Source organism: Taurulus bubalis, assembly GCF_910589615.1.
Source record: "Taurulus bubalis genome assembly, chromosome: 4".
NCBI classification, from domain to species: Eukaryota; Metazoa; Chordata; class Actinopteri; order Perciformes; family Cottidae; genus Taurulus; species Taurulus bubalis.
This window is the reverse complement of record NC_136592.1, coordinates 26307430-26449929: the sequence shown is the minus strand read 5'-3', so window position 1 is coordinate 26449929 and position 142500 is coordinate 26307430. Positions and strand designations below refer to the sequence as shown.

General features: G+C 42.0%; 3 protein-coding genes across 3 annotated transcripts; all 3 read right to left on the bottom strand.

Annotated features, from left to right (window-relative positions):
* Positions 1-55012: 55012 nt before the first annotated feature.
* Positions 55013-73765, bottom strand: slc6a5 (solute carrier family 6 member 5; the record flags this gene model as incomplete). Its single annotated transcript, XM_079217082.1, has 15 exons — positions 55013-55168; positions 56414-56581; positions 58522-58622; positions 60278-60377; positions 60712-60843; positions 65102-65214; positions 65346-65470; positions 66312-66415; positions 66519-66653; positions 68361-68493; positions 68803-68953; positions 70379-70552; positions 70689-70820; positions 71415-71562; positions 73283-73765. 15 exons carry the CDS (start codon positions 73763-73765, stop codon positions 55013-55015), a joined length of 2355 nt encoding a protein of 784 aa, XP_079073208.1.
* A 5089-nt stretch (positions 73766-78854) lies between these two features.
* prmt3 (protein arginine methyltransferase 3) lies at positions 78855-124472 on the bottom strand. The gene is made up of 16 exons (XM_079216443.1): positions 124439-124472; positions 124069-124216; positions 123288-123370; positions 123133-123182; positions 122845-122950; positions 122018-122177; positions 121338-121479; positions 118960-119025; positions 117437-117558; positions 114137-114236; positions 102950-103028; positions 97207-97394; positions 95441-95527; positions 87027-87077; positions 86171-86258; positions 78855-79127 (listed from the first exon to the last, which is right to left on the bottom strand). The coding sequence occupies exons 1-16, from the start codon at positions 124467-124469 to the stop codon at positions 79018-79020; spliced, it is 1611 nt and encodes a 536-aa protein (XP_079072569.1). The 5' UTR covers positions 124470-124472; the 3' UTR covers positions 78855-79017.
* Positions 124473-126199: 1727 nt separating this feature from the next.
* On the bottom strand, positions 126200-132089 carry htatip2 (HIV-1 Tat interactive protein 2; the record flags this gene model as incomplete). The annotated part of the gene is made up of 7 exons (XM_079216647.1): positions 126200-126926; positions 127418-127654; positions 129180-129241; positions 129342-129479; positions 130288-130395; positions 130483-130672; positions 131974-132089. 6 exons carry the CDS (start codon positions 132087-132089, stop codon positions 127438-127440), a joined length of 831 nt encoding a protein of 276 aa, XP_079072773.1. The 3' UTR covers positions 126200-126926; positions 127418-127437.
* Between the last annotated feature and the right edge of the window lie 10411 nt (positions 132090-142500).

Sequence of the window (142500 nt, the reverse complement as noted above, 5' to 3'; positions counted from 1 at the left end):
GTCATTGTGCTCGACTGGCCCACAGAGCTGGAGCTGTCAATTCACAGGAGGCTAATTCATTTCTCTGGATGACTGCGTCCTCCCTCTGTCCACCTCCACTCTCTTTCTCCATCATGTATCTTTGTTATATCACAACAGCTATGTGCTAGATGCCTTTTGTCCCTTATCATTACCTGTACCCTGCAACTGGTAGTACCAGATGGCACAAATGTCCCTCTTTGGTATCAGTAGGATAACACTGAAGCGGCGTAGGTGAAGCATGATGGAAACAAAAGGTCTAGTAGTAAACATATCGGTACAGTTTTGTGGAGCAATGCAGATCAGAAGTATTACACTGTGTCGGAGGTTAATCATGTCGCCACTGTACGATTCTGCAAACCACGAGATACGTTAAATGACGACATTTCTAAACCAAAAATATGTTTCATGAATACCTTAAGATCGTGCTTACAAAAAACGCAGTGCCACGTGGTTAATATTGTAAAACGATTAGCTAGATTTAGGGAACAAAAGTACTCGATTAAGGTTCGAAATAACGTCTTGGTTTGTGTTAAAATAATAACGTACAATCGTAACTTAACAACTGTAGCGACTTAACTCGCGCAAATAAATAACTTCTCTTAGCAGACTTTCTTACATAAAAACAAGCGTAAACTCATCGTTTCCTTTTGGTATTACACAGGACACGAACAGCGGTCCCCTGGGTCAAAGTCCTGGGTTTTCCTTTACCCATTCCAACACTTCTAACCCACCTTTAGTGAACTTCCTCACTTGTTATACCACAAAGAAAACAACGTCCACATTCAACGTTTCCGTTTTCAAATAGGTAAAGCTGCGGTGGATTCCTCTAGAGTCCCTCCGCCACACATTGAGTAGGATACCCATGCATGGCGGAGATTCATCCAGCGTTTTGACTGATATTTTCCGGTCTGCTGTGCGACAAAGATAAGGAACCCCAGTGCAGTTAGCTGCTTCTGTGGGTAGCCAAAGAGGATAGAGATATTCATATGTGGGTCCTGACAGCTGAAGAAGCTGCAGACACATTCTGACAGATTTGAAGAGTATCTCATCCCGAAAACAAAGACCTCGTCAGTTAAAGCTACTTGTGCGGCAGTGTGGCTACAGTGAGGAAAGACAGGATTGAATTCGCCACTATCTCCCTGAAGGTGAGAGAATAACTGGTAAGCCTATAGGCTCAGGTTTAACACCGGAGAAGAAAAAAACATAGACATCGCCTGCTTGCAGAAAAACTCACAGAACCAGTTGCAACGACCCTCTCTGCCACTGGTTGTTGTCCCTGCAGGTGTTGCAGATGGGTGTGGCAGAGGGTCACCTGCAACACCTTGGTTAATTAGCAGCACTGGCAATACATTCAATTCAGTTTATTTTATACAGCCCAAAATCACAAATGACAAATTTTCCTCGGAGGGCTTTACAATCTGTACACATACGACATCCCTGTCCCGGGACCTCACATCGGATCAGGAAACACTCCCCCCCCAAAGAAAAACTTTCCCGGGGATAAAAAAAGGAAGAACACTTCAGGAGAGCAACAGAGGAGGATCCCTCTCCCCGGATGGAAAGAAGCAATATATGTCACGTGTACAGAATGAATAATGTAACACAGTTATAGCATAATTCAATGACTATGATTATTCATAATGGGCCTTGTGTGCCAGTGCACTCTGTTAAAAGGGCCTCTGGTGTCAGTTGGTCTCTCTCTCCATCCAGAGACACCTGTTTGGCTGTTTGTTAAAGATGATGGTTAGTTTCTATACAACATTACATACACACTCACCTCCACTGCTGAAAGTACTGACTCCACACGCCATTGCTTGATCGAGTTGTGTTTTGTGCTACTTAAGTTAAATAAACCATTTTTGTGTACTTGCTTGTGTGCATCTCCCTTTTTTGTCATGGTCGTGCAAGAATATGGTGGGTCCATGTTTGGGTTCACTAACAGGCATGACAGCACACACAAAAAGTGGGAAACGGATTAATTCCCCAAAAACCGCAACCACAAGTCTTAACCCTGTGGGCGAGCAAAGTGACAAAGATGCCCATCCTGCTTGAGGACAAAGATGTAAAAAAAAAAAGGAGTACAAAACTGAACCCTTGCTGAGCAGAAACGCCTGTGTAACCAGTGGAACCAGATAGCTCCTGTTAAACAGCGGAACTGTTCATAGACTTCACAAAGCTAATTGAAGGGGAAACAAACAAACAGGCCTTAGCAGATGTACAGTCACACAAAATCAGATTCAAGCTACAGACTGGAACCGTAACTAGACTGAATTGATCATTAAACGTACAGCCTGTGTGGAGATGTCTAAAGGCAACTGCCACATCTGTATTTCCATCTGGGGGTAGTAGGGATGACTGAGGACAGATGAGGGGTGGAGATATCGACTTTCACCCGAAGATTAGCCGACTGCTCACAGACCACTTTAAAAAGACGTACTTTACTTTAAGAGCCGTTTCGAGCGCCAGCGTTTGTGAACGCTTTGTGAAACAGACCCCTTTGAGGAAGAGTGGATCCCTTGGATCATTTGCAAAAAAAATTCAAAACTTCAGCAAAACTCAAGGCCCAAAACTAAAAAGTAGAACACACACACACACACCAAGTCAATTCAAAGTCCTCCTTGAACTATGTGTGATTCTGGCAGTGAAAAGATTTAGATTTTGCTAATAGTCGGTGACCAGAGCAGATGGGCAGATCTGGAATATCAACCGAGCCGGCTTGCAGGCAGGCGCAGCGACAGAACACGGAAGTTAATCTGGTGAGAGTTTGGAAGGTGGGCAGGTTACACACACACACACACACACACAGACACAGACACACACACACACACACACACACACCACTCTGTTTGTGTTGCCATGGCATCCACAGACAGAAGAGCAAAGCCCCTCGTGTCTCGCTCCACGATGAAGGCATTCATCACAACAGTGACATCTGTCACGCCGCTGATTTACCACCGCCCAAATACAGACATCAGCAGACATTGTTGCTGTCATTTCAGAATGAAATATATATTTCAAAACCCACAAAAGAATCTGCATTAAATGTGGCTTTTTGTTTTTTTGTTACACGATGGAACAATTAAAAGTGTTACAGTGTGATAGCAAGCAGGCTTTAAGGCTAAAAGCTGTGAAGATTGACATAACAGTTTTAAGGGTTGTGCAAAAATAAATCACACGGCGCAATATTTTTGCCACAAAGCAGTGGCTTGACGAGTGCACTGTAACTGAGCAGATACTCCAGATAAAAAACACACCACGAGCATAGTAAGACTTTAGAGACATCTGACAGAATGAAATACAACCCGCCCTACATGACAGCTCTGGAACCAATACAACTTTCACTTGATTGATTCCTTCTTCCTCGCTCATTAAAATGTGTGTACGTCAATGTTGCTCCCATATACCTTTCACAATGGAAGCACAGGTGACGTCACTGAAGTGTTTTACAAAATAATATTTCTAGTTTCTATGGTGGCTTTGATTGAGGAGAAAAGCGAGGATGAACACAGATGCTTTGTTTCTCCATCTATTCCACAGCCTGACCTTGGTTATTCAGTCAGACTGAGACAACCGCAGACAAAATGATGCCAGAGGTCAAGTGAAGCCGACGATAAAAAGATCTCATCTGGTCCAATCTAGACTATACAGTCAAGATGATGAATAATGGGAGGTTTTGAGTATAAAAAATGATTGTTTTTTAAAGCTCTCTACAAGCAATCCTTTTATTGATTTTTGACGCGGCAACACTGGTGTTTGTGTTAAATGTCTGTGCAGGAGGTTTTGTATTCAAAGCCGTTTTCTTGCTATTGAGTTAGATATCAAAAACAAAAAAAAGTGTCATGAATTTCTGGTAAAATGTCAGGCCACTGGAAAAGAAACAAGTGATGACTTTTTGGTTCAATTCCTTGAATCTTCAAAAGGAGTTCTTAAAGACTGAGTAATGTAGTTGTAAGAGACATTTTGACTAAGTCGAAAACTCGCTTCATTGAGGGCAACGTGGGATTTGTTGTCCTCAATGAAGCGAGTAATTTAGATGACCGTTCCTAAATGGTGGCTTGTTTACAAGCTGTCCGATTGTCTGACTGATTAAGTATTTTTCATTCAAATAAAACCCAAAATGTCATAAACTCAAATTATCCTCATCTCTGTTGTTGTCTGAGATTATTTTGCTAATTTCCTGTATATTCAATAACCTTCTCTTCCCTTTCATGATTTTTATTCAAGGTGTCACAGCACTGTATGTCACCTCTCTGCCACCCACTCAATGGTGCATCGCTCTTGCTCCTGTCCACAGCCCGCTAAAGGATAGATTTGCCTTTTTTTTCATCTCATGTACATTTTCTCTCCTCTAATTCGCTACCAAGGTCTCTGAAAATGTGTTTTTGTCCCTCTCCAGCCACACTGAATCACCCTCTGGTAAGCAGGGTGGCAGCTGAGTAGTTGGGAAAGAAACACACCTTTGGATTCCAACATGAGCAATGTTTGAAAATTGTCTGAATGTGAAAGAACAACCGTATTGGAGCCCAATGTGACATGTGATATGACTGGCTACATTTTTTTTCCTGAATTGAATATAATTAAAGGAGTTGTTTCTTTATTGGGAATGGCAGCTTCCTGATAAGACCCCGCCATCCCACAGATCACATCAGCTGTCATGGCAAGCAAGAATAATAGAAAACTAGAGACCATCTTGCGATGGGCCAAATCAGACCAGGGGCGGAAAGTGGGAGAGGCAATGGTCACATCCCTCTTCAAAGCCTTCTACACATCTGTAAAGTTTCGTGATGGCATCTTGCACGGTTGCAACTCTACTGCGCTGGATAAAATCTGTCCATAGACAGAAATATAAACACCTGGCAAAGTACTCAAATCTGCTTCAGTAGGTTTCTCCAGATCCACATTTTGCCCTGATGACTCACACACAAACTCACAAGGTGAAAACAACCAAAGTGTCGCTGTCACAGCTGGTAAAGACAGGAGGGGAAGAGAAAATACAGGTAGGATTGAAAAAAACTATAAAAAGGCAGATTTATAATCATGGTATATCTTGAGGTCTGTAAGTTTCTGTATGCTAGTGCTCAGAGGAAGGACAGATAATGAACTACTCGTCCACAACTGAAAAGGCCTCTCTGTTCTCTGGAGAACTCCAGGTTTCTTTCCTGGAGATAGATTAAACACCGGGAGCTGCTGTGATTAACAACTCATTATCTTTAATTTGATCTATTAATTTTAGCTTCTGAATATTTAAATATGCAAGTGCGAGGCTTTCTTTAAAAAGACCGATAGTGGAATTTAAATTCACCATCATTATCACCCTCCTTGAATGATGTGTGAACGCTGCTAAAAGGATGATGGGAATATAATACCTGTACATAGAGATCAGCAGTTTATAAACACAGCAATATTAAAGCCACCACTTGTTTAAACACCCATACTATGACACATAATATTAATCGCTCCCACATGGTCAGAACTTTTTTTTTAAGAATGTGAGATTTTCAACTGCGGAGTTTAGGATTAAGCTGTGGCTCTGGGGTTGTAATTCCCGACCTCCAAAAACATTCCCTTTTCCTGAATTGGTACCTGCAAAGGTGGGCATGATGTGAATATCATTTGGTGTCCACGAGGTCTTCGCGTAGACATTTATTTGGTCGTCCTTGCAGCGCCCAAAATGTCGTGGCACAGAACCTCGTGCTTCTCTGCTGGCTGCCCTGGTGTTTATGTCCATTCTGGAGACGTTTTGGCTTTTATGTTCGCCGTATTTTCATAATGAAGTTGGCAGAACATCACTGTCTGGCCCAACGCAAGCCTCATGTGCATTGGCTGTGGTATGCTCTACTCAGGAGTTTCATTAAGTTTGGAGAGTAGAAAACACAACTGGTACCATGATTGCACTCATGCTTGAGGTTTACCTTGAAAGGTCTTGTGACAACAACTACTGTTAAATTCAAACAAAAAACAGGACTTTCACCCAGGAGGTCGCTGTTCATGTCCTACTGATCATTTCATAATCATCATTTAAAGTCTGCTAAGGACATTTGTTAGGTATTTACACTAGTTACGTTGTTACATTACGTTGTTTTTATTGACACAAACCATAAACTGAGAACAGTGCGCATTTGTCTTTCCTCTGTGAAGTTTGTACACTATTCATCACAACCACAAGCCGCCTTTTGCCTTTCTATCCCCCGGCGCTCCATCCAGCCAAGTCTCTGCAAAACATTTAACACTACTTATTTTTTAATGTTGACTCACATAAATGGCGTTATTTTTGCCTTAATAATGATTAATACCAGCAAACAATACACTAATACATAGCGCTTGCTCCCAGGACAGAAAATGTCTCAATTTTGGAAAATATATTAATCCCTAGTGGGGAAAAAAGGTCATGTTTAGCAGAGAAGAATTGAAGGAAGCGCAACGTCTAAGAATTGTTGCTTCTGTGGGAGAGGTGGACCGTTTTGACCACAGTTACATCATTTGCTCTCTAAATTGGAGGTCCACACCTTTCTGCAGATGATCTAGTGTTGCAACGTGTAGTTGATCTATTATAAAATTGTCATCAAGGAATCTATTTGAATAATTATTTAGACCTATTTATTGACCAATGACAGCATAGGTATCATCAACTGGACACGTGTGACTCCACAAACCTCAGCAACGTCAAACAGAACGTATGCACACTAGACAGGTGTTCATATCAGTTTGGTCATATAAAGGCTTCGAAAAGCTAAAACGGCATAAAAAAAAGAAAAAGAAAAGAGAAGACTCAATGATTGCTTTTTCTGACTTGCTGTCAGCTCATGTTGGACATACACTGGGCGCTTTCTGATTGCCACAAACAGACTGGCACAGCAGGTTTGAAGTTTCTGGCATGCTGCAGTGGACAGACATTGTTCCAACAACATGTCAGGACATCTGAAGTCACGCTTACACTGCTGTGCAAAGATAATGCTTGTTTGGGATGCTTGCATCAGGCCGGCATCCATTTTTTAAACAGTAACTTTTCAACCTGGACCCTATTTTCCCATGTTTCTGTGACTAATAGCGACAACAGTTTCTGTATTGAGCAAGAGCACTGTAGACAGCAGCTGCTCACGGGCTAATCCTATCAAGGCAAGCTAACACCGTCATTTAAGTCCACTGAAAGTGTTTGTTTTTGCCACAAACAGGCTTCAATTGTTTTGGCAGGATTGCGCTCTAGGAGAAGTTTCGGGCTGAGATCTCAAGAGGTGACTTCCTATGAGAACAGCGGAAATGCGAGTGCCGGCCGGGCAGAGTTTGTTGTGTTGGAGTACAGAAATTGTAGCTTTGTCAAAAATATTTCCATGTTATAGCTGAATATCGACATTATTTAGTCAGCGTGGATGAGTTTTTCAAATTTCACAACCAACCCTATTTATTTGAGCCAGAGTATGCAGACGAAGAGTTCCTATGAATTAAAAGACAAGGAGAAAGAGAGAGCCAACGGGCAGAAGAGGGCGAACCAGCTGTTGTTTCTGTGGTGCTGTGACACTAAATGACCACAGAAGAAGAATGCTGTAAAGACTGGGACGTGATGCTGCCCAATACTTGTATTTCACAACGAGACATCTCCTTGAGCGGGACTTGGACACACAAACAAATAAACAGACCTGTTGGAAAGGTAACAAAAAGAGGTTTTATTTCTCCCCTCTTTGATGTCAGACACTTATAATCACAATCTGAGCCTGTCAGTGGCAAAAACAAGCATTTTTAGGAAATGTACTGCTACTTTGACGCTACAAAATTGCCCTCACAGCTCGTTTTAGTGGCTGCCGGTTACAGCGTTGTCCCTCAATCCTGGACCAATTTTAAAAATTGTTGTCTTCATATTTCACTTAGACACAAAAACATGGGAGGGTCCCAGTAGGGTCTTGGTTGAGTTAGTCAATTTGTTTCCACTGCCGTATCCAGTAGTTTGGACCAAATACTACATCAAATGCTACAAGCAAACACAAAAACACGTTTGTAACTTGGGGAACTTCTATCAAATTGTGCAGCTTGTCCAACTTCTGCAATTCTGGATGATGATCACCAAAAAACAAATATCAGAAAGAAGACCTAGAAAGAAGAGAGAAGCCAGAGAGAGATAAGGGTTGTAATGGCAGGAGCCCAGCTTGGCATCCCTTCTGTGTCCCGTTCTGAACCTCAGAGTCAGTTTGGCCTGGTGTTACCCTGTGAGAGCACATGCTTAGAGCGGCTGCACGATACCAAAAATGCTGCTGCACAAAAGCACAACATTCAATTAATTCCCATTCTTCTTTCAAATGTATTAAATGTATTATTTGTTCCGTCCAGAAATCCAACATACAGTACACTCATGATCTAAGTTAGATTCTGTCTTGGTAAGTCCGGCCTATACAGCTCATTATAATTAGTTTCCCTTCAAGATTTTACACTTCCCCAAATTAACCAAGATGGAGAAACCACGTCTAAAATGTCAAACATGTAAAGATCAAGAAGCTCACCCAGTCATTGTAGGCTTGTAGTACTACTGACCAGTGCACATGATAAATGCCCATAGAAGTGTAGAATGATACACTATATGGCCAAAAATAAATGGACACATACATATCAAACAACACGTATGGGTTACACTGTGGGACCCTTAAATGATTTCCACCATTCAACCTGCTGATAGTGACAGCACTCAAAGGTCCTACAGTTTTATCAAAAGTCTTGACTTTTAAAAGTACATCTTCGAGGATTATTGAGGAAGTTAACTCACAAACCTATGCATGTGTGTATTTAGTAATGTTGATGTATTCAGTTCGAATTCAAGTCTACATATTGTTAATAACTCTGTTAATGGTTGATGAGTTTATACTGTGTTTTCCCACCATAAGTCCCCATTAGAGCACTCATACAACCATAATCATGCTTGGGAATAGCATTAGAAATTAGCAATGAATTAGCATAAGATAACTGAAACGAGCAACGGCTTGAATGGAAATTTGAAAACAGTCCCACTAAATGTTAAAGTAATGTAAAGCAGTTAATGTGGTGCTTTGTTCTGTAAGTGTAGGATGAAGCGAGCCTGCTAACTAGCCTGCCGCTAAAAACGTACAAATTAACATCTTAACGCTTCATCCTCACACTCTGGTCACAGCGTAGGAAAGCACAATGATATCCTCATTAATACTGATTCACCAGATTTTGTTATGTGCTGAGGGCTCAATTTCAAGTCCACAAAAATAATAGAAAATGCTTGTGCCGTTATAGTAATGCTACACTGATTACAGATAATGAGCCGACAATCGACGCTCCCGATACCCCCACTCCTGCCCACATTGAAAGTATCGTCACGTTCTAGAGGATTTTTTTTTGTATTTCCAAGGTAGAGGCTGTGTCGGAGCGCTCCTTTCTCTTTAAATCTCTCCCCCCGAACAACCAAACACATTATTGATCACAGGAGCACCACCATCCCTAAGCTTGCAGCCTCATGAAGACCTGCTTCGTTGTTCCAAAACGCAAACACTCCTGGTAGATTGAAGTTAAAGCAAACTGCTGCTGTCACACGCACACACGTTTTCAAAGACTTTTGGCAGCATAATTCTCAGAGTTAAAACAATTGTCAGCAAAACACACAAACACACACACAAAAATGACACCAAAGACCATTTGTCTCCATAGGCCAGCGATGACCTTAAGGAAATAACATTTGTGTCATCATTTCTGCGGAGATGCACTTTATCTAATCAGATTGCTCCTACTGAGAACAATAAAAGAAAAGATAAAGGGGGAAAATGAACGCCGATACGATCACTATTATTATTGATGTTTTTTTCTTGTTTTGTCAGCGTTTTGTTCAGTAGCTAAATGAGATTCAGACTGTTTGCTAGACGTTTTCATCATCATACAACAAACGTGTGTTGGAAATCAACGTTTGGCCTCTGATAAGAATCTGTAATTACATTTCAGTACTAGAATCAAGAATCATACATACTGCAGTGGGAGCTTATTGTAGCTCAATGTGAAACTTTGGGATGGTTGAAATACATTTTCGGGATGGTTCCGGGACAGTGGTCAAAGAAGTAAAGTCTTTGGCCTTGCTGTCATCATAGCTCTTAGAAAGAAAATGGCAAGCGCCAAAAGATGAAAATTGGAAGGTCAGACTTTTAATAAAATGTAATCGGCCAAGAAAAATTTCAATTGGTGTATGTCTAGTTTTTCAGGAAGTGTTTGCTAACACATTAGCCATATGAGCTTTGAAAAAGTGATAATGTTTGGGTTATACGCTTGTTTAAGGATTCTTCTGTTACGTGGAGGGTCAAAACATTTTGAAAGCAACTTCAACATTTAGGGAGTCTGAACCATCTGGTCAATTTAGCTCATGCACCACTTTATACAGGTAAATCCCACAGATAAAGTATGCATGTATTTCATCCAGAACTCTCCCATAGTAAGCAGCACTCAATACAACCTATCACCCTTTGAAGATGTTCTGTCATTATATAGTGAGGTGAATAATTTTAGTGTCCTCAGTGTGTTTGTGCCAGTGCAGGTGGATTGAACATTAATCATCAAAGAAATAAAGAAATTCTCACCTCTCAGACTGAATATCTGAATGAATGCGTTCAAGGATCCAAGTTGCAATTCAATGCTGCGATTAGTGAAATTTGCTGTGTCATCGCTTTTATTCAGCCTGAATTGAATCCTGCTTTATCTGCTTCTTTGTGATTTTTCTCAGAATTCCAAAAAAAATAAGCATGAGGAATTCAAGACCATAATCATGGCAACATCTAATGTTGCATTCACAGCAAACGATTCGCAACGCGTTTGCAACGTTGTTGGTGTGAACACAGCTTAACACCACCCCCGCTGTGAGACATAAGCATCGCAAATATATCAGACAAGTTAAATGCGTCAGTGTTGGGAAAATGTATTGGCTAATTCTAAGTGCTTCATCACCCAAATCAATCAGATTATATTTATTTAAATGTGCCTGCTGGCAGTAGTATACGAATAAATATATACTTATGAGGATATATGTACTGTATGCGCATATGTATCATGTACTATGTATGTGTATATGCATGTATGTATAGATCACCATATAACTAGGAGTTTGAATATGTGTATGGCGGATCAGTATGTTTGTTTTATTCATAATCAGAAATTCAATCAATTGAAGCAGTGAAAAGAAATTGTGTGTGATTCTCTGTATTCTCATCACGATCACCTTAATCATGTTCTACAATAATGATATGTATGGTGTACTAATAACACTGTCATATAATTATGAATGCTTTCAACACATCCATGAGTTTCTTAAACGCTATATCAACGTTACGGCATGCCATGCGGCGGGTGATAGTCTATGTCTGTGAGACGGGCAATGGGCTGCGCCTATGGTGATCAATGTCCTCGGCTCGAGAAGCTCTCGTAAATAAGCGATTAATTGTCGGCAGAATCTATAGCGCCGCGTACAGGAAGTCATGAGGATGTGAGAACGGATCTTGGCGATCTCGAATAACTCTCTCCCTATAAATCTAATATAACTAATATCGCTCCTTCATCAATGAGGAAGGGAGCTGCATTTTTTTGTCTGGTGGGAGTGGCCAGTTTATCCAGTGAATTTCAGTAAGCCTGCCTGGGAGCAGGTTTACATTATTGGCTGTGTTTCTATGGTCATTTTTCTAAACTTGCTTCGGGGAACCGAAAAAGCCTGACCTACGTCACGAAGAATAGGGCCCAGGTTACAGAAGTGAGTTTGTCTTCAAAGTCTGTTTTTGTGTTCATAACGACGCTTTTGTCCTTCGAAGACTTGAGAAAATTATTGTCTACGCTCACTAACTCTGAACACCGAACTCTAACTGCTGAGTCAAAGCATTTTCTTTTCAGAAAGGAAAAACAAACAAGAAAGCTTAGCCTGAGAGGAAGCGAGCTTTGATTCACTGGGATTGATCAAAAATCCTTTCAACTCCTGTTGATGTATCGTGGTCATTTTGTGGTATGGGGCAATAAAAAACATCCTTATTGCCAAGGGTTACATTGGGATTAGTGATTTGGGGGAGCCCTGATTCACAGTGGCTGGCAGGCGGGCAGACACACGTGTGCAGAGGCAGCAGTGGTGTGGCTCGAAACGGGAAATAAGTTTTATGGCCATGAAAAGCCAATGTGTATTTCAGTGTCTCAGCATTAAGTACCTTTAGTCTGAATGGGCTGAGTGTTTTTAATGCAAAGTAAGTGGCTCCCGATAATCATTTAGTCAAGAATATCAAATCAAGAAGTTTGGGACAGTCTTCAAAACATAATTTAAGTCTATAGAGGTTTGTATAATGTTTTAGCATGTGCCGTTTAATGAATAGTACAGGCCAATATTTCTGTTTATCATATTTTATTCAATCAGCGTTTTTCAGTCAAGGTCTAATGTTGCTCATTAGAGAATTATTTAATAGACTGTATTTTTGTGTATTTAAAAGCATCAGGTGACGTAAGCTTCAAGGTCTCAACTCTAACATATTTTGTCGGTCAACTAACCAATGAGGAAGTGCTGGGTGGTTGGTTGTCTTCTATTTTCCTCGCACACATACAGAGGATTCGGAACATCACATGTTATGGTTTTAATTTACTCATGTTGGCGCAAGGTGATGATTACTGTATGCATTTGAATCTCATTTCACATTAAAAAACAACTGTCAAGCAGGAATGCAAATTGTCGATTGATCGATTAGTAGAGCGACAGAAATGAAAAGCCAACTTTTTAGTTCATAGATTAATCTGACAAAAAAAGACTGAATATTTGCTAATAAGCAACTCATTCATTACATCTTATTCTTAATAAAGTGCCCCCAAAATGTAGTGAATGCCTCAATTGCTTAGACTAGTTCCAGATCAGTGACACCTGTGCTCGAGATGATCCATGGCACTCCCAACACACAAGAGGCTTGTTGTTTACATTGTGAGGCTAAATGTTTGCTCTCCGTTCCGTTTCGGCTGCCCGTGTGATTGAGGCTTGAAGCATAATAAGCAGAGGGCATAATTATCCATACAGGGAGACGTTGGGTTTCAAACCCACCACCCCCAAGGGTGCCCACAGAGCAGAGCCCGTCTGCAGTACGATGATGAACAAAAACAACAAGCTGCAACACATCGCAACAACCTTTTGGGCAACAAGTATCTGAATTACACTGTAATAACCTGTGACATTTGTTGTAATATATATATATATATATATATATATATATATATAGTTGTTATAAGGTACACTTCAGCTGATCGCAAATGCTGCAGCAAAACACCTGACTGCTAAAATGTATGTTCTGTATTTGTATGAGGGGGAAATATCCTCTATAATCAGCAGTCTGTTTTCATAATCTAAAAAAAAACACACCACAGAGGGGGCCAACCAAACAAACTAGCCGACCGTTCTCTGTCAAGATCTGTCAACGGTCTTGTTGTTTGCTTTAAAAAACAGATTGAGAGATAAAGCTGCAGTTGCTGCCGATACGTTTTGTTTTGCTCATCATTCTGTGATCTTTTGTTTGTGCTCGAAAGGACAAGACGACGCCGAAGCAAAAAATAAAGAGAGACTGTACTAAATGGGTGAAAGTTTAGCTGAATAGCTAGAGCTCTCTCTCTCACCGATGTGACAATAGGGGCCAACTAGCGCCAGTCACTCTGATGTTGGTCTCTTGGTCTGTGAGGGACTTTGTTAGTATGTGCATCACAAGCAATAATAAATGATTCCAGTTTTTGCAAACGAGGACCTGGGAACTGGTAGTAATCCGTGCCTGAATGATTCTATTACATACCAGGTCCAGGAGCGCATAGTCTGACTCATTAAAAACTGCATTCATTTACTTTTTTTGGGGGGCCTTAACAAGATATAAACACAATATATAATATTGACAGATTATTACCGTATGAAGTTGACGTGGGTGACGTGGTAGCGAGCAGTGCGGTGGGCTTTGTACACATCCCGTAGACGTGGCGTAGCATTAGCATTAGCATTTTCGGGGTTATAACACTGGATCAAATGACTATAGTGTGAAAGGGATCCCTTTTTTAGCGGGCTCTGAAGTTTTCCCTGAGCTACATGGATAAGGAACATGAAGAAAAGGATAGTCTGATATCCAAGGAGAAAGATGCAACAGTACATGCCCATGTCGTTTGACTGACAGGAAATCTCAGCGGTAACACCATCCGAAGAGTGATGCACACCAAAGACTGAGAGGCTACGAATAAATAAAACAAGAACCTCTTGCATTACGGCTCCAAATATGCAACCAAATTAGTATTTAGAGAACGACTGATTTCATCAAGGTTTGTTAAAACAGACATTTATTTATGTTCATATTGAGCCAATACAAAATTAAATCTTTTTGAGAGTAATGAGAGCAAGAGTTTGTTTATAGATGCGGGAAGTCAAGCCGGCAGACTCTTAAGATTCTGACATTTTGCAGCCCGAGGCAGTGACGAGACAGTGCTGCTGTGTGGGACTCAGTGCAAGTCATTACCATTAGTCTAATGACAGCTCGAAATGATGCAGCGAGTCGGGATTTTAATATCCCACAAACTGTGATAATGCATGCGCTCTCTCATCTGTGCTCGTGTACCAACTTTGTACTTCCAAATACCAATATTATTTGTTCTCTGATCTGGTGTTTGTAATTCAAATACCTCACATCTACACTAATGTGATGTGGTTTAATATGGCCCTTTTTTTTAGGGCGTCACAAATACATTTGTAATTAAAGTCCACCTAAGTCCACAGCGGAGATCAGGTGGGACAGATGGGTCAAACAAACACATGATTTCACCCAGGAGTCCGCCGAATTATTTTAATTCCATAATTTAAATAATGTAGCAAATGTACATTCAAGCCAAACCATTATGTTTCAATCAACCTAACCTAGTATTTGTGATGTATCAGTAGTGTTTAAACCTGCAGCCGTAAGGGAGATAATAAGTTTCCTTCGAAATGTAATTGAGAATACAGTTGTTGTTGTGTGGGTACATCATTTTGTAGGAGACCACTTGCTGAGCCTTTGCACAGGCTGCAATTACGTCATTTTCTTCTTCTTACCTCATGGGAGTAAAGCCCACGCTTTACATTAATTTAAACATCACCCACACAAAATGTCACAACCGTGTTTTTACCTTGTGTTAATTCATTGTCAGCTATTATTTTTTTTATTATGGGTTGCTTGCTTTAACTATATTTTTTTTTGTTTTACTATATATTGACTCTCTGACACTGAGATTCTTTTGGAAGAAAAGTGTGTTAAACATGAAATGCATTATTATTATTACTATACAAATATTAAGTATGAAAAATACTCAATATATACAATACAATAAAATAGCAGAGCAGAACATATTACATTTAAGAAAATTAAATAATAAAGAAAATGCAAAGTATATACAGTGTATGTAAAGTATGTACAGTAAAATAGAAGTATATACAGTGAAATAGAACAGGTATTAAATTAAATAACTAAACGCCAAAAGCAGTGCTAAGGTTATTGATATTGATTCAATTGAAGGAAGATCTGGCCAGAGGTAATTTATTATAAAGTCTTATTGCAGTTGGCCGGATTTTTCTCCTATATCGATCCCCGTGACAGCAGAGCTGAATGAGTCTGTTGGAGAAAGTGCTCCGCTGTCCCTGCAGTAGGTGGTGGAGAGGGTGGTCCGGGTTGTCCAATATGGACAATCCTTTCTTCAGTGTCCTCCTCTCCACCACCTGTTCCGGATAATCCTGCTTGCAGCCGATGATGGAGCCGGCCTTCTTCACCAGTTTGAGTCTGTTGGTGTCATCGGCTCCAATGCTGCTCCCCCAGCAGACTACAGAGAAGTACAGAGCACACAGCCACAGCCAAGTACACAGCCACAACCGACTGGTAGAACATCTCCAACATCTTGCTGCACACATTGAAGGATCTAAGCTTCCTCAAGAAAAAGAGTTGACTCATCCTTCTTCTACACAGCGTATGTTGGCCTTCCAGTTCAGTCTGTTGTCCATGAGACAGGTACTTGTATTCCTCCACCATGTCCACATCCTCTCCCAGAACTCTCAGCGGTTGTGGAGCCGTTGTCTTCCTCCTGAAGTCCACCACCATTTCATGTTGTAAAAGTGAAGGTCATAGGCACTTGGACCTTTCAGGATGGGTAGAGGGAAAGCCAACAAGTCCCCAAAACGAATGTCATGGGATTTGGAGCAAGCAGTGTAGTTTTGAACTCTTCCTACAGTCACGCAAGATAGGGTCAGAGGTCAATTGAGCAAAGCGTTAAATGTGTATTAATTTTCTCTGTGAACGTGCTATAGACTTGTAAGAGACTTTCGATGAATACAAAACAGACCAAGCCGGTTCTAACGATACCATCCCCAAATTTCTAGGATGTCGGTAAGTGTGCATCCGTTCGTAGCTATTTAAACTAGGTTAGCGGGTGCTAAGTTATTGGGTCCGGGTTGAATAGCGTGTTGTGGAGGTCTTAAAAATCTTCATTTGAATATGTATTTAGCAACCAAATCAAATAGTACAGGTTATTAAACCTTTTTTTCTATATAATGAATGTCAAACTTAACTCCAGGGTGTCACACCGCGGTGAAGTTTGTCTTGTCTTGGGTTTTTGTCTCGTAACTTTCTGTTTTATTTTGAAGCCTAATGCCGTGTTCACACTAAAACAGTTGCGAAATATTCGCGTGTCCAGATTACATGTTAAGTCAATGCACAGCCGCGTTAGGTTGCGAAAAAGCGGATTTTTCGCCGGGCGTCGCGATAGAGGCGAAACGGCGTTGCGAATATTCGCAACTCCGCTTTTTCGCCGACGTTCAAATATTTCAACTACAGCGAATAATTCGCATGACGCGGAGTTGTGAAAGCCAATCAGCGTTGAGAAGCTCCGCCCGGCATCACCGCCGTTACTGAATGAAACTGCTGGCCCGCTGAAGGAGCGCTGGAAACGGCTTCACTCAGACACTCGTCCTGGAGGAGTCGGAGCTGTGTGTGACTACGGATAATGTTATGAACCCAGACACGGGGCGGTTGATGTTCCGACGTGTGTGGGACTTCCTCAACAAGTATAAAGCAGAACTAGAGGTTATTTCAATGCTGAATGGCGGAAATAGTAAATGCTTTCACAAACACGGAGATAGAAGCTCCGCCCGGCATCGCCGGCGTCCTGCCGTTACTGAATGAAACTGCTGGTCCGCTGAAGGAGGGCTGGAAGCGGCTTCATTCAGACACTCGTCCTGGAGAAGTCGGAGCTGTGTGCGACTACGGATAATGTTATGAACCCAGGCACCGACGTGTGTGGGACTTCCTTAACAAGTATAAAGCAGAACTAGTGGTTATTTACCTGGTGGATGAAGGAAATAGTAAATGTTTTCAAGACACAGAGATAAGCCCCATCCCCTTTCCCCAGCGATGGTTGCGAAAAAACGGATTAACTACATAGAGCGAATTTTTCACCTGCGGCGCGATATAGGCGAAGTGGCGTTGCAAAAATTCGCAACTGTTTTGGTGTGAACACGGCATTACTCTCCTCTCGTTTCAGGTCACTTGCCCTTCCTCATGTGTCACTGGTCTGATTGTCTCCCCTGATCCCTGATTGGTTTTACCTGTTCCCCATTACCCTCATGCGCTTATAGTCTGCGTCTTCCCTCTGTCCTGTGCCAAAGTGTTTCGTCTCATGTCCAATCACCTAAGCCAGCGCCAAAGCCTTGTTCAAAGCTACCGAGTTCTTTTCGTAAGTTTTATCCTACCTCGAAAGAGCGATTTTTGTTGTAACTTTCCTGGTCTAGCTTTTTGTTTCTTAGTACTTAGTTTAGTTGATTCTTGGACAGCCTCCCTTGGAGAAATGTTCAGTTCTTTTGTCATAGTGAGTTTAGAATTGTTTAGCCTCCACTTCTTAGGAGGGTTTTTGTTTTCATTAATAAAGTCTGCTCACTGACACCTCATCTCTTGAGTCCTGATTGGAATCCCGGCAATAAGGCAATAAAGTAGTGAATGGAAGTGTACCAGCTCGCAGACATGCAGAGAGTTTGGGTGGAAAAATGTGATACAGTATTGTATTACACCCTCTCAGAAACACCACAATGGTAGTTACCCTCCTGTTTACCGGAGAGGATGTGGAAATACAAATGCAAACCATTATATTTTGGGGATTTCCCTGCTATCGCAGACTATTGTGGAGGGATGCACACTGCCCTACAAAACATTTTTGAAGGTGAAATACCTCTGGAAAGTCTGGGATATTTACCTTTGACATTGTCAAAAAGAGATGTTTTTCACCCCTTGTTCTATATGTATATAACTAAAATGAGTATCATCTAAATTAAAAGTCTGCACATGCAATGTCAATTGTCTAAAAACATCTGTAAATGTCTAATTGATGGCTATTATCAGAAAAAAAGAAAGAAAAGGCAGACAGAGAAGGCAGGGATACAGTTTGAAGAATGACATTTCTCTTTAGCAGGCACAAAAGACGCATTAAGAACAGAGATAGGACGGCCAGTAATGGCCCTTCGGACTAGCTTGTTACTCCATGTGGAGCCAGAAGGACATCTTTGCACTTGGACCCTGTGCTAATTAAGTTCACAATGTTTAACATTTCTTATTTTAGTCATCAGCAAGGCCCTCACAGATAAGCAGTGGGGATCTGATTTGGCTAGGTTAGATCTCGAGGTGGAATTCAATGAAATCGCAGGGGTACCCATCTTGGTACAACCCGACAGTTTGATATTAGCATTTGTATTGTGCGGCTCCGTTGTTGACCGAAGCTGCGCTGCCTTATCTGCCAACACAGACTTGTTAGGTCTCCACCTCGCAGTGAGTGCCTGCTGGTGATTTCCATTCAGGGCCGCAGTACTGGGAGTGCACGCTGGCCTGGTTTGGGAGCTCAAATCTCAGAGCGTAGGAGAGCAACATCCGCTCCACTCTTCCATCCCGGCACACACACACAAACACAGAAGTCGCCTCAGACTGCTGCGAGAAATAGGCGACACAAAGAAACACGTTTCCCTGCCGGCTATAGGCAACCCCAGCACAGAGCCAACATTTCTGCACCCTTCGGGCAGGAGTGGGAGAGATTTTAGCTCCACCGCTAGACCGTCCTGTACAGTGCTCGGTTGTTTGTGTCTACTTTCCATGAGTGTTTACAGTAATAGACTGTGTGCGGTGATGCTTTTAAATTCCATTGGTATTAGTTTGTTTTTGTGTTTTCAGGCCATCCCCTCTGTGTCCGCAGGTACGGTCTACATTTTTGATACTAACGGTACTGATGGTAGTACTTGATTATAAAGCATATAAAATTGTAATTATTTAACATTAAAAGAGGCAAGAAAGAATACCCTGAATGTCATAGTAACAATTGAACATTGACATTGAAAATTAGAAACGGTTAATGACATTTTTAAAATGTCAATGTGAAGGATTTTGGTGGCTCTATTAGCAGAAATGGAATATCATTTGTAATGAATAAAATCAGTGTTTAATCACCTGGAACTAAGAAATCGTTGTGTATTCGTTACCTTTCTCATCTGCATGGGAGGAGGTCCGACTTTGCACCGACTGATTTTACCTGAAGGCCACCGTAGTTATGAGTTTGAAGCTTGCAGGCATGTTTGAATTAGATCATTAACCCTTTGGGGACGGGGCCCGCGTCGACGCGGCCGGGCAGGTGTTTAGGTTTTTAGTAAAAATTCTATCATCACAATAATATGTCACAGAGATATGGTTTAAAATCTGGTGGATATGGTTTCCACTTCCACGTCTGAGCATCTAAACATGGACGTGTCTTACGACATGTGCAAAGCTTCAATGTGAGTCAGAAGATGCCAAGCAAAGAGTCCTGAGCAAATATATTGGAGGGGACAGACGGCGCAGCTCCAGTGCCTGAAGGATTCGCTAACAAGGAGCTACCCGGAGCTAACGGGCCAGATAGCTGTTTACAGCGTTTCTGTGAGACTGAACGGTGAGTAATCAATTGTTGCCCCTATCACCGTTAACTTTCTTACAGTGAACTTAGTACGACCAGTAGTGTTGGACCTCCATTATGTGTTTGTAAGACCGTAACTAACGTGTGTTTGTTGACGATAGCTTAGCGTTAGCGCGTCACTAGATAGCGCCGTTTTGGATGTCTCTTCCGTGTCTACGACTGAACGGTGCATACTTAACTGTTGTCTCTATCACCGTTAACTTTCTTACAGTGAACTTAGTACGACCAGTAGTGTTGGATCTCCGTTAATCGTTACTACGGTAGTGTTTGTCACGTTAGGTGCTGCTAACACGGCGCGAGCTAACGAGAGCTAACGGAGATAGTTGACTACAGCTATGAACGGTGGGTAATCAACTGTTGTCTCTATCACCGTTAACTTTATTTCAGTGAACTCATACTGACTTGTATTAATGTATTTTACAGAGTGGATTCAGAGCTGCGAGGGTCCAGAGGACAACATGCAGCACAGCTCATCTTCCCCCCCCCCCCCCTCCCCCACCATATAATAATACATTTGGTTTTTGACATTTATCTACATGTGTCTACCATTTTATTCATATATTCCACTGCTTTTGTGAACCTAAGACCTTTGGTAAACCAATTTCCATCACCAAAACCGCTATACCACATGAGTAAAGTTATGTTTTCACAACAAATATGAACAATTTCCAAAATCAAGATTACATTTTTCAGCTTTAGTCATATTTTCTCTTTACACTTGTGCCTTGGGACAATGGTGCCTCATTATGTAGATAGCTGAGATTCTTCTGTAATTTTTGTATGTATGTATCATATGCAAGTGACTTTAAAAAGAGACATTTAAAAATGATGTAAAATCAAGAAAATGACCCCAGAGTGTTAAGAAACCCAAGTGATGTGTTTCCATCCATACATTCTCTTATCCAAGTCTTGGTAGCTGGTGAACGTTTTACTGTGGGAAGCCATCGTTTAAAGGTTAATTCATGAGAGAATCAAAACAGACATTGGTTGTCATCCCTGCATATTAGTGGATATCTGCATAAAGTTGAACCTTATAATAACCCTATATATATATATATAACCCTATAACACTCTTCTACGAGCCTCAAACTGTTTTTTTAGTCATGGTGCGTGTTTCAAATATGTGTACCTTTTATTTTCCTGCAGTTTACTGATTATACATAGATTCAATAATCACTATGAACTCAACTCTGCAAAAGGAAAGGATCATTGACAACGTTATTGACCTGCAGCAGAAACCTTCACTTCCATGGTTTTCTCTGTGTGGAGGGTTAATGCAGAAAGAAAGCTTGTAAATACAGAAGCAAAATCGACAATGTTTGGGGCAATTTAAACCAAAATACTACAAAAAAGGTTCTGTTAATATGTTGACTATTTCCTGCAAGCCTTTATTTTGTAAGTGCCTTTGTATTTTTCGGGTCCTTTATTTTGAAGCCTTTCCGGCGAGACCAGAAGTAGATGCAAATCTCGTAACATGACTTTGCGATTGATGGTGTGTACTGAAGGAAACAGTGTTCATAAGGTATTTCTCTAAAGTACAAGAGTCACTTTATGAACGGCTAAGCACGTAGCTGGAACGGGAACAAGGTACTTTGTGTTTTATTGGGCTTTGAGGGCACTCAGGTGGTTGTAAAAGTGTGGTTAAATGTTTTGTAATAACATGCTAATGTTAGCTAAAATGGGAATGGCTAAACTGCCATAAGGTTATGCTACTGCCATATTTCAACCTTTATATCTTCCTCTTAAGACAGAGAAAATGTTGTGATTAATGTCCACATGTATAGATTAATGTCATCTAATTATTGTTTCCACTCATAAGAGCTCATTTATGTTTTATTTGTTCCATAGCTCATACAGGGATTTCTGGAGATTGATTGTGTAGGAGAAGAGGATACATTTATGTTCGTCAAAATAAGGCTGATGATTGAATATGAATAAAGGCCTCTGGAAACATCAGTACGGTTCACCATTGTCCGGCTGGGGTCCGCTACACTACAAGATATATTTTCTAACTGGAAACTGAAAGAAGAAAGTGAAACAGCTGTTAAAAATAATGCATCATTTCAGATGAAACGGGAACTGTGATCTGAGATTTGATTAAACTCGACTTAACCTGAATCTTTAAACAATACATCTCACGGCTTTCACTATCACACATAAAAATTGACATCTCAGGGTAATCTTCACGCAAGTTATTGTTTCAGTTTCTTTCCACTGAGGGAATTTCATAAAGCATGCGGAAGGCCATGATTCAGCATAAGAGTACTTGAAATGTCAACAGAACCCGTTTAATGACGGTACAAATCAGGTTCAGCATAACCTTGACTGATAGCAGTATAAAACAAGCCATTGAGCAGGGCCGACCGAAAAGGTAATAGCCCTATACAACCTGGCAGCTGGGGCTTCTGATTAAAAACAACGTCCTCAGATGATCTGCTGCAGCCTATGATAGTTATGAGAGTGAAAGTCTGCTCCTCTGAACTTTTAGAGTTAAAAGCTGAGCAAAAAAAAAGCTGCTGAAAACAAAACAACCTAATGCCTGATTGCAAGGACTAAACCGCATTTCACATCAGAGGCATAACACAGATGCATTGTGTAGTTGCAATTGTGTGTACTTTTTCGCCTAACCCAATTTTACTTTAATTGTTTTTTTTAAAACCCCAACAGCATACCACTAATTCATAATCGGTATTATTAAATCAAGGCATTCAAAGTCGGGCCAAGGAAATACACGCGGGATAAAAAAAAATCAAATGGGACATTGTTTCTGTTCATGGACCTCCCTCTGTGCACTGCTGCACACTGCAGAAATTATAGGAGGAATGATTACAAATTACAGTAATCAACATTCTTAATTAATAGGCAGGTCTCCTCAATCACTCAGAAGCCAAGTGGACACAACAAAAACTTGAGGGCTCTCAGACTGAGGTTGAAACGAGAATGATAGTGGCTCCCCGACATGTATGAGTCATGGCAGGTAATTCCACAGGGCCATTGTTTGTTTGACAGCACCACACTCCCTCCAACTGCTCCTCTGATAATGGTGTTTATGTACTTTGGCTCCACAAGGCGAAGCAAAATGGCCACACTAACAATAGAGGCAGTGGACAGAGACAGCCAGCAAAATGACACTTATTCATTCCCCCGAGGATGGGAAAAAAATACCACCAGCATTCTCAACAATGTTAATCACTTATCTTAATCACAAGGTACCGAAATGAGAGGTTACATCATTATTTGCAAGGACACTCAGCCATGTATACGCCTCAGCACAGTAATAACAGTTTTTATTTATATATATATATATATATATATATATGTTGTCAGTTATTATGTTAGTTTCCGTAGTAATGCGCGGCAGGGTTCACCCAGACATATAGGCAGAAATATTTGTGAGTGAAAATTGTAAACTAAGTCGATAATCCCACAACAATCAGCACACGACTATTAGGTATTTTCCTGACCTTTCCTGACCCTGAAATTGGCCCGGCCGGTGAGACGAGAGCAGAGATTTGAGTAGCTGAGAGTGTACTTATTTATTCATTATCACAGCCTCCAATCTATATTCAGTTCCTCCCAGCAGTCTTGGACCCTGTGCTGCTGCACATGAAACCGAAACGGCAGATTCTTCATAAAACAAACATTTGGTTAGAAATTGTCTATATCATACTCAGAACATTAATACAGCAGCAAACTACCATTTGCTATGTTAATATAGATGTGGAATGTCTAGCTTTGCTGAATAGACGCTTTTCCGCTGTGTGTGTTGTAAGCCCCGTTTCTCTGCACTTTGTTTTGTCCACTGCATGTTTCTGAAGAGAGAAAGCACCAGATCTTCATTTATCTGAGATACCCGCTGCCCTGCCCGGCGCTCATAAAGCAAATAACGACGACGTCACGGAACCATAACGCCCAGCATCCGATTCCCCTTCAAGTTAACACTTTTAGCTCTTTCAGCACCGTTTCCGTAGCTTGCGTCGTTAGCACCGTTAGCCGGAAGCTCAGACGTCACCATGTTGAGAACTGTGTGGTGTTAGGTTTTGAACTCGTATTAAGCACCTTCATGGGACAGGATTGCAGTGGTTTCAAGTTTTTTTTATTTGAGAGATAAGGATACATTTGAGAATATATGAGTATGAGGTTTAATTAACTTGTGTCTCAATAACTTCAGATCCATGTAGATAGCCTCCACTGTGTTATCAGTGTTTCAGTACAAAATATGATCAATTTTAGTGCAATGATTTTGACAGGTATATATGAGCAGAAGTTTATGCAAACAAAATCTATTGAGGCTGTTAATTCTTCTTTTAGCTGTGCTAGGCTGTCTCTCATACAGTTTAAAGTGCTCCACCGTCTACATTACAGCAAACATAAACTCTTTAAGTCAATGGATGAAGCCTGTAGTAGATGCTTCCAGACTCCTTGTAACCTGACTCACATGTTTTGGTCCTGTTCAAAATTAGATAATTATTGGCAGTCCTTTTTTAAATCCATTTCTGACATTTTAGGTATAACCGTCAATCCATCCCGACACATAGCTATTTTCGGTAGGTCTCCTGACAGCCCTTCAACCTCAGCGAAAAATGAATCACAATTGCTCGGTTTCTTTGTAGCTATTTGACTGAAAGAGAGGAATCCAGAGAAATCGTTCACCAGATTTGAGGGCAGTACAAGACAGTCAAAGAACAACAATATGTCGGTGTATTATGAGTTAGTGATGTTAAAATGACCACGAAAACATTTTGGGTCACAAAAAAAGTCTAAAATATGACTAAATTGGTTTCCTCCACATAGAAAACACCCCAAAATCCAAAATAATTGCTCTATTTAAGACTATTTAAGCTTTTTGGGGCATCAGGGTTAAGTACCAATTGCCACATCAATTGCTTCAAACATTGTCACGATATGTTGATAGATGTTTTAGCATGTTCCTCTAAAGTTATTTTACTGAACGGGTCATTTTGGGTGCATTTGTGAGAAATGGATTCAGGTTTCTTTGTTAATGTTCCTTTCAATCCATTAATCGGAAACTTTTATGTAATTCATTTCATTCAGACATCTGAAAACCTTTCACTTTTCAACCAACTCTCTTTATTTTTCTTTTCACCTCCAAATCCCCAAGACAACAAGCAAATCAGATGTTCCCATGCAAATGCTTGTTTTTCGTCTCCAGACAGCATGAAACAATGTTAGCTGACATGAAAGAAAAATGAAAACTTCTCCAATACAAACAAATTGCTGATAACCTCGTATATGGTTTGATGTAGTGCCCAGTACTGAGTAGAGGGCAGACTGTCAGACTGTCAGACAATGCTGCGATAAAAGGAGGTTTCCTGAAGGGACGCTGGTGCTTGGAACCACTTTCCTCTACAGGGGCGGCAAAATCTACAGAAAATGAAGGTTCCTTGTTGTAACTTTAATCAACAAGTAAGTACTTAATGGCGCTCCAAAGTGCAGTTGCAACACAGCTGTGAAGATGCTACACAAGAAGTGTTGAAAAGGCGGCGCGGCAGCTCTAAGGAACATATTGGCCGACGTGAGAAGTGCCGCTCTACAGTAACTTCACACAAGTGGGACTGAGGCCTTTCCTCCTGCGCTGAGTCAGTAGACCTCTGGAGCCACTGCTTTCACACAGGTTTCTTCCAAGATTAGAAAATGTTTCCACACCCAGCCAAGCGGACCGATTTCTTTCTCATCATCGCATGCCTGAGAGAGTACAGTAAACAGAGGGAGATGTTGTCAAAGTCCCCCTAAAAAGGCACAATCTGTGACGTACATGTAAACCCGAAAGGGTCGCCAAAGCAACTAATTCAGGAGCAGGATAGCAGGACTGAGCCAGAACAGTCCAGAGGACCCAAACCAACAAGCAACAGTTTATTTACTGAAATGTGAATGCTCATGGAGCTAGAACGTTAAGTGCACTGAATTAACCCAGTGATTACATTTGTTTTTTTAATACCCAACATGCTGTTTAACATTACACATCTACACAAAGCTGAAGATATAACAGTAAAATATGTGGCGTTCCAGTTGTTCAGTCTATTTAACAGTAAACTATTTCCACGCTGCCAGTTCATCATTTAGAGACACTCATCTGTTACTGAGCTCCACAAACAGCCAGCAGTGGATCTGCCATGTCACATTCAGCCCCAACTCTGGTTTAGAAAGCTCAGTTGGGTTGTATGAGTCCTGGCTACAACACATGGTGCACATAAATATGAGGCGAGAAATCCAACAAAGTTACTGCAGGATGGTTGCCACGTTGCCATTATCGAAAGTCTACCACACGGATTATTGAACGTGTCATTCACACGTCAAAAGCAACGCATAGGAGAAGTAATTCATATTTGAAAACAAGTATTCTTAACTGTTACGGAGCTGAAAGCTTCACTTTCAAATAGCATTAATACTTCATTTGTTGGTGCCATAATTTGTAACATAAAAAGTGTGTGTGTGTGTGTGTGTGTGTGTGTGTGTGTGTGTGTGTGTGTGTGTGTGTGTGTGTGTGTGACGAGGAAATGACTTATGAGAGATTGTCTAAAAGTCCCAAATAAACTTTCGTGTGAGACTTGAATTAGAAGGATTATCGCCTGAGCTGTGGGCAGTTTTAAAGTATTAAATTCAGTCTTCTCATCCAGCTCCTCCATATGGATCAAACAGAAACACTTCAGCCTTTCTGAGTTCTTTGTGACAGCCCAACTTTCAGAACACGCACTCGGAATAAAAGGTGCTCTTAGCATTCATAAATGTGCACTCACAGTGGACAATCCATCATAATCATGGGGGCATACTGTACATAGCTCAGTGGGCACAGCAGTCTCTTTCTGTCTCAGATGCTGACATTCAAACAAAGCGCTGGCTCCTCCACCCCTTTGCAGGATCCCGATGAAAAACAACCACAAATGAATCACAGGCAACAGCAGCCCACTTTGCTCCCTTCACAGCATATAAAATGTCAATGCGCACAACAATCCCTTACAGTGATGAATGGCTTGGAGTCACTGCTCTGTTCAGAACATAAAGCACCGACTCCACCTCACACTACCTACACATTTCACACTTCTTTGTAAATGTCATGCACAGGTTTCACGAACAGATGTCGCCTCATTGTTCATAAGATGACCCGAGCCAAAGGCAACTGCAAGGTAGTTTTTCCAGCTAACACCCAAACCAAAAAGGTCCCTCTCTGCATGATGTAGAAATGTTTTTACAAAAGTAAAACAATAAAGCCTAGGTACATACATTCCTACATTTGACGAGATTACATTTGAACACATCATGATAATATAATTTACCTTCGTCTAATACACATTTTTACTGAATAGCACCTGAACGCATCATAGTGTAAATCAATAGCAGCTCCCGTTAAGTTAGCCGTTAGCCGCAGGACTGATTTAAACAGCTGATTTGAGCTAACTCTTGTCCAACGTTGCCATATGGTGCGCCTCCTGGAAGCATCGATAGTGAGTGTACTGTGTCTTTAACACATTTTCTATTGTCTCTGGGACGCCGTTAATCTCAAGCCCTGACGTAAAGGTGCTGTAGAAAAACGAGTACCGTCAAGTTTTTAAGATTTTGGCCTTGCTTTGGTACCCACCTATCAGTTCTCGTGACATCCCTTCCAGCAGTTCCCTTTTGCTCAACGAAAGATGAGCGGTTCTCGACAATGCTGCAAGCATCACTTCAGGGGCCGAAGCAATCGTCCTGCTCCAAGCGCGCTTGCGGGTGGCCACAAATCAATCAAATCAATAAATGGGAAACAACTTTTAGCTGCAAACAAGAAACAGCTTCCCACAGACATTACAACTTTAGATACTAGACTTCTGCTCTAGTCTTGCGACAGGATTCTTCAGTTACAACGAATCCACATGCTCCTCCAAATTCTTTGAAGTGCGGTGTTACATTTTTCATGAACATTATCATCGAGAAAGAAAATGAGGCAAATGGTTAAAAAAAAGTCCTGCGTTTCTTCTTCACAGAAGAAAATTAATGTGTGGATTATAGTCACGTGTTTGGATGGATGTTGTTGTGATGTTTTTTTTATCAGCAGGAAATTAGAAGACGTGTAGTGGGGCAGCAGGGCATCGCCCATCATTCTGTAGGAAATTAAAAAAGGAAAAAAGCACAAGCCCTTGAAAGTCTGTGAAACTCATTTGCACAAAACAAGCACCGACTGCGGGCATGTCACTGCAAAAAAAGAAAAAAGGATGCATCAGTCACTTCACACTCTTGTAGTCTGGAATGAACAGTGACCTGGGGTTACTTTCTCACATTCATAGTCCAAGCAGCAATACTTGGGACTTTCTAAAGTAAAAAGAAAGGTGCAATATGTAAGATATGGCCAGAATTTTAAAAAAAAACATTAAAAAAATGAACTAATATTATCAACAGAAGTAAGTTTTGACGTTATGTCAAAAACGTGTATTCATTGTGAGGCAGAGATGTCTACTAAAGCCGAGAAGAGACTATAGGACACTACTTGGAATGGCAGGCAGCCGCTGGGTCTAAAGCCCGTGCTCACACATTGCACCTTTTAATAAAAATTTAAAAAAGGATGCATAGAAAAATAATCAGCTTCATCCCATTATGTTGAAGATGTAGTGGACCTAAATCCACACAGATGTAATACTTGGAGACAACGACGCCATCCTCTCAACAATTCCTTTGCAAATATGTGATAAATTGAAATGAGTAAAGACAAAAAGTGCCCCTGTCCTTTAGAAAATGGAGACACACTACGAAGGCATTTATCATTTTTTTTAATTAAGTTATGTGGCAAAGACATATCTCCTGTGCCTAAAGTCTGTGGTAAAATGGGTCTCAATCAGTATGAAATTATTACAAGCCATGTTTAATTAATGAAAATATGACCCGTGTGTCAGAGCTAATATATCAAAAAGAACATAGTCTCAGACAAAGGGTGAGGGGGCGTTAGCTTGAAAATAACACAAGGTAGAAAAGAGCTATATTTTTTTCCGATTGTAAAGTCTGTAACAGACTTTTAATTCAATTTAAAAGCTTCTTGATTTTCTTTTGTTTAAAAAATAAATAAGCAAATTAGGAAAAACAAAAATCCAGTGCACTGGCGGAAATAACTGAACTTATGCTCTCCAAGCAAAGCTTGTTTCTCTTGTAATTTTTTTATGGGAAGGATTTTTTTTTTGTGTGTGCAATTGTGCTCGTCTGTGGGTCCGTTTCCATACTATGATTTATTTCAAATCTTTACTCGCTAAGAATTCCAGGTAAATCTGTGGGATTTTTGTTTTTTGTCAACGTACATAAGGGTCTTTTTTGGCAGCACACAACGACCACTTGTAGCATGCTGTGCATGAAAACACCGGCACCCATTGTACACTCCGGCACATAGGCCTCTGTTCTACTTCCAAGCATCAAAGTGCAGTTTTATCACATTCACTCAGTGAATTGCAGGCTGGATAGTTTTCTTTTTGCTACACACTCTCACCGAACTCCAATTTAAACAGAAGTCTGAAAACCACCGCTGATGTCTTTGTCAAGCCAAAATTGCTGTTCAATCAGATCTCAGAAATTATTGAATGGAGTTTTATTGTTAACTGGCACAGAATTGTAGGGGTAATGGGCCGGTTTGCTTTCGCTTGAGCAAATGGATTGTGGGAAGAGGCAGCCGGGGTTGCGGCGCGAGATGATGAGTGTAATTTAAAATGATTTCGACATTTAAGACAACATCCCCATGTCCGCATCGTCTCTGAGAGAATGTCAGCCTACTAAAGTTAGTGTTTAGCTCCTAGCACTGCTGTTCTTAAGTACAGATTATTTTAATAAAAGTACTGATTAATAAAACATTTTAAATGGTCGGTGGCTATAGTGTCATCACCTACACACACTGCGAGTGGCAGATAATGGAGAGTAAAAAAAACAAAAAACACCTAATTTCCCATGCAGCCGTCCGTTTTCACGATAACGAATTATTCAGCCATTGTAAATGCCAGACTGCACAGTGAAGTGATAAAAGGCAAGTGAATATATACTGGACATACGTACTGGACATATTTTTCTTATTTTTTTTACTTAGTTTGAGTCCTGTTATGCATCAATGTTCATCTGTTCCAATATTGTGAGAGCAGCATTAACCCCTCCTATGCATGAGTAAGCCCCAACATTCAGCCACCAAATGGAAGAGATCTATTGTTATGCTGCGTTCACATCAAACGCGTTGCGAAGTTACTCGCGCCTGAAAGAGGGCGTGGCTTATCTCCGTGAAAACATTTACCATTTCCGCAATCCACCATGGAAATAATCACTAGTTGTGCTTTATACTTGTTGTGTAAATTCCACATACGTCGGAACATCAAACTCCATCATGTCTGGGTTCATAATATTATCCGCAGTCCCACAACAGTGTCTGAATGACGACCGCAACCAGCGCTACTTCAGGCGGACCAGCAGCAGTTTGATTCAGCAACGACGGGACGGCGGTGATGACGGGCGGAGCTTCTCAACGCTGATTGGTTTTGAAATGTTGAAATGTGGCGAATTATTCGCGCGGCGCCGCTATTTGCATCATTTGCGCCGCCCGCCGGAAATTTGCGCCATTCGCGTCTGTGCATTGACTTTGCATGTATGCGATATGTAATCTACTCGCGCGTCAAAATTCGCAAAGCGTTTGGTGTGAACGCAGCATTACACTTCAAGTATAAGAGCTATGACTTTTGCATTTGTAAGAGCTTTTTCTCTTGCTCAAACAATGCAAACAATTGCGCTCTCCCAATAGATGTACATGCAATATCTAACAATGAAGGGATATTTCTTGAATTATGTAGAAATAACTGAGAACACACACTGAGAGGACACTTTAAAAAAAACTACTTTTCGGTGAATTCACTTTCTGTTCAGAGGGGAAAAAAAGCTTCTCTGACGTGTGTTCCTCATTCTCCCAAAAGCTTTGATACAGAAGATACATTATATGACTATTTTGTTTTGGCTAAAACTTGGATTTGATTAACCGCTTACAGTCACAGTACAGTAACATGGCGTCACGTGTCTTCCTAACATGTAGAGCTCGTGGTACCGCTATCTGCCTCGTGGCCTTGCGCCGGCATCATCGCTGGATTAGTTTGCTGCATCAAATCAGCCGTGTCAGTTTGTTTACTTGCAAACTGTAACGCATTAATGAGGCAATTTCCCTGACAGCCCTCTCTTTCTTTTGATATTTCCTGACAAAACGGGCTGATCAGACTTACAAGTTTGTTGCCATCACCGCCGCCGTCTGACAAAGTGGATTGTTGTGTGTATACAATGCCGTCTCCTACTTTGTGAAATGAGCAGGCTGACTGAAGCGCAGACAACAGGATCACGACGCTCACAGTGGGAGGATTTACTCCTCAAATCTTTTGCATCCAACTCTCTTTATTCTCCTCGATTTGGCTCCTCAGGAACGAGTCCTAGAAGCCGTCGCAAACTCGATGTCTGTTTTGATTGGGTTTTTGTTGAGACATGTAAAATAAGCTTAAGAGATTTAACGCTTTGTTCTGCGACATAAAATACAGCGATTAGTACCCCTTTTGTGAATTTTAGGCTTTTACGTGTCCTAAGAAAAGGCCGTTGCTGACGAGAGGCTAAATGAGACGACTAAACGACGTCACACTCCGACTCTAGCTTTGTGGTGAATGAAGTCCGTCTGCATCCCAATAGCTTTTTACCTCTTGGCAATTGTATTTACACTTACATTTTTTTCAAAAAGTTCATTTGTAAAGCTCAACAAAAAAAGTGTCAGTATCATGTACTTTTGTTCGCCACCGAGTTTATTTTTTGCAATAATCCAAAACCCCATTGGCTTTTTGTCAAGGGAACCAGTGCGATGCTACCAAAGTGCATCATCCCTGCAGAACTTATTTGGTGCTGGTCCGGTAGTGCACAGCTGGTTCATCAGAACTTGTTTGCCGCTGCTGGAAGGGGCTTCATGAGGGTACCGAGACTGAACTGTTGAGGACATTTGTTGCACGGAGAAAATAATTTGATAAAAACAAATAAAGGTTAAAAAGTTCCGAAGAGCTACTGATATTTCTGCAAGCATCCCCATTTCACATTAGTGTTAATATTCATGAAATAAAAAAAACATTAGCGTGGTCGGGAACAAGTATCTGTTGGGAGAAAGAAAATTGTGCTTACTTGATTACTTATGCTTAAATTGTCTGATATAATTTCACTGTAGCAAGCATTTTTAATATGAGTTCTCATTGTTTCATGAGTTCATGTCACGTACACTGAGAGAACTCCAAGGGTTACTGGGCATTTAATCTATTCTGCAATTATTGGAGGATTTGGCCAATTTGAAACAAGTAATATACTTATTATAAACTGTACTGCAGTGGCAGTCAGAGTCAACTAGCGTTTCAATATGTTATGTTAAGTATACACATAAAGGATGCCAGCACATCCTGTGTGTACAAAAGCCACAGCTTACAGAGAGTTTTGCAATTTAGCTGTTCCACTTGCCTCAGCCAGACAATTGATAATAGTGGAGTTTTCTGTCAATATTCTTGATTGGGTGGGAGGATGCATTCATAGACAGATGGATAATGGACTAAGGACCGATATAAACATAACAATCTGGACTCAAGCACCTTTCTTTCTAAGATTAGCTGCCGGTGGCTGATGGTAGGTATTTCTATGTAAGTGGCATGACTAGTTTTATTGCCTTCATCACTCTTCTATTTGTGCAGCATTTACCATTATCATGTAACTGTGACTAGCGTCCACAGTGGCTGGTGTTCGTTATTTAGGTTCAATAAGCGTGTTGTAACAGTTAACAGTGTGTGAAATACACCTGGTGCTTACCTATTATCACACCTGTGAAAATGAGAGGACTGCAATTGCAATATCCGCAGGAGTATCTCTCCAGGAAAGTGAATGTAGAGTTTGCCTTCTGCAGACAGAGGCACAAAAAACGTAATAATCAAGCCCAGGAGAACACCTGTGATACCATGACAAACACATTTAGTTATGAGCAGAGCAGAAGTCATTTTATGATGCAATTCTAAACATCAAGTGGTATGCATTGCTCTCAGACTGCTTCTTGAAAACTCAGTTTATGAATGTGATAAATCTAATATTCAATCAAAAAAAGTTGTATGTTTTGTATGCAATTGTTGGTGTAAAGCTAGGTTAATTAACTAAAACTCTTCATAATGCAGTTTCATCCTGGGAAATAAACCTATTAACCATTTCCTAAAAGTGTCTTAGAACTTCATTCATTTTGTCAGATAGGTTTTAAATTTGAATACATTTTTTTCATTTCAGATTGAATTCCAATTTCAGTCTCTTAATATCCCTGACTAAAAATACAAATAATTATTAACAATACATTTAATGAACATAAACTCCTAAATGATGTTAAATTAGGTTAACTGTCTGCTAAACAATCCAGGTCGGAGGATACTAAAGAGTATTTGCACAAGTCGGACAATGAGATTAGGCAATACCCCCTAACTGTTCATTATACAACGTGAACAATGGCAAATTAATTATACTTCATCCACGGACCAGGTCTATCAGTGTATTATATATTTACATCATATGTTGTCTATCATTGTATATAAGCTTCCGTGCTATTTCATGTTTCATGTGGTCTTTGTGAATTTGAAAGCTTGGGCTCAGGATTCTAGTCACTGGAATCATGAATGTATTGGCATCAGTGTGAATGCAATCAACTCATGCACATACAAACTTAACTCAAAAGAACTACAGAGGACAAATTCATTTTCTTTAATCTCCCCATATTTCCTTCCATTGCTCTGTGTTTGTAGTCAAAAAAATGCATCCGGTGTTGCTTTGTTATTAACCTTGAGCTGTGATACACTGGTGAAACTGGTGAAACTGACAATTTAAAAATATTGTGGACGTAAAAACCTGAACAAAGGAGAACACAGTTTATAATAATATATCTTGATCATGTTTATTGTTTCCCAGTTTTACTGGAACTACAGTATAAAAGGATACATAAAGATAAGAGTACATCATCACATAGATGTAAAAGCTTCCATTTTCTTCCCTTCAAACCAGTGTGATCCTTCACAATAGCACAATCCAACAACTCATCAAAAACTGTTCAGTAACATACATTATCCCTCTCAATAGAAATCTAAATATCTTAAAATAAAGCTCATTATATACACACTGTACCTCTTAAAAGAGATGATTTTCAGTACATTCATACTCTTCAACATTCTCTGTGAATTGCTTTCTCAAACTTCTGAAGAAAACAGTGTGATTCCGTTCTAATTTGTGTGCACACATTAATATAATCAAAATACAGTTTGAGTTTAAAGACTATAGTTCATTTTTCCACTGGTTATTTTGAATAGAATACATGGAAGGAGTAACAGGCCAAATGCTGTTTTTTTCACGACATACAAATAATATACTTGAAGCGGCTTCTATCTTTACATTACTGGTCCAGTACTGGTGTTGTGTGCTCCTCTCTAACAAACCGGTTGTGTCTGAAACTGAGGATCTACGAAGGCAATCTCTCACAATGTCTTCTAACAATGCAAGGTGTACTAAAAAAATAGCTAATAATGAATCAGTGCTTTAAAATAAAACATACAGTGCAGTAGAACTTATGGAGTCAGAGTCTAGTTTTCCCGGATGGAGGCAGCAGGACGTGGGTTTCAGCCTTGACATCAGTGGTGAGCGGAGACATGCAAATGTGGAACCTTTGAATGAGCTGCACAGGTAAAAAAGAGACAGAGAATTAAATCAGAGTTCATGACTCATTGTCTGCGAGTACATTTATATGTGTTTCTCTTGAAGCCAAACATCTTGCACAGCTGGGACCTTGGACACTTCCTCTGGCCATTGAGGTTGACAGATTCATAAATATTCAAAGATGTGTTCGTTCTACCCAGACTATAATAATAAAAAGATTGTCAATTTTCCATGACGTCATGTTTAAATGAGTGTTTAAGCTTGCAGACGGCTCAAAAGCCTGATATAAAAAAAGGCAGAATACCTTTAAACACTGATTTATTCCGTATTATAAAGTAAAGGTTCTTGTCGGTGTTTAAGTTGTAGACAATGAAGCCCTGAAGATCTGTGAAACTTGCTTGAGTTGGCTCTGGATCTGGCTCATATATTTGACGGTGTCTTGTCCGCCCCATTAGGGCTGGGCACTGTTGCATTGACACAATGTAAAACCTTCATTCATTCATCAGTGGATATTTGTAGACATTGAAGACACATAAATGTAGCCAAGTGATTAATTCCTTACCTTTGTGAGAAGCTAGATGCATCTCTAACTCTGCTACTCTCTTGACAATGCAGCTCCTGAAAGGGAATCGAGCCAAAGTTGTCGACACGATCCGTGGAATCTTTCCGTATCCAGCGATCCGGTCGAAAAGGTTAGGGTCTCGCATCGGCAAAGTTCTCTTCGTCGAAAGAAGTCGAATGAAGTAGTGTCATTTGGGCAATGAAAACAGCTGGACAATTGTATGTGTAGAAGAGGGGGAGGGAGAGATGTATGAGTAATATATATATATATATGCATGTTACATCTGATCCCACTGTAATGTGTTTGGCTTCTTTCACGGTCATGACCTTTTCTTCAACAACATACACACTCTAGATAGCTGACATGTGTGTTCACTGCTCTGGGGCCCAGGCGGCATCAGGAGCTCAATGTGGTGAGTTTGAGGTGAAGGGGTTGATTTACACCTCCTTAAATGAGGGCAAAGAAAAAGAAGAAGAAAAATAGCAGCCATGATGCAACAGGCCTTAATGATAGTCTCACACGATCAATGTTTGGGCAGAAGAAGACAAAAAAAAAGAGAAACGGCAAATAATGCTCTTTCTTCTCTGTGAGATTTGCATTGATGACTCAAGAGATGCAAACAGCAACACAATAGAGAACGGATTTTCTTGTTTTTCCCCGCTTGCTTTCTGTTCAGCCTCTGCACGGCGAGTTACAGCTTCTGATGTCATTTAGAAGAGCTCTGCGTAATGAGACAGAGACGAAGGAAGACGTGCAAAAGCGTCAAGGAATATTCTGACATTTCGGGAAACGAGTACGTCTCACTGGGAATTAGATGAGAAGACCAATATCAATTCAGTAATATCTCTTTTTTTTCTGTCGAGAAATTGGTAGAGAATATGTTAAGCTTCCATGATGGCGCCTCCTATGAAAGTTGCTCACTGGGGTCCTGGAAAAGTTTTCACGGCTTTTTCAACCATACATCCTGTGAAACAGCTTTTTCGACGAGTCATTTCAAAGTGTTTGCGATGTTCAGAAATGTGTATTCAACGTTGTACAGCTGTTCCTTTTGTCGTGTGTGTGTGTGTGTGTGTGTGTGTGTGTGTGTGTGTGTGTGTGTGTGTGTGTGTGTGTGTGTGTGTGTGTGTGTGGTGGGGGAGCATTTTAGTGATGCTGCATTAGAGAGGTTAGCCACTACTGTGGAGATTGTTTGTGTTGCATGTTCAAAGTTACAACAAATACAATAAAACTTTCATCTAACTTTCTGTAAGAAAGCACTCATGCTTCCTGGAGTAGTCTCTGAACGGCAGATCCCTTGTTAAAGGTCAACGTTGCATAATAAGACCTCCTCAGTAATCATATTGTTTGGTTTATCAATTACTGGAGTAATTAATGAAGGTTTTGGAAATCAGCTTCAATGGATTTAATTAACGTATGACAACTGCAGATGCAGGAGATGGACCAGTTTTGAAAAACTTTTCTTAATGAGGCGAACCTATTTAAGCTTGGCATTTGCAATTGAAAAACTGATATTTAGTTAATTAGGAAAAAAGTCTCTGTTGGACAAAAATGTATATTTAATTGATGGATGGAGGTACAGGTTGCTCAATTGTGCTCTAGTCATTTTTTTTCATAGAATTAGTATATTAAATAACTTACTCATATGGCATGTATCAAATATTTCTTAATTTCAGTTAATAATAAAGGATGGAAATGTTTTTCAAAAATCTAATCAAGCAAGCATAGTATCCTGGGAAATATGCAACTGTAAGAATGCATTGGTTTGAAATAAATCCAGAGCGCATCCAGAAAAGTATCATTTAATGGTTTAAAGATCACAAACTGGAAATCAAATGTTCAACTACCACCACTACTGCAGATCATGGCATGTTTAAAATGGTATCTCTGCAGTTCACTGGTGTGTTATGTTTTGTTCCATAATTATGTGCGGATGAATTCATACTTCTGAGTAGAGATGGAAAAACGTCATGATGGGGAAAAAAAAAAAAAGTCCTTCCTCTGATGAACAGAGGAAGAACAGAGGAAGAACAAAACATGGAAATGTTTCTCAGCTTGGTCCAGAAGTCAAAGGAGGAAACAAAAAGAGGGGAACAGAATTTAAAAATTGATGAATATTCCAGAGTCAGGAAGCAAAAAGTCATCAAACAGGAGACAAGCATCAGAAACAAGTGACACAAGCGAAAAAGGAAATGAAGATCTCCGCTGAAGCAAAGCCACGTCAGGCACTTTGAAACATGACAATGGCCCCGCGCACGCGATGCCACTGATCAACCTCCAGCAGAGGAAACGACACCAAATGGATTCACATGTCTCCATCCAACCCTGATAATGTATCAGCAGATCTCATGAATAAAACAATAAAGTGCTGGAATGGGATGCAGAGGATCATCCATACACACACAGAACAAAGAGCGATGCCCCTGAACACCGCAAGTTCCAAAATATTCATAATGCCACATGATGTTGATCGTAACGACAAATAATTATTTTCGGCTGACAGAATAATCGAGCGAACACGGGGGGAACAAAAGGGATTTTATGTGATGACGGCGCTGCCTGCATTCATGAGTAAATTCATTTTAGATGGCAACATGCGCTCCCTTCCTAAAGGTGGAAGAACCCCCGCAGTATTTTGGAGACTTTAATTGTGCACACAATATGACATTGATGAAATTGCTTTCCATCTCACAACACAGTTGCTCCTATAAATATAATACAAGTGTATCAGATGCTCTCTCTCTCTCTCTTGCCTTGAGACGTGCATCCGATCCAGACGGAGGACTCCTCCAGGCCTCTCTTGCTACATCCTAGCTGCTGTTGGTTACAACCCACACTGCAGCAACTGAACAACACAGAAGGAGCTATTGTATTGAAGGCCAAGAAACTGGAGCTTTTGCCGCTTCTTGTTTCCACGTGTGTCATTGTGAATGCTGACAAACGGCTGGCACTTGCGGGTGACTGGATAAACCACCTGTCCATGAAACTCTTGCCGAAGCCAGCCGGGAGAAGAGTGAAAACATCCTTTCTATCTTGAAAAAAAAAAACTCTGGGGTCGTTCTTTGCTCTTCTTTCAATGAAGACAACCTTCATTTTTGATAGAACTGATGCTATGCTACAATGTTTGGAACACAAAGCTGCCTCTAAGTCACGTCCTCAGCAACCTGCGTTGCTGCTGAAGCATCAGGCGCACCCTCCCGTTTGACCTTTTATAGGATGAAACTGTTTCCCCACTGTTGCCATTGTTAGCGCTGTTAGCTGCTAGCCGTTGACTGTTCGGTGGCTTCCTGGACAACAGGGACTTTGACACAACGCCCTCAGCAATAATCCAAATTGACTTCATTTATTAAAACAGGTATGAGGTGCAGTCATCATTCCACGACAGATCCTTCTTTTTTGCTCCTTGAACAGCGTCGTGTTTGAGAAGGTTTTCTTTCAGGTTCAGAATAAAGCGTACTACACGATTTAAGTTGAAACACTAAATTCAGCTATGAAAATAATGTTGCTCCATAAATAACGATTGTTGAAAAAACAGCTACAATACTCAGGGTGCATCAGTAACGGGCCTGCACTTTAGTACTTTCCCATCGCTCAGTCTTTCACGTTTTGACATTTAAAGTTTTCCTTCGCCAGGCTTCATAGGACAGGAGGGACAATCTAATGCCGCAGTCAGCCACAGATGCCCATTCATCTGGCCTTTTGTTTGTCCTAGTGAGAGTCCCCGTCATTGGATCACAGCCTGAGTCATTTGTTACTGTAGCGTTTGCTGTGTGAAACCACGCGGCGCGACGGCCCATCTGGACCAAGCACAAATCAAAGAGCCCATAATACAGCAGACAGATGTTGTCCCCTGTCTGCCCACACCCCTTTCTGCTGCTGATGCGGACACATATTTGATTCTATTCACACATTCAGTCTGTGATGGCAAGGAATTATGTTCCAAGACAAGGTTGCAAATTACAATGTAATTAGCACATTTCACACAGTACACTGTGGACACTGTGCACAGAATGTGCACACAATTTCCCTTCAGGGATACAGCGATCAAATTAAAATTATGCATACTCCAAAACTCTATAGAGGGCTTTCAGGTGAAAGCAAACTTCTGGGCAGTCCTACTGAAAGTCCTCCAGAACCGCACATGAGCAGCTGATCAGTACAACTTAGCCATCCTAACTTCATATTGTTTTATCTAATCTTTATTTAATCAGATAAAATCTATTTTGCAATGGCCATCTGGCCAAGAAGGTAAAGCAAACATAAAAATGCACAGAGATTTCATACAAACAACTAAACTAAAAACATATGGTTAACATCTGTACTGACCAATTATTTTTCAATCTGTGTTTTGTGTTTTGACAGCTACTTTTAGACGTCGTGCTTCTCAAGCCGTACATGGTGCTCGAGACAGCAATAAAGTGGTCAAAATTTAATCAGGAGTTAAAATTCCAGTATATAATGTACACAGTATATAAACATAGGATTGAACTGAATAGATCGGTCCCATTGTCACCGACATCCGATCCATCTATTTGAGTCAGTATAGGCCATATCAGTGCATCCCTAGAACCAGCATGTGCCCCACCTTGGCTGGTGATTGGTAAAAAATGCTTGCTAAAATATAATGGATCATTAAGAAACAACACAAATTGGATTTGTAATGCAAGTGTTGACTTGTTGTCAGTGCTCTCCGTGTGTGCATCTTCTCACACCACATGTTCACCTGAAACATCAATAACATAAACCTGCCATGCAACCAGACACTCCATGTATGCAGGCTATTAAGCTTCTACAGACACAGTAAACTTCCCAAAGTTCAGGGCCCAGAGGAACCTGAGGGCATTTCCTTCAGACTGATTTAATTCGCTGGTGTTTCTGTCCACTTAAAGCCCCCACGGGAGCCAGGGAAGCAAGAATGAATAAACTAAAAGCGGCACATAAACTGCCAATTTTCAGTCAGGAATGTCTCATTTTTCAAGAAAACAACAACAAAAACCTATGGCACCAGAATTAAGATGCTGTAATGTTAATGTCATTGCAGGTAAACACCATTCAATTTTTAATCTAAACACGTTCATAAGCAAAGGCATCATGTCTGTCCATGTTTACTAAAACAAAATATTTACCATCACCGAGATTGTGTGGTAATAACTACATAACCCGACCTCTGTAAAGCTCGTGCTCTCAGAATATGGTATTTGTGTGAGACAGAATGATAGAGCCCATGTGGTTCAAAGGTCTGCTGCGTCTTAACCATGTCTCCACCGGCTATGATTCTATTTGATCCACCTCTGTGATCTGATGAATGACCTCGCTAACCCACTTCTTTCACGGGGGCAAGAAGGTCATTGATTTCTCCTGCTCTGTTGTTACTGCTCAGCACCGCACCGTAACACACAGGTGCTAATTCCAAGGGAAAGGCACACACACGCACACACACACACACACACACACACACACACACACACACACACACACACACACACACACACACACACACACACACACACACACACACACACACAGACCTCAGTAAAGCCCCAGGCCTAAGGGAATTGGATATTGGATGTTATCTGCCTCAGTCCTGGACCACACGGTGACAAATGAAGGCTTTCACTCTGCTGTAACCATAAAGTTGAGCGCTATACAGCTTCCATCAACGCCTGTAAATCATTTTGGACGGCAATGATTCTTCATTAAACGTGCATCTGTAACCATTTCCCCATTAATGAAGTGGAAGTAAACATTGTGTCTTGGATGTGGCGTCTCTCTCCATATGGCAAAAGTTTACAGTTCATTATTTATTAATCTATCAAAGCATCAGTTTCACAGGTTGGATAATGTTTTTCTATACTGATACATGCGAAAATTGATTAAGAAGTCTCATAAAAAAAAACTTTCTACCTTTCTCACATTTAGGTTATTAATAAACTGTGGAGACAAAATTCCTTTTCTCAGTTCACATTCTGTCTGCCTGTGGTGTTTAACGTGTCATCTCAAAGGAAAGCCTTTTATGATGCGTTTCTTCATCTGCTGTAGATGCAGAGAACATTTTAAATATTGAAATATCAGAACGTGTAAATACTAAATTAGTTGGGAGGATAAAAAAAAAAAATCCAGGACATTCTTTTACACTGCCTGACTGGAGTGTGTTTTTTTTGTCTTTTTTTGCTTTTTTGCTTTTCCCATATCATCTGTAATGTCCACTTCCCTCTGCACTGCAGTCCTTGTCACCGACATCTCTGTAGCTGCAGACTGACATGTCGACTATGACTAAATTAAACATATGTACAGTGCTGGGGTAAATGTACTTTGTTACATTCCACTACTGCTACAACAAGAGGACAACATTCTTTGTAGATATAGCCTCTTAATTCAGATAGATGTATTGACTTTCAAACATACAAAATATTCTTCTGAGAAACACTGAATTAAAAAAATTGAATCAAGTGTCAGCGACTCGATGCATAAAAGCATACCGGCATGGTGAAAGGGTTCAGTTGTTCCGACCAAACATCAGGATGTGAGCTAAGTGACTCTGATTGTTGCTGGAACCAAGACAGCAAACTTCATTACTTCTTTCCACCTGGACAAATGCAGCGCAGACTAGAGCCACAGACAAAATTCCTTCAGAAAATTTTGCTAAAAAGAAACCCAATAAAATAGCTTAGAGTAGCTTAAGCTATACAACAATCCACCTCAGCCAGGTCCTCTGCCTACGCAAATTTATTTTAACCTTTTATTGAAAAAGTGCTGAAAGAGTTGCAAATTTGCACCGCTGCATGTATGAATAGTTTTGATGCAAAATATTCGCAGACGAGTGGTTTACATTTCCGTGTCGATAATTCGTCACGCCGCTATTATGTAAAGTCCTGTCCTCCAGACATTGTTGGGTCGTTTCCTGCCAACGATACAGACCATTGTGTATTAATGAACTGTTGTTTATTTCCAAAATATAAACACTCACTAGCACCCCTGCCAAGGCTCTTCAAGCACTGACAAAATTGTCGGTTCCAGAAAGGAAACATTCTTATTTTGCCAAGGCAATTTATTTTGAAAGGCTCATTAATGGGTAACATTGTTATTTTGCCTGGCATATTTTTACCAAACATCCCTGGCTCGGCTGTACAACCATAAATCATCATTCCCTTGGAAGTGTGCATGGAAAAGCATATGAATTTACGGGGTGCAACCGGCAATTTATCTGACCACAAAAGTATACAATGTTTATGCCGTGTTTTTCCATTATTTAACTTTCAGATGGAAAGGTTTTTAAAGGGCTCAGAATCTAAAGGATTTATTGATGTGTTTACAATATACAAAACACCCTTGTAAAAAAAAAAACCTTTATAGAACTTAAGAAAAGAAGTGTCAAGCACTCAGACTAATATCATTGTAATTATTAGAGTTCCAGCAAAGAAGAAAGCCTAAGGTGGTACATATTCTTTTATTTTCAGCAGCTTGTACTTATAATGCTTCATGATTAAACGCCCCATGCGTCAGCAGCCACAGGAAAAGTTCAAACAAAATTACTTATGTCTCATGTCGGCAGAAGAATAGCTGATAGCCGCTTGGTAGGAGTCCTACTGTCTATTAGGCTGACATGAAGCATTACACACAAAACAAAAACGCTAGTGCATCCCATTGCCATGGGCGCCATTTTAGCAAGGGTGGTAATATGTGGGCCAATTATTCACGAGCAAAATCGCAGAGTGACCAATCGCAGTAAGTGCAGTCTCGCTAGGTTACGCGTTCCATATGCACAAGGAGTTGCTAATAAATTTGCAAGAGAAACATCAACAGAACAAAACTAAATGTGCATTCCTGTAGTATGTTTTTAAAACCTCTCTGGGCAGATAATATTTTAAGCATAAAAAATTCGACATCAGGAAAACATTGTCCATCGACTTTGTCTCCGGGATCGTTAGCGAAGATGTCGGCGCATTCATGTATTTTCTTGAAGTGGCATGAAAAGGTGTGAACTGCTCACAGCAATCAGAACTACGGCTTCTGTGTCGCCAGTACACACCCGTCACTACTGATTGTGACTTCATGTTGCGACTGCGATACACAACCTGAAGAAAATGTCGGACTGTAAATAAGTGACGTGAAATGGAAGTTCAGTCTAATTATCGCATAGATGTTGACCTTCCAACATGTTTTCACAGTGGTGCAGTTGACTGAGGTTATGGAGGCCTTATTGATGTTTCAGAGACCTACAAGCAATCCTTTGTGGTGTCACTGAAACGCCGTTTCAACTCCTTAAAGCCAAAGGATTTACTAAGAACTCTTTCCACTAGACTTTATTCTTGTCATGGTGCTTGTCTAAACCCTCTCAGGGACAAATCTGGTCTACTTCAGAACTAATCATTATAAACTTCATGAAACCTTAATGCCTTAAATCTGAGTAAATTCCCACCGTCGCTGCCACTGATTGCATTTCGCATTGGAAGGACGCCTCGGATCGTATAATTTGATTTTGCTTGCTGGAGCACTCGTTAAATTTGCGTTTGGATCAAGAATACGGCTCTTCAATTTTCAGGATGGAAAATACTACAGCGTTAGATACCAAGAAGCAATGTGGTGTAGTATGACATTTCTGGAGCTGCCTCGCTTTGAGACACAGGAGACTGTCTTTATCTCGGCACACAGTTCAGAAAACAACAACAGCATGAAGCACGGCGCTGACCTCCGTAACGGCTTGAGCGCGGCATGAGATGGCCACACCTGCACCTCTGTTCTTGTTACGAAAGGAGACTTTATTTGAGATTTAATATACTCTTGTCAGCAGAGCAGGTGCAGTCTGTTGAAGGGCTGTATAACACAGCGGCAGACCTCAGATGTCTGTCTTGCTCTATTGGATCAGTGGCAAACACGTATTTTTAGACATGAGGCGCTCTGCTTTCTTTAGGTCTCTTTAAGCAGCTCACAGATGTAACAAAATATGGATGATGGAAGTCGGCCCTAAAGGTATTTTGAAACGTTGAGCCGGCTGCCTGCATTAGTCGTCACACCGTTTTCAATTCGACAGAACACAATGTAATGCAGCTTTAATACTGCTCACTCTCGACAGCTCACTGTCTGCACAAAGCTCCACTTCCAAGTCACTTTGACCTGTCTTGTCAATATGAGAAAAGAATACAATAAATGAATTATCATCGCATCAGACTCTGAAAATACACATTTCAGTTGAAACAGGAGGGTTAATCGCACAGCAGTAAGGTCCCAATGTCACGTGCACTACAGATTAAGGGCCTGTGTCCACATAGCGGATTTTTCTGAGCACAAGTGTCTTTTTTTCCACCCAATGAGGAGAGATCGTTAGAGAAAACGCGATACGCCCAACGTCTTTTTTTCTGTTGGAAATGGAGACGCTCGTTTTGTCCATGGGTGTCTATCCTGGGCTGTTATGTCAGACAGACACCATCATAGCAAAGACCGGAAAAAGGTTGTGGGAGTAGATATTCTGTCGAAGAGGTGACATGTGAAAGCAGAAAGCAAGGCAGGCAGACTCCGACTAGGAGCTGCTAGCGCAGTCACATTTCTTTGTGTTGCTTCAAGAAATATACGTTCATTTAGGAGCTGTTATTTTCTGTTATTAACTACTTGTATCGCTGACTCTGCCCGAGTGGGAAAACAGTACAATCCCCCAAAACTACTACTGTATCCCCGAACTATTACTTTAACCAAATCACACACATTTCCTTTCCCCTGAAACAGGTTGGAGCCCCTCTGGGGACGCCTGCCTCACACTTTTAAGACCTCTGGTATACAGTTTACAGCTTATACATATCAATGCTGTTGCTGATTCATATCTTCCCCTTACCGTTTAGTCTACATTTTATATACCCTATAGGCTGTATATTACTATTCATTCTGTATCTTATTCTGTAAAATACTTTGCAGTTTACAGCTTTTGGCACATCTGGAAACCGTTAGACGGTACTACTTATTTACCTACAATTTATCTTATTAGTTCTTATCATTTTAATGAGCATTTCTCTATATGGTACAATGTTACTGGGGGACAAAGGAATGTAATTAAATAATGGCATATTTTTCTTGTTGCATTTTTCTATGGCTTTCCCTGCTGCAGGTCAATGGTTGCTTGTCCCTCTGTTGATATTAAACACTTTAGCTTATGTCCTGTTGAGCTTACTACAAGATTATCTAGATACATGTTTTAAATGCAAAATATAGATATGAATTTAAAATGTATTAGACATATGTAGAGTTATCTTAAGAAATAAACAAAGAAGCATGAAAGAGGCTCCCCACCGGGACCAGACAACATAGCTGCCTTCCGAGCAAGAAAACCTCATTCTCAACCACATTCGCATTTGTAATAATGCAAATGACAAAAAAATCCAGATGTACAAAATATTATTTTGCTCACTGTGCCATGTTGTTCTTTCTATTTGTTTGGAATGAATCTTTAACAACCTCTGGTTTTACCATCCTTTAACAACTAATTTCCCACAAGGCTATGGCCTTTGCAGGTTAAACACCACCAGTCAGAACGAAGCTAGTCGAGTGGCCAACAAAAGTGCCCAGCGGAGGCTGTTATGACAGCAGACTGTGGGTGATGGAGACAAAAGATGGGTTCAAACAGGTGAGTATCTGGGACACAGACAGAGAAACCTTTCACTATTTCAGAGTGAAGCCTCCCTGAAATACATTAGTTGCTTTGCTTTGATTTTGCCTTTAGCTTCAAAAGGGAGAAAGACAGTGTGCTGGATCCAAACATCAGGAAAGGCTTTTACTCCACAGCAGGACAAACACGGCTTAGGTTGTCATACCTGAACGGCTACGTTTTAGATGAGGTGGTCATTAAGCAGATTAAACAGCAGCTGGAGGCTGCCATGTAAAAGTTAAAGGTGCAAAAAATTTAGAAAATCTATTGCCTTTGAACAAGGCAATGGCTAAGAGCTAACGGTGCTAACAGCGGAAAAAACAGCAACAGGTTAATAGTGTTTTCCTAAAGCGAGAGCCAGGAAGTGGGCGCCGCACTTATGCAACGTTATCAGCTGTAAACGCCTCATGGGCGCAGGGCAGAGCGGAGGCTGTGAGCTAGCTAGTGGTGACGCTCACATGCTCTAACATGCACTAAAGGCTCCATGAGGCCGGCCCGGCGATGTCAACAAAGCACAGAGAAGCTCTAATTCCAACACACATAGAGGGAGAAGGACATTACGCCACTATATCTGAAGAGCTAAACCTTGTTTGCTGCTATAATAATGCCCTGAATGTCGAATGGAGAACCTTTAACCTTAGAAAACTACCACATATATTAATAAAATAAGAATTTGAATAAGTGACTCATACGTAGGTCTCGGCAATGTGGCCAAATCTATATGAATTTAGCAAATAGTAAAGCCTACTTTTCTGTGTGAATGAAATAGTTGACAAATGAAAAGTATTTTCTCATTTAATTAAGAACTTTGGTGCAAGGTGAACATAACAGTTTAACAGTTTAATAAATAAATATGTTCAGCTGACTATGTTTATATGCATGCACACAAATACTGATAATCAGAATAAGATGACAGGGTATTTCTGGAAGCAGAGTTATTATCAATTCAGATTTTGGGAAACTTAGTATTTGCTTGTTATCAATTTAAATGACATGATTGTGTTTCATGTTATCTGAATATATGATTTTGTCACGATATGATTCAGTTGGAAGACAATAAATTAGCATATTGACTGTAAGCAGCTAAGAAGTGAACAAGTTCTTCGCTGATCCTTGTAAAATGTGTTGGCAGATAGTTACTGACTTTGTGAGAAACTTTTGAAACATTTCTTGGAGTTTGGGTTCTGGCACAAGACATAAATGGGATGCCAGATGCCTTTTTCTGTGACTGACATGCGAGAGAGAAAGATGGATATATAATATCGAGCTGTGAGCTGCACAGCAATATCGACAAAGTCATCATGCAGGGTTTTTCTTTCACCAGAACTTCCATCTGATGGGAAGTTACAGTATATAAGTCTAAATGTAAATACCATAATTATGTATGAAAACATGGGTGTGCAGTGCCTGTTGTGAGTTTTTCACAAAATAACCTTAGATTGACACACCACTGAGGGGTTGCCACTGAAACAGCCAAACAAAAACAAAAAAAACAAAAGGGGAAGAAAATGTCTGTGTGCCTGTCGCTGATTCTGACAATGGTGCAAATTAAAGCAATGTTACCGCATCGTGTCTCATGAATAATGCCGTGGATTTTCTAACTGGGCCTGCAGTGGACCTATTCGAGCCACGGCTATAATATATAAATAGCTATAACTCTGTGATTCTGTTTAGGCCAGCAGAGAAGGCTTAGCAGATTTAAATTTAGATTGAATTAATACCTGACATTTAAATGGCACAGATGCTACCCCAATGCCCAAATGGCCGTCTTAACCTGCGTCTCCATCTTTGCTCTGCTTCACTTGGTTAGCATTAGTCCGTGCACAGGTAACGTTCAGATTTTGTGATGTGGTTGGCGAGAGGTGTTTGGCTGCAACTGTATCATTTCAAACAGACGTTCACTCTAAAGGTGTGCAGTTTTGGTAGTCAGAGATTACATCTTTCACCCAGATCATTCAAATAGACCCACAGACTGTAAATAAAAAGCGATGTAGTATTGGACATCATGCTGTAAGACTTGAAACTAACGATTGAGACCATAAACTCTTGTTTTCAAGAGAAAAGAAGGGTCCTTTTCTCAAAGACTTCTATGCAATCAGACTTCTTTTTGCAACCAAAGGAGTCGCCCCCTGCTGGACACATAGAGTGAGACAATAAGCAGCAGAAAAAAGCAGTAATGAAAGCATTTTAGCAGAGTTCATCCTGACAGGCGGAAAAGCAGCTCCCCTTTGATCATGCCATGGTGTTGGGCTCAGCAGCATTCTTATTTGTCCTCGTAACACAGAACGGCTGATTTAAAAGCGTGCAAGAATATCTAATGCCGCTGTGGCGAGGTTGTCTGCTCCTCAAGGTCAGCACACTTCCTGCCTTATCTCATCAGCTTTCATCAGCTGATGAGATAAATCATGAAGGATTTTCTTGTCAGCTGAATACAGGCAGGAAACTGTGAGCGGGGTCTTGTGTCTTCATGCCGGGGGCCTGGCAACTTTTAACTGATGGTGAAGTAAACAAACAGGCTGCTGGCAAGTGACTGCCGCGGTCAGAATGATAAATGTCTGAATGTCACCACCTGCGAAAAAAAAAGGAGACAAAGTGTTCTTGAACACGTCAAACTTTATTTTTCACTCGCGCAGAGATCTTTGATCTGACATTAGCAGGCTGAGAAGAGAAGGACAGGGCTGACAGCGTAGATGGCAGCACTTTTCCTCAACAAAACTTTCAGGTCTGAGTGCGCTCAACAGACGGTAAATGAAGCTCCATTTTAAAACAGAGAATTCCCCCCTCTGGTTTCTAATAATTGCACGGGTCTTTTGTTCTCTGGATCTTGTGTGAATATCCCTTCCCATGTTAATATGGGTAAATTGCACCATTTGAGTAAATTGTGTCAGTTGGATAAATAACAAAACTTGAATATATCCGTAATATTGAATTGTAAGCTTCTTCTTCTTCTTTTTGTCTTTAAGTGATCATCTTCTGGTGGAAAGGGCTGGGGGAATTTCTCGGCGTATAAGCAGGACTCATCTAGCGACTCAGACTGAATACCCCTTTAGTGAAAAAGCTACAGCAGCTAAAAGAAAATAATGAGCAGGATATTATACTTGTGCAGCGTGATTACTGTTCTGTAGTAAATATGCAGTGTAGGTGCAAAAACCACACGTTCAGGCGTTCTCCCTGAAACCAGAGTCTCTTCGCTCCTGGAGGCTGACTGTTGGAGATTTATAAAACAAAGGATTGTCAGGTAGGACAAGGCCACATATAATGAGGTCCTGAGTTTTTTCTTTTCTGCTTCATGCTGGACAGTTGGTATATCAAAGAAAATCTGATTGAGTCATAACGATGTGCATTAGGAGAAAAAAAAGAGTAGTCACCTTTTTTACCTCAACAGCATGACAGGAGTGTGAAATGACACCATAGTGGTTACTTTCAGTGTTGACTGACATGGGTGTGAGGTGTGATCAATCTCTTTTTGCTGTTAACTTTTTTTTTTACGCAGGCAGATGGGCCACAGCAGGATAAGTGTGTGACGGTTTTTTATTTCAATCAAAAGCGACACAAAGGGATTTTATATAGAGCAGCTCCTCCGAGTTGGCTGAGCGAACACTTTACTCAAGCTGTTAATTACAATGGAATTCGGGGGAACATGCTAACAGAATTTTAATAGTTTAAAATACCAAATACGCCGATTCACAAATTGTCTTCAGAATGTATGTGATATTTGTGTTTGTCCATGTTAGCGGCTGTGAGTGACAGAGTAGGTCAGTCGGATCACCACTGTGGGCCAAGACTGAAACGTCTACAATAAAAATCGATGGATTGCCATTACATTGTGTGCAGATATTCATGGTCCCCAGCGGATGATACCTAGTGACTTTGGTGATCGTCTGACAAATGTCTGCATCACCAAATGAGTGCAACACTAATGCAATTGACATGACCCTCCGCTGCTTTTTTCGTGTAATGCTAACTAGTAAAAATGAGTATGCTAACAGACTTAACTTGAACCTGGTAAATGCTTCATATTTACCACCTTAACATTAGCATATTAGCTTTTACCACCTCTGTTCCTAAATACAGCTTCACAGAGCTGCTCAGAGTCAATATTGTTTTAAATTAAATCAAATGTGTGTTTAGAATTATGTTCATCCCAAAGAAGGTGGTTCGAACATTAATTTCAGTAGATATCTCTGCAACACAAAACGTAGACGTCTTTGACATAACGTAAACATTATAACCTCAATTCTGGCCAGATTGCATATGCGTATATGCAATTTAAAAACATGTTTGCTACTAAATAGCCTATGTTTGTGCCAATATTACATCAAATTACTCATGTAATTATCTGTAGACTGTATGTATTTTACTATTGCATTCACAACAAATCAATACGCTTTGATGCCACAGAGGCACTGAATTCAATAAGTCAGTCTTGCTGCTGCTTCCCAGCATTGTTGAGAGATTTATTACGTGTGCAGATGATGTTCTGTACAAACCGGTGTGCTCCACGCAAATTAATTTAAATTGCAAATGAGTTTGACATGAAATATGCATGCTTGTCTGTCACAGTCAGTGGTGTTCAGCAGCATATACGAAACCAACAAACAACACGCCTGCAGGAGCGTTTGAATCGTCTTTCTTCTCAATCTCCTCCGCTTTGATCATGATTTTCCTGCAAACAACAAACAGTGTGGAACATTTCTCAACAGCCGCGATGCCTTCAGTCATTTAGCAGCTTAATGTAAAAGTTGATTGACAGGTCAGAGACAGGACTTATTGTCTTCACACAATATTCTTGTCGTCATTGTTCATAGCTCCACTTACACAGCAGGATGCTCGTCAAAAAGACCGTGACAACAAAGAAAACAATAACATTTATTTATTGATTCATAGGTTATACATTTCATGATATAATAGCGATATATTATTATTGGCAAAGATAATATAATCCAATTGCATTTCTATACATAAATACAAAATCTGAGGTAGGGCCTCAAAGATTGATGAAAATAAATAAATGCATTTCACATATATGATATATATATTTTGTTTTCTTTTTTTCTTCTTTTTTTTCAATCTCACACCGATTTTAAAACGTATTTGTTATATATCTACTCTCTATTTTTAAAATCAAAAAGATGTCGTGGGCTGTTGGAGGCACATATCTATATCCATAGGCAGCAGTACCTCACATAGAACACGCAGAAATATATGACATTACTCAAGTAATTAGAAATTTAACCTATGCATTCATAGGTCAGACAATAAAGTGCCAAAAAGACACAACAGACATAACAATAGGAATACTTGTACCATATGAGACAGACGATAAGCTATTCTGTGGTGTTGTTTTTGAAATACATACAATATTATAGCATTAGAGGACATCTATAAGGCCAATGGTTACCTGAAGATGTTTTGTAACGTATTGGCAAACATCGAGGAACACTACATGGGATATGAATGGCAGTATCTCAACCTCCTATACGCAGATGACGCATTTCTTTTTTCTTCTAAACTTTGTTTTCTGTTTTCACTACAACCCTAGTTAAAGTACTCTTTCTTTGGTTACCTATACTGCCCAAAGTTGACTTGCAGGAAAAGCTAATTGACAGTTTTTTTTCTTTGTCGTCCTCCTCCGTAAGGACAACTCTATGTCTTTTAACATAATGTAGAACAGAAAGCTCCCTGACGAAAGCATGCACCGACTTATAATATTGAGAGAGAAAGGAGAAGGATTACTATACATGGACATCAGGTTACAGCAACACAAACTGCACATGCAAGCTCTTCAGTGTTATATTTTATGACGCGATGTGGTTTTAACTGAACCCTAAGCTGTTTTCATGTTGTTGTTTTCTCCTCAAACAAAAGCAGGAAAGCCCAGTAGAAATGGAAAGACAAAGCACAAAACTTATTCCATACTTAGCTATTTAACTGTGGCCTGAAAGGAAATCATTCAAATCTATCTCAGGGCATAAAAGTCTTTTGTCATGTAAGTGTTACTCCAAAGAGCATACTACATCCAACACATGATTTAAAATGCCAGCCTGCTCTTTCAGCCTCGCTCTCAAGTAAATGGTTTCCACAGGATTGATTTTCTTTTTCTTTTTTTATAGAGCATATCAGCATTAACAGTTTTACCCAGCTCGGGTTCACAATTGGTGGTCTAAGATCCTCACGTCCATCCCAAAAGAGAAAGGGGAGCATTGGGTCGAGGCATTCAAGGAAAAGAAAACACTGTAAACCTCCTCTTGTTCTTTCAGTGATGCACTCTGAGACTGACCATGCAAACATCTGATTGACAGTTGAGTGGAGTTGAGTAAAAACCAATGCAGAGACAAACACACACACACGAGCATACACAGACACACATTGTTATTACGTTTGAACGAATAGAGCTAAACACACTAAGTCTTAACAAAAGCAACACTGTGGAGCAAGCAAGCTATTTAACAACAGGGCTTTTGTGCTCATTAATTGATTATGCGTTCTTTACAACATTTAAAATAATATATCTGTGCTATTTTCATGTCAAGATCATGAAAAGACATGGCTTAGAGAAATGCTTAGGGAGACCCTTAAACCTCTGAGCAACTGTAATTGCATCCATACCTGCAACCTCCTCTCAAACCACTCGACAACATCAAGTGAACGCCTGCAGTGTTGAAAGCATAATAAAGCCAATCGGGACTTTGTGTCAAAATAAAAATGCATATCCAACCGGTCAAGGCGTGGAAAGGACTAATTGCGTCTGGGTGGCAACATGGTGTTACTGTGTAGGTAATTGGTTGGCAGCCCACGAAGTAAAAGTTGGCTGCCTGTCATGTCACATTTAAAGAGGCTGCAAAGCCACTTGGACGCCTGCAGAGCTGCAGGGCTGCTCATTCAGGCTGCTGCGCTGTTACATCTGGAGATTACTTTTAGCACACACCCCTGAATCACACACCCACAGTGGCTCATTTGTGCTGATTGTGCATTTTGACAGCACAATTTAAAGGGAGATTATGTTCTAAATGACAGTAGTGTTGATTCTGATGGACCAGTGTCAGAAAGGTGACCAAAAGGTCACTGGAAGCCTTTTCTTTTCTGCATATCTGAAATAAAACTGGCTCAAGTGCCAATTAGATTTAAAATGATTACAAGGCATTGGAAATTAGATTTTCTTACCATTTTTTGTTGTTCATCTAACTATGTCATACAAACCAAGATACTTGATTTAGCACTGCACACAGTTCGTCAAAATAGATTAATTGAGTATTATAATCATCGCGAGGCGTGTTTAAGCAACAGCAAGCAAAAAGCGAAGTGATGCTGCAGTGAGATCATCAGGAAGTAGTATTTTGATTCTGCTCCTTTGCAACACACTTGCACACTGCTTCCACTATAGTGTAGCATTAGGATGGCTCTACTCTGTGTTTCCTATGCACTGAATGCTACTATTCCTGCAACTACCGTGGTAGTCTGATGGAATCGAGTATACCTGAGACCCTGTTTTCACGTGGACATACAGAGAAGCAAGAGGCTTAAGTCTGAAATGGCAAAGAGGTCTCCGGAGGTCTACCACAAACAACAAGAGACAAAGTACACTTCCAGGAAAGGAGGAGGCCATTTTCTAGTCTAATCTTCATCTACTCACACATAGCAGCTGCTCCTAACATTGTGAGGACGCGACAACACACACACTTACTACTTGAAGAAGTGATTTTTTTTGTCTTTCTTTTTTTAAGAAGTGTACACTTTGTACAAGATATTACACACAGCTAGTGAGAGAAACGTGGGGTTCAGAGAGACATGAACACACAAACACACTCTCTCAATCGCTTATCGTTCTAGTTCTCCCCTCGGCTGAAGGCTATTTATATATATATATATATCTGTATATGTATGTCATAATTTATATATATATATATATATATATATATATATATATATATATATATATATATATATATATATATATATATTATACTGTTACTCTACTGATGTGATGCACATTGTAAAGATGGTTTTCACAGATGGCTTGACAAGTTCACAACACAGACAGAGATAAATACGGCGTCTAACGTACAGTATATGCACAGAGTGACTATCGGGTCAGATTTTCGAGTCTTAAAAAGGTTCAATGGCCACGTGACTAGAGGAAGGATAGACGACTAGTGATTTCCTACGTGAGGAATGTATCCTTTACAGTCTATGATAATACAATACAGGAGAATACGAGTAGGAATACGACTTAATAAATAGACAAAGAGAGAAGGTATCACAAATGGTCCCTCGGACTCGAGAGAGAAAAAATAGATCCAAGCTGTCATACTGCAGAGTCATCCAGGCCAAAGTGTATCTGCTGACAGTGGTAATCAGGAGGCATTCGCTACTCTACTGGGACGTAGGAGGCACAAATTGCAGATTTTGTAATCTATTTTTGACAAAGCAAGAGCGACTGAGCAGTAGCTAGAGTGAATATACATATATGTTTTTTTTTTCTTTTTGCTTCATTTTTTTCTTTTCCAGAGGCAGCTGATATTATTTGTATAGCCGTTGGAAATTCTATACACAGATGGAACAAAACACCCCGCCGAGCTCGTTGAACCGCTGCTTCTCTGTCGCTCAATTTTCTTTTTGTTTTCCTGTGTCTGCTTGCACCGAGATGATTCATTATCTCTACACACAAATATGAGGGCGCACGCACGCACGCACACACACATACACACATACATACACGACTCCATAGGGAGCAGCTATGGTGAGTCTAATATTGCAAGTGCAGTCTGAGCTGTGTCACTGTATGACACAATTTTCTCTTGGAATAAAGATCCCTGGGAAGGGTTCTGAAGTAATCAGTGGTCATGTGTGGGGGGCAATGATAGCCCGTTAACCGAGTACGAAGCAGCAGCGGAGGAGTAGACTCCACTCCGTCGTGAGAGAAGAGAGGAGGTGGTGAAGAAGAAGAGAAGGAAGAGGAAAAAGGGGGTGGGGGCTGTTTCCACATCCTCGATACAGGGGGGGGGTAAGACGGGAAGCAAAGAGGGTGGACGGGAGAAAGAGAAAGAGAGGAAGATGAGCGAGAACAAGAGGTGGAGGTTGACCCCCCTTCCCGGTGCTCCCTGCAGGGGTTGGAGGTGGTGGGTGCGGTGCTGGACCGCCGGCTGCTACTGGTAGGAGGCGAGCTGGAAGTCCTTGGGCGGCAGCTTGAGGCCCAGGGAGTTGGTTCCCAGAGGGTCGGTCATGTTCTTGTAGCGTTCTCCGCGGTGCTTCAACAGGAACGGACCCCAGTCGGGCTGAGGGGAGCAGACCAGCTTCAGGCGCTGCGAGAGGAGAGGCAACACACAGGTCAGACCTGAACTGGGGGGGCGGGGCACAGAATTGATGTCTCTAACAATAGCTTGGTTGTTGAAGCTCCTGATGTAAAGCCTGATTTAAAGCCTCTTCTAAAAATCTATAAAAAAGAACCATGTTGATTTGTTTGTTCTGTCTGTCTGTGTGGTCTCTGCATATCTCTGCACACTCCACACTTGCACTGGCAGATTTGGTGCAATTTGGACACGTGACATGTTCAATATTATTAAACTTTGAATAGACAAGCGAGCGGCTCTCTGGGAATCACGGCCGACACTGACTGAATCATAGATGTGCTCTGAATTCCTTTTATAGCTTATTTAACAGTAAACGTCCTGCATTCAAATGTTCACTTCAGGCGAAGAGTGAAATAGAGGCATTACCAGCACAAAGTACTTAAATACTCTTAAATGCCAGTAAGTACTTGCTTGCTTTTATTGTTTATATCATGTGTTTCTTGTGTAATCTGTGAAGCACTTTGGGTTGCCTCTGGGTCTGAAATGTGCAATATAAATAGATTTACTTGCATAAATAACTTAACGTCTGTTCAAAGTAGAGCTTTCAATTCCAATAGCATGCTGGATTGATTTATGAAATACAAATTCATCATATTTTAATTATTAGATATTTTGTGAGTGCAATCTGACTGGACAACGTAACCAGAACATTTCTCTATCAGGTAAAAGTATAAATTTGATGTAGAAGTACACAGGAAGTAGTAAATAGTTTAGCTGCATGTTTTTTTACCTCAAATATATATAATATAAATATTTAGCAGTAGTGGGCTTGAAGTTACAACAGGTTGAGAACCCCTGCCCTAAGGTATGAGTGAAAACAATGATGATTACGTATTTGTTCCAGTCAAAGGAAGAAAAGAGCCTGTGACTGAGGCAGCCGTGAGAGCTGCTGAGGGAACAAAGACGTTAGGAAAGAAAGCCACGGTCATCATAATCCATTAATCGGAGACTTTAAAAGGGACCAATCGGACTCGCAGAAAAAAAGATCAAATTAATACTCAGCCAGGAGTCCGCCTCTCCCTGCTAATGAACGAAGTGTGAGAATATTGATTTCTCCGACGGTGTGTGTGTGTGTGTGTGTGTGTGTGTGTGTGTGTGTGTGTGTGTGTGTGTGTGTGCGTGTGCGTGCACGCGCAAACCAGACCAAAACAAAACATACGTGACGATGTCTGGTCACGACTTTGTCTCCATTGTTACCTCTCTGAAGTTGCCGGGCGCGAGGTACATCTTGATGAAGAACATGATGGGGATCCAGATGACGGAGCAGATGACCATGAGCCATCCCATAGCCATGGACCAGCCGGGGTAGGTGTAGTCCTCGTACGTCATCCCCTTCCACTGGTACAGGCTAAGGCCCAGGATGCCCTGCACAGACCAGGGAATACAGGAAGCGTGCGTTAGGTTACCTTCAGCTAATGCTTCAGTGACGTCACCCGTTGGTTTGTGGACTGATGTTTTGAAGCCTCGAGTTTGGCGTTCTGGGCGCCGCCATCTTGGCTTTTTTTGCAAACAGTGAAGGGAAGTGATCATATTTGCAGATGCAGAGGAGTGACGTAGAGACGCCATGTACGTCTCTGGTTTGCGGTAGCAGCCTGTCAATCACAATAAGCCCGCCCCTAAAGCACACCCCGCTTTATGATCTATTTAACAATCAAAGGGACCATTATTTACTAAATGAACATCATGCTCTGTTGAAGACTTGGAACTAGAGATTGAGGCCATGGACCAATAGTTACTGAGGGAATAAATCAAGAGAGAAGTAGACTAATTTTCTCATAGACTTGTATACAATAGGACTTATTTTTGCAACCAGAGGAGTCGCCCCCTGCTGGTCATTAGAAATAATGTAAGTTTAAGGCACCCCAGGAGTGGCTTCACTTGTCCAAACCAAAGGTTGCCGCCTGGTTGTGCTGTACATATTCAATGCAACCTGGAAATGCATAATTCTATAGTTGTAGCTATTTTGTAACTACTCCTAAGATTTTGAAAGACATCAAATGAAATCACTAGTTTCCTTTTTGAGAACTCTATAAACAATGTGCAGCCATTTGAACAGTTTGTCTGGTAAGTTCTTTGTCTGACGGTCACTGTCGAGCTGCAGAGAAATACCAAGAGGACCTCCGCTTCTGGAATCGGACCCGCCTGAGTCTGCAAGTTGTGTTGCAACTTCGTGCTCCTCATAACTTCTACTACTACGTAAAGGACACACAGTTCAAGTTTACTCCAGTTCAATACATGTAAGGTCAAACAACTCTACAATCCTTCAGGGAGACAAATCACAAACTACGAAAGCAGATTTGAGTGATTACTTCTGCAATGTATGACTAAATAACTTGCTATTTCTGCAGCCGTCAGATGTAAATACTTACTGTAAGAATCTTAAAATATTAGCCAACATTTGTGGACTTCTGTGACACTAAACAAGGACTGTACAGTAGGTTTCTTCCCAATTAACTGTACTGAACTCAGTCAGGGCACATAGCAAGAGCTGTGTCCACTGTTCCATATCAATAAGAGGATGGATGACAGCGTAAATGAGACCTTCCTTTTCACTATATGTGCAGTGAGTACAAAGAAAAGGGAAAGGCTTGGAAAGAAATATACCTCTTATCTACAGCACATTTATCTGAGAAGGATTAGAATAAGTGGAAGAAAAATGAAAACAAACAGAAAAAGGGGAAGGCAGACAGAAATACATTAGCTTGGGGTCGTGCATCAATGGGCTCCCCGAGGAAATCTGATCTCTCTGAGAGAGAGAGAGAGAGAGAGAGAGAGAGAGAGAGAGACAGAGAGAGAGAGAGAGAGAGAGAGGCAGAGGGAGAGGGAGAGAGAGGGAGAGAGAGAGAGAGAGAGAGAGAGAGAGAGAGAGAGGCAAGATGACCAGCCGGCCTGACTGCTCCTCCATTTGTCATCATCACCTCTGCTTTAGAGCTACAGTGGTTTACATTACAAGTACTAACATGAATGCTGCTAAACCCATTTTACAGAACAATGTGTTCTCTCTTTGCAGCGGCTGAGTCGACATCACACCAACTATTTGGCAAGTTACAATTTTGAAAAACAAAAAACAACTTGAGACTCGGCGACGTGACAGGAATAGGAAGGAAGAAATCATTTTCCTTTTTTTTTGTGCAACGGGGGCAATTTCTCCTCTGTTCCGTTCCAACTGCAAATCAATGAACTTGAAAAGGCGGACAGTGGAAATGGAATCATTCTAGGCTGCACGTGTCAAAGAGAGGGTCGAAAAGTGTGTGTGTGTGTGTGTGTGTGTGTGTGTGTGTGTGTGTGTCTGAGACAAAACGTACTGTCAGAATGGTCGGAGTCACAAAGGCCCAGCAGATTCTCCAGAATCGGTTTGGCTGGAAACCAACCATCATTTCGATGTCCTCGCAAAACCTCTGCAGACCTGCAGAGGCGAAAAGAAAACAGAGAAGAAATTAAATAAAAGAACATCGGAGGCCGTCGGAGAGAGGTTCTACAGCGAGTGACCTGGGTTTAATAAGGTCTATTAAAAAGGACCAGAAGGAAGGAACCTCTAACAAAAGACTTAACAGATGTGCAAGGAGACATGGTTGGTGAATCTCGTAATCTAATAATCCCGGGTCATTTCCAAACCTGGTTGAATTGGGGAGGAATGGAGATGCATGCACATGGCATACAGATTAGAAAAAGTGCAATAGGAAATGACAACATCAAAAGAAAGGGGGAGAGAGAGAGAGAGAGAGAGAGAGAGAGAGAGAGAGAGAGAGAGAGAGATTCTGTCATCCCTGAGAGAAAGCCCGGGATCAGATGGCTTCATTCCTCTCTGACTTTATTGACGGATATCTTTGAGTGATATGCAGACGCAGAGTCCCACAATCATTTCAATATGTCACCTGAAGTGATGCTCTGACAAACCGGAGGAGAGCCGCTCGCTTTGCTCCTTGGTAACGGCCTTTCTGACACACACCTGAGCTCTCTGCCTGTGCGCATGTGTGTATGCACGCGAGCGTGTGACTTATACATCACAACAGAGACCCCTAGTGGTCACGGCTGGAATAACACGTTGCACTTTTTAGACATAGGCCCAATCCCTCCAGGTGAGGGGGCTGTCCCACTGAGGGCTCTCCCGCGGATAGTTTGAGCCCTTTATGAACCCTTTCCGTGCCGAAGGGAATTACCCACAATTCATGGCAATGTGGCGTTAAACACGGGGTTATCAGTTGAAGCATGGAGACGTATGGCAAATGACATGTACTCAGAAACATTAAGGGTTAAAGATGGAACATGAAAACACATGAAACTCTTGAACTTCAACTGGTGTAATGAGCTAGCATTCAAATGAAAGACCATTTAAACCTCAAAATAATGTTGTTTTTAGTTTTGATTGTTTTTTATTTCAGAATAGAAAAGCCTCTGGAACAGTATTTCAAATATTCAAACTCTCCTTAAGTCCAAGACTGATGAAAATGACTTTAGGTTTAGCAAATCATCAAAGGGTCACTCCACTGGATGTACATGTCGAAGGCAGTTCACAAGTTATAAGGGGGTCTGTCTATGAAAACCGCTTTATAATATCTTCTGGAGGGGCTTTGTCGATGGAGTTTGAAAGATATGGACATTCACCGGTCTGAAAATGGGAAGGATCCAGTGTTTAGGCATTTGCATTAGGCATTAAGAATTATTCTTCAAAACGGTAAAAAGGTGCTTTACTGCCGCTGTTTTAAGGGACATAATCGAAGGTGCGATCGAGGTCATGACATTTGATATTTGATGAAGGAGCTGATTTTAATGAGAATTTTTAGACCTGCAAACAATAGATTCTGAGGATGGAGACGTGGTTCGGTCCGTACCTCCAACGTTTAGCTCCATAACATGACATGTTGACAAAAACTAACCAGACCACCATCGGTTTTGGTATAAATATCCACATAATGGATACGGATGCGTTCTACTGAGCACACCTACGCTCCTCATTTCCACATTATTATGGGATGTATCACTGACACGACAGCATCAAGTGGCCACTAGCAGCGATCAGACCTTCAGCCCCTGAGATAACACAGGAGCAGCTTTACTCACCATAGAGGTAGGAAATCCCCAACAGCTCGCAGATCGCAATGATGACCAAAGAGTAGGAGGCTGCAAATGTGTCCACCAACATCAGCATGTACATCCCGCTCTGTCACAAACACACAGACAAAGTCTCACCAAAAAAAACAATTCAAGGCTTGAACCCGCTCTGACTCGTCCATGGCCATAACTTTTTATACACTAACGATCAAAAGAAACGACATGTATAAATCACAACTTTAGGCTGGATTTGGCCCTCTGAAGCTGTCTGGGGGGATTTTAATAAGACTCAGCCTCTCTTGTTCCACTCACTGAGCCCGTCGTCCTCCGAAGGCCGTGGCTTCGCTTTACATGCAGAAACCTGTCGGCTTATTCAAAGACAGGGTCGCTCAAAAGTGTCCCCGTGGGCGCTGTTGCATCATCTGTGTGCTGTGGTGCCTTACCTCTGTGATCATTGGGAACCCCAGGAAGAAGAAGCAGATGCAGCAGATCAGCGTGAAGACGGGTTTGTTCTTCCTCAAGTATTTGGGGAACTCGTCGGACACCGAGGTTACGATGGTCTCGATGGTGGCAAACTGGGATGGAGACGAGAGGCAGGAAGAAGAGAGAGCGGGAAATGAGTCGGTGAAAAAGAGAGGAGGGGATGAGGGAGGGAAAAGTATGCGTTTAATCACATGTATGATGAAAGATGCTTAATTAAGGCATAACTCCAACTGATTTTGCAGTCAACTCTAAATAATAAAAAAAACTGTTCTGCAGATCCTGATTGGCTGTCTCCAATGCAGAATTACTGAACATTGCCCAGTTTGCAGCAGCGTTTCAACTGAAAAGCCTCCAGTCAGCAGGTTTGCCTCATTTGAATCAAGAGCAGGTGCTGCTGTGGAAATTCAGCACCCAGTGTTGTGAGCCTTTCATCTTCAATTTGTTCAATAAAAACATTCCTCTTTTTTTTTCTTTACCTTAATTTCATTTATTTCCAAAACAAATAAAGTACATTATCCTAATCCTGAGGAGGAGCGGATTTCATCAGCAGACGTAACGTGATAGTAAAATGGGCTCAGAACCCAGAGGACAGCGGGGGATGAATATACAACGAGGCAAATTGCGAAGAGGTTGGTATAGTTTGTGTACGTGTGTGTGTGTGTGTGTGTGTGTGTGTGTGTGTGTGTGTGTGTGTGTGTGTGTGTGTGTGTACTGGAGCCTCCCCTTCGCTCGGCTCCTGAGGTCCCAAAACTAATTTCCCGTCAACATCCCAAGCCCATTACCGGCGAGCTGCTTTCTTCAACAAAGCCACCAGACCTCCCTGCGGAGCTGCCGCTGCCAAGGCAAAGTAACATCATCATTACTATTACTGTTGACTTGAGTCTTAATGCGCCGCTGTGCCCTCTGCTCCTCTGCTCTGGCTCAGGAGCATCGCCGTGCACTTAAAGAAGTTGCTGTTTTATCTGGAACTGTTTGAATCAGACTGTATCTGGAGCCGGTCTGGACTTTGAAAACAAGTTTGTTTGTTCACTGAAGTTTCATCAGGAACCCATCAGAAAGGGTAACTGACTTTGTTGGGCTACTTTGCAGCAAAAAAAATATATAAAAACACAATATCGAGTTATCACGGCAAACAAATTTGCAAAAAAAATAAAAAAGGCTTATTTACAAATCCAGCAGACACAAAGAAACATTGTTTCTCATTTAAAGACATGTCTGCAACGACCCCATTGATTAGGTTCAACATTCACTTGCTCATTAGCTCCAATTTGGTCTCCACCTACCCCTTAGGGAAATATCTGGCTCTTTAGAAGTTAAATGTTATTCATTAGCTAATTGCTAACTTTGTTTGTTTGCTGTCTGGTCTGTTTTGGAGCGGGGTTATCTGATTACAGCCCACATGCTGCTGAAAAAAGAAGACAATAAACATAAAGTTTAAAGCGTTTAATAAATACGAAGTGTTTTCTTTCTTTTTTTAGCAATGGGCTGCTATTAAATTGGAAGCAAGTTGGGGTTTAGTAAGAGAAGGGGTTTGAAGCAACAGCCTTGTGATGAAAGGAAAACTTGCTTTATCCCCTGAGCCCCAAAAACGACATGAGGAGAGGATTTGAGGGTTGGAAAACGAAACAGCAAAGCTCAAAGCAACAGCAGAGTGAGGATTCACTGTGGTATGTCACTATGAGGGAAATCTGTCACATTATGCATTTGATCCATTGGTAATGTAAAAAAAAAGCCTAGTTTTAAAAGTGTATTCATTTATGGTTTTCAATACATTTTCCAAAAGCGAAAAATGAAGATAGTAAACAGTAATCCTTTAGGGAATAAACATTGTGTGATTCCAATTTAAAATGCAATAGTTCAATTAATAATCTAAAGACAGGATAAGGAAACAAAATTATTTGGTATATTTCATTAAATTGAGTTTCGTAATGTATCATTAAAAGGGCCAGTATGTAAAATCTGCTGGGCTTTCTTAGCTGGAATGGAATATAAAATAAATGTTTATGTTTTCATTATTTATTCACCTTAAACTAAGAGCTGTCGTGTATTCGTTAGCTTAGAACGAGTCATTCATGTCTAAAGAGCGGGTCCTCTTCACGCAGTCCACCATGTTGCATCGCCATGTTTCTACGGCAGCCCCGAACGGACAAACCAGACACACTCTCGTGAGAGCCTTTCGCATTTGTGTGTTCCCTAAAGGCCACCGTAGTTCTCAGACCTGCTTGAAGAATTCAAAACCATGGTACCGCCAGCTTCGTCGGACTTCCATCGCTGCTAGAATAGTGTGATTGCTGTCAAGGTGACATCAGAGCGGCTGTAGTTATCGCAGTCTTGGAAAGGGGGGAGTGAGCGCAGGGGAATTCAGTTGGTTGCAATCTGCAATCGCACTGCTAGACACCGCCAAATCATACACGCCGTACCTCTAAATGCACTTTAATAATACAAATGTGCAAAATCTATAAATACTCTGGTGGCTCATTCGAGGCTCCATGACCGCTTCTAGACTCATTAAACCAAAAACTGGCTAAAGCAGTTTTTATTATTTAGTCGACAAAATGTCAAAAAATAGTGAAAAGATTTACTTTAATTGAATTTAAACTTAACTTTGCGTCAGTGATGTTGACTTTAAGGTCAACTTAATTTCATTCACTCCAATCACACAGACCCCCTTCTGCTCAAGTACCCGGAGAGCTCGAGCACTTCAGCTGAAATCAGCCCCAGTGGGTGGTGTGTATGAGTAATTATGTTAATTGGGTCAATGTGTGCAGCGTTTAAACATAGCTGGATGCCGGCACCAAAGTTGAGTGTTTACTTAAGAAAACTCTTGTCTCTGACATAAAGGTTGTGGATGTTACAAAACCTCAGGAGATCCTCACCAGCAGACTGTTTGGAGTCGCACCCACTCGTGAAACTGTGTTTTCTCACAAACCAACACCCAACAAATGTATTTATTAAAAGCTGTAAGAAAAATATGAACTAAAGGACCATATTGATTACTTTACTTTACTAATTTGGTTTTACCGCCTACTACAACAAAAGGCAGCAGTTTTTTTTTTAACTTTTGTATTGTCCTGATAGACCAGCACACGACCTACTCAGCACCAAACAACAGAACCAAACTAATTTAGCAACTAGATCAAGTGGAACATGTAGCAGCTACAGTGTTGCTCTGTGTCTTTCTGTACATGTGGGTTGTAGGATTGACAAAGTTATTCTGCTCCTAAGTGACCAATACAAAAATGTTTTTGTCATGCAATCAGATGAGAAGATTAAACTTGTGTGTGTAAACTACAATTGGAGGTCCAGGAAGTACGTTCCTTTTCTGCCTCGCTTAGAACAAAGCAGAAGAAGTTACCTGCTAGCTTCGCTACATTCTAAAGTTAAAGAACATGACTTCCAGCATCTAAAAAAAAACTGTCTTGCAAGTTCTTTGACGTTCTTTCATCGTGTTGAAAGAAGACATTGTGAATTTTTGAACGATGGACAAACAACCATTTAACTATACTGTATGTACTCATATAATTAGTTTCCAAGCTACCATGAACAAAACACAAGGATGTGTGGATGGATTAGTGGCTAGCTTGGCAGCTAACAACACAACATGTGAATAGTAAGTTGTTGAAAATAGTTGTTATGTATTAATACACAGCTAAGCTAACGTTATCACCTTCCCATGGCTAAATTAGGTTAATCACGTCCTGGATGTATGTTTTTTTTTTCTCATCTTAAAGCCTATAGGGTTGGCTAGTTTTTTGAATTACTTATCCAGCCCAACTCTTTTCCAATGAAGGTAGCTTGCAGCACTGGTTTCAAAAGTCTCCAAAATATGACGAGAACAACACTGAGGCTCTTTAGTCCTCCCTCCAAAGCCACTCCAACAAAATTAGCATTATGAACGTAAACAGACCCTAATGGGCATGAACAATGACCATGGCTAGGTTAGCACTCAAGGCTGTCAAGCTAGCAGCTTGTGGACATGTCCACAAAAATAATTTAAATATATTTTTTAAAAGCTTCAAAAATGAATTACCTGCCCTAGTTTCAATCTGGCTAAAATTACAAACAGGTGTCTTTACAGTGATGTTGTATTTTTCCATACAGGCTTTTAATTCTTAAATGTCAGACTGTGCCTTTAAAGCTGGCACACACATAGAAGTGAAGAACCATTAGTTATCCTCTGGAAGATGTTCCTCATCTTTATTGTGAAGACATAGGAGCCACATAATTGTAGACATAAAACAGCACACACACACACACACACACACACACACACACACACACACACACACACACACACACACACAAACACAAACACACACACACACACATACTGATTGAAGGAGCAGTTACCATGGTATCCAGGCCAAGAGTCAGAAGCATGAGGAAGAAGATGATCGCCCAGAAAGGAGACAGAGGAAGTCTGGTCAAAGCCTCTGGATACACCACGAACGCTATGCCTGGACCTAACACACACACACACACACACACACACACACACACACGTAAATGACAATGCACACACACACACACGCACATTCTCCACAGCACATCATAAGATCAAACTTCCAGGCTGCCTGCTGCTTTGGTGTCTTACCTTCATCTGCCACCTTCTCTATCGGCACTTTCAACTCATGTGCCATGAAACCAATGACCGAGAAGATGACAAACCCGGCAAATATACTGGTGGCACTGTTTGTACATGTCACAATAATAGTATCGCTGCAGGGAGAGAGAGGAGAGAGAGAAACAGGGGGCTAATGAGTAAAACCATCTGCTTTAGTGAATGAAATCACGCAGCCAAACACGGTATGTGCAACAAGTGAGAGATAATAAGACAAAGCAGTTTTTTTTTTATATACAGCACATCGTTGTGTTGGCTACACACCGATAAGAGACACAATGGCGCCATCTGGTGGCAGGACTTCATATTGCACATAGAGGGCTCTAAACGCTTTGGGGAATTTACAAGCGTACACAAAGGTGTGTATTGCTAATTATGGTAAAATGTCAAGTCAAACAAATACATGTATATGTATGCAGGCTGTTGAATGAGGCATGTGTGTGTAATGATTATTGCTTTATTTAAAATATTTTCAAAATATTTCAGGGTGGAATTTGGATTTGTAGAAAATATGCAGACATGTAAGGATAATTATCTGTCTATATATATATATAAATATATAATGATCTTACACATGGAAACAATTCAATAATAAGCCCTGCTCCGATCTATCATTTGCTGAGTTGTGTCTACATGAAAAAAAGTGCTAATTAAGTTACAATTGTTTTAATCTGGTTTAAAGAGGTAACATGTTTTGTGCGTTTAGGTGTTTCCAATAAAAAAAATATCTTTATATGTTTTGAACTGAGTGAGAGATGTGTATATAAATAAAACACAACAGTATTCAGGTGCAGGGAATGAAAGAAACACTGAACTGCTGGCTGCAAAGAGTGACATTTATTATTGACATTTCTATCAGACATACAGGACGGATACAGTGTCTATGGAGACAGTTTGGATGTGTCTGCCAGAAGCATGGTTTACCTTTTGTGTGTTTACCTGTAGCAGTTATTGTGGAACTTATTGTAAGAAGAGAGAGTGATGAGGCCTCCCCAAGCCGCCGACAGAGAGAAGAAGATCTGAGTGGCTGCGTCTTTCCACACCTGACAGAGGAAGTGGGAGAAAGGACTGCAGGTAAAGAGCAGGAAAGGACGGAGCGAAGCGCACATTCACGGTTTTAAATTCAAGCGTGCGGGCATCGGGTACCTTTGCATCGTTCAGCTTCTCCCACTTCGGCGTAATAAAGTAAAGGATGCCGTCGAAGGCCCCGGGGAGGGTGACCCCTCTGATCAGCAGGATGACCAGCACCACGTAGGGAAACGTGGCTGTGAAATACACCACCTGAGCAGAGAGGAGACGAGAGGGAGAGGAGGAGGGAGGAAGGAGGAGGGAGAAATCAGAGGTTCTTAAAAGAAGTGTCTGAGCTGGTCTCCTTAAGCTTTATTTAATTGCATCAGTTCTTATTTCTCCCTGACTGCAATGTATGCCATATTAAGTATTTGGTACAGTCATCATAGCTGCAGATTTAAACCTAATTCCGCTATCACAATAATACCCTCTATACAACTTAAGCAACATGCTTTTGAGGGATATTTTTCTCTAAGTCAGTCGATCGAAACGAATAGCCACGTTAAAATGTCTGTCATCCTTCTCACAGTGAAAGCATCCCCCAGGTTTAATTTCCCCCACATATGCACCAGCAATAAGAGTTGTTTAAAGCATTTCTGCAGCTGCATTATAAGGTAATAAGAAACTCACTCAAAGCCCCCTGAAATCAAAAGGTGGCCAGATGTTTCTCCCCGTGACAAAACATGGAAATCTATTGGTGCAGTCTAAATGTGACCGATGCAAACTGAGGTCTCTAAAAGTTGCCACAGTGTGTGTGTGTGTGTGTGTGTGTGTGTGTGTGTGTGTGTGTGTGTGTGCGTGTGTGTGTGTGTGTGTGTGTGTGTGTGTGTGTCACATCTGAGTCCAGTAGAGGGCGCCATTACACAATAATTCAATCTGAATAAACTGTGAACATCTGTGAGAGGGAACTAGATCCCCATCCTTCCGTTTTCTTTTCCCTTTGAAAAAAAAAGTTGTTGCATCCAGCATGACGTGCTTCTCACAGCCACAATGCTGCCCACATATGTTGTATGAAAGGTTAAAGTCTGCTGCATGGTGGACAGGTGGAAGTCGAAAAAGGTTTTTAACTCTGGCACCAATAGGGTTGGGGTTTGGTTGCATGTTATTTAATCTGAATCAAGACCTGAACTTCAGAATTGATCAGAATGTGTCTAGAAACCACTATCAAAAGTATACATGTGTTGTTTTTTTAGCTTCTTATTTTAAAGAAAATCATTTGCAGGTCTTGAACAACTGTAAAATGAAAAGTGTGGAGCATCCACAGGGATCTATTGAGCAGAAATGGAATGTAATGTGAAAATGTGAAAAGTTTTCTTTATGTGTATGCTAGTGTTGCGGTGTCGCTAACTATGAGCCGTTTATATCGCCCATCTTCACGGAACCGGCCGCCATGTTTCTACAGTAGCCCAGAACGGACAAACCAAACACTCTACATAGGAGCACGTTTTCACGTCGGCCGTGAGTTCTTCTGCACGCTTGGCACACAAGGATGCCACCAAATCCTACCCACTGCACCATCATGTAAAAACAAGTCATAGACACAAAGACATTCGTGTGATGGGCTCACGCCAGCTGGGGCGCTTTATCAGGATGACCATCGTTGAACTCGGCCTTCAGTTTGATCTCATCTACACATCTGGAAAGATTTGTGACGTGTAAACACACAGACTCACGAGGTGACAACGCCCTCGCGGCTGTAAAGTGAATCTGGGCATTTCACTGTCTGAAAGGCCAACCCCCCTTGGTAACATCCAGAGCTGCCCAATCTAAACATGAGTGATCCCTTTGCTGTGGAACCTGCAGGGTCTCTTTCTTATGGGCCACATTTCATCATCACTTGAGGCCACTTGGAGCCACCGACAGGTTGTTTCTTCTACAGCTGGCCAAAAGGTGAAAAAAGAGTTTAATGCTTTCTGTTACCTTCCCTGATGACTTGATTCCTTTGGCTAAAGAGCAGTAGACGATGATCCAGGCCAGCAGCAGACAGCCCGCCAGAGACCAGCGGATGTCTCCTGGGAACTCGATTCCTTTGGAGATGTGCAACACATTGTACCTGCAGGTACAGCAGAAGAGGAGAACGCTTCTAGGAAATGTTTTGCAGAACACTGACAGGTGAAACTGTTGTAAAACTCTAGTTTTGGTGGCTTCTTTTCTTTGTGTGTTTTAAATTCAAAGATGTACATATCCTCCTCTAGAGTAAGAGAGCAGAATAACTTAAATATATCTGGTTGAATGTCTCATCTGTGGACATATGAAGAACAATGAAAAGTGGACCGCTAAACCAAACATTACAGGTCTAATTTGTGTTCCTCATACGGCTAAAAAAGGCGTTTGTTCATCCGCCAGACGCTCATACACTCACTTGAAGTACTCCTCGCTGGGGCTGACGTAGGTCTTGTTGTTGTCCACGGTCATGTTCATGAGCTTCGTCAGGTTTCCCACAGTGTTTGCGGACAGACAGAAAGAGGAGTTCTTGATGGCGGTGATGTTTCTGTCCCGCAGGATGCACGTGTCTGTTCCAATCAGAAACCAACACACGTCAACTGGGAGAGACACGGCAGAGTGCTGCTGTGGGACAGAGATACTGTCCGCTCAGCTGTTCACACTGAGAGCAAAGCAAAAAAGATGGATCTGTTTTTGGGGAGAGAAGGTGATGACAGGAGGCCTGCCTGGAGACTTCCTCCATGAGAACTGGACCCAGTGAATAACAGAAATGATTATACTGAATATGTGCCTCATTTCAGATGCTCTGGGAAAGATTAGATAAGAAAAGCTGTTTTTCTTTTGGCTGCACAATTTTTCATGCAAGACACACCAGTGTGAAGAGAGCTTTTAAAAAATAAATAAATGTATATGACTTTTTTTCTTCTAAATTGATGGAAAAATAGAAAAAAAACTCTGAATATTATCTTTTTACGAAACAATGACCCAACCACTCAAAAGAAGAGAAAAATGTCTGTTACTCAATGGGGTTCGATTTTTTTTAAAATGTGAGAACATGGCCTAAAAAAATGACAACTTGATAACCGTCTTTTTAATACAAAAATGTGAAAATTAAAAATTAAGTAAACATAGTATTTAGATATTCTTTTTGCAAAGCTGTTGTATCAGATTGTAAAGATGTTCAAATAATTCTGTCCATCCCAACGTGAACGTATTAACATACCACATCTTCCGTAATAACTTTATTAATCATATTCATTAAACTGATCTGTATTATTGCTCATATTTCCCCATTTATACGTGAGGCTGAGAATGGGAGAGAGACTGAACGAGACGCTGAATGAACAGGCGGCCTGTAGTTCGTGTAGCGGCCAGCAGGGGTCAGTCTTGGGGCTCACTGCAGCACTGCAGCAGCTAACAGACTGTACAGTAAATTTGTCAAGCAAGCAGTTTTTTTGTTGTGCTGAATTTACAGAATCGCTCAGAGCAAATACTACACGAAAATAAGTGAATTTCGATATTTATTCGACGCGGATCGACGTCAGAGCCCTGACTGCACCTTATCTTACAGTGAAACCAGGAATTTATTAATAAAAATACATTTAAAAAAAGCAGTACGACAGACTGCCTCAGCTGTGCACTGCAGCTTTAAAGGATGAGATATCACACAAAAAGAAGAATCGAAACTGTATACAAATGTTTTCTAAGTTGAATCTGTCACACTGGAGGGGTCCGTAAATATCCCTGCATGGCCCACATCTTTTAAAAAGAAAGCACATGCTCTGGATTCAAAGTGGGTTATTTATTTTTGGGGGGGGGGGGGGGGGGGGGGGGGGGGTGAAAACACTGCAGAGATCACAGGTCAGGATTCATTATACTGCAGGACACCTCAGCTGAGGGAGTCATGACGCATTGCGCATTGTGGAGAGAGGAGATTTTGGTGTGTGTGTGCGTGTGTGTGTGTGGATATGTGTGTGTGAAGGTGTGCGTCTTACCTAACAGCAGCATGTCTTTGTCCTTACATTCCACCGTGTTCCACTCATTCCTACAGTTAGCCCATGGCAGTGAGCCCTTCAACGAAGCGAACAGGTAGTACAGTGTCCAGCACATTATAATATTATAGTATATGGCTATCAAGACAGATATTATCAACATGGCAATCCCGCAACCTAAAATAAATAAATGAGACGAAATATATAAATTACTCTTAAGAAAAGTGGAATACTCGTGTTGATAAGAAAAGAAGTGTATTTTTGAATGTTCGTTTAGTTTTGAGGTTTTTTTTTTTGTTTCGTGGCAGTTTACCTTGCAGAGCAGGGATGCACTTCCACACTGACACGGGCCCCTGGCTGGCAAACTGGCCCAGGGACACCTCCATCAGAAAGATCGGGATGCCGGCGATGCCCAGCATTAGCAGGTAGGGGATCAAAAAGGCTCCTGCACGAGGAAAGGAAGCAGCAGGCTGACAGAGCGCACTTTAGGAGCCAGGAAAGCCTGACATACCTGCGCTGTATATCAACATTTAAAAAAAAAAGATGCTTGTGCTCTGCGTCTCATCTGTTTGTATTTAAACAAACGCACACGGTGTGGATCATTAGCTCCATTCATCAATGATTAAGAAACACGAATCAGCTGGCTTCAAGCATAGCTGAGCAAATTGTTATTACAATAATACTAATGATGAGAATAATAATGATTGCTGTAACACATCTAAGGGAACTTATTATCAATTGCTAATATTAGTAATATTATACACCTACCTTGATGTTGAATTTACATTATTGTTGGTGCATTTCTCTTATTTTTATTCATATGGAAATAATCACTTAACAAAATCTCACCTGTACAACCGATTTGTTTTAATTATTAATAATTTGTTGTGTCATATTTCCTCCTGAGGCCTATTTGGAGGAAACATATCAAACACAATAGGAAATAATTCAAACCCTGACTTAAAACCAGGCAAAATTCGCAAAATTCGTTTTTCCGTTTGTTTATGGATTTAAAAAAGCATTGACCCACAACTCTTACCTCCACCATTTTGGAAGGCAAGATAAGGGAACCTCCACACGTTCCCCAGTCCCACCGCGTAGCCAACCATGGACAGAATAAAATCCATTTTATTGGACCAGTTTCCTCTGGCCTTATTCTCATCTCCCCCATCGTCATCATCTTCAGCCTAGGAGGAAGAATATAAGTTTATTCTCCAACATAAAACCCATATAGCCTTATCCCACACTGCGAGTTTAACCAAACAAAGACTAATAAAAGCACAGAGTTTGGGTCTGAAAGGCGGGATTTAATAACGAAAACTGAATCTAATCTTTCGTCAACAACCATCTTTTTTTCCTCTTTTTAAAAAAAATGTTTACCAACATAAGAAACCTTTCCTCTTTTTTTTTAATAGAAAGCAAACCCATCAATTATTATATAAACGTATTTGGCTGCAGTTCCTTTTGTTTTCTTAACAAATATTACTGGTTTTCTCCATAATGTACATCCTCAATACTCTTATTGCAATGACAATAACGTTGAATCTGAATAATGATAATTTCGTTCAGTTACAGATGTGTTTGACTCCCAGAGATCACCGCCAGCTTTCCAATGGCACGCCTGTATATAACAGCCCTCTTCAATAGGCCCATTACTGCCACAAAACCGCTTGAAAGCACCTCCTAAATCTAAGATATAATGGTTTATAAGACTGCTAATGGTCCACTAATACAATGTGCGCAAATACTAACAGCAATGCACAATTAGCCCACAGCTGCACCGCGGGATCTGAGCAGATTCATAAAGGAAACTGCATGAATATTCAGATGCGTAAACAACACCATGCATGGGAATGTGTGCGTGTGTTGGTGGGTACGTGTGTGTGAGTGTGTGTGAGGGTGGGGGTGGTGGGGGGCTGCCCTCGCGGGGATTGGAAATAATCCGCAGTCTCATGTAATACAGTGCCGTATATCTGCCGGGTAACACCTGGGCTTCTGGGCCATACCAAGTGAGTCTGCTGCGCGCAGGGGAACACCAAAAATACCGCGAGAGTTTAAGTGGTGCTCCCATTGTAGCTGTGATCACAAATCAGCCTGAACAAATCACCGGAAATCGATTTATATATTTTTTTCCTCTTTTTTTATAACACAAACACACACATATTCTGGTTCCCTCTGCACCGACTGCTGATCTGATCATCCATCACGCGGGGTCCATATGCCCGTGTGGTTTCCGAATATTTGGCTGACATAAGCGGGTTTGAAAGTTTTGATGCCTGCATGATCAAAATGGTGCAGAGGGATCGGGACGCAGGAGGGGACGCCAAATGGCTCAGGATCTACCCACATGTTATGGACATGCATGCGTTCAGCTTTTACGCACGCTAGTCCACTGCCACAACCTAAATATAGCCACATTAAATCAGCTGTGGACCTCTGCTTAACACAGCCCGAATTACAACAGGGAAGAAAATAATCAAATCACCATCTAGTGTCTTTTCAGATTGTTAAATCAGAATATATCTTTTTTGTTTTTGTTTAAACCATCTGTCTATTCTGTGGCCTCGTGATTGATTGTCAGGCCACAAGCTTCCGCTGATTCAGCTCAGAAGTTGTCGAGCTGCAACACTTTTTTAAGCACATCTGTGCAAAGACAAACCCCTACAAAACCAGCTTGCGCTTTTTTTTAAAAAGGGATACACATTACAACTCCAGGATTTCCCTCTTTCACTCCATCCCACATCAGCAGCCCGGGTCTACTTTAGCCCTGCACGGCGGCGCAAGAGGTCCAATCCCTGTTTTTTGGGGGGGTTAATCCAGTCAGCGGCATGCGCAAACATCCGCACCTGCCTCCTTCCGGCCGCGCCGCTCTCCATTAAGGGAAACGGTTCATTTAAGCTGACTTACCTCCGCCACGGCGCCGGGCTGAACAGACGTGTTCCCATCTGTCCCCAGTATGATGGTGGTCTGGCTCATTGCCGTCCAGTTGCCCGCGGCGTTGTTCTGCTCCGCCCGCAGCGGGTCGGCGCACTGTCCGGACCCCCCGCGGGCCGAACCGACGGAATCCTTCCTGAAGGCCGAATTGACGGCCACGGATCCGGGGGCCGCCGGCGCGGCGTTTTTAAACGTCCCATACGCTTTATTGCTGTCCAGCTCTCCCGCGTTATTTTCCGTGTTCGAAAAAGTTTTGCCCTCGTTGCACGGGGGCGGCGGCGCGGGGTGGTGGTGGTGGTGCGGGGCGGGCGGCGGGCACGCGGCCGCGCTGTCCGGTTTGCTTGCTGTAAATCCCGCAGCTCCGTCGGGCTGCTGCGCCGGGACGTAGCCGGTGGGAGCGCTGGCGCCGGCCGGCTGTTTGGCCATTTCTCTCTGGTCAGAGAAATCCTGGAACATGGGAGTGACAGATCAGCGAGACGAAAGGCAGCAGAACGGCAGAAACCATGAAGCCGCGAGGCTGCTGCAGCCCAACCTCTTCTAGGGGACTAAAACAATGCTCAATTCTCTTTTTTTCTGCAGCATGTTCTGGCTCTGGCTGCTCTATAGTTTCAGCTCACTGTCTACCGGGTGTGTAGGTGTGTGTGTGTGTGTGTGTGTGTGTGTGTGTGTGTGTGTGTGTGTGTGTGTGTGTGTGTGTGTGTGTGTATGTGTGTGTGTGTCCTATGTGTGTTGAATGGAGGGAGGAGGGTGGGGTGGGGGCTTTCTGCAAGATTCTTTAATTTTACGCCCCATTTCCCCCCTCATGTCATTCAGCCACACACATCCACTGATTTTATGGGCAATAGAAAAGCTGCTGCGGGTCTCTCTGCGGCTCCGCTCTCCCCGGCAGGCATGCAAGATCACCGGCGTTACACAGTGAGCGGACCCGGGGCGGCGGAATTACAAATTACTGCATTTTTTGCTGTGACGGGGGTGGGAAACCAACCGGAAAAGCACCTTCTATTATTAAAAAAAAAAAAAAAAAAAAAAAGAAAAAAAAAGCGGGGTGTGGGTTCACTTAAAAAAAAAAAAAAAATCGTGATTGATTAATGCTTAGTTGGGTTGTGAGATAAATACCTGGTGTAATTGCTTATCCTTAAATACAAGACAAATAATCCAAAAGTAGGAAAAGTGGTCTAAAATTCATTCAACATTTGTTCCCAGTCAAGACTTTTGAAAAGTCTGAATTCAGATTTCTTTTAAACTAGCTGTTTGGTGACAGAATCGAGTGGGAGAAAGAAGAAACAAAAGTTTTTAATGTTGAGCCGCAGCTGCATTTCAGCACCACGGACAGCGCAAGAACCGCAACGTACCAAACTGCTTTAAAGGAAAAACAAAAGCAGTGTCACATTAACATAAAATCAGCTCAGAACAAGTCCATAAAATATATGCAACTGCAGGTGGAAAAGCACATAAAGTGTTTTGGGACACTTACCATTATTTTGTTGTTGCAGGTGTCTGCTGGCAGGCTGGAAACAGCTGTGAGGAGAAGGAGAGAGGACTGGAAGCTGGACTGCTTGTCGCCGCGCAAAAGCACCAAGTGCAAAGCTCTTCTATAGCTCCGTGGGAAAGACCGGAGTTTGCGTCAGTGCAGCGCAAGGTGCCCTTCCCGTGACATTTTCTTGATAATAGGAGTTTGATAAATCATTGGCCTCGGATTCGGATTTTTAAAGGGACAACCTGAGCCAAGACGACGGGGGCGCGTGTTGTGCGTGGATTGTGTGCGTTGCGGTTACGCACGGCATGCGTGAGCGCTGGATGGACTCGCTCCAACGCTGATTAATACACTTGTCTCTGGGGATGTGTGGAGGATGCTTCACACACACATACGCACACGCACGCGTCCCACGCCAGCACGCACACAGCTCGTTTGGGATAAAGATTTCCAGGTTTGGGCTTTTATTGGAGAAGATCTAATGCATCAGGGTGCATGCAGGGTCTAAATAATGTTTGCACTGTGCAGCTGAGTCGTGTTTCTCTGGTACAGTAACGATTACAGTAGCCACTCCTGGGAAAGAGGCATTTGCAGTGCACACGATTCTTTGGTTTCATGCCGGAAACACTTTGGTCTTTTACCTTTTAGGCCTGCAAAATGCAGAAACTCGACTATGGAAACAAAGGTTGCATTAGTTGGAGACGTGTTCATTCGAGTTGTAGTACATCAAAGACGGATGGTCTTTGTAAATATTATTAAAAAGAGACAGACAATACATATGCATATATACATTTACGTTTTAGAAGTACATTATAGCGTTAAAAGATCATTTAAAAAGACCATGTGCTGTAAATGGTGTGAACTATGAACATTAATTTTACATTTGGTGGGTTTTACGCACGTCCCGCACGCGCTTAAGGCTCTTTACGTCCCCTCGTGCGTCACCGATAGCATTGATCAAGTAAAGAAAAAAAAAAAAGTGGGCGAGGTCTTTATGAAGCTACTCATTTGTTAAAGTCTTACGCAAGAGACAAGGCCTCTTTCTCTTCTTTTTTCTTTTTTAAATCACGTGTGTCAGGGCGAACCACTGGAGCTGGACTGGAAGCAGTGACAGTGGAGGGGAGAAGGAGAAAAAAAAAAGGTGCCATAGATTCGAAAACACTGCATTGCGCATATACCATGCTCCAAGTCTCCCTTTTTTTAAACGGATATGAAAGTCCTGAGTGGGATTTACCCAAAATACTCACCCAACGAGTGACCTCGTTTGTCTCATCAATTAAGGATAACTTTAAATAGGGTCGTTATTAACAGTTAAGGCCTCCATGCAGAACACCTTCACACAGCCAGAGTGCACGTGAAGCTTATAGGACAAAACATACACAAGCACGCATAAAACACACACACACACACACACACACACACACACACACACACACACACACACACACACACACACACACACACAGGAAGGAAAATACATTTCGTATTGAGTGACACTTTGCAGCAACGTTCACATTTTTTTTAAAGCGAAATCGCTCCGGCTGTCTCTGATTGGCTGAGTCAACAACATGGACGCTCAGACCTGACAGTCCAATTATAGCCCCATTAGTTGCTTAGCAACCACGTTGTTTAGCTAGCTATAAGGCGACAGTCAAACCAAACAGGCCTGTGGGCAAATACAAATAAATACATGTCTAAATTTGTGTAATAATGTATTACCATTAGATTATTTAATTGGTGTTTTCATATTTATTATTTAAAATAATTAGGCTTTTTGTTATGCCACACAGCAGTACAAGGCAGGATAAATGCCTCACATTAAAACACGATACAATTAAAAAGAAAATCTGTATATTTTTTGCTATATTAATGCACCACCCCCACGGGCCTGTGTTTCTTATATATATAAATACAGACAATTTCAATAAATAAATAATATATAATAAATGAAAATAGGCTGATATTTCATCCAGATAATCCTCGTCTGCGTTTTTCTGCAGGCTCATTGAAATTAAGTGGCCAATGCAGTGGTCTGCTAGACTGGATGTTGTGCGGATTTCACGACAGCTGATGCGGGTTTGAGGCAGTCTCCCCGCTGGGATCAGCGGTGGTTACACCGGGACACGCTGAGTCCCACTCGGGCCGTCGGTCACCCGCCGCGCGCCGCCGCGCTCCCTCCGCCTGTAAATCTCAGTCGGCGCCAGGTAAGAGGCTGAAGCGGGAGAATTAGCCGCGGCCTTGAGTTTAATTACATTGTCAACAGAGAATAATTGTAATTGATTTCTGCTCGTCTTCAAGAGTCCTCTAAACACGCGCGCGCTCGCGCACGCACGGACACACAACGTCTAGTTTTGATTCTCATGAGGATTGGAAGTGTTTCATTGCAATAAGCAACATGGTTTTGCAGAGCTTTGCGCACGTGCAGCTGAATAAAGCTCACGTGTCTGGTTCTCTGCAGCGGAATGTCCAAAATCAATGGTTGTAAAACATTGTTTTAAAAAAGGCTCTACTGATTTCTTGATTTTGGTATCCCATTTGTAGTCATTTGGATTTATGTAATTTGTTTTTTGGTGGAGACTTAAAAAGCCCTGACCAGGGAGCTGAACTCCTCGCGCTCGTTATTTACACGAGCGCGCGTAATTAATTGATCACTCCCTCTGTCTGTCGCCTGACTGATAAGAAGCCGCGTCCCTCTGAAGCAGTGGCTCCGCGTGAGGAGGTCACCCAGGGGCCCACTGCTCATCATCATCATCAAGTGTGAGGCTGATGGAGCCTCACACTTTAAGTTTGGGGGATTGTTAGTTTTAAATCAAGAATATGAAGTAAATTCTGTAAAGGTTTTTTTTTTTTTTTTTTCAATTTACAGGCAGTAAGGCAACATGGTTCACACAAAGACACACAAAAACAAAGTGTGAAGAAAAGCAACAAAAAAAACAACAGCAACTATTTAGACTTTTTATATGATCAATAATAAATGTCCATGTAAATAAACCAAAATAGACTATTCATGAAAATAGACAAAATTATTCTTTCACTATGTGCCTCATGATGGACGGCTGCCTGTTAGACGATTTACATAAATGATGTGTTCTTTCTGAACAAAAGCAGCTTCTTAAAAGCACTTTTACCACAAAAAAAAGAAATCAACAGTTTCAACGGTTCTTATTCCAGAAGAGAAATGGCTGTTCCTATGAGAGTACGTCCTATTTGTTCTCAGACCAGACTGTACAGAGAGGACACAGGAGCTGTAGACATACATCAGAGGAGGCGACTGTAAAATCACCAATAAGACAGTCAGCCCCTCAATCTGCTCCTCCTCCTCCTCTTCCTCCTCCCAGACCACTATCCTTCTCACAGTCCAGGATTCATCATCTCAGACAGAGGAGGAAGAAAGAAAGAATGAAAAACCTTTAATTGTAACCAGAGCTGCTTAATGAAGCGTGTAAAGAGGCTTCAGTCATCCCTTTTAAAGTTTAAAATGAATTTCGCATTGTCCCAGTAAACTCCTGGAAGATGGATGACGTCCCCGGTGAGATCTCACGCAGCTCAAAGTAGGACAATAAGGAGGAGGAAGTAAAGGGACATTAAGAGAAATACTGAGCAAAGGCACACAATCTCCTTAACGGAGAGTGCTGCTTTTCTTTCTTTTGTTGGACATTTTGATCAGACGGGAGACGCATGAGCGTAATGGTGCATGATGAACGTGGTCTGATGTTAAAACTGGGCTAAACTGGAATTAAAAGTTAAGGATTTTCAGGTTAGGTTACATATGTGGTTTATATATATATATATATATATATATATATATATATATATATATATATATATATATATATATATACATATATATATATATATAAGCAAGGGTCAGAGAGGAAAGAGGTTGTCGTGTGTACAGATTGTAACTACATTTCAACAAAGTTGGTCCCTACTTCACATTATTATTGGACTGCCCTTGAAACAAGGAGTACATGTAACCTTGACATCTATAAATGCTCCTTTTCAGGTTGAATCATGTTCACTTATGCTTCATTAAACACACTCACAAGGAGAACAGAGTTTAAATGTACGTCTTTTTTATTTTTATTACAAGGCACAGAAACAATCCTAACATTCCAAACATCAAAATCAAATGTTTAACTTCCACCTGTTCCCGTTTTGAGAATACAGGGTTGGTCCATTAAAAAGTGGGCTCTGTTTGCTGGATGTTATTTCACCCACGCGACGGAGGACGTTATTGCAGGCTGTATGTCTGCTTCCTGTCTCCGAGGTCAAAGGTGACCCACAGTGAGCGAGGGTCCTTCTTGTTTTTACGCACGGTGATCTTTCCCCGGAGCTCCTCCCCTGGAGAAAGAAGAAGTACCAGTATCAGTGCACAGTTTCTTTTACAATGGAGCCCACCCTCCTTTGTGTGAATTTGAGAGGATGAAAAATGAAATATCTGTTTGCGCGTCTACTTGTTCACTTAACTTCCGACAAGAGATTGTTATGTCGGTAAGGTCAACGGTCATTTAGAGTTAATTCTCGCGCTAAGGTTTCTTGTCGAACATCGACCAAGCGTTCGAGTGCAAAGAAAAAGGTGAAGACTTGGGAGAAAACGCAGAGAGTGGAGTGAAAAGCAGCAAAGATGGACTCAAAATGGTTCGTAGAGCGGCCCAGACACACCAAAAAGTCACTAAAGAACTACCGGCGACAGAGCCAGATTGCTGCAACGACTCCCCACACCAGCAGGTGGCGGTATTCTGTGCTCGTCAATCTTTTTAACCAGAAGACCTCGGACTGCGAACATACAGGCCGCTGTTGCGATAAACGCATACATTTATGTGCCCGCTGTTCTCAAGTCGCCTGCTCGTTTCTCCTCGCTTCCTTTTCTCTTCTCACGGCTTGGTTTGCTTAAACTGAAGAGCCAATCAGAGGGATGTCTCTCTCTGACGGGCTCCGTCACCAATTCAACATGCTGAGTCGGCCAACAAGGAACGACTAGCGGCAACAGGACAACGCAAAAAACATGGGCCACAGATGCTCAGCGCCGGCCTGACAGGAGAAAAAAACAACAACCTCTGATTATTTTCTTCCATGTTCACATTATGAGACCAAATGACAAAAAATGAGAAAGGAATTGAAAATACTGTATATGTGCTATATGAAGACATAAAGTTGCTGTTGTTATGTCTCAAGATCAAACTATAATTAATGAGTATTTAAGGTGGCAATACCATGTATGTGGGATGGACTCCCAAATAAACAAATAACTGTTTTTGTTGTTTTAGTTTTTCTCTCCTTGAAAACCAGTTACATTTGTCTTGGGCTGGCACAGGTTGTTTCTGGATTTAGGTTTTGTTCACCTGAAGAGAAAGTAAATAAAACTGTTATTCAGTTGATTTCCGTCTGATACCCGACCTGCGTGTATATCATGACCTTAACGTCTTCGCCTTTATATCAGACTCTTATAAAAAATAAAATAAAACAAAGATGGACAAGCTCGATCAGCGGTTCCATAACAAAAAAGGAGCAAACGAATAACCGCTCGTAAAGAAAGAGATCTTCCCGACGCCCTGCGGCAGCTCAGTGCTGCTGAGCTCAGGCCTCTGCAGCACGAGCAGAGACTCACCGGCGCTTACAGAAATGATGAAGTGCGTGAAGGCAATGTGGTTTAATGTATGTTAATAAGTGAGATGGGGCGCGAGAGTGCGTGCAGACGCGCGGAAATCTCCAGATGGCGGCGCGAGAGAGCGCGAGAGAGAGAGGGAGGAAGTGCATCTACAGAGCGACGTGCGAGCAAACGGGGAGGCCGGGAAGAGGACGCTGATGATTATGACGTGTAATCACTGATTAACTTCACGTTTGACTGCTGGAGGTAAATGAATGTTTACCCACACGGCAAACAAGCATCACACACAGACACACACAGACACACTCTCTCATCGCTGGAGGTTAGAGGAGGAGAGAAAATGCTGACTGTGGCGCTTTCTCCACCGGAGTGTTTCGCCATAGCCGCTGTCGCGTTTCACTCGTTACCATGCCAACGCCGCTGCCACCACGAGTCTTTGCTGCTGGCGCCGCTCCCGGGTGCTGCCAGTCCAGCTTGTTTTAAAGCTCCGTGATATAGTCCTCATTCTGGACTTTGGTCGGTTAAGAGGGGGACCCAAAGATCTCAGGCTGGGATCTGCCTCAAAGAAATGAGCAATTCTTTAAAAAAAATAACTCTGGGAGGCGAAGCCACAACGGTCCATTAGGAAAACACCACAATTAATCCTAAAGCATACAGTTGAGTGTAAAGATGACACGGATACAAGGACCTCTCTTCCTCGACCTAGTGAGGAAACAGACTGATGCCGGCAAAAAAAAGAAGCTATTTATCTGAATAGATTTAATGACTTTGTGAATTACTTTCAGTCGACGAAAGTAGTTCAGACAACATAAACGATTTTCGAATTTTAGTGGAAGTTACACATCATGCTCACTCTCATTCTTGTATTTGGGGTTTCTGCTAGTATTACTTCCTTAATGTTAAAATGTAACATATTCTTTCTCTGAATATACTTGAATTCAGTCTTATTTTAGCATCTGTTCTTTAAGCCCTCCTCCTGAAAGACCCAGTCTGTTTTACAGCTCTGGGTGGAGATACTCTCTACAATTCTAATGATTGTTGAATCTCACGTTTTCTGAAACCATATAAAAAAGTTTATCATATTTCACATTTTTCACATTTTGGGGCTGATAAAAGTTAAAAGAATAATTGCTTGACCTTTGAAAGAAAAAAGAAAAGAGGTGTGGGACGTTTAACCCACAAAGTAACTTCACAGAAAAAGTGTCCGACTAAGCCCTCGTGTTTCACATTAAAGTATCGTCTGTTCTGTACTCTGCTGTAATCAGTCAGACCAAACTCCCCGCGGAGGAGGCTTCAGTAAACTGGCCACTCAGATGCCGGCAGAAAGAGTTAACCATGTGTGGAAATGAGCCGGGGAACGGAGCCGGGCTTTTTTCGCCGCGATGTCGTACATCAACATGCCAGTGTCGTTAGGCACAACCGGGCCGGCAGAAAACAGCCCAACGCAGCCTCTCCCCCATGAAATTACACAGGAAATACACGGCTCGCATTAGTGGTTCATTTAAACTGTTGCCATGTACATTTTAACCATTTCCCTGGCGTTCCTACAGTATGTGCATGTGATGTTCTTTACTTCAGGAGCGCAACAATGTTAGCCACATTTCTTTGACATCCCCAGTCTACCTCCAGTCTTTTTTTGTTTTGTACACGTCTTAGGCCTTTTGCTGTTTATGTGCATAGATAGAAAGCCGAGCCGATTTGAGCCAGCTTGTCCCTTTGCAGACGCAAAGCCAGTGTGCTGAATTACAGCTGAAGGACCTGAAGGTTGGCTCGGCCGCTGCCTGTTGGACCGGCTCAAGGACCACAGGAGTTAAAAACCAGCGGGGGAACGGAGGTGAGCGAGAGGGAGTGAGCCGGGCGGGACAGGTGAGGGCGGGGAGAGCAGGAGATCTAGAACAGCTCCAGCACCACTCGGGACGGAGTCGGAGACTCGTGAAAGTGGGTGGGAACAACAACCAAAAAACACCCCTTTTGTCCAATCAGAGTCCCTTATAGGAACAAACGCCCCGTGGTAACCAGGCCACCGACTCGCCTCAAGGATCATGGGACATCTCTTGCAAATAATAATAAAATATAAAAACAAGTGACCTCCTTTTTCTGGAGTACATTAAGGAGGTAAAGCTGTGAGAGAAAAAAAAAAAAAAAGACGACCCCTCCTCTCCAATACTCGAGCTACACAAACACACCGGAGCATGACAAATGATTCGCTGTTAATTTATTACGCTGCCAGCCGCGAGGATTTGCAGGGATGTTTTGTTCCGGCCTGCTGCGTGCGTGCCTTCTCTCTCTCCTGCCGGCGCCTCCCACAGAAGCGCAGCCTCGGAGTTAATTACTGCTGCACTCGTACAAAACACACATCAAATGGGATTCGGTCTCTCGCCGTGATGAATCACCACGGACACAGTTGGTATTAAAACGAACCGACTGGATGTTTATGCCCTGGCCGATGCAGCCGATCACAGCTGAATGTGCTTCTCAGTCAACACCCAGGAGGAGAGGCCACTGTGTGTGTGTGTGTGTGTGTGTGTGTGTGTGTGTGTGTGTGTGTGTGTGTGTGAGAGAGAGAGAGTGAAAGAGTTTTGTGATCTTCAAGGTGACTTTAGGAAGTTTTCTCTTACAGCCAGAGGGGAGTTTAGTATAGAAGCATTCAAGTACTTTTGTGGATTTTAGTGTGTGAAGGAACAGTGTGTGTGTGTGTGTGTGTGTGTGTGTGTGTGTGTGTGTGTGTGTTATAAAGTACTCCATAGGAGTCTAGCAGGAAGCCGGAATGCTGTTAAAAACTCAATTTCTGGTTTACGGCCCCTGGAGGAGGCTGGGGACCGTCAGGGTGCCGGGGTGGAGCGAGCTCATCAATAACACGCCGCTCACTCCCTCAACTCGCACTCTTCCTCCTTCGCTTTGTTATTCCTATAAACTTGTCGTCGTCCTCCTCGCACGTGGCGCGGCCCACGTATGAAGCACGGACTGAGCGGCTCCTTATACTCGACGTCGGTTTGAGCCGAGACTTGGTTGAGAGCTTCGGCATGTGTGCGCCGCGTGTCTCTCGGCTAATGCTGTGATTTGTCACTATGCCCCCAAGTAATCCCGAGAGCCCAGATGCTCTGCTGACTGCGAGATGAGGCTCACAGTTCAAAAAGACAGAGAGAGACAGAGAGAGTAAGGAAGGAAAAATCTGATTTAAATTGTGTGTACGTGTTGCACAAATTTGTAAGTTTGCAGCCCTGTCTCCTACAAATTACATTGGGAGGGGGGATAGAGAGAGAGGTATGTTTTTTTTCTTCTCCTGGACTAGGTGGCAGTTTGACATATGTGGTCAACATTGTAAATGTAAAAAAAAAAAACGCAACAAAATCATTTTTAAAATAAGTTTGTTACATTATTTAGGTTACGGACAGACACATTAAAAAACGGCGGCCTCTGGGGGTGAAAGTCCTGTGTTTGTTCGACCCGATCATCCATCTTTAACTCGGCCTCCGCAGACTATGATCGCAAACGTATTTGTGATGCGTCAAAACGGGTCGAAAATGCGAAACACAATTCAGTTTCATTGTTCATGGGAAAGCAACTTTTCGGAGACCAGGCTGGCATTTGATACAAAACAGACTTGTATTTGTTAAAGTATGAAAAGAAGACGTATAAGACGTACCATGTTGTTTTTTTTACACTGCAGAAACAGCAAACTAATTATTTCACTATCATTAGTTTAAATGCATAGTGTGTTTTAAGGGCCGTGGGGTCATCAAAATCTAAAATCATGATCCACCATGCCTGTGTATTAAGAAATAATTATCCGTCGATCTAATGATTATTTATACCCACTTATGCAGGGAACTGGAGCGATGGGGCACACAGAGACAGTTCACCAAAGACCTACTGACAGTTTAGTGTTTCCAGTCCACTCCGCTTCGAGTCAAACGGGGAACGGAGCCTGATGTGCCGCGCCAGAGATAACCAAATGAAATGCGCGTCTACTTCTGTCCCGTGTTAGCGTCCTGTCGTCGTCAGCTCTCACGCTCGGCTGCGTTTATCTGACCCGGTGGAGCGCGGCGATAAGCGTTTTGAGTGCCGTCAGAAGGTTTTGGCGGTTTCTTATCGCCCCGGCTGAGCGGGGTTCAGGGCCGCCGGACATCAAGCGCCTCCGCAGGTCATTTATTACAGTACACTCTATCCAATATCTGGTCAGCAAGTGGACAGACGCTCCCCGGGCTCATCCGTCCCCACATCAGCGGACGCATCTGCGATTCCCATTATGATAACGGCCTCGAGCGAACAGCAGCAACGCACACAGTCTTTCTCACGGCATATACCATGACTGAGCACTGGTGTAACAGAGAAAGTGACCATTATACACCGTATACCAAAAACGATAAAGTTTTGTCTGGTTTCTAGTTCAAAGCTTTGACCTTTTCTGATCTAAAATCCCTCAGACTGGTCCTTCCTGGGACCAATGCTCCAGCACACACAGGAAGTGATGCATTTATGAGATGAAATGGTTTCAAAAGGTGAAAAGTCAGGACAAGATGCTAGTGTGACTATTTACTTTGCCTTCCTATGAAAGACAGACTAAGTTACTTTTGCTAAACAACAGCGCAGCAGTAAATGTTCAAAACATAGTGGAACAGTAGCACAAGTTGAGAAGACTGCGCTAAATAGTCGTATTAGTCTCCATGAGCTAGAAGGCCTCCCGGACCAAGTATAACCTGTTTCATGCTCCTTGCGGGCGCCGTGGACGGTGGCGATATTATCGCCATTTTTTCCCCCGCAATCAGCATTGAGCAATCAGACGTTTGGCCTTAATGAGCATGAAATAGGTTTGATGCTGTGGCAGCAAAACCTTTCAGTCGATATATTTAGGCAAAGGTGCTTTCTTTTATTATTGCTAATGGGAAGTGGAACACATTTTTTAGTGGTAAGACGAGAAGTGTGCAATTCCTTCTATTAAAAGTAGTCTCTAACATCGTTTTAAGATGTAGTCCACTGTGTTAGACATCGACTGGTGATTTAACATACTGTACTTTCCTAAGTACGTCAATGTCATAACAAGGTTTTTGTGATATTTTCTTTTTTGAAGTTGATTAGATTTGTTAGGCCAACTATATTTTCCACTACAGTAAAAAAATAAAAATTGACTAAAGTTTCCACGTTCACGGCCGGTTGATGATATTTTCACCACAGACCAACAGCAAACACGACAGATGCTCTGTCGTGTTTGCTGGAGTTTGAACCTGCAGACAGTTACTTCAAAAGAACATCCACACTGCTGAGCCGCACCGGCTCAAAAATACTTAAATTTGCTGACATGCCGATTCTCCTAATATTTCACCGGCCAGTTACAAAGCGCCGCTCTTGTAGCGTGTCATGACTCAGAGGCCTACAACCGGGCTATAAGATTAAGTTTTACATGCTGCCTCTTGATGGCCGAGTGTGATTTGTTTTGATCCCTGGCTGTCTCCGCGGGTGACAGATAACGGGTGTCATCCAGCCCGACTACATCTCCACCGTAGACAGATCACCTGCCGCAGCTCGCTACGACGCACCGTCAGATAGGCAAATAAAACCACGAGAGAAAAATAGACCCGCACGACGCTAACCTCGATGAAACACAAGACGGGACACGCGTGTAAACTCTTAGAATATGTACGCGAGAGCTGACTAAAGTACAAAACCTCCCGGTACATGTTGCATGTTGAGTGTTTTGTAGTCGTGTGTGTGTGTGTGTGTGTGTGTGTGTGTGTGTGTGTGTGTGTGTGTGTGTGTGTGTGTGTGTGTCACTGACCTGCTTGGACAGAGACCGGCCTCTCCAGGAGGAAGACTGTCTGTTTCCAGTGTGTCTTTGTGGCCAGAGGACCCGTGGAGAACATCACCTGATAATACGTGAAAAAAAAGAAGAGCATAAACATCACAAACCGATGCTCCTTATGGCAAAAGCTAAACAACTTGTGGATGTTTCAGGACATGAATTTTCAAATCTATAAAAAAACACAAAAGCAATGAGCCTTAATTTGAGCCTAAATGGGAAACCATGTTATTCACATGCTCGTTGTTTAATGCGAGTCCTTGCGATCTAGTTACGGAAAAGAGAAATAAAGTTGAAATCAATAAACCTGGAAGGACTCAAAACACAAGTGTCACATTCTCAAAAACACAAAAAAAACTATTAGAGGTTCTGCAGGAGTCTTGTTTGTATTAAAATTAAGCTGCACAAGAGCTTCTTCTATTTCATGCTTTCTATTGGGGGTCAATCCACTCCTAAACTAAAACCATTCATTGCTGAGTCTGCAGTATAAATGAAACCTAATTGCACTGTATTTATGAAGCAAACACATCATACCACGTTACATTGCTCCAGTCTTAGCTGCTGCTAGAGATGGGCATTTAGTGGGCCGTCCACAGCGTGCAGTTTGAGTCTCAGGTACAATAGGAAGTGCAATCACGGGGCATATCTATGCTGCTCACAGAGCTTGGCGGTCGGCTGTTCCAACTGGCCGGCTCTGCTGGGTAAGTGCTTATATCAGCAGTCGGCTAGGACGCCCGTCGATTGCCAGCGAACGCCTCGGGGAGGAGGAACACGCCAAAGCGTGAACATAATTGAGTTTCCGTTAAATGGCTTGGCCGTGGCCGCCGCCGCTTACCTTGTTGCCGCAGCCTTTGTCAAAGAAAATGTCAAAGTAGCCGACAATTGCCTGCAATGAAATATGAGGGGCGTGTTAGAATGTGACAGAGCGATAAACCCCTGCATTTGTTTGACTACGCTGCAACTCTTGACATGCGGCGCTGAGAGAGGCGGGAGGTCTCGGGGTTTTAATGAGCAAAATAATGAATGAGTTGAGGAACAAGGCAGTAAAACCACACTGGGAACACATTTTACTGTTCAAATATTTACAGATATCTTTACAGTACTTACCTAGCTTCAAGGAGGACAAGAATTTAGATGAGTTCACTTGACATGCGTACCATTGCATTATGTGCCTGTGTGTGGGTGGTCTGGGAACTATATGGGCTTCCCTGTTACAGCGAGTGTGACTCCTATCTTCAAACCAAGTGGGCTTCTCCTGGAGGCTGAGTCAACAACAACCTCATCTGGGAGACTTGTCATAGGACAAAAGAAGAAAAAAAAAATGATGTGGCCGCCTCCAACGACACAGAGGCAATTTTGCTGACAATGACAAAAAGAATTCCAGCTTGTTACATAAAATTAGCAAAGGTGGCTATTTTGGTGACAGCAAAGTGAAAACGCTCGGCACAGAGGAGGAATGGGTACACGACAATAAACACTAATGTGTTTTTTTTTTCTTTTTTCAAATGAACAGGAAGGTGTGTGTTCATCTGAATAATGCCCACTAAGGGAAAAGCAAATTAGACAACTGACAAATCTGTGCTCCAAGGGAATCCATTGTTATGTAGACAGTAGTTTGGCAAGCCAAAGAAGAAGAAACTAGAACTCAGACTTCTTTTCCTTCCATATTGGGGTTTCCAATTCACAAAATGCCTGCATGTTAATGTAGTCTTTTTGTAAAACACACTCTGCTGATGTGGATTTGCAGAGCTATATACACAACTAAGTAAACACCAATTCACACATCGACAACGGACTGAAGGGAGAGTCCCGGGTCCAGAGTGCCTGTAGGTGACCGCTGTCAGATATGTGAGGTAAAAACCACCCCCGGGCTTGTTTTCCTCCCATTTCTCTCCCCCCACCGGAGGAAGAGAGAGGCAGTCTATCAATCTCAGGAGCGCACTTGTAGTGGCAATGATGCAGAACTAATAGCTTTTAATCCTGACGCAGCTGACAACTTGGAGGCCAGCTCTCTGAGACAAAGAAGAGCCGAATCAATGGAGGGGGGGGGGGGGGGGGAGGAGGAGAGAACAGGGGGACAGGAGAGAGGAAAGAAGACAGTAGAGACATGAAAACAGACATGGGGAAGACATACAGGACATAGGAGCAGGAAAAGGGAAAGTGGCTGTAATATAATGTGAAAGCTGGGGAAACGGTTTCCTAGTTATTGACTTTTTTTTTTTAAACATCTGTTCACAGCTTCTATAAAAGCCTCCAAAATTGTATTTAAATCGCTTCTATAAAAAACTGGCCAAGAGCGATAAATTTTTCCATTGCGCATCTACACACAGCACACACACATGCAGACACACACAGACTCAGATTATCCGGATGCCGTGTCCAACACAATCCAACACACAGAGGCTTCAATCAACCTTTATCGACTCAGACAGACAGGGGCGGAACGCTAGCTCACAACCAAACCGCCAAGAAAAGAACCCGAAGTGGATAAAAGAGCATGTCAACCCCAATGCAATTATGGCTTCTAATGAACGCCACGGAGACGCTCGGTACCGAGGTAATTAGGAAATTAGCCGTAATTACTCGTCAGGCAGAGCTGGATTCACCCCTCCTAGCCGGGGAGGCAGAGATCATCCTCAATGCGCCTCGCCCGTGACAACGCTTCGTAAGCGAGATTGATTGTCACTTCGGCGTTTGTGCAACTTTCACACAACAGCGAGACGGGCAATTTATAATGTGGGGCACTGAGTGAAACTTGCAAATACAAAAAACTAATGTAAACGGGAGAAGCTCGACCCCTCGTTTCTCCATTAACATCACATTTGGGAGAAGAAGAAAAAGTATAAAACACTAGAGATGTGTAAGCAATAAGCAATAAAGACCTTGATGACTCACATCTGATACAGACTGTACCGAGCCGATAGCTGATCACCGCTTTTAATGCCCTCTGATTTAAACGGGGCCGAAGGAAAGATAGTTTCTCAAACTTCTTGGGGCCCATTGAAAGAACTTAATGATGGCTTTAAGGCACCCAGTAAGACGGCATATCCAGATTCAAACTTTCACTCCAGATGGGAACTAAAAACAGTCATTCAACAGCAGAAAGGGGTTCAGCTGCAGCAATCTTCACTTGTACTATGTAAAACCACCTATGTAAGTACATACTGCAGTATTTTGTTTCTGACTTTTGCTTGATTGCCCTCTTTTAGCTCCATCTCTCAAACATCGATTGATACGCACGCAGCCTTTGACCCATCAATGCTTATTAAGTTGTAATGGCCAACTTGTCAGAAAACATTTGTTTTCCATCTACGCAACAGTCATGTTCATGTCCACCTTTTGAAGACCAATATATATTTATTTTTTGATAACAAAAATATCAGACTCTTTAGCTTGCTTTACGTTCCACTTCCCTCACTTGGTTATTGTTAACTTGCGAACTCAGTCAGCTGTTTGGTGCTGGAGATGTAGTGCAATGAGCTATCAGAGGTTCTTTGCTAAAAACGGCACCCTGTTTGAAGGAAATCAGGTTCATCAGTGCTGAAACTGAACAGTAAATGTGCCGTGTCAGCAAAACAATGAGCTGAAAGAGGCTAAAAATGTCCGAGTTGGTGATCACTTTCTGCAACTCGAGCCAGTTCTGTAGTGACTCGAGATCGGTCTTGGTCTCTGAAGACTAAAAAGCACTTTTCGAAGGCCTCGTCTCATACAAAAAGGATTTTATCTCAAGACCACAACAAATCGCCTGATGTATTTGTTGACATCCACACTGTGATTGTTCATAGAAGACATTTCTCATTGTACACAGACAGACAGAAATATACGTGGCAATAAGAGAGGTGAATGAGGAACTCTATGTGGGTTTTTTTTAATGGGAATGTGGATCTTTCAGACCAATTTGAGAAGCAACAATAGTTTGCACGTTCCACATTTTATTGTAATGTTCTTGACTCGATCCAGCCCTGCCTTGGCCTTGGCCTTAGTCTGGATACACTCTGGTCTTGGTCATGACTTGGTCTTGGTTCGGGGAGACTACAACACTGCTGTGAGCGACGGATTTCACACTACACAAAGTCATTTGATTTAAAACCCCAAAACATGACCACTGTTCCGGTTGTCGCCTTGCACTTGAATGATCAGAAACTTTAAATTAAAACATGTGTGTTCCATTAAATTATGATAATTTTAACAAACAACCCTGTTATTAAATTGTATCTGAGGCCTGCGTTTCCCAGCAGATGATGGACGAAGAGAGTGAGGGAGGTGTAAAGAGGCGAGAGAGACAAACAGAGAGTGCAAGAAGGAGAAAAGTGGGTAAACTTAACACACACACACAAAAAATCAGAACGAGCGCTTTTCATTTTCATCAGCGTTTAGCCTTGGGCCCCGGCTCTGTCTGTGATAAGTGATGACAGTGGGCTTCCTGACGGAGGAGGCTCCGCTACACTGCAGCTCTCCGGCCCCCATTCTCTGGGAAGAGTGGGGATGGGGAGGGGGGATTAATAATTATCATCATGGATAACACCAACAGGGGAGCAATTCATCATCGCTCCCCTTTCGCCCGGCTGTGTGTCAGCGAGCTGCGTGGCCCGGCCAGATACTATTATACGACGTAGGGGGAGTTAAGGGGAGGGAAAGGAGGGAGGGGGAGGGAGAAGAGAGGGCTAATGCGCTTTTGATGGGGTTTATCCAGGCGTGGAGGCTTCCAGCAGGACCACCTCACGGGCGGGTTGGTGTGAACACCCCCCCTCCCCACCCGACTGCTGCCACTCCGGGGAGGTGGAGCACGAATCGGACACGGCCGCAGCGCACCTCCAGTCGCCGTTCCTCACTCTAGAACACATGAAACAACTGAACTGTGACATTTAGAGGCGCTCCAGATTCACGCCGACTGTGGTCAGCTGAGCCGTGTTCACTGTTATCTCGAGGAACAAAAAGCAATGGACACAGTTGAGGTGAAAATGGGCGCTTTGTTCCCCCATTTCATGACAAATGGTCACAATAACTTTTTCTGTTCTAGAGATTTGGGAAAAACTAACTCTGGCCACATTTCCTCCTGCAGCGTTTCCTAAAAATAAACAATTTTGAAGTCATGTCTCAAACCTCAAAGCCTTTCAATGCTACTAGATGTGATCGCCTAGACAGCATGTCATCATGACCAGTATTTTATGGAGGATGACGAGCTCGACCACTACTGCTGATAAACAGAGAGGAGCAGGTCAACCTTCATGTGTGCTCATGCAGTTATATTATATCAATAATATGGGATATTCAGTAAATTCCTGGGAGCACCTTTGATGGAAACGTATTTACTGTAACCACCATCCCGCTTCGTGATTGCTCACATTCTTCCCAATGCCGTTAGACAACCTTCACTGTGCTTGAAATTGATGCATCTAGCTCATGTTGGATGACAGGGTGATAATGAAATAATTTTTTCTTTTGTTGAGATGTTGCTGTTCTTGCCGCGATGTGTGTTTAGACACACGTTCAGTTGTGTGCTTCTTCCGTGATGGATTTCTCCGTGTATAACTGGTAAAACGGGTCCAAATGATTGAGTCTCTTGTGATCTGTCAATCATTTGTAAAGCACTTTCAATTGCATTTGATTTGCTTGAAAGATGCTATATAAATAAAACGTAATAGATCAATTAAAGGATCTTGAGCTGCAGTTCATCTAGTGGCCACCAGAGGCTGGCTCCTAAAAGGAACGTCGACAATATATTTGAAAAAATCTGCGGTTTAACTCCTGCTAGCAGTACCGTTGTTGTGCGTTCCTGCGGGTCTCTGGTTTAGTGGACAGTTGAGTCTCCATAGATTTCCCAGTAGACAGTTTTTAAAACCAAATCAAGATTAATGCCGCAGAACCAAAAACCTGGCATTCACATTACCCACAATGCAATTTAACCGCATACCGTCTGGTAGCACCTCTAGCACCTTACGAACGTTACCAAGGAAAAACTAATTTCAAACAAATCTGCACCACCATTAAATATATTCCAGCACAGTACATATTTTTACCCAAAGCTTGTAAACCGACTGAAGCGGTGCATTTCCCCTTTAACTCCTAGGACGTCAACATAAATCAGGATGTAGAACATTTGTTGATAGCCGACTGGAAATAGCCTGCCAAAACCGTTCTTATTAGCAGTCAGATGATCACCTAACTCTGAATGTTCGTACTGTTGAGACCTAAAGAGTGGATTTTTTCCATTAACATTTCCTTCGTAAATGTGCTGAAAATCGTCCTTGAAGTTGACGAGTGCCTGCCCCGACACTCCAGAAGGCCACCATCGCCCCCACACACACACACACACACACAATTTAAATGTGATGGAAAGCAGGCTAGAGATGGATTGCAGGGACATATTCCTGTGAAGCGCTACAGTAGCTACATCAGCAGCAGTGAGACAGCAGTGTTAAAATTAATTACAGACAGAAACTTATTCTTTTCTGCAACACCTTCAGCATAATGTTCTGCCTTAACGCAGGGACGATTCTACAGTTCAGGCAAATGGATAATGGCGCTGTGGGGATAAAAAAAAAAAGGAGGCATAGATGGGTATAGATGCCCTGAGAGAATTTCTGATCCAAGTTTTAACGAAAGTTTCAGCACATATATATCCTGTACCAGGCATCACGGCTTGCAAAAGCAGACACGATGTATACAAGAGCGTGTGAGATGTAAAAACGGAGGCGAGGAAAAAAAAAATAGAAAGAGGATTTGTCTTGTGTGTGTGAACGGCGCAGACGCATGGGGTTGTGCTGTTCATTTAATGCAAGGTTAGGCAGGCCGAGCTGATGAATGGACTGTTGACAGGAGAACAAAAGCAGGCGCTCCATCACAGGACGGGAGGCGCAGCAGCTCTCCCTCACCGATCCACCGGAGCACTGGTCCAGGAGCGGTTTACCCTTCACACATCCTAGCCTTAACTGCTACTGAGGGGCTGCAGCCGATACTGACTAGAGATCAGTATCCGTACGGTAGCCCCACACTAGCTCCTGCAGGTCAATAACCCATCTGTAAACCCAGGGACAGGAGCAGGCTGGACGCAGGAGGCGGGCCTCTACAACGTGTACGAACTCTCGAGGAATACTCGCGTTATACAAAGCCAGAGGCACCTGGATAAAAGTCTGATAGCGCGACTGAATAATAACTCATATACATGACGTGCAAAGACACATACGGTGCGTGTATGCTCCTGCACAATAACTGAGGATGATTGGAAGAAATAGGAAGAACGTGGGGAAAGAGTGGTTGTGCGCCCAAAAAAACAATGGGATAGGATGCGATCCCATCATCTGTTTTGCTGCAGGACCCCGAACATGACTGGACTCATACCCTAGATATAGAAACTGGATGTTTTCAATTACAGAGCACAAAGGGACAGGAAAAATGAGAGGATGTTTACAAATCCCATTAAATTCACCGGCCTTACCCTGGGAGCGCGGGCCAGATAATAACCACCTATTGATTGTCCATTAAACCAATACGCCAGGCAGTGCAGGGAACACTGCAGCGCAACACAAAGCTGCTCCCACACAATGGGCTTTTTCTACAGACGGATCACTTCTCACGGAGCCAGAGTGCCAGAGCCCGCAGTAGTGAGGCTGCGCTGTAGTCGGCTGGTACTACAGAGAGAAATGTGGGGATGGCCTGGGGAAGGGGGGGGGGGGTAGTTATGGTAGCTGCTAGCACCTCACCAAATAGACTCGTAAACCATTCTCCATGCTTTGGTGCCGGTAGCTGACCCCCACTGAGGACACACGTTTCAATTTAGCGTTGCGGTCGTCGGTCAAATTGACCGACACGCCACGACTCAAAGGTCGAGCGTGTCTCACACGGGACTCCTGATTTTTGTCTTTGGGTTAATTCACTGCATTTAGTTAGATTTAGAGAGATGCATGAATGGGGGTGTTATCAGTTTACTGGGCTGAATCCTTTTTGATATTTCTTATTAGGACAAGGCTGAGGAAGAACATTCTGAACCATTCAGCTGAATGTACCATTACTTCTGTCGGTACTATGGCTCACTTGTGATGACTTGTAACCGCGTTATAATCTTTCTATATCTTATCCTGTAATAAAGCATTAAAAGACTAACGTGCTTAAAGTACTGTTGATTTCTCACAAGGAAACTATGTTAATTTCCACTGCAAACAGTACCTCAGCTTTGGATAATAGGACCGGGACGTAAAGCTTAAATTATATTCACCTCATACTTTCAGGTACATACATGGAATTTGACCTCTGCATTCAACCCATCATAAGCATTTAGGAGCAGTGGGCAGTAAAACGCCCCGCGGAGCAACTTCAGGGTTCAGCGTCTCGCTCAAGGACACTTTGCCATGCAGTGGACAGTGGGAGCCCGGAATCAAACTGCCACCCTTGCGATTAAAGGAGGGCCCTCTTTACCGCCCCAACGAGAATCTTCTGCCAATACAAACTTATTTTTCTTTCTTTAACACTGTGACTAGTTCGGGCTCCAACATGAGAGGCGGCCTGCGATTGTGTGAGCGAGTGTGTTTGAGAGAATGACGGAGCAAACAGGCTGTGAACATTCACTATGTTGTATGACATGTAATTCAAAGTCACATTAAGCCTCCCTGCTCTGATTCAATCTGAAACTCTATTAAATATCACACTGACAGACATCCTCTTAAATACAGGAACACAATCCATCAACATGAGCTGACTGATGTCTCTGCTGGTTGTACTGCCTTGTTCCTTTCACACCGCCTCTCTGATAAATGGTAGCGGTTGGGCAAATGTTGGTCTTAGGTCATTTTTTTGTGTAGCTCTTAAAAAAAAGGCCCCGTGTGTTGGATTTTGGGGGATCAATGGGCAGAAAAGGAAAAATAATAATAATAATGATGTTTTCATTTGGCTAAAATCACCTGAAACTGTGTTTTCGTTACCTTAGAATGAATGGTTCATTCTAAGGTAACGAAAGGAAGGTGTGAGCCGAGATGCCACTGAATCGTACACACTGGATCTTTAATGTTTAACATTTGGACTGAATTTAAAATCGGGATCAAATGTGCCCAAGTGAAGACAAATTATCCCATGAGTGTTTCTTCAAAAAGTATTTCGCGTTTGAGATCTCAGCAACAGTAGATATGACATGCTGATGAAATAAATCACACAATTAAGTCTTTTTCGTTTCACAAGGTTCTATCAGATAAATATATTTAAAATATTATCATTTTAAGATCAATTTTATGTGTGATTGTGCGTATGTGTACTTACTGTGCAGTCTGTGGTGTTTTTTATCTTCAGGCTGAAATCTGATGCAAACTCCAGCTCAGACAGACACACTCTGTTACAGTCAAACGTCTGAAGAAAGACAGAATAAACACAGCGTAAAATGCACAACTTAAAAAAAAAAAATGATGATAAATAGGGACGACACAATCAACAATCAACAGAACAAAAGCTTGCAGGTAATCAATGCAACCCATCAACTTTTCCACCCAAGCCAAGCGTAAACACTTTTTTGCGATATTTCAAGATTTTTTTATGCGACAATTTAAGAAACAGCTCGATGGAAATGCACCTTTTCCAACCGACTCAGCCACAGGCGTAAAAAATAAATAATAATAATACGAAAGATGGTTGCCAAGTACTGACAACATACCCCCCCAACTGAAACCTACTGGTGGCGGAATACATACAGGTTTCTAAAATTGTGGAAATTATGACTGAGAACATTAAACACGTTATATAAGGCAGGTTTAAAGCTACATCCAATGGTTGCAAGTTGAACATTCCTATCTGTTTGCAATGAGAGGAAAAGAAGACAAAAAGCAACTCATCTATTTTGCAGGAATTTTAATTCCATTGAAGGGCTCTCAATTTTACGGCGTAGCAGCCAGCCTTAATGGAATGCTATTGGATCGTATCAACGGGAGGCAATAGATGAGAGTCCATGTAATTTGGGCAGCGGGGGCTGTCTATTTGTCACCGGAGGGGAGAAACTATCGATTAGAGGATTCAAATTCCATTATATCAAGTTCTCCCCTCATTCATCACATCCACAGATGGGTGGAGGACATGCTACTTAGCAACCAGCGAAGAAACGCACAAGTGGTGCGTGAGACGAGAGGGAGAGCATCCTTACACAGAGAGAGTCAGAAGGGGTATCTGTGCTCTTATATGTTGGACTGTGTGTGTGTTTGTTTTATCTCTGTGTTATGTGTGCGCTCTCCCGTCAGTGAGAACCGCTCTATCCACAGGGGGCTGAGAGTAATGAAGTTTCCCTAAGAGGAACTTAAACAAGGATTAGACAGATCAATCACCCAGTGCTACAGCATCACACACACACACACACCTTCAGGGCCCTATCTCGCTCTCCACAGCTAACTCCGGCTATCATTCCTAGTCTGTGGCCCACACACACACACTCTTATTTCTCTGACTTGTAGCCTCCAAGATCCTTGTACATTAAGATCAGATCAACATATTGGTTTGCAAATACGTCGAGCAGACGCAGGTGTTAAATATCAGATGTTGGGGAGTTGGTGTCATCCACAGAGGACAAAAATCAAAAGATCCACTCTGATCACCGCAGTTAAACAGAAGAGTGATTTTGACTTCTTAGGCTGTGTAATTTGAATCATTTTCATTTTTAGATACCTGAAGATGAAACATTGTCCAGGATTTCATAAGAACAAACCAACGATTAGATCCAAGTGTGAAAGACAAACAAAGTTTTTGTTATTAATATTTCCAACACCAGTAATCATCTTATGACCTCTCAAAAGGGTCCAGACCCCCAAGTTTGGAACCAACACACAATCAATATAAATATAAATCTCAGACCTCAGCAGAACTGTTGATCAGAGGGCTAAATAGATTACAACTTGTAACTAAAACTGGTATTGCATTTTATTCAGATATACTGAATATCAGTAAAACATGTTGGCTATTTGTAGTTTCAAATATCAGTACTATTATTGGACCTACAAAGCCACCACATTACAGGTTGAATGTTGAAGTACATAACTCATGTTTACCTGTATGACCGCAGGTTCAGAGATGAGTGTGTCTTCTTTCACCACCTCCACCATAGCCTCAGGCACCACAGCCTTCTTCATGCACGCCATGTTGAAGCCATACACGTCATCCCAGAATGCAATGTGGTCTTGGTGCTTCTGTGCGTTTCCAACTGCAGCCAGGCTGATGTTACAAAGGTCTGGATAGACTGCGGAGGAAAGAGGAGCGATGGGAGACTGATCATCAAACACACACACAAATAATAAGTATAAAAAGTCAGCCTCAAGTCTTCACATTCAGGTCCCGTTGTGAAAACATTACCATATGTTCCCACATTACCTGAACAACATTCTCTGCACTGAAATCACCGAGGTGACTTCACGCTGCTCACGTCACAAACATATATTTATTTTAGAAAACAGTTTTTTTTTCGTTTCCTTTGGTGTGCTAGCAGTGTGATGAAAAGGCCTCATTTCACCATTAAACGACCTCGTCGAGAGGAACCAGATAGAAGAGGAAATTGGAAAGTGGAGTCAGACACAGATAAATAGAGAGAGCGAGAGCGAGAGCGAGAGAGAGCAGGTGGAGACCACCTGCGACATGCTACAACAGCTCCTCTGGTGCTGCTCACTCTTGGCAGTGCCGTTAGCGATGTTAGCCGGCCGGCAGCCAGAAGGAGGACCCTGGACACCAACCATCAAAAAGGGGCTCTGCCAAAAGAATTAATAAAATAAAATCCGCAACCAGCAGAGAGGCTTTGCTCAGAGCTGGTGGCAGTTGGATTCATTACCAGCTGCGACAGCGTGTGGCTGCCTGGTTGGAGTCTTTGTGTGTGTGTGTCATCGTAGCCAAATGTGGTTGTGGAGACACCTACTGCAGCGGTAACTACCACAGAAACGGGTTTGAGTACTTGTGTGTGTTTACATGTCTGTGGACAGATTCTGTCTGTGCAAGATGCAGTCACGAAACTTTACAAATCAAAATGGGTGTGGTCCATGCAAGGGCGCCATTTTATGCCCCTGGTCCGGTTTGGCGTCATGGCCGGTGTGATTCCGTCACAAGATGGTCTCTAGTCTATTTCTGCACTTGGGCTCTATCTACAAGCCATTTAAGGGGTTAAAAACTGTCACTTTTATTGTTAGTTCTTGAATTATCTATTGGAAAAAAAAACTGTTAAGCAAGGTCTATTGACAATGCACTTAAATATTGATTAAACCTCCTAAACATGCACTACACATCCAAAAGAAACACCAAACAAATGTATCACGGTCCATATTTCTGGAGGTTTGTTGCAGCGGGCTACACTACCGCCTGGTCAGCAAAGACTGAATCCCTTCGGGGATGTGTTTTCCACGAAACTAAAGATCATTAATCATGGGCAAATTCCGGTCCCATAAACTTCTACTCTCGTTTCTGAGACAAGCTTAATATCAACAAATTGAATGGCTTGAAAACCATTGACCAAATTCAATTGAGAACGCCTTAACATCTTGTGGGTGTGGAGCTTTGCATCAATTCCATGAGGCTGCCGTAATGACAGTATCCATCACATGAACACAAAACAGGCCTGATGGCCATTTTGTCCTACTTTAATACTTCATACTTTACACAAGATGGCAAAAATGTGGACACCCAACTATTACCGTCTGTGATTGTTAAAATATTTCATTGTCCCATGAGCACTGAGCTAACACAATATAACAGCACTCAAAGGTCCAGTGATTTGATGAATGCATTTAGTGCATTTCTAATGGGACGGTCATGCCAGGCAGGTGTGCATCTCCTTAATGCCATGAGCCTTAAGTGGCATTTTGAGCGACTTCACCGGCACTGGAAGGTTGTGAAGCTTGTGCCAGTGGCCGGAACAGTTTAAAAACACATGGTTTCACAGTTGACAGTGTCTCCATCACCTGAAAGAAATGACTGCTGCTGAAAATCACCCTGGATGTATTTTGGTCAAACAAGATCATTCTTTTTTCTTTTTCTTTCACTGACTGAACCTGCAGCCTCAGAAAACACTATTTTTCTTTAAAAGAATGTCAGTCAGCCACTGGGGAACTGTGTGTCTAGTTTCATTTTTCAAAAGCGTTGAAGACTGAGTATCGGCAGTGATTATTGTCGCTCCTCTTATTACACACTGTAATACTGTCTTTTGAATAAACATTATCCATGTCTTGAATGAGCATTAAACGTGAGCTTTAATGTCCTTTTCATTGTGTTTTCACATCCGAATAGATTCCTTTGTATGGGGTAATATGCTTGGTGATTAAGCCAGCGCTGAGACGCTTGAAGCCATTGATACCCCTACTGTGAAGTAACATTAGCCAACTCAGAGGCCCCGGGCCTAAACTAGAGTTGGGAATACACTCATGAGGATATACCAAACTTCATATTTTAACGTACAACTTACTGCTACTAGTGGCAGCAATGGAAGTATAGATGTGCATAACAGGAGGACCACTATCCACGACTATGGCATTATGATCACTTCTAATGAGACTAGAATTACCGCCTCGAGGTTGTATGGCTCTGCCAACAGGTCATGTGGCAGTTTACATCCATGTTTGTCCAAATTGGCATCACTTCATAATTTAATCCCGATAGACATTTGTGTGAAAATGTCCTAAATAAACTTATTCTCATACAAGGGTTTGTATGCAATCTTGTGAAAAAGTTTTTCGATGAAAGTCAAGCAACACGTGTCTAAATAAGTGTTCGTCCATATTCAAGATGATGCTAGGCTGGTTGAAATATTGGTATCACATTAAATATTAGTCTATGACAGAAATTATGACGATAGTAACAACACGCGTTAGCCGTAGCTAATCGAGTTAGCAGTGGCTTTAGCGACAGAATACATTAAGCAACAAGCAGCTACTGCTTTTATCAAGCAGTATTTTCAGAAGTTTCTATGAACATTTTGCTATGTTTCCAACCACAACAAGGGTTAACAAACTTAATTTACAGTGCAATTTTCTCAAACAAAAGCTATTTAAGTTTTTTTTACGGGAAGAGGAAAACTGGAAAGAGAAGAATAGAAGAAACAAAGAAGTCCAGAGAATTTAAATCCATTCTAACTGCTGCACGTGTTATTCGTTTTACCTGGCACGTGTGTCCGTGCTCAGTCACCTTCAACACGTAAAACGTGTGAATGGATGACGACGGCTCAGTGATGGGAAACTCATGGCCCTGTCAATATTAGCGTGAGTGTCACCGTACCTGATGACCCCACACACACACACACACACCACTTGTCACTCCATTTTACTCTCATTACTGAACCGAGTGAGTAATTACAAGGACCAGGTGAGAGAGTGGGGGGAGCAGAATGCTGATTGGGCAGAATCGGGACAGGCCCGTCTGACACACACACACACACACACACACACACACACACAGAAAAGGAAATGGAGACCGAGAGGGGGGTGCTGTGGTGTGGATGGAGAGGGAGAAAGACTAAAAGGAAGGAGGGGGTTGGGGGGTACACGGGCGTCCCCAGATTCATGGCTTTCACATCTGCGTCCTTCTCGACTCGCTGCTCACAGCCCGTTTGTCAACCCCCCCTCTTGCTATCTCCATCTCCCCCATTGGTCGGCTGTGAAAGAGGGAAAGACGGTGTGTGTGTGTGTTGGGGGGTGCATGGGACAAAACAGATCCCTTTTCCCTGGACGCTGTGCTGTGCCAGGCATGCAGGGACACATTTAAGAATGGAAGGAGAGGTTAATGTAGTGGGGAGAATGAGCGAGCCGCTATAACACACACACACACACACACACACGCGCACACGCACACACACATCTGAAAATAAACTACAGAAAAGAAGTTGATGAATCTAATATGACACAGAAATTGCATTAAGATCAACACTCAATAAATTAAAAAAGGTTTGTAACGTTGGCGCGTTTCGGCTGTACTGAAATTAAGGAATATTTGCTTCACAGATTTGCACATAAATATCGCCTCGGGCATGTTTGCTTCTGAACAAAAAACAACAACACAGAGGAGCCTCCACTCGTAGTATTAACGCAAGTAACTAACCTCCATGCATGCTGACTGAGACATGCGGAACAAACTGAAGTGATAAAATTAGTGAAACTATGAATCTCTTACTGACCTAAATTTATGATTTTTTAATTGTCTCAATTTCTCATAATGTCACTAAGAACAGCTGCAACAACTAATGACATGACACTAGAATATTGAACTGGTCAGACTGTAGTTTATCTGGATACACTTTGAAACCGCCTGAAAAAAAGAGTTTTAGCTAAAAAATTGTTATCGTAACATCCGTTGATATCAACGTGACGATCTTGGGAGGTTTCTTTTGGGAAAAACAAATAAATACTATTATCATTTTGTAAGTAAAGTCCTCGTCAACATTACTCCTTCAACGATAGCGACGCAGGGGCCGCACTAGAGACCAGCATCCCGGTCACGGTTAATACAATCACACTGCTACTACACACTGAGAACTGAAAACAATGCTTATGAATCTCTGTAGACGTGGTCGAACACAACATAAATTAAAACGAAAACATCCGGGAGGGACTTAAATATGTAATGATTGTTTTAGGCTGGAGAGCTTTAAAGTGGATGGGGCCTCCTGACATTTTTCCTGGTTTTGAGTGGCAGTAGATCCGGAGGGAGCGACCGGTTCTGGGAGCGACAGGGTTAAAGGCTCATGACGAACCGTACGGTGTCCTCTGACCTGTCACTTTCTGCCCCACTCTGGTCACAGGCTCGCCTGTCCAATCTCCCTCACTATCAGATCTGTCTCCATAGGTGGGGTCATTCCATGCAGGTGTGTGTGTGTGTGTGAGAGAGAGAGAGTGTGACCTCTCCCTCATGTCCCAACGAGCCACTAAAAGCAGTGTGCTGGAACTGTTCCTTAGTTGGGTCACATTTGGCACAAGCCATTAAATCTGGTCGGTGGTATGTATGGGATGACCCTTGGACACACACACACACACACACACACACACACTTAATTTGACTAAAAATGTACATCTAATATATTTTACAACTGTCTTAGGTTTTGTCTTTTTCCTTTCTATTGTTGTTAGTATTCAAAATTATTGTTACTGTATGACCCCAAAATGTAATTGACAGGTCAGGTAGGTCTTTAATTCACTGTTACTAAAATTCCAAGCAGCGCATGAGGTCGTACCGATGTCCCCATGCTGCTAGTTAGGCAAAAAGTGCAACGACAACACCCAAACTCAACTCCTGTGTGTAAGTACCCACCCTGCAGGCCAGCGACACAGGAGACATGTTGTCTTTAAAACAGCTGCGTCGGGGTGAGGTGAGCTGCTGAGCCTCAGCTGTTTGTTAACCCACCTCTGTAGTCATCCCATATTTTGAAAGAAATATCTTACCATTCTCGCTCATATATTTCTGGCTACTTCTGTGCGTCACCCTATATCACTGCAGTGTTTGCCGCTTGTATTAACACGCGTACAATTTGTACAAAAATGTTTTTATTAGTCTGTATTGGTTACAATGCAGTTGGGTCACATGATATTGTGTTTACTTGACGCACTGAACCTTTGATTGATTCGAAGTTGGCGCAAGTGGGTTTTGGAGAGCGCCCATGTTCATGCCCCCCAAACGGTGGGAGGTAGCTTTGGCCGCCTGTGTCACTTTATTGTTAACAAAGCAGAGAAACGCCTCGTGACACGGTTTTGGAGGAATGAAATGACAATGCCAGGAGAAAAATCATGTAGCTGACCCTTGATTTTGTGGTGAGGAGGAGATGTGACCTACCTGAGCCGCCGTCCGCCAGGTAGAGGTCTCTGGCGTACAGGACAGAGTCCAACATGGACTCAAACAGCAGGAAGTAACCCTAGAAAAAAAGAGGAAAAACACATTACTATCAAAGTATCTTCTGGAACAAGTTGACTGACAGTTCGGGGCAGGTAATACATGTGTGCAAAGGAGAAGACTACGGAACCGCTGGACAATCCAATTATTTTTTTTAATTCAAGATCACTATGGCGGAAATCTGAATTAGCCGTGAGTGCAAATTGAGTGATGTGCCCCACGTGGTCTGCCACCCAACATCCAATGGTTTGACCCTGGGTTGACCTCCTGTTCTGCTCCAGTAGACGGCACATTAACCGTGGTATTATTCCATTAATGCTGAAATTGAGTTTTGTCCACATCTTGTTGGCTTGAGTGGCATGTACTGCTGACAAATGGCTTTTTCAACATCCTATACTCCTCTAACCAATCGGATAAGCAAGAGCTGCATTGCTGGCCCCTTCCATATGGTATTTATGTGCAATGCATTTGGGCGGGTTCAAACGTATGGGCGGGCATATCTCCATCTGGGACAAGGAGGTGGAGCAAAATCACTACATGTACATTTGTCCTGTAACTGATGACCCATGTCGGTTATTTCAACACTGATTTCAGGAACAAAAACACCCATCAATGCTTTCAGATCTGTGTTTTACGATCAAGACAAGAGCTCCAGGAGCAGAATGTACAGAAGTACAACCAATTTTCAATCTGGACATTTGGTTCCCATCATCTTCCTGCACAATGATACATTTGTCCGCATGTTCAGCATGGATCCATGAAGCCTTACATGGCTTGATATGGATTTCTGGTGCTGTTCTGATGGGATATCTGACATTGACATTCATTCTGGAATAAATCACATTAGTGTTTAATCCTCAGTTTATCCATGGCCTGACAACAGTTATTATTTTGTATTTTGTACAGCTTTACAGGTCCAGCATAGAGTATATAAAAGGTCCTATTATAAACAAGATGGATTTTATTTTCACCGTTTGTTTCATCGGTTCTGATTTTGCACATTCCAAACGTCTCAGAACATGGAAACATGTCTTAAAACAGGTCACAAAAAGCTACTTAGTTTTTTAAAACACAGGCATCAACCAATCACGTTGTGCGGAATGGACATGTTCAGTGGCCTGAACCAAGAGGGGAAACTTTACCCCTTTCAACTTTGACAAAGGCAGAGCCGACCATATCTATCAAGATACCTTTTACAATAAAAGCTCTAGATATACGGAGTTCACTACGTAACTGTTCACGTATTCAATCAGAGCATTTTGCAAAAGAAAAACTCAATAAAACGGCTTACAGTATCTTAGACTATACAACAATACACCTCAGAGTGCCAGGCGTTGCTCTGGGTCAACATAATTCCAGTAGTTGATTCTCTGCGCAAATCTGTTTGAACCTTATTCTGAAAAGGCGCTGCAACTATTGCAAATCCGCATCGCTGTTTTGATGCAAATTATTCGCAGGCGAGTATCCCGCAGTCATTCATTTGTCACGACTCTGGTGTGGGAAAAATAAGAAAACAGAATGGCCTGAGTTATGTTTCAGATTCCAATATCTCCACTTTCTCTTCAGTTGGGGGACGGAGGGACAAGGAGAGGTGAGGGCCAGGACAAAAGATAAAGCCTGAGGGAATGGCGGTGGGGGGGGGGGTGTATGATTAAGGGTAAGTAGAAGAGGAGGAGAGAGGAAGAGCGAGACAGAGTGATATAGAGAGGATGCAGTGGCCAGCAGAATTGTAATTCCCTGCGATAAGAAGCTTATTATTCAAATAAAGACAACCTTTCATTGGAAAACGGAGAGGAGAGCATGCGGCAGACAAACAGGGGAAGCAGCCCTGATTTATAACCAACTCCCAAAATCGTCACCATCTCTCTTATGGGCCTGCGCTGATAATGATGACAGCGATGAAGCCGATATAACCGGCTCATCCTCCGCGAGGCGATAAAAGGGAAACATTCTCTCCGTCTATCGACAGCGGATAGACGGAGAGAATCCGTCTCGAACCGAAGTCGGGCCTTTGAATATTCTGCTGCCGACTGTCGTGATCCAGCCGATGCGGGTCGTTTTTAAAAACCCTCACACATAGAACACTGGCCTCGTAATTTAGATCCCAATTTCACGGCACACTGCTTTCTCTTGAAGGGAAGAGGATATGAGAGAGAGAGAGAGAGACACAGAGAGAGAGAGAGAGAGATAGAGAAGCCCGAAAGCATAGTTGCACCTTACTTTTATAGTCAACAATGCTCCAGGACTACTGCCGCCCCGATGCGAGGGCTGGAGCTAAAGCACAAGTACTTAAGTTTGTCCGAGTCTGATTAGATCTTGCCAGAATACTTCAATAATATTTTTTTTCTTTCTTCAAATCTGCAGTAACAATCCAACGGTGATCATGTCGGCACTCCTGATCGACACAGGTAATCATGAGCCACGTGTTCTCACTAAAAGTTGAATCTTCGGCTTCAGCCTTCAGGCCATATCAGTGCTGATATTCTAATTACGAGAACAGGGAGCTCAAATGTAATATCCCTCAGAGTTTCATCAAACTCCGACCAACAGCGTCGCAGCGTTTTAATTAAAAGTTCAAGTTTTTAAAATAGTTCCTACCGATACGACACAATCAGCAAAAATGCTGTAGGGCAGTGCGACGATGAGTCACCCCTTTATGTTTTATGCCCGTCTGACCGGTGAAGTTTGTTAATTCTATTCTACATTCTGGACTCAGTTGTCGCACCGACTTCCTAAACGAGATCCTAAACGAGAAAACTGCGAGTCTCCCGATAAGAATACACACGAAAATGACCTCCACTAAGCCCCACCCCCCTCTGCGACTGAGTCAAGCTGTCAGAGCAACCGTGGAGCCCACACTGTCACTAACTGCACTGACCTGACAAAATATAACAAAGAGATGCTGACAGAAGGGTCTGCAATGCCTTTGAAAGATCTATCCAGGATGACAAACTGTTTATACATTTATTTTATTTGCGTTAAGAAAAACAGAAATATCTCAAACACCTGCAGACTGCTTGGAGGGTGCGTGCACTCCACACAATCGCAGTAGATTGCTACACTCCCACTTGCAGTGTATCGGCCGCATAGACAATCCTGTGAAAGTTGCACAGTGGTGCATTAAGCTTGAAAAAAAGAAGAAGAAAGTTTGACGTTGAAATGCACGTCACACAAACGTGCGTACTCTTATACGCGTAAAGTATAACTTCGGCTTTAGTGTGAGGAAGCAGCTCAGCTTTACTGCAGGCGACGCTCTGCAGTATAGTCGCTGTGCATTTCCATAAAAGAGACTAATGAAATCCTAATGAGAACGGGCTGGAGCAGCTTATACACATTAACAAAATTAGCATATAAAACACATTCCCGAGTTGGCTACCGCTCACATACACATCTATACATGCACCAACACACACACACATAGAAAAACTGCAAATACACTTTTACAGCTGTGTTACTTATGTGCAGAATTGTGGAGTTGTCAGTGCTCTTAACTTTACACAAATGCTATTAAGTTTGAGTTGTATTTATAAACTCGACTGTCACAACTTTTATAATTTCCTGTCTTTAGTCGCTGGAGGGAAGGATTGGGGTGTTACAATTTACAGATTTCATGTCCGTCGACCCGTGGGAGACTGAAATGCTGTCAATCACAGGTACCAAGCGGCGTTTTGGGACAAAATCTGTGTCAGCAGTTTACACTTTCCTCCGCCCTCCAGTGCCTCCTCTCTCCTACTGCATTCAACATACGTCTTCCTCAATTACTGCAGATCATCATCACTTCCAGTCACAGGAGGGGCCAAGGCAAAAATAAAAAGGAGGTGGTGTGCGTGCGTGAACGTTTGGGTTTCAGGGATCACCTCCACGCTTCCCTGGACACTGAGGGCAGCGCGCCTCTTCGTCAACAAGAGTCTTCGATGCTCATTTATGGTCAGGTGACTCCAAATCTGCATAAACATATCACACACATTCGAGTAATAGATTTCTGTGGGTTAACGCTGGGCGGGTGTACATTGTGCAGGTTCCAATAACGGCCTAATTTCCATTTATAGGCATGCAAATGAGAGATAAGATGGGAGCGATTGTGTAACAGCAAAGTAATTTGCAGTATAGCTACAAGGTTATTAGACGCAGCGGCTCTTTGGAAATCAATGATAAGAACATTGTGTGCTTTTTTTTTTTTTTTTTTAAGATGGTACGATAATTTACATGGCCGGGAAAACATTTCAATCATGTATGGAAAGGATTTGAAGGGAAATGGCACATTCTCACTAGGATTACGCATGTATCCATTATCTTTTGTCCAATTTCATGCTCCCAAATTTTTATTTTCCCAAATTTTATCTTGTAAGACATGCATTAGCGGTGCGTCTTCGCCTCAATGTGCAGACAAAAGACTCAAAGGCAGTAAAAGACTGAAGTTACTCCTCAAGTTGAGCAGCAGAAAGTTTTTATTCATTAATTTGTTCATTAGTATTTTGATAAAGAGAGCACGACCTAATTAAAAGTCTTGTTAGATTTTACAGGCTTTTTGGTGGCTGTAATGATGAGGGAGACTCCATCAGCTCAGCTGTAGATGTCAGGACCAGATAGGGATGATATGATATTGAATACAGGCACACATCATTTCCCAACGTTTTGGATTTACGAGTAGTTTTTTTGGGAAAGGCACTTTAACATGAAAACTCATTTTTGTTTTAAGGTCAAAAACGAAGTCAGCAGCATAACAAAACAACTCCCGCATGTGTGAAATACAAAGTTATAGCTTTGAATTGACACATACCCTATACAAATCCTAATATACTTGCATTCGGCAGGTGTACTTGTCCAAGCGTTCACAAGCCGTTATTAAATTCATCATTCCAAGGGAACACAGAGGCCATTTCTCTCCATAAAAAAAAAATATGTCGACTGAGCGGCGCAGGATTATGGGTTTGGGTTTATGAGAACGTCTGTTTGAGGGATACTTCAGGTCGTCAAGTTCCTGTTCTGCATGTAGAATTGTTATTCAAACCAGAGAGCAGTTACTCTTTTTCCCTCAGATGTTTTGCTCAGATGAGTGAAATGCAACACTGCATTTTGGATACGTACAGTACATAATATTGTACAGAATTGCGCTGCAGGTCTTTATGCACCAGCCTGCTTGTTGTAAATGGCTGTCTGTATGGCCATACGCTCATGCTTCACTGGGCGCGTAGGGCGAGAAATACAGTCGCATAAAAACAGAGGGGTGGCGCACCGACAGCAAAAGTGTCTCTTTGACTTGTTGTGGATCGTCACGTTTATGAACACGGACGCCAATGTGATGGGAGAGATGGATGACTGAGGATTTTAATACATTACTCTCGTACAATTTGTATTTTAGTCCAGCAGGAGATCGGTGCTTTAACCCTTTCTTGTGTTTTCATTTTCTAAAATTGTATAATAAGCAATTTATTTGCATTTTACTCCGAATTTTTCGACACGGCGGTCCCGTTTCACTAAACAGGAAGACTGTGAGCTGTGCTTATTGACCAATTTTCAATTAATAATCTGATTAATAGCCCAATCTGAATAATCAATCTGAAGTGTGGTCCGATCGTAAGGGGTTTTGAGGGTTGGTGAAAAACCTTGATAACGCGTTCAATAGCGAAACAAGATCATTATCTTTCACATTAGGGGATAAGGTTGCTCATGTTTTCATCGTAGGCGGAAGGAATCACACAATGAATTAATTTAATTTGTTCAATAAAGTCGAGAAAAAAAATAATAACTTTTAGTGGTGTGTGGACCTGTTTAAATGTACAAATAAACACTCACAGATAACCCATCTGAGGTTTACGTATGCAGGCAGCTGGCTGAAAACCACTTCCTGAGTCTCTAGACCTCTGTGTGCGTGTGCGTGTGTGCGTGTGTGTGTGTGTGTGTGTGAGAGACTGACAGCCAGTCAGACTGAAGGACAGGATGACTGATGACTACCGACCTCTTCTTGGGCAGCTGAGTCTCCCAGCACAGATAATGAAGCTAAAGAGGAAGAGCTGCCATGAATTGGACTTCACACGTCTACCACACACAAGTATTTGGACTTTGTGTGTTTTTGTGTGTGTTCCAAGGATACTTGCTTTGTAGTCAAACTATGTTCACCTCAAGGTAAAGTATCAGAGATGTGGGCACAAAGAAAGCTCTTCTAGTTCAGGGTTCTTCTCACATTTGAATGAAACTGGCGAGAATATAAAAAAAAATGTGACCAAGACTGCTTTAGCCCAATATCACATGTTGCCGGAGACATTTTGCAATATGGACAAAAGAGAAAGGTTGGGTGGGAATAAATAGACAGAGCGCTTTTTGTGTGGTCCGCACTATAGATAATCCCAAATCATTTTGTGCCGTTTCTGATTCAAAATGTCTTCCCACGCAAGATACTAACTTGGTTTCAAGGCTGATAAGGTTTTGACATTCAAATGCATGCAAGGGTAAGGCTATACGTAAGGTTATACTTTGCGCAAAGACGGTCGCACAAACATCAGCTGACGGTTTGGATCTTTTATACTCCATTCTAAAAACTCCTCAAAACTCTTCATTTTCTCTGGCCAGCATGGCGAGGGCCACTGTTAAGGGACCTGCTTTGTCCGATGGTGTGACGTCACTTTGTCCGCTTGCAGACGCTTCAAGGCTCTGTCACGAGTCAACCTTTAGCCCGTTTTCATCCAACTCGCTGTGGTGCGGTTTGTTTTGGGCCGTAGTGAAGACAGCAATGATACTTTGGTGCAAACAGGACACAACACCCGGCACAGAGAGGCGGCCTCGGACCGTTTCTAAGTGAGCTCGGTTCGACTGGAATGAGAACACAACCAACCAGCAAGTGAACAAAGAAACGTAGGCGTCTTGTACAGTAATGATTTGAGCTCGTTAATGTGTGGCCGTGGGTCACACACACACACACGTTTTTTTCCATTTCAGGCTTCAGCTCACAATAGGGTTTCAATTATTATGCAACTAAAGTTTGTTAAAGCCAACTCTCCTCCGACAGTCTCACTCTCGTGTCCGCATTCGAGCGCCCGTGCCATTAAACACTATCGAGCTAGCAGGCCCATCACCTGTGATTGATCTGGGAGTGACAGTCTTTATTTAGCCTTCGGCGGACTCAGCTCTCCTCCTCCCCCACTCCCTTATCTGCTCTGGACGCTTTTTTCTTCGTATGCTGAGAAAGAGAACCGATCAATGTTGTGAGTTATGAAATGACAGTGGTGCCGCTAAAGGCAGTCTCTCAAACAACGCCACGACAGACAGACACTCATTTGCCCCCTTTTCCTCCTCCTCCACCACAGATACAAGACATCCATCACCCATTTCTGTCTATTAGCCCTGTAACCACCGTCATCACGTCGGTGATTTAATCCTTTGTTTCGTTTTCACAAACAGCATTAATTGTCAGATAAATAACTTCATGATGAAAGGTTATCTCTATAAAAGCTGCAATTTGGTGTATGGATAGTTAAAGAAATACTCTTTTTCTCTCTTCTCTCTTTTTCAAAATGTCAACCTCTGTTTAGTTTAATTTCTTTTGGTTAGAATGTCATATAAAAAGTGAGTATTATAGATGCAGGGTTCATACACATTTTGACCAATGGATTTCCATGACATGAAAAGGTGAGAAAATGTCATATTTAAACTAACAATGAGAATTCCAAAGCATACAGTAAACCTTAAATGACACAAATGAATGAGAGTCAATAGTTTGAATAAAAGAATAAACATTTATATAGATGCCTGTATGGAAGCCTGCTTATATTTTGAGCGTCTTTCTTTTAAAAGCATATTCATTATTTCAAACTCGGCGTAAATGAATGTCATGAACACATGAATATAACACATTTACATGACTTTTCCAAAACTTATGGGATTTTATTTTTTTTCAAGGACTTTTCCAGGCCTGGAAATAACCATTTTAAAATTCCATGACTTTTCCAGGTTTTCCATGACCGTAAGAACCCTGAGATGTCGATATGTGTCTATAACCACATGCTAATATAAAAACACCTACTGCAATGTGGGGTTAAATACCAACCCAGACGGCAGAATAAAATGATGGCATTGTACGTTTCTGCAAAACATGCATGCGTTGAATCGCAACATTTCTGAATCAAAAATAAGTTTTATATCAAAATGTTGTACATACACAACGTTAATGTGTTTTCAGTCCGCCTTTACCCATAACAGCACACATTCTATCAGTTGCAGATTTTAGCCATCGCTAATATATGAAAATCTCAAAAGAAAAAGAAAAATCACTGTGAAAAAAACAGTAAAGTTTTGTAACCTTCTCTGGGTTTTTTTTCTTTTCAAATAAGGAAATTCATTTCGTTGTACTGTTCAGTAATAAGATATTCTTAAAAACTAACATTGTTTTGCTGGCTGAAAAAAAATGGTGATATGATATTTTCGCCACCCAACAAGCTCTCATTCTGCTCTCCAGTTATTTTCTCTTTTTGAAATTGCGTGCTGCATTTGCTCACAGTCTCTCTGGAATTAATACCTTTCCAAAGTCCCAGACATTTGTCACTGAATTCCTTCCACTCAATATAGACTACTTTCCAGGCCAGAGAACAACATTTTCAATCACAGCACACGTGATGATAGATGAATCTAGTTTCCTTTTTTTTTTTTTTTTTTTTAAAGGAGTGATGCTTTTCTTTGAGACAGTAAGCTCGAGGCTCTCTCTCTCTCTTGATCCACAGAGCATGGGTTTGTAGATCAATTAATTCTCAAAATTTCAGATTAATTACATTGTTCGGTGACAACAAACTCACCAGAGTGTTATAATGTATTTTCTACCTCGACTAACTAGAGTGGGGGCTCTGCGAAAGGTTCTCCGTTTTCTGTTCTGGTCTTCCGATTGAGTTTTTCACCCCCTCATACCCTTTTCTTTTTATTTCACCAATCTAATATTCCTTCAAACCCGAGAAAGGAAGACAAAGCCGGCAACTTCTCTGCACAGAAGAAATGATGGATGCTGATCTATTTTAAGTTACAGAATTCCCTCGTGTGCATCCCTGCCATTGCTTTGACCTAATTTTGCCATTCTATGTTGGAGGCCTTAGCAAGGCTCCAATCCGTGTGTGTGTATTTTGAGCAGGGTTTCAGCAGCATGCATTAAAGCTTCATCAGGCCAAGGTATTAGACCCTTATTAAAGTCACAAAGATACAGTCCCTTGATGTTGGTCTTCCTCCATTATTTGCCATATTTACAGTTGGAACAGGATCTTTGGGTTTATTACAGGGAGGAACTTCCGCAACTGGGTGGGACAAGAATAATAAAAACATGAGAGCAACCGGTGTATCTATTTACAGAGCAGTCAAACTCACATTGTTTTAACAGAAAATAATTGGACTTTTGAATGTATTTAATGCTTCAGCTCACAGTGTCTGCTCAGTCTCATTCTATCACTCGCTGTTATACTAAACTGTCAAAGTAATTACTGAAAAAAGGACATTCTTCTTTTGCTTTCACATTTTAGGTAAACCTCAGTAACACTTTTGCATTTCCTGCGATTGCTTCACAATAAAAGTCAAATTATATTTTTGCAAAACACATTTGAAATCGGATTTTGTATTAAAAGGTTATACAAGAGATTCAGTGGGTACATCCAACATTACCTGTTTTTTGAACATATATTCATGAATTCAATGATGTTTATTTATAAAACAAGGAAATAAATAAATGTATACAGAACGGTGACATTTCTAGAATATTCCCAAGGTAATAAGACACTACCTGGCAATAAAGACAAAGCCATTTTAGTTTAATACAGTCTAAAGCCATCTACTCTGGCCAGAAAGTCATTTTTTCACTTTTATACAGGCAGATTGGAGGGCAGCTTTTGAAGTTCTGGCCACTCTGAAATATGTCTGCCATCGGCGCCATGATGAGAAGTGACTGGGGGATTCTGAGATTTATTAGCGCCCCGTGAGCCGGTGTCATCAGAGATTACGCCCCCTATCCTTCACCGTTCCACCGACACGTCAACCACCCAATTTCAATTTCCCCGGTGAGAGGATGGGAAGGCTCTGGCTGGCGACCCCTGCGCGTGACCCTGGGTGTTTCACGATGGATGGGGGAGGTGGAGGGGGGAAAGATACGGGATGCTCATGAATTAGGTATGACTTCAGTGGTGCGTTCAACTTTGGCCGTCCCGCCTGTATCGGCACAGAGGATCTCCCTGATAAATGGGGATCAAGGGGAAGGAAGACTGCTCTTCCTGGTTAGGTATTCAGAGGAGCTCATGGTCGAGTTTAGCCCCGTTTAAGGCATGTTAAAAAAGACACGCATCACAGCCCGCTGGTAGTAAGATGAGCTTTTGACATCTTGGGTAATTGCATGCGTGTTCTAAGAGTTCAAAGACTGTCACAAAAAGTTGTCGTTGACTCTTTGACTTCCAACAGTATGACGAACAACGTGAATAACGGCTAAATCCATTTTAGATGTTCATACTCGGGGCTCCGGCTACGCATGCCGACATGGACAACTGAAAAACGAGCCATCGTTAGTGTCATTACCTGCACCTGAGCTGTTCCTACAACAAGTAAAATGTCTCCTGTGGATTTTGATGCATTCGACTTTGAGAATGTATGGTGATGATGTCCGGGCTCTAGTCATTATTATCAACTCTCCACGATGAACATCCTAATTCACACCAATTTCATTGTTAACGTCTACCCACTCAACTTTCCAACTGTAACTAATAACGACATGGAGGTGGTTCGAGTCCTGACCTGAGCTGGCCACATCACTCGTGCTAGAAATGCGTTTATTCAAGCGACCGTATGAGGTCTCGGAAAAAACAAACTCTCGTGTTCGTGTCCAGGAGATTCAATGTATTCATTCACCTTTGATCAAAAACAACAGAAGATCTCAAGTGGATGATCTTCTGACCGAACTGGTGTTGATTTTCTTGGAATTCATGGAAATCACACAGGGTGGATTCAGACTCCACAATTCAGTCAGCAGACACTCGCGCTTACCGATCCCCATCCTCAGCTATCAAATGTGACTGAACATATTTTGAAATGGGAATTGAACTTGTTTCATGAGGCTTTGTGAGTGCATTCCCGCCACAGTATGTACAATGTGTAGATGCGTAGATGTGCACTGACCATCCATTCTGAGATGATGACGTCCACCTTCTCCACTGGGAGCTTGAGGTCTTCTATGCGGCCTTTGATCAGAGTGATCTTGTCCTCCAGCTTGTTGGACCTGTAGGAAACATGTAAGAGTCAGAGGACCTAGAAAAAAAATAAACGACTCTGGCATCCAATAACCCAATGGTTGGAGAGTGGGCTGGTAGTTTTGCAGCTGTGGTGCATTCAATAATGTGGATACTGCAAATGCGAATTGTGGCAATTAATCATGTTTTTGGTCAAGAACAACACAATACCGAGGTTTTATCACCGTGTAAAGTTGAAAAGGTTAAGTGGGCCGATACTGATCCGCAAACAGTCGCCTACGTAGATGATGTTATATCCACTCTCCTATTCACTCCAGTTTGGTCTCCACCCATTTCAGCTGCAAAAATGCTGTATTATATTCATGAGCTGGTCGTCAAATTTGCCAGTCTACACTGTGGTGCCGGGCAGGTAGGGCACAGTGGTTTTATCCAAGCATTTTCACAGAAAACAGCTGTATACTGTGAGTGGGAATGAATGAAAAACAGAAACGTTGCGTGCCATAAAACCCAGAAAAATTAGCTGAACGACGAAAGAGAAAAAAACGCATACATCTGTGCAGCAATCAATTCCCATACCTTTTTGGGCAAAACTTTCAAACTTATACTTATAAAAAAGACATTATGTGTCCAGTCTTTCCTGAACCATGTGAAAGAGAGGGAAACTGTAACCGTGGGACTGCAGAGGTGTCAGGCTCAGGTAGGGACTGTAAGATCAGTGCTGCGGTTTAAATGATCCTTCCTTTCAGACCGGCCAGTCCGGGTATCAATCTCTGTGAATATTCCATTATCATGACAGCTAATGTTACCGAGGACAGAACAATTACTCACAGCGGCCCAGAGTGCATTTCTGTGGCAGCGATCCTTATCTTGAACTGTCTCTCCCCTTTCTGCTGCCGCTGCTATCACCTCCTCACAGGATCCAACACCCTCCCTCCCCCAAAACCCCCTCCCCACCTCCTACACCTTTCACAAGAGGGAAACACTGTAATCTCATTATTGGGGTAATTTAGAGGACAATGTCAGGACTCTGGGGAGAGAGCCAGTATCTGTGTGGCTTTGTAGCGGTGTGTGAGAGAAAAGATTAATTCATACAGCATGTTAATGGCGGGAATATTGCGCCGTTATTCCGCTTTGCCGTTCTGTACAAAAAGGTACGAACGTGGAATTTGGGGACAGAGTTTTTCCGGCATTAAGCCGGCAGCAGAGTTAGTAAAAGAGCCGAATCGACATCGTGTAACAGCCAGCATGGCGGGACAACACACACACACACACACACACACACACACACACACACACTAGGCTCGGACGTGTTACACTTTATGCTAACTAAAATTACACACTGGAGCAGAATAATGCTGGTGTTGTTTGGTTCAGTATAATAAAAAAAGTGAAGCCGGCTTAGTGACGGATCTTCTTTACGACAGTATTGTGTGTAAAAAGGGACGACAGAGGGCGAGAGAAGACGTTTCATTGGAGGAAACCAGTGTCTTTAGAGGCTGAATACGTCCTTCACGACATGAAATTAGTTTTTTCTTCATAATGATCGTTGAAAGATATTTAAGTTATATTTGAATCATATTTGGGTTGATGGGAATTTGGTATAATGAACAACACAATCTACACGCACCAACAATTGCCAGTTTGTCCTGAACTACATGTGCTCACGGCCGGGAGCCCGTCACTGACTGATCAGCAGTCTTTGACCCAAAGTTAAATGCTGTTGGCTGATTAACGTCCGCAAACTGATAATATGGCCGTCTATCTTTAGTTCACTATTAAAAGTTGAATTTCATTAATCTATGTAAAACGTTTTTTCCACTTTGTTGTCACAATTCAAAGCATTCAATTGGATAATCCATCAATTCCAGCAATTTAAAAAGAAGAAAAAAAACGTATTTGGACATTATCCATTAAGGAAGTGACTGTGAAGGAAGGAAGTCACATCGAGCTTTTCATTTAAAACTTCGGCGACGGAGTGGAGACGGGAGATGGATGCTCCTGCCCAACCAACAGGAGCCACTTTAATTACAATCCTGATATTAACATCGAGAGGACGTGGTGGACACACAAAGTCCATCTGCACACACACACACACACACACACACACACACACACACACACACACACACGCACACACACACACACACACACAAGAATCACAACCCAAGTGGGCAGTAGGTTTAAATGGAGCCACGGGCAAGATGTGTGTGTCTTAATGCATGTGTGTGTTTGTGTGTGTACATGTGCGAGTGTGTAGGAGGGGCTGTGGGGGGGGTACACATCTTTTTTTAGCTGAATCTTCCAGCGCTGGCGAACCTGCGACGCAGCCAGCATGCCAACACACTCTCCTACAGCGAGTCAGTGGGCTGTAAAATTAAAATGTCCTTTTCCTTCAGCAAACCCCGTCGTTTTTGCTTATACGACACTCTCTTACATAACGGTAATAATAGCAGTCATAATGGCCCCTAACTCAAAAATGCATTTTGGAGGCAGGGGTGTGATGGAGGACGTGGTTGCAGGTAGACGTGGGTGACAGTGGAGGCCCAGGTGGAGGTAAACGACTCCGCAGTGGAGAGGCAGCTGCTGGAAAACTGGAAACGCACACTACCTGAAATTGGACTGAGGACTGTATTAAAAAGGTACCAACGGGGGGTCATCTACATGTCTCTGTGTGTGTGTGTGTGTGTGTGTGTGTGTGTGTGTGTGTGTGTGTGTGTGTGTGTGGGAGGGTGGGGGGGGCTCGGACTGAAGCCCCCCTGCAGAGGAAAAGAGGCGAGTGGTGAATGAGTCAGGTGTAAATTATGTGCATTATGGCCACACGACCGACAGCAGCTCTATTGAAGTCAACCAGCTGCAACGAATAAAAAGGTGGCTGGAGGTCACACAGACCTCCACTCCCACAATCCTCTGCTGCACACAAAGGGAAAGAGGACCCGTCGACTCAAAGAGAAAAAAATTTGCCACTAAATTACCGACGGCTCTTTCCCAATGTAAGGCTATGGAGGAAAGTCTTTTTGGTCTCTGTGACGTCACGTGACGGACCCCCGGAAGTGGTAATTGTAATTCCACCGTTTGGCCACTATGTACAATTTGCTTCAAAGCCCAAGCTGCCTCTTCCTGGAGGCTTAGTCTACTCTCTACTCTTGAAGGGCCGCTGTGTGTCGTGCAATGTGAGGGTCACGACTGTAGTGTGTGTGTGTGTGTGTGTGTGTGTGTGTGTGTGTCTCACCTGACTATGTCCATAGCCTGATAGATGATTTCTGATTGGTCGACCGCTATCACCTGCTTGGCCCCAGCTCTGGCCGCGAACATGGCCAGTATACCAGTCCCACAGCCCACATCAAGCACCACCTGCAGGGGAGGAGGAGGAAGAGGAGGAGGGCAAGAAATGAACCACTGGAGGGAAAAAAAAGCTTGCCTGACAAAAAGTGCTCGAATTGATTAGAAAATTCAGGCAACTGAATCATTAGGATGAAATGGAACTGTTGGCTTTGAACGTTGTAGTATGAACAAGGTTGCTGGTCAGATTGTGACGCATCTCCCTTTTCTTTTTTTTACACAGATGCAGAGAAAACATGTTGTTGCAGAACAGTTTGATAGGAAATTTAAAGCGGCTAAAAATGTATGGGAAAGTAGCTAGTCGTCAGATTTGAGAGATGATCTGGTTGTGAATCTTCCATCATTTTATAGCATTTTTTAAAAAGGAGGAGCCGCAACAGAAGAAAAAAATATGTTCAGGAGCTACGTGAAAGAAAAAAAAAAAGAGTCTTGCACTGGAAAACCCAAATATGTAGATAAGTAAAGAACAAATGAACAAGCAGCTATAACGGAGGCTGGCAATGTTGTGTTTGAAGGACAATCTGAACTTCAACATCCAAGTGACCTCTAACTGCTTCGGTACCAACGTTTGTACGAACAAGTCATCAAAATTAATAGTCTGTATGTTTCACATGCTGTCTTCAGCACCTTAACTGCCCCCCCCTCCCTCACACTTCTATTTCAGGTTCCCGTAGGTTACAGTTAATTTGTTCATCTTCGCCCCCCGACTGGTGTTAAACGGCCGAGGCACAGCTGCAGTGACTATATGGCATCTATATGTATCACCATGTTAATGCGCCTCTCTATTTAAGGCGACTTTAACCTGCCTGCGAGCGTCCCGCTGCCTTTATGGGTTCACAGAGGGTCGGCGACACACTGCTGACACAACTCCTCTCTCTTTTCTCCATCTTTTTGTACTCTCTTTAACCGGACGGAAACAAGAACTTCCGCTTTTGTTCTCTGTCCACTTCCTGTAGAGAATGGAAGGTGACACTTCCCTCTCTGCCAAATGCTGCGCTGCGACAGGGATAATGTACGTTTCCATCAACACAACCTGCCTCCCCACTCTACAGCCTCATCCCAGCTCTAACCAGCAGCCGCCCATATAATGGATGGTCATGATACAGGCCACTGCTTTCTGCAGGGGAATGAGTGGGGGCCATTTGGGAGGGGGGGCGAGGGGGGGACTGTTCTGGGTTTGGTGGCGGATTGCATGTGTGTGTTATCAGCACTCTGCAGTCGACATTCAAGCCGCTAATAAAGTCACACTGTGTTTGAAATCAGACACTGTCCTCTTATTAATGTCTTTCCCGCAAAGCGCAGACGCCTTTTTTCTTTCTGTTTAATAGGCTTGGATGTAGATTAAACCGGCTACCCTGCAAATACTGCATGTATACACACATTAAAGCACATATCTGTGTGCATTCGGCTCACCTTGTCTTTGAACACTTCGGGGTTGCGGTACATGAAGTCTCGGTAGCTCTCCGTGCGCACTTTATCCTGCGGAGAGAATCGGGGGATCAATGTTAGTGGTTTTCTTTTTGTTTTTTTTACTTTCCCGACTGGGCAAGTTTAGAAATTAACTACTAATTGATTTTTAATTGTCCCAATGAAAATAGTTTAATTTATTAGCAGTTATAAAAATAAAAAAAACACAAGGATTTAAGTTAATTCTCATGTTTAATCTTTATTTAAGTAAATTAATCTGGATATTTGCCCACATCTCTAACCCGATAGTTAAAAAGATCGCTTGCGCCTAAGTTCATGAACTTAATATAAAACGGCAATAGTCTGGGTACGATCCGTACTGTGCAGGTGCAACTCTTAACAGAGGAAGAGAGATGGCTTAGAGCTACTTCTTCTTCTACTTCTTCGAGCTACGTCTTCTCTGGAGGAGAAGCTACAGAAGCTGCTGAGAGCAAGACAGCGTGGAATTGAGGCGGTTCTCTTCAATATGGAGCTCTTGGAAGATATTAACATGCAAAAGGAAGTTTTCAATTAGTAACTCGTGAGTAAAGTTAATATGATAACCAAAGACTCATTCGCTGGTCATTGTACTGAGCTGGAACAGTCAAAATAAATGACAATAAGTCATGCTTCAACACATCGTAGCAGATGAGGAGCTTCTGATTCGTCAAACCGAGTCTGAATCAGAGTTGAACTTTACCTCACAAGAACGGCTGAAGGAGGTTCAGATTTTTTACAATCCATTGCACCACAATGCCTACATGCCCATATGTACATTGAAAGAGTTATCAATCACTCTATCGGTTTCAGTAATCAGAGAAATTATATATATGTTTACATTTTCTGATTCCAGCTTTTTAAATGTAAATTATGCAGTAAACTGCATATCTTTGAGTTGTGGACAAAATAAGACATTTGAGGACATCGTCTTCAGCATTGGGGACTGATTGACACTTTTCCCCCATTTCGTAAATAAATGAGACATCAAGAAAATAAATCGACAGATTGATAGACAATGACAATAATCATTGGCTGCAGCCCCACTCCAATTGTTCTCGCTGTCCATTCACCCTTTTGCATTTTAACAGACGGTGTTTGGTTGCTGGGCAGCAGCAGAGGGACAGCAACACAAACTTCAGAGGACATCTCAGTCTGCTGATGTTTTAGCGAAACCGTTGAAAGCATTTTTGCAAAGAACAGAGACTTTGGATTTAGTTTCTCACCTCTTACATTAGTGTTATAGTGATCACGTGAGGGAGGAAATATTACAGCAACCAATCAACCCTTTCATTGTACATATCGCATGTTTAAGATAAACAAAACAATTATCTGAACCTGTTTTCTCAGATGATGTTGTGAAAAATGACGGCTGTAATTAATATAAGAACCTACGTCTGAAGACAATTCATTCTCAGTTTGGACCACAAGGGGACACCAAAACTCTTCAATTAAACTAAACGTGAGCTCAAAAGCAAGCCGAACGAGGCCGCTTTACGATGAAAAGATTCTAAATTCATTCGTGTCTCACTGACTGGCCAGTATACGTTTTTTATTGAAGCAGGAACAAATTAAAAGTGGATTAAGACTTTACAGAAGGGACACTCAGAAATCCTGATGGCCCCTTTTGTGCGGTCTCTAAAACACACGTCATAGATGATGCACTTCCTGGCGACCTGTGAAAGAGTTGAACACTTTCTACCGCAAAGCCCCCCCACCCCCTCATCACATGTTCTTTTCCCCTCCTGTGGCTCTGACGCGAGTTTAGAGCCTGACGCAGGCACAAGTGACGCAAAACTTAACAGCGCTTGGCACCAATCAGGACAGCCAACAGGAATATGTCTAAGCACTGCGGTAAGTAGAATAGGAAGGGAGAAGACACACACACACACATACACACGCACACACGCACGCACAAAAGCCCCCCCAGCTTGCTGACACTTTCAGGTTTCAGCACTTGAGCAGCGTAAAAATGTATTTCCACGTTTCGAGCATCCGATGTGCAGCGGTACTGCTGGTGTCTCACATGAGAGCTCAGCGCTTATTGCTGATTTATCACTTTTGAGGAAATGTCTTGTCCTCCATATCAGTGTGTGCACAAAGATGATGATTTTTTTTTTTTTTTTTTTTTCCCCCCTTTACGTGCTACATGGAATTCTCTCAGCCAAGACGGACGCTGATGAACCCACTTTTGCTCTGCGGAGACTGTAATGAGGCCCGCAGGCCTGGCCAGTGTGTACGTGTGTGTGTGTGTGTGTGTGTGTGTGTGTGTGTGTGTGTGTGTGTGTGTGTGTGTGTGTGTGTGTGTGTGTGTGTGTGTTTGTTATGTGTGTTTGCACAACTCAGACCTTCAGCATCTCCTCGTGAATGCTATAATGGCCGTAGGAGCTGAAGTAGGCTTCGTCCTCGTCCTCGCGGAGCTCGGCCACGGCGCCCGGGTTGCCCGGTCGGCCCGCCTCTGCGTTCAGCACCAAACCCTGAGCCAGAAGCCTGAACGAAAGCGGGACAGATCTGCGTTTAACTTCTCTTGTTAGGACAAAGGCAGCGAGCAGAAAAGCAGAGAGCACACACAACCTTCATGCAGGACGTAGCAGTAAACGGAGGAGACGGGAGGCATTAATCTTTCTAACTCTCTTTCCAACCCCCCAACCTCACTCTTTCTGTAATTTTCCCCTCATTGCCACCCCCCCTTTCCTACCTCCCCTCCTCACTTTAACCTCCATGCTGCAGTGGAATTTTCCTTTCCCTTTTTCTATCCTTCCTCCAAACTTCTTCAACAAGGTACTCTAGTTGCTGCTGCTGCTGCAGCAAAACTGGGTTCACTGTGTCCCCCTGCTGGCCCCAGGAGGGTAGTGCAGAAGTAGAGCAAAAGTAGAGCAACACACACTGCAAGCTCTCTCAAGAAGATAGAAAAGGAGAATACAGATCTACCCAGCGTTGACATTAAATAAACTAATAGGACAAATGTTACACATAGTAGTCATAAAGAAAACTTTTTATAAAAAATAAATGCAGAAACATCACCGACTTGAGTTTGTGCAGGTCGTCCATGGCTCTAGTCAGCGCCTCCTCTGAACTACGGGCTCTCTCCTCAGCGGCCTGCGCCCTTTGCTGCAGTGCATCATGGGACTTGGCCCCGGACGACGGGCACATCGATAGGCTCGAGTCCTCACAGAGCTCCTCAGGGTCTGCCAGAAGCAAACGAAGATGTAAGACATAAATGCTCACCACAGCCACTAACAGGTTTAAATTCATTTAAAAAAAACACATAGTATGCATTGTATATATTGATTGTATTCATGCACCCCACGTTTTGCGTTGTATTTTAAATGGCTGTCGCACAAAACGCTTTCCTTGAAGGGACTGTTAAATGATCTAAAACTCCTAATCTGCCTAAATTCTGATTTTTCAGACCTTACAGCGGTTTTAAAGACCTCTCATTGAAACAATAGCTCCATGCAAGAAATGGGTGTTGCTTTTGAGGGACGTGAGGCACAGAGGCCGATTTCTACAGCCAGGCTGCGGGCAGAATAAGGTAAGTCCCCGTTGTGTTTTCTCAACCGGAATATCTGTCACTCCACCGACGCGCTCTGCACCTACACAGCATACTAAACCTGCTCCCTCTCTGAGGCGCTTTTCAGAGGGATTCTGATGAACAAATCATTGACTGCAGTGTCTGCAGAAAAAAAAATAGCCACATTTCTACAATCGCCTCGGCCCTCTCTGCGCAACCTGACTTTCTCCCCCACGTCAAGTGTGACCATTCGGAACAAATGCAAACCATTCTGCCTTTTGCGTTATTCAAGCGACGCTTTGTTCAAACTAGTTTCATTTATTTTTGCACACTGGCCGTACCGGTCTGCAGCAGAGGGTCGTCCTGCAGGACTGGTCGCAGGAATTCTTCGCTCTCCCAAGGTAAAGAAGCGTCTGGCAGTCCCGTCAGACCGGACGCATCACATTTCTATAAACACAGATTTGTCCATAAATCAATCATATTATACTTTTTTAAGTTCTTTTAGTGGATGTTTTTCTAATTAAATATGTACAATGAACACAAGGTACGAACAGAAATTAAACTCAACATACAAAATGTGACAATATGACGCGAGCATTAAATCCCATCTCATTACAGACACTACTTACTGTCGACCGTATGAAGTTGATCATCTTTAAGTAACCGTAGTCATCTAAATCTAATGAGGAGATGAAGAAAAAAAGAAGATAAGGGTGAGCCATTCAACAAAACCGAATAATCCACCGGTTCTTCATTGTCGCAGAGAGCATCTTCGTCTACGTACGATGTTTTCTTATCACGTCCACGAGGTTGACCTGGTGCTCGGCCGCACAGTGCTGCAGGGTGGCGGGCACGGAGCTCAGCAACCTGACAACACACAAAATATGACATCTTTAAAATCAAAAACAGCTTCTCAGATGTCTTGCTTCATTGTACAGGTAAAAAGAGTACAGTGTAGTAGGAACAATTAGAATGAAGCCTTGAATTCGTAATATTAGTACTTCTTGAGGTTCTTGAGTATGGATATCCAAACTATTGTTTATGATTATGTCACGGTCCTCTGGTTTAGTGCAGTCTAAACCAAAACTGTTGAGTCCCTGCGGTCCATCAGGACCTCATGCCACAATACAGTTTATGTCCAGGTGCAGTCGGGATCATCGGCGACGCCCCGGGACCCCCATTGACTGACTCTGACACCCCCAGGACAATTTCCTTCAACAACCTTGCACATCTTTTCATTATTAAAATACACTTATATTCATAGTATATACTTGTTTTAAAGTACTGATATCATTTTTTATTTACCATATTCATCTTTCAATTATGTCTTGATCATTGCACTGTCGCTTACTGTTTTTATTATTTTATTCTATGTCTATGTTTATTGTCTTGCACCTTTCACTTCGTCACAATCCTTGTATGTGCAACGTACTTTGGCAAATAAACGATTCAGATTCTGAAAACAATCCTTCCTCGACTGATGTTGTGCTTCTAAATAGAGACAGCCATCCATAGAGAAGACAGACAGGTGGGCTCGTCTGTCTGAAAATGCAACGCCACCTCACCTGTCACAGAATAGACATGTGACGTTAGCCGGCCGACTGTCCTCCTCATCCTCCTCCGCCCACTGCCACTGCTCTTCATCATTGCCAATGTCATCATCGTCGTCACCGTCGGAGAGCTCCGGCATGTCGACGGCAGCTTCATCGCCGCCTGTCAAAGCAAAACGTCGTTCACAGTCGTTTGAAAGATTAGCATCAACGTTACAACCGATACAGCTGCAGGCAAACGGCCGTTAACACGTCGCGTGACGCAAACTGAAGACAAAGCAAATGGACTACACGCAAGAGAAATGTTCGCGAGCCCAAAATGAGCTCTGGTATTTTTAACAGCTAAAGTTTTGGGAGTTTTTGTTGTTGTAAATGTTCTATTTACCAAACTCACGTGGGTCTGTGTATTCTGCCATGATGCCGCCTTGGTTACAGAAGACTTCCTGGTGACGTTGGGGGACGTAAAAAGAAGGCGGAGCCGGGCAGTCAGAAGAGACACTTGCATATGATGACCACTAGATGTCGCCAGAGTTTAATTTATGGGATACATACTTTAACCGCCCAAGTAGTCAAAAAGAATACTTTTAACAGCTCGACACTCATACTGTTTAACAGGTTTAATCGTCACATATTAAACAGTGCAGCTCTTCTACCTGTATTACAGATTGATTGATTGATTGTAGTTCTGCACAACCTTGAACCTGTCAATAAAAGATTACTTGCAAAGAAAATATTAACAGCTCTGTGGACTGGAGCTTAATGGGGAAAACATTGTAGGGCAAAATATCTAAATACAAATTTAAAATATAAACTATTTGGCTGAAATTGCGCTTTCGCCTCTGTCAAGAAAAATTGCAAAAATGGCAGCCGAAAAACGTTTTTGGCTGCCATCTTTGTTTTGCCGAAGAAAAAAACAGCTGCTACACATTGCTTATATCTAGCTAGTAACTGCTAAAGAGCCAAACAGATGTTTAGCTAACTTTCGTTCAAATAAAAAAAAAAACAGAAGAACAAAAGTCAAGCAAAGTTTTCAATGTAATTTATTCAAAAAATCCTTTTATGGACAAGCGGCAAAGCTCCAAGTATAGGTTTCAATTCTATAGGGGAAGGAAATTGTTAGTTATTATGATATATCATCATAACCTTGACAGCTTTGGCATTCATATTATTGCAAACATTTATAACTACAAATAAAGATGAGTGGCAAAATAATTCATCCGTTCAACCATAAGGCCTTGCTCTCTTGCTGGTGTTGCCATCAATAGGGGTTTGCAGAAGCAGCATCTGGCAGGTCAATTTAAACTCCAGTATAATTCATTCATTCATCAGGGACTTCATCATGATGGTGTCTTCTGTTCCTGAGGAAGCTCTAACCCCTCGCAGTTTGCTGCTTGAGGGTCAAGCTCTGCATCTCGGGCCTCTGTCTGCAATTGATGTAGTTCTGGCATTAATTTAGGGATTGTTCTTGTTATAAGAAGAGTCCACACTCTATGTCTCGTAACCAGCTGTCGGCACTTTGAACATGGTTGATTCACGGCATCTTTTATAATTCTCCCTCTTGTAATTGTGTCATCCCATCGGTTCCTGTCTGGATATGTCAGACATAAACTAGTGAAGCAAAAACACACAGACAATGTGTGTTCTGTAAAGTGGATGAAATATTAATGGCTGCTAAATTTGCAGATCGACGTGTCGAGCAATACCTCTCTGCGTATACACACAATTTACAATATCGACCAGCAGCCAAAAGAAAAGCCTGCAGAGTAGAAGGCAACATAGGTTTATATTGGTTTCCAATGTATATTTAGATGGACACAAACCCAGACCCCTACTCTGGGCTAATTACTGCACGGCCATGATGGCAACACCCAGAGCTGTTTGTACGACTTGTAATGTCAGGGCAAACATTTGTGTATTTCGCATCAGAAAATAATCTGGACCCACAGACTCTCAGGTGTCAATTCTGAATTTTAAAGGATTTACTGTCTTGCTACAAAGATTACCCAAAATATACATTTTATTTAACTATGTTTTTATCCCCAAATAAACCAAAGCTACTTAGTTTAAGAGAGAAGCCTATATCATACAAGTGTTTAGAGCCCGATGAGTGTAACCACATTCAGTCACAAGGGGGCGCTGCTAGATCAAAGAAGTTTATTTGAACACAAAAGCAATTTGAAGCACTTCACTTGGAGCAGTAACATAATCAAAACACAAGTATAAGAAAATAAAAAGGAAATTAAATTAATTATAGTAGAAGACAATTGTGTACAACAATGAAAAACAATAAATTATCTTAATATTTTAGAATTTACCAGGAAAGAAAAAAAAAAAAAATCATAAAAGAAATAGGATCATTAGTTCAAATTCATCATCAAAAATAGCATAGGTATGGTGAATTGCATCCAATATATTACATATGATGCAGTGCACAGACGTGGTACAGCGCAGATATAGACACCCGATAAATTAATAAACACCCACACAGTAAAATATTTAAAAGAATTTAATAAAAAAATATGTTAAAGACATCCAATATTTTAATATAGTGGAAAATAAACTTGAGCATTTATTTTAAAGGCAGTTGTTCAGTGCGTTGACTCGGAGCATAAATGGTGCACATCGAAAAGCCTGCAATGGTTCCCTGATGACGATATCACAATAGCATTCAAGAGCAAATCAATTAAACCTAAATACACTTTCAGGAGTCAATATATTTGAGAGCTTTGCATGTTTTCTCCATAAAGAACCTAGCAGAAACCCCTACAGTCAAGTACTTTAATAGAAACACTCTTTGAAACCCATTTTGAGTCATGTGAAAATCTGGATAGTGATGTGAATATAGTGAAGTATGTAGTCGTCTCTGAAAGTACCTGAAAAGAGAAAATAAAACGAGTAGTTTGAATACAGGTCACACAGAACATCCCGGTGAACTCTGAACTGTCAAAGTCCAAATAATCAACTTAAAGGGTACCTTTGGCATTTTCAAACCTGGACCCTATGTGTTCCCATGTTGTTGTGTCCAAGTGACTAATGGAGAGAACGCGACAGCAGAGTTGGTGCCTGCCGCCTCGTTCCATACTGGACCAATTTTTTAATTAATCATTTAGACACAGAAACAGTTGAAAAGTGCCCACTTTGATTTAAGCCTCTTTAGTTTACTGGACGAGGGCATTAACATTATGGAGACTATGACCACCCGTTTGTGAGGTGCACTGCCTCAGTGTCCTGTGTCTCATGTAAATGGCTTGACATCCACATAGTCATCAGAAATAGATGTCAAGGAGTCCAACTTGGTTCAGTCCCATGTCGGGAATTATTGCTTGAATTTAAAAATCTGTGTAAGTGGGTAATATTTTCTCACCTCCCGGGTATTTCCTTCTCTCATTTCCCTGCACTTTTCCACAGACTGGTGATGTCTGCGTGCTCCAGAATCTCCGCCTTCTTCTCAGGTTGAAGCAGAGTGTTGGACACCATCGCTTTGGCCACCGCTTGGATTGGAATGGACATGGACGTGGAGAACACGGACGAAAAGGCTCCCAAGAATTTCCTGGCCATCCACTCAGCGGGCCGACTCTCCTGCCTATCTACCAACAAAACCCTGTTGGAGGAAAAAAAATAAACCCACAAAAGGTATTGATGAATGGCAAATAACTGCTTCATTCAGCAGAATTGACATCCATATTTTTTCTTGGGGCGATTAAAAACATTGATTCTCAATATGTCATACTAGAATGACTAACCTAATCAATAGTGTCGATCAAGTAAATCTGTACCATCAAATGTTTTTTCATGCTCTGCACCCCAGTAGCTTATAATTGTGTCTTTGGTACATTAAAGTGATAGTTAGGATGTTTGGAAGTGGAGTTGTATGAGGTATCCATCGTCGGCATTTACCTGATAGTAGGCCCAGTTTGGAGAAACAGACAAGAGTACCAGCACGGACGCAAACCAATGTACTGGTGTGAACGGGGACAGCAGAAACATTTTAATATTTTAGCCACCTACAGGAAAGGCTCACCTAAAAAAAAAAAGGTAAATATCCATTTAAGTGTTATTCAGAATATTTTCACTGCTTGAAGCCAAACAGCCCCTTCTAACGTGGAACTGTCCTGAAAGTAAAACTTAGCGATTCTTTCTTCAAAGCCACCAGACTCGTCACCTTTTTTTTTTTTTACAACAGTGTAGATAAGTTCCACCTTCCGTTCTACATGGGAAAATGTTCCAAAATTGTACACGAAGAGATAGATTTCAGCAGCAGAACATTTCTTTGCTCCGGTCCTGATTCTCCGGTCTGCTTCTCCAAATTGGGGGCGTGTCGTCCGCCATCTACTGTAGTTAAACACGGACTATGAATAAGAACTTCATAAGACCCCACTTCAAAACTATACCTTTAAAATGTTACACCCACATTAATATGACCCATCCATGACAAGTTCCGACACCATGTTTTCCTTATCGATTCCGATACCCGATAAATCCTGATTATCCTTTTACTTTGTCAACTTAGTGGTTATTTTCATAAAAAAAAAAAAAAACACAATTCAAATTATTAAAAAAATCATGTTAAATCAGGCTTTGATTAAAAAGAATCTTGGCATTAGTAGTTTACTTGATGTATTATAAGCAGCTTCGAGCGAGTGTTAGGAAGTGAAACTTTCCCTCTCTAATATCTATTGTATATTGCTGTGAAAACATCTCACCTGGATTTATTCTCGCCAAAAACGAGATTTTACGAGATTAAATTTGAACACGTCATGATAGCATTATAAGTTACCTTCGCCCCAATACTAATTTTTACTGCATAGTTTTTACTTAAAAGAGATTGAACGCATTATAATGTGAATCAATACAACCTCTGTTAACGTCAGCTGTTAGCTGTTATTTAACCAGGAAGGGCTGTGTTGCCCACTAACTGCTGACTTTAACGAAATCTCCTCCTGCCGATTTCAACACAAATCTCTCGGTCACAACATGCGTGTTTGCCCACAGGTGTGTAGTAATAGTTTGCACAAGAACATGTGCAGTATCAATTGGGCATGGTGTACGTTTTGTTGTTGTTCCTTTAATATTAATAATGTCAGAAGGTTAATAGTGATTTGAATGAAGTAAATGAGATCCCTCACCCTGGCCTGTAGATGGCATATCTGTCAAAACCCAACGCCTCAATCTCTGCTTCCACTTGTCCCTGGAAAAGAAAAGAAAAGAAAAGAAAAATTCCGTGATGTGATCATTTAGTTGAGGAAAAAGGAGAAGACTTCTTCTGGAAGAGGAAGGTAATCAAGTACTTTGACTTTGAGATAGAGGAAGTTGCTGTTTTTATCGGCTCCTCTGGAGGACTCCAGGTGGAACTGAGAGCAGCCTCCTGCCTTGGCGAGCTCCGCTGATTTTACGACATAGTCATGATCCACGCGGATGAATCCTTCCTGTTAGTGAAAAGAGAGAAATAACAGAAGAAAAAAAAAAAAAAATGACTTCGCCAATATTTCATAATTCATAAGAAAGAAATCCAAATGATCATTCAAATTATTTTGATGAAAAATGTACAACCATTTTATATGTTATAATTGTTGTTTATGTCTTGCCAAATAATAATATTGAGACAAAATTATCATATTGAGATATGTCAGAATTTATCACAGCTCTAGATCTTATTAGCTGAGAATATGTGAACGATAAAAAACACATTTGACACTTTAACCTCGTGCTTTTTGAAAACCTTAAATAACCTATCTATATTGAGGCAGTGCTGTGAGTGCTGTAAGTATCCTCCGTCGTTCATCCGCAAGTGTAATGCCAAACACTTGAATAGCACTGCCGCTTTGTCAATTAAATATCTGGCTTGAGAATAAAATATACTACTGGAGCAACTGCTCATTCGCTTTTATTTAACCCAAAACAAGTGTGTGTGGGAAGTGAGAAAATACACCCCGACTAAACTAAACTGTTTAAGGCAATAACATATCGATACTGGAGGGTTTTAAAACGCTTACAATATATTGGCTGATCATCATTTGAGTGTTTTTTGCTTCTCACTGGTCTACATCTATGGTGATAGCGATATATGCAATATTGGGAGATGTATCAGCCGGTTTGTCAGTCTTGTAACCCCATCACATACCCTAACATACACTGTGTACTGTATTTTGGTAACTTGTGCTACAGTTCCAACAGAAAGATCTTAACTGACCCACCATTTCAGTACCAACGCTTGATCCATAATATTTAACTTACAGTCCCCACTTTTGCCTTGGTTGTTCCCAGGCAGCAGTAGCCAACATCGTGGCCCTGGAAGGCTGCAGCATAGTCTTCAAGCTTCTCAAAGTCCACCACCTCTTGTAGCTGGATGCAGTAAAGAAAATGTCACTCTCGACATGATGAATCTCGCATGATGTGTGTAAACTGACTTGAGCATCAAGACCCACTCACCAGGTTTTCATATGCTTTGTCCTCAAAGCTGAGCTGTCTCCTCCCGATGAGGGTGATCTTGGAGAAGATGTTGCGGCCCAGCAGCTCTTGGAGCAACATCTTGCCTGTTTCCCCGGAGGCGCCGAGGATGAAACAGCTTTTATTGTGCTGCCGGAAGTCTCCCTCCAGAGTCTTCAAGTCCTCGGCCATGCTGCGGGCCAAAACAAAGTGACTGCTCATTAGCGTGAGTGCATCAAACAAAGTGGGTTATATGCAGGCAATGAATGCAAATGTGGAGAAAAAAAAAAACATGCTGTGTGGACATTAGGCTTGTTCGAGATGAGCCAGTTCTGCGCAGAATCGATCGTCGGCGATCGGCGAGCAATGCATGCCGGTTAGATTTGTGTCCGACTTGGTCCCGACTTGCTCTGACACCACGCACACGTGGTCAACAATAATCCCACGAGACCAAGCCGCCCGTCGATTTCAGAGCCAGGCGCCGCAGTACTGCTTGGCCCAGTGCATGATGGGAAACGCCTGGCTGTCGCCACATCAGAGACCTGATTGGCTCTTAGATCTGACAGCAAACACCACCTGTTGTTGAAAATCCTTAGTTTATGTGTAGTTGTAATACTTAACGCTCGATTGTTGACTATTCGTCTTGTGTTTAATCTAAAAACCCATCTTGTGTGGTTGATAATACAAAATCTTATTTATACAACACATATCAAAACCAGTAGTAATGTATTTCACAGGCAAACATAAAAAACACCAAAGGATGCAGCTACACACTCATTTCTACGTGAATATATATATATATATATATATATATATATATATATATATATATATATATATATATATATATATATATCTACAAACACATATGAATAAATCCAAACGTGATCTGTAAACTACAAGTAGACAGAAGTTCGGAACTAACAGGAAGACATTTTTTCTGTGACTTTCTGTATACTTTGAAGGCAGCTGAAAACTGTCCGACTCGATTGCAGTTTATTGATAACGCCTAGATAAACGGACGGCCGTTGTAAAGATTCATGAGAATACATGTTAAATTCAGACGGAAGCTAGTTTAGTATTAGGTGGACGGCACAAATCGACTGTATACAATAATAAAAACGTGTCTGTAGTCGACACGATGAACGACGAATCTACGAGAGGATACCACTCATTCAGAATCCAGTCATAGTTTTGTTCTACGAGTTGAATATGTTTTCCAAAGAGGTAAATCAACTTTAAATCCACTTGTTTCTTCAAGGGGTTTGGTTTGACGTTCGCGCCAGTTACCCAATGGAGACCCGGGGAGGAATAAAAGGCGTTGCTTCTCTCTCGACGTTTTACATGCGTGGTCCACAGGTACGGTACCATTGTAGCGAACATTATACGTTATTAATCATATTCACATTTAGCCGACGTAACGTTGCCTGTTTTCTGGTGTTCGCATGTGCCGAGAGTCCCGCAGCAAGAGACGCGACTTCCGCGGGTGTTTACCTCGTGTATTTAACCGAAGCAGGGTCGTCGAAATAATGCAGAACAGCCGCAATGACAACAATTACGACAGTTAAAAAACAGGTCGCTTTTCCTAGGGCGGTGTCCAGGAGTTTCATAACAGACGTTCCCGGGAGGAGCAGGGGGTGAATTGCAGGAGTACTTCCTGGTTGCTTCGTGTGTCTTTCTGCTGCGTTGATAGGCTAAGGGAAATAATAATTTTAAAAAAAAGTATAAATGATCACCGTCAATAGACGGCACGAGTTCATGGCAATAATGTTAGTTGTGTATTTTATTTAATATTGTAGGTAATTCCACAGAAAGGGAGAGATCTTTGAACTTCAGTAAGCCAGTCTCCTCCACCATGGACAACGTTTAATGCGCATGCGCACTTGCCCTTTTAGAAAACCTTGCAAGAAGATACTGTATATTAGAAGAATATCCTACAATTGGTGATGTGTTCATTTTTTAGCCACTCTGATTTCGTGACCCATTACGACATAATTACTGTCTAACTGTTGTACTAAATATGATTTAGTATTATGTAGTATTAATTGGTCTACATCATTATTTGTCAGTATTAGATTGATAAGGCAAAGCTTCACAGGGAAAGTTACAAACTTAGTTACAAACATTTATTTAAAGTGGGGTTAAGTTTGTCTCTGAGCATGACAGGGCATTTTGCAACTTTGTATATGTGTTAACATCACAATTATAACAGTCCTAAAACAGATAACTTCATGAATTTGTTTTCCCTTAGGGAAGTGTTTTTTTTTTACGAGGTATTCAATGCAAGCACAACCATATTTTTTACACATTAATATACCACTTCCATTGATTCTTCTTGCATTTTTCACATCAGTCAATAAGACAGTTTTGTACTCCGATATTTTACTTGGGTTAAAGCAATATGGGTGTAGAAATAATCTCCGACAGTGCCCTTCACACAGCACTATAGTTTCCTGGTTTACCACTGCAGAGAGCCCATCTTTTCTAGTTGCAGGGAACTAACGCACTAAAGCTGTAGTTTAAGGGATTTTAATTGCTAATATAAAACCCTTTAGTTTAAGAAAAATACATTAATGCTCGACTCAGGGTCTGTCAGGAATTTGCCGTCTTCTTTTAAATTCAATTTGTAATAATTACACTGGACCAGCCCTAATAGACCAAAGACATGATCTTAACAACACCGTGGTTAAAACACTAATATTTGACGTACAGTTGTCTTCAAGCAGATGAAGGAGATTCAAACACAAAAGAAAAGCCTCAGTATTCATTTAAAACTTTGAGTTACCTCTTTCATCTTACAAAAGCCTAAATGCAAGATGTTGTGTGGTGTCTTCCCACTCAAAATACTTGCTGAAAAAGAAGAGTTCTTTTTCATAAGAAATATCTGCTAAAAACATAAATAAAAAAGCTGAAAATATAATACATATAGTTAATGGCAGAAAACAGGGTCTTGCAGCCATGTGGAGAAAGAGAAAGGCTCTCCATCCTTTCTCTGATAAAAGCCATTTACACATCAGGCACTGTACAAAATAATAATGAAAAGCTGTTTAACGTAATTAGGATACATTGGATCTTTTCTTCCCTAAAGAAGTAGAAAAGTTATCCGGGATGACAATAATTTAGTCAGAAAAACCAGCCTGGACCTGGAGTGCTAACCAAAACCAAAAAAAAAGTCTTTGCCTTTTGTCAGACCATCGGGGGGTTTCATTAGCCAAAACCTCCACACAAAGAAAGCAAGTCCAGTCACATGCAATGAATTCATCAACACCCCATGTTTTTAACACCCCTGCCACGTCGAACACAAGGAATCGACCCAATCTAATAGAATATGATGGAGCCGGGGATGAATCTGATCCTTTAAATTTGTCAGCAGTAAGAGACAGAAAGAAAAGAGGCTGAGGTGGAGAGAAGAGGCCTTTAACTGGCACTCTGCTGAAATGAAATGTCGCCTCTTTGTTCCTGAGCCGCGGGTGCTAATTGGGCCTAGCGGTGGGGAGGGAAGCTGCCGCTGGGCTCCTGTCTGTCGCACCTGTTGAGTCATTGTCTCTCGCATTGATCAGACAGGAAGTTGGAATAAGAAGGCTTATGCCACAGTGGGTGCGTGGCAGAAACGTGGTTCAATTTCCTTTTAGAGCTTCGCTGCTGGAGGTGGAAATACCAATGGTGGTCAGTGGTCAATTGCGTTTGACCATTGATTAGTGCGCACTAAAGGACTTATGGATCATAAAGAGTTGGTTTTCATTGGGTTTTAACCTTCTTTATTCCCCAATCACGCTCCCTCCTGCATTTGCTTCGCATTGCATAATGTTTCTCTGTCACTGCTGTTCTGCCACACGTCACCTGAAGCCCTCATCTGAGCTTTTAGAGCAGTGGTGGTGAAATAATGGCTCACACAGTGCAGACTGATGCTGTGTGTCACACGGACTGATGTAGTTCTCTGAAGTTTATGTTTTCCCACCTGCACTGGAAAACACTGACACGTGTTTTTGTAAGATGTTTACTCCAGATGTAGGTGAAAAAAACAGTAGACTAAAATTGATAATGCTCTTTAAAGTTGGTAAATGCCAATAGTATACTAATATATTCAGGCATTTGCTGATATTAATAGATTTTGCACCTGATTAGTGTGACCGTGGCACAAAATTACAGAATACTGTATCAGGACGGCTTCTTCACACCATAACTGGACCATGTGCACAAACAATAACACTCCAACCAAAGAAAAGTCACAGCTGTGCCACGGTTGGGATATTTAGTTGAATCTCAGCTGTACAGTATCTACATTGTTTTTAGTTATAGAAAAATGATCAACTCCTTATTGTGATAATAATAGGTCCAATAATAACATCAGACATGCAGTGATAGTCAGCTCACAGTTCATACATAATACCTGGTTTACGGATTGACACCTTTGTGATATCTGTAACTAAATATGAATCAAACAAAATGACTGTACAAAAGTCCTTAATCTTTCCTCCTGAAATGTACATACATCTGTTTCCAAGTTTCACCCTTTTTTATGTTTTTGAGCCCCAGCATTCTTATATCTTTTAGTGCAAAATGCAAATAAAGCAGCTTTCAATGTGTAGATGAAACGTCTGAACTTGGTTCGGGTCTCCAAACACTGCAATTGGCCACAAACTCCAAGTTTAAACATCTTTCCATAAAACCTTTATCTTTCCGCTGTAGGTTATTGTTTTAAGACCATACGCTTGTTTGCATTTTCAGACAGCAGTTGAGACTTTTGACAGTTCAGCATGTTAATTCATGACATATGATTGCGCTTTTAACAAAAAATAGCAAATAAATCACATCTATGTCACAACTCATCAGATTAAGTTAGTATTCATTTGCTTGGAGGCTTCATATCTATACGGACACATTTTTGTTTTGTGACATATTGTGCTACATGATTGAAAAATGTTATTTTTATTTGTAAAACCGACTGTTATGATTAGAATTTGTAAGGCTATTTTCCAAATTAAATGCACGTATACATGCATACCTGTGTACACATATCAAGCACACACACACACAAACACACATATATGCTGTACACAAACTTGGCTTACGGCTTAGGACCCTGATTCCACAGACTCTGGAGTGTGATGCTAATGATGGAAATTAATGGAGCCTGACAGCACAATCTGCTGCCCATTGTCTCCCAATAAACAGCTTTGCAGTCCACATGAGCCACAGAGGGGACGGGAGGTTTAAGCTGAGACAGGGAGAGCAGGAGACAGGTCGGGTGGAGGGTCAGACCTCGGGGGACGGAGCTGATCCTGAAGTGGGGATTAGCTCAATTAGAGAGGCACTGTCTGATCAAGATGCAGGGCTCGGGGTGTGTGTGTGTGTGTGTGTGTGTGTGTGTGTGTGTGTGTGTGTGTGTGTGTGTGTGTGTGTGTGTGTGTGTGTGTGTGTTATGAGAGGAGTCTCCATCATTGGAGCCGACTGTTGCCATTATTTGTTGCTGTGTCTACTGATGCAGCTGGTACGAACAATAGTCAAAATGATGACCTTCTGCTGAAATATCCATTTATCGTCATGCGTTTCAATGGTAATTAATCTCCAATGTGTTTTATCGTCCAAATTATAACAGATCCATGAATATTTCAGTGTGTTTCTCGTCAACTTGTTACGGGTCGAGTTTTATCGGTCCAAAAGCAACAAGAAAGTTGTTTTTTGGGTCATTTATGTTGTTAAGCGTAGTTCATAATTTGTCACTCATAAGATTTTTAACTTTAAGTTTTAAGTTTTTTACAGGAAGGGTATGTAATGAGTGCAATAATATTTTTGGAATAAGCAGATACATAATATTTATAGATTTTTTTACAGGTTTGTCATTGGAAGAAAAATACATATTTTTAATTTTTAAAGTACATTTTCACCTGGATATCATGTCCATGAGCAATAAAATGTGTTTGTGTCCCACTCAAAAAAGACACTGATTGCTGTAGTTTACAGTAAATAAGGTCCTCTTTTAATGAACACAGTTAAAACAGTTTGCTGTTATTAAAACATAGATAGAGTCCCAATATATAAGCATTACAAAAGATAGAACAAGGTAAACTGTAGTGGTCTTGAATTGTAATATTGTTTTTATCATTAGATTTTCACCCAGATTTTGTGTAATTGTGTTTCCAGCAGATTGTCATCCATTCTTTTATAGTATCTACAATAAAATGAATGTTCTGTTCCACAAATATATAATAATAATGAAAATGTAGTCCTGGTTCCTTTGAAATATTATCGTATATAATTACAAAATATTGTCTTACCAGTGTGAAAGCAGTTTTGTCTCAATTTAAATGCAATTTGGGACAAACTTTCACATGTTTGAAGGGTTAAAAAGGCCCTACCAGCTGCAAGATCCTGTGATCAGCGGTGGGGAAGAAAAACAAAGCGGTACAATAAAGTAACTCCACGGTGGGACACAGGCTCAGAGTCTTCTTTGGGCTGGGCTTTGTTGCGGGCTCAGACTTGAGGCTCAGACCGTCACAATTTGTTTTGAGGCGAAGCGGAAAGTATCGGTGGTGCTCAGAGGAGCTTTCCTGCTCAAAGAGCCGCAGCTAAGCAGCAATGAGCCCTGTTTTTCCTCCTCTGAGGAACAATGGGCTCATTAAAGGAGCAAACAGATTATCACTGTTTTTCAATAGATGGTCCTAAAAAAGAGTCTGGGGGCCCTGGCAGCTCCCAGCAGGTAGAGATAAGACGACACTTGCACATCTGGCCGACCTGCTGCTAACTACTAACTACGTCTGTCAGCCCATCTGCATATCTGCCTATTTTAGTATGTCCATGTTCTAATGACACTGAATTTTGTTTGTTTCCCTCATGTGTGCAGACAACATTTCATTTCGAAAACACAAACTTAACAGTATATGAAGCCCAGCTTTAAAATAAACAGCTTTTTCAACAAACAAAAGAAGGACGGCAGAAGTTTGTGTGATTTAGTTATTGTTCACGAAATGAAAACAAACAAATTGTGTTCTTTTTTAAAAATGTCTAGGAAGAATCCCCACCTTTATGAATCATCTGCAAATGTGCTGGCTGTCCAGAAAATGCTGGAAGAGTGGAAAGGAGAGAACACTCAATTAAGTCAACATGTTCACACTGCGCCTGAGCTGGCAAAAAAAAAAAAAAAAAGGCTTACAGAAGCCATTGTCATTCTGAGGTTAGTGGAAAAAGATGTTTTGTCTATTTGTCTGAAGCTCAACATGACATGACATGTTCTCCCTGTCTGTGTAAACACTTTACTGCATTCACTGTATCTTACCTTCAACAGATATATAGTTCTTCCCGCTTTCCCACCGCGAGCGATATAGCAACAAGTCCCGTCCGATGGAAGTCAGTGACATGAGGCTACAGACTGACGCTGAACAACAGTTGGCTTATTTGCAACGGCACAAATCTGTCGAGTCAGACAAACATCAAAGTGCAGGTGACCTGAATAAGAAGCCAAACTGTCGCCACGTCACCTGACTCCCCCTTTATGTTTCTTGCTTACGTGCGAATAAATTCACACAAAACAGCAAAAAGCTAAACCCTTTCAAAAACAGATACATCGGAAGCTGTAAAACCAATCTGATGACACCCAACTTGTTTGACTGACATTGCTCATCGATACGCATATTGATCAATAAGCTATATGCGAGCATGTAGACTGTGAAAATAAAGAGACCAGAAAGGGAGAGTCGCGTGAAATGTTAGACAAATTGTAGACAAGCACGGCGTCAGCTGCTTTGACCAGCTTATGCTTTGTTTTCTTACAAATGTGTCCCTGTGTCTGTGAGCGCCTGCTGAAGTCGTGTACTCTGACGGGCAACTCTGAAACCCAAGTCGCGCCTTCGTTCCCCACCAATATGCACTTGTGTCACAGCTGCTGAGAGTGTAACACAGACTTTGTTCTGCAAACTTTTGTCTGCATGGACGTGTATTGGCCCCTGAGTCCTTTTCATCAGCAGGCCTTTGTTAAAGCCAGTCGACTAATTGACCGGAGATTCTCAGTATTCAATATTACATGTATTTCAGAAGTATAGAGGCTCGATACGCTCTTTCAATCGAAGACTATTTTACCACAGAGTTTAGGAACACCGGGGCCCGATGAAATGTCAATATTGACGATTGGCTGTTTTCTGCATTTCACTTTCGCTCGTCATTTATCTCAATGAGGGGACATGAAAAGGGCAGATTATTAGTTATGATGAGTTTCCCAAGAGAAAATTAAACTTGAAACAGTTAAATCTGCTCGGTCCCGTGTGAGGTAATAATACTCCAAAGCCTCTTAGTGGATATTTGTGTTTGGCTTTGAGTTTTCACCATCAGATCTATTTGCTGTCTTAAATCTCCTCTTTGTGGCAGGACCGGTGAAGCTTAATGACTCCTTTGAACTGCCGATATCCTGGCTTCGGGAATGTCAACCAACTAACCTTTAGTCTCTTTCCCACATCCAGCAACAGTGTAGGGCACGTAATGCCCATCTTTCAATTCCCATATTCATTTTGTCCATCACGCATGCAAACAGGGAGCACTTGTCGCTATAAACGGCAATGGCGTAATGCGCATGGACCACGGACCTACCGCGCAGAAAACATGCTACTTTGTTTCTCTGGAAGACACAATGTAGAAATCTATATAAGTTATGATGCCTTTCGTGTGTTGAGAACAGTTTGTGACCCAGTAGTCTTTTGCAGACGGTTCTCATACATTGTTTTTAGCTATACCTACAAAAATGAATGCACTATGATTGTATTAATCCCAAAATCAATTTGTATGAAAGAAGGAGACCCAGGAGACCGCTGTTCATGTCCTGTATGAAACCAGAAGTCAACTTTTTGATGTGGTTTATTTGTCACATGAAGTTCATACTAAAGTGAAGCCACCTCCGTAGTTATTTAAACCCAAACCAACCCTTTTTTAAAAGACTGTATGTATGTGACTAGCGTACATTTACACGTCTTGCTGAGCATTTGTTGCAAGATATCATACAAACCGTTGTGTTAGGAAACACAAGCTTCTGAACCCTTTGAAAATGCCTCCAAATGCACGTTGAACTAGTGTCAGATAGAGACAGGGATCAGAGGTCAGCTGTAGATTTAAGCAGCTGATCGTCACAAGCCACAATAAGTGTCAGTAAATCTTAAAATTATATATTTGTCTCAAATCTGCTGTCCACGACGGCATACCGAGATAATAGAACACCTTAATGAAGTCATTAAATATTATCATTCATGGACTTTCGACGTAATAATGATATTGTGTCAAATGTCAGTCATGAAAGGAAGAATGGAAAGCAATTAAACATCAATTTGATAATTTTATTTATTTATTCGTCATTTTAATGCACACATTTCCCCAATCTGGACATTTGTCTATATCTAGTGCTTCATTTCATCTCCGTCTCATCAGGGTAAAGATATACCATGTGACTTCGAGCTTTCTTTTTTGTCACTTTGTGTTTCTATGGTGTCATTGACATCATTTCCTGTCTTTATTGCCGGATGACTGAATGAGATTTGATTATAAATGCTACCAGCTAACCAAAGCTAATGGTAATTTCCTGGACTTTTACACTGAGACACAATCGCGTCGCACAGAAGTTGGCCTCCTAAAGTTTTTCCACATGATGAGACGTTACAAGACGTTGGTTGCTGTTGGTTTCGTGTGGAAGGCCAAAACAAAGTTGCGTTCTCATATCCTCATACTCTGTGATGGACAGCGTCTCAGTGTGACGCTCTCCTCTGTTCCCCTGGCTCTTCTAAAACCAGCCGAGCTGGTCTCATGGATGGGCCCTGCTGTCCAGTGGCCCACAGTGAGAGTGAAAGAAGGAAGAAGGGAGATCATGTCGGATCATAACGGACCCACCACAGCACGGAGACCTCCCTGCCGATGAGCAAACACCACTACAAATGGCAGAGCTGCCTGGACAATCACTCTGTGAATGGAAGCTAATTAGCTGGAGCCTAATGCCAGTTTACTAACACCTGTATTAGCGTGCTCGCTCAGCAGGGAGTCAGGGCCGGCCAACAACCGCTAATCCCTCATAAGCCCAAAGTACTCCTCCCAAGAACTGGTATTAGCATATTCTGCTTCAGCCAGCTGTTGCCAACCTAAACCTGGAGGAGACAGGCTTCCACAGAGATGTGTTGGTGGAGAGCAAGAGTTTGTATTGAGTTAACCGTGTGCTCCCATGTGCGTCAGGTTCTCACTAAAGAATCTAAAGGCTTTTTTTCGATTGCTTCCAAGCTCTGACTTTAAATCCAAGGGCTTAAAGTTGACATATTTGGAATGAACACGTCGAACGTACAGAATAAAAGAAAACAAAAACTGAAATCCCACAACGTTAAGAGTTTGAAACCTGAGGATGAGCTCACGCGAGGACAACCCCGACAAATCAAAAATATTCGTGAGGAAAGGTGTCAGACGCCGAACGACGTCCCAGATCCTCTCCTCTCTTTGTAATCTTTCCTCTACTATTGCACACCTCACAACATTGTCCAGGCCCCTGGGAACTCCGCCATCGCTCTCCGTCTCATTCCTTTGCTCTCCCATCCTCTCCCACTGCCTGGGTGGTGGAGTGATTACCCCAGTAGCCGGGTGTGCATCAAGGCAAGTGCGAGGCCAGTGTGTGTGTAAGGGATTAGCAAGCTTTGGCATTAACATCATGACTGGACTGGCTACATTCCCTCGCTCTGCTAATAATTTGAGGGGAGGAGAAAGCGGCTGGTCCATTAGCTCAGTCTGTTTGCTCAGGAGTTGGCCGACTCTGATCCTCTAATTTCGCTCACCGATTCCAAGAGGATCTCTGGCTTTTGTGACGGAGGGACGGGGAGGATAAAGGATGGGACTGAGGGGCACATTGATTCGGAGATCACCGTCCTCGGGACATTCTGTACACTTACAAAACTAATCAGCGTGTGTAAACACAGGGAGACATGTTGAGGGCTGGCGGCTAAAAGGCCGGGGTCTCCGGGGTTGATTGGGAAGAGCTGCCGATGGACCACACTCGGTGTCTGCGCGCTCTGATCTGCAGACCCCATGCAGACAAACTGTGAGCAGCTCGGCTCACGCGTCGCTCTGTTGTGACTGACTGTGGGTGTTTCAGAGGGGCTCAGAGTGGGCCTCTGTTCTGGCCTCTGGTGGAACAGATCCATGAGGTCTTTCTTGCTGCTCCAATAGTGCCAGAGACAACCGGTACGACGAGTGAACATAAAATGCAGGATTAGGGGAAAAAAGACTGCAGGAAGATTACATTGGACTTTACCAGCGTCTGCAGCTCTTGATACATGCAACTTTTCTCAGATGTTTTTTTCTGGAGTCTTTCCCATAGAAGCTGGGGAGCAAACTAAGCATTTATTAAACTAAAGAAGCATAGATTAATGATTGACAACGAATGAAAGTGTAGTGGTGGCCGACTTGTTTCGGATCAAAAGCTGAGTGAAGAAAAGTTACATGCATAATTGAAAAGCTGAGTATTGTAAAAATCTGTGTATCCACCAGGTCAGGAAATAGATGTGTCCCCTACACCTGACTCCTGTTGGAACCATGACTCGTTTGTCCAAGTATTTTGAGTGACACCAGAAGAGCTCTGTATTAAGAGAAACACTGTGTTTAATTTCTCAATCAGCAGAATGAAATTATTTTGAATATGTGTGCAAGATCTTCCCTTTTGATTCATGCTGTCATGAGGAAAGCACAAAACGGTGCTTATTTTATAGCACCGTTAAGTCAAGAGATGTTTCCTAAAGTATCTCTGGAACCACAACGTTGATTAACTTAATTTAACTTGCTGAAATACAGTAAATCCGTGTGGGAAGAGTTATTGGCGAACAGAAAAAATTAAATTTACCGTTAAGTTTATGTAATTACATAAACCCTGTAACATCGCCATCATTTTCAACGACGGCCGTAGCGTTTTACAAAAGCGTTCATAAGTACACTTTACAAAGTCGGATTTCAATAAAAGACACCTCTTTGTAACCCTACGAGCATGTAGGGGTCTAAAGAAGCAAGTTTCAACTT

Bases quoted from the DNA above. Each gene is read 5' to 3' on its own strand.
- prmt3 (XM_079216443.1), bottom strand. From the start codon at position 124,469: ATGGCAGAATACACAGACCCACGTGAGTTTG. The intron at 114,237-117,436 runs GTGAGACACACA...TGTTTCCTACAG, and splicing joins CAGGCTATGGACATAGTCAG to GTCCAACAAGCTGGAGGACA. The intron at 95,528-97,206 runs GTAAACATGAGT...GTCTTTCTTCAG, and splicing joins CTGAACCTGCGGTCATACAG to ACGTTTGACTGTAACAGAGT.